The sequence below is a fragment of the Necator americanus genome, chromosome I, assembly GCF_031761385.1.
Source record: "Necator americanus strain Aroian chromosome I, whole genome shotgun sequence".
NCBI classification, from domain to species: domain Eukaryota; kingdom Metazoa; phylum Nematoda; class Chromadorea; order Rhabditida; family Ancylostomatidae; genus Necator; species Necator americanus.
In genome coordinates this window covers 16,244,428-16,356,866 of record NC_087371.1, presented here as the reverse complement: position 1 = coordinate 16,356,866, position 112,439 = coordinate 16,244,428, and the positions used below count along the sequence as shown (strand labels likewise).

The following is a 112,439-nucleotide window of genomic DNA, read 5'->3' as shown; positions in this document are numbered from 1 at the left end:
TTGAACTTACAAGTAGAACGGGAGACATAATCTGGTGCTACCTACGCACAATAGATGCTAATGTAATGACATTTTCAGAAATTATAGGCCCCACACCATATTTTAAGATGACGAAAACAAAGACATTCTTGGGAGCGCCTCTTGCGTGCAGGATAAAATTCTCTTTCCGCAAACTTTTTAAGGTTCATAGTGGATGGCAGAAAGTTAATTACATTAACCTTACCAAGATGTTGCTCTAAATAACTGATCATCATGTCCCCTGTTGTTCCAAAAAAACTGCCATAGAAATTTATAGGGATTTTCTGGATGGCTGGATTACTGCTGCAGTATTACTTCAATCTGGAAAATTGCTTTAGATTTGAAATGCTTTGAAGGCGTGCATCTCTAGCTTGCATTTCCCATTTCGGACATCGCTGAAAATGCATTTCAGTTGACCGTGGGCGCTATATGTCGAAACACCGCCGTGAACTTCATTAATATGCCTTTAGACCCTCACGAATATTCCAGTATTTGTTTTGGCAATTTGTTTTAGTGGATTTGTGAGAAGGATCTATCTGTCTAGCTTTTTCTAAACTCTGGAACATTCCTGTAAAGGCAGTTATTTTCTAAAATACCAGCGACTACGAATCAGTAGACCAAGCTTAGAGATTACTGTGTATTGAGGGTACGAGATATTTGGGGGGAAAAATGCGAGAGGGACGAGGTAGTGGTTGTACATTAATAAAGTGGACGTCATTACGAATATTTTGATGCCTCACTCATATTTAAATTTGAGAGTTCTAAGAGTTTCAGAACTTGCCACAGGAAGCGCCCTATTTCAAATTTATTAAAAGAGGTGCGTCCATTTCCAGTCGGAGATGGTTAAGCATGGAATTTCTACAAAGAATACGAGATACATGGCTTTCTCGATAGCAGAATCAGATAACTATGATGGCTGGTCGTAAAGTTAAAGTGTTCAAAGTGGAAAAAAGACCAAACTCTTGAGAGTTTCAGAACCAATTTTTTGTGTCTGCGGAAGACGGCTTTGCTAGAGAAGAAATGAAATATCCGCTGACATCAAATGCAGTTCAATTTGTGAGGTTTGGAATTTCTCCTCTCTCGGCTTCGGCGACGCATAGTGCAGACAGTTATGCAACAAATTAAAGGTTTTTATGGGGAGGAAAAAACACAGGACTTCGACTCTGTCTCCGTTCCGAGTTGCAAACATTTTTATCGAAATTCTTGGAGCAACACTCGAGTTTGACGATAATAATGAGAGAATATCAGAGGTTTTTGTTTCTGAGCTCTATTTTGTTCCACATTTGCGTTCGCTTAAATCTTAAGACGGTCATACAAACCTTTTTCTTTGAGAATCTCCTACGGAAAGTCCTTTGGCAATTTTTTTACAGCACTACTCTTTAAAGTTGCACTGGTTTCAATTCCCAGAAAATTTAAAGTGGTCGGAAGAATCTTTTCTTACAGATTTTCCAGCAACATCTTAGATTTCTTGTCATTCCGGTGGAATCGCAGTCATACTTAGGAAGAAGAATAACTCGTCATAATAGAACACTTCTTGCAGGAACATTTTCTTGAAATTTCCTCAAAATAAAAGCTGGATTTGAGTTTGAAATACTTTGTTCCTTTATACATTCACACTTGATCTCTCAATTATCTTTTTTCAATGGTGCTATGAAAAGATTACCAGTGCAGTTGATTAAGGAGAAACTTCGAAACATATCGGGACGTCCGATCCATGTACTTTTCCGCAGCGCCTCTTAATTATAGTATATTGTCTGGCGTATAAATGTATTAGCACTTCAACATCTGCTAGCGGGCAGAAGCCCTTACTTCCGTGACCAAAAGTGCCCGAAATTCTAGAAATTTTCCTGGAATAAAGAAAAAAAACTACGAAACTTAGACTTCTTTGATTTCTCCGCAACGGTCACCTCCTCCCCGAGTGTGATGTGGTCAACAAAAAGAAGAGGACATGCCCGCTTATCACACTCTATCAAACATGTCAGTCAAACTCGACAAATTGGGCGTGGCTAGGCGTAAGGAGGATAAAATTCTCTGTATTACATTCACTTCACTACGTTTTTTTCTCTTTTTTTGCTACCATAAAGTATCTAACTGAGGGTTCAGAAAGTGAAATATTTCAAGTAGCATTGTAGCATGCGAAGTTTCGGCACTCAGTTAATCATTACGGGAATCTGACGGGAGCTAGAGATCTTTGATTTGTAGTTTCGTTTCTACAAAACCAAGGTAGTCTTACCTTCGCTTTCAGAGTGCTTATTCATTTATTACGCACAATGAGGTGTCAGAGGAGTTGTGGCAAGGACAAGTACGGTAGATACATAGTGAAAAGGTAAAAGAAAGGGTACAAACGAGCTGAGATCGGTTCCGTATACGATTCTAACCTAGGTGATCTAGTCTTCAAATACTCCCACACTTAGGAAGGCAAGTTAGGTATCTAAGAGCTGAGGAGTGATCAAAGCAGGAGCCAGATATTGGTGTAATTTATTCACATCGGCCAGCAAGATGCCTTCTTCCCATAAAAGACATAGGTGCAGCAGTACCAGATGTGTGGTACTCAGCTTCTGAAGACTCGGTTTTCAAGCAATCTAAGCAGTGTGTATTTTTATGTTTTTTTTGGGAAATTTTATGACGTTGCATACTTAAAAGATTCATATTGCGCGTTTATGTTCGACTAATGGCGGCTACTTCATATGGAAAACTTTCAAGAATGTCTCATCGTCTGAAGGAACAAAGCAGTGCACAAGCTGCCATGTATGCAGCATGTACGAGAAATCGGCTATTTTCCTGCAGACTCGTTTTCGTTCACTTGCTAAAGAAGTTATGCGTTTTTGCTTCATTCTTAAAAACGTCATGGTTTTGCTATGATGAGTTGCAACACAGAACGGATGCATTTTAAGCACGAAATAGCCTTTTTGGGGGGTTTTCTAGAGCCGACCAAGCGTCAACAAATTTGTCATCACTGCAAAGTTGTCCGGGGTTACTCGGGCCTGGAGATTACCAGCCTCTGTGTGCTAAATGCGTATTGATTCACATAATATTGGCAAGATATCTTTGAGGATTTCCTACAATCGCTTTTTCTGTTTTGACGGAAAGGAGAGGGATTTAGAGATGCTCGCTTTCTACTTCATTTCTCTTATTTTATTTTATTTTTTATTTTTTTCCCTTATAGTGATCGGTTTTTACTGTTACGCATGTAATGGATGGAAACCGGTTGATCTTCGATAGGTGCATCAATGAATCAATATTTTGTGGACTCATTTATACTACACTTGCAGGTATTGATGCCAGTCGCCAGTTTGCGAGGCGCGAAATTTTAAAATGTCATCGCACGATTGGAAATGTGGTGAATTGCTCATAAAATTCTGAAACGTTGGAATTCCGGGTGAATTATTTGTCAGCGAACTGAAAACTGCAAATTCGGAGCCGAAGAATTTGTTTCGAATTTGTCTAGGATTCTTGCACATTCTCTGTTTGACGTACACCCAACTGAGACTTCTGATGCGATACTTAAGAATATTTGCCGATTTTATCTGATTTTCTTCGGATTTCTTCGGTTTCGGAGTTTTCTTCCGTCTAACTTAACAAATTTTTTTCTGAATCTTCCCCAAATCATCTTTTAAAAGCGCAATTCTTGCTTCCTTGTTCCTTTTAACTGTTCTCATTTACCCTGAAAGATCGCGTCCTGCTCTACTCCTTTTATTTCCGTTTTCAGCTATTTACGACTCATCTCTCGCTTATTTCCAATGTATTATTTGCGTCTACTTTTCTTTTTGTTCTTTTCATGCAGATGTTCCTTTGTATCTTTTCTTTTTTCACAGTGATTTTGCCCCCTGATTTTGTTCTTCAAATTTATCATGTCGTCTTTTTGTTACCTACGACTACGAACCAACTTACTTCCTTTCCCTCTATCTATCTACTTACTTTTATCCCTGTCTCTCAATCTATTTACTGTCTATTCCTCTGCTTGTTCATTTATGTCGTCACTCCTTCCAGTCTGATACACATAGTTGTGTATAAAGAAAAAGTGATCCATTTACTTTATAGGAAAAACAATACCTTCAAAATTTGTATTATCTTCACGTTGTCTGTCAGTCACTTAGACTGGATTCGTCGCCGATTGCTACACTTTCCGTCTGTTTGTGCATCTGTTCTTCCATCCGGCATCTGGAATAAAAGATCCGAAATCATGAAACATCTGAAACGCACTCGTTTTTTATGAGTTATTCCTTGCGGTGACCACAATTCCGACGAGCTCATTTCTTTCACAAAAAAGTGCTCGGAACTCATTTCAAATGCAGTCATATAGCTGTTTCGAGTGATTTGTGTCCTTTTCACGTATAAAACCCGGTCGAGTCACCCCCGCTTCTTGTTCTCTTCGCTCACCTTTGATTGATAGCTGCTGGCCCTTATGCATAGGTAATCGGGCCAAGCTTTTCCTTCCGCACCTACACCAATTATTTCGTCGACCCGTAAAGTCTATTCCGCTGTAATGTGTTGATCTTCAATCCTGCTATTTTTATGCTCCTTGACAAATGCTCCCAGAAGTTGTTCATGACCATATCTAGGAGGCTACAGCGGCATGAACATTTTCTTTAGAAGAATGGGCGGAGCTCATTCTCCTAAAGAGACGCGTATTAAGCCGCGGGTGCTTTCAGTTTGTGTTTCTTTAGACGAGATGGTCATGCTTTGTCGGCGAATGTTTCTTTTCGAAGCGAAAACTTTTTCGGATCCTTTATGGTAATGATTAATTTTGAAAATCCACGTAATAGTGGTGCGAACACATCAGTTGTCCTTGTTCGCTGAGATTGCCCTCTCTGCTCGCTTCTTGATGTCTATCGCACGTTCTGAAATTTAAATTGAAAATCAGGAAATAAATCAAAAAAGAAGGAAAAGAAATAAAGAATTAGCTTAGAAAATTAAAATTTCGATTTTAGAATGGAATTACACAGAAAGCTTGCATTTTTCATCATTTCTATCTTGTCTTCACTAAAATCTACATCTGACAGCTACATATTTTTGTCGCTTAAGAGTGCAACTCTCTTATTAAACAACACTATTTCGTCTTTCTGTCTATTGTCTGCCTTAATTCCGAGCACTCTTGCCGTAGACATACCCACGAATACACAAAACTTCACTATTAAGTATTAGTGGATATGAATAGGAAAGTATAGAAGTATGAATATTTTTGGATTTATAGCGTATGAAATACAAGTGATTCAAAATTAACATTAATAAATCTATGCATATGGATAGTAGAAGATTCTTCTTGCTTCTGAAATTGGGGTTTTTGAAGAAAATTTTTGGATCCTCAATTTATTCTTTATTTTCGAATGAGTCTGAGTCAGAAATGTCAGACCAAGTAACTTGATGAATGGGGTGTACATAGATGTGGAGAGCAATCGAAAAAGGGTTGCAGTCATCCTGGAAGCACAAGCACTGGCCGTTTTTCACTTGATCTACTTGGATTTTGAAGAGTACGCAGCCTCCACTAGATGTTCGGCTTCATTAGGATTCTGCGCCTGCTGCATTACTGAGCGCTGCATGTGAGCTCTGGATGGTCGCAATGCAGCGAACAATGAAACAGAAACCTTGACAGTAATCATATCTGTAGAAGCCTACAGAATATTGTGAAAGCCAAAAACTGTACACTAGACTATTTTTTTCGGATATTTTTCTGTCTTTTCTTTTGTTCTAGCTCTCACGAAGTATGTTTTATTTTCTGCTTTCTTTGGGTGCACCATCGGTGTATGTAAATAATAAATAAACAAATAGAGACAACAGATTTATGTTTTCTTGCTATGACAGCGAGGTTCTGGTGAAACTTCACTCATGGCCTGATGTTTCGACAAACTCCTCTTTATCAAAGGCCTGAAAATGGCTCGAGGTGTTTGATGCCATGCATATCTCAAAAACTCCTCCTCTCCTCGCCAAGCCTCGACATCGTTTTAAGTACACCATGTAAGAACTCCAAAAAAGAAAACAAACTGACCAGTCTCAACGAATTCCGGAGCAGGTGAACCGCAGCGTTCCTACGGACTGTCACTCAAGGCCAAGGAGATCTATGCACTCCACAGTATCCTTAAGTACTGGTGTCTGTAGCGCTAAGGAACTGCACGTGGGACCATCTTATAGCCCACAGAGTGTTGCGAACGGCATAAAGTCATTGGTAGTTGATAAGCACTCACTTCTGTTATTTTCCTTTTTCCTCGATTCCTAACGGAAATTCAGAATGCTTCCAGCGCCTTCCTAATAGATAGACAAGAGAGTCGACATATTAGTTATTAGAACACTTCGGGAAGGAGTTATTGAATAGTTTTTATTGTAGTTCCAAATACTGAAAGGGAAGTAAATTGATTCCCCTTTCTTGTTACCTCCACGGCCTCATCCTCGGAGTTTCAGTAACTCAGCTTAAAGAATAAATGAAACACGTATGCGGCTACTTTGTGTTAGCACAACCAACCGTAAACAGTCGTGGCTAACGACGCCCACAAAGCATGCATTATTTTATTGTTGCATTTTGAGTCTGTACTTTGCATTCAGTTTTTTTTATATTGATTACTTCACTAGAATAGTTTATTGTATTGTTGTTGCTTCACCACCGTAAAAACATAACAATTTGATAAATGAACGAATGATGACTCAGGGAATTTGTGGGCGAGTCGTTTAATCTGGAAGTGTGCCATCCTCGCGCAAACATTTTTTTCGTATCAATTGAGCTTTATGCACAAGCTGATTTGCTGGGAAATGCTCACAAAAAATCGTCCAAGTGCGACCATCCGTCAAATTCAACACTTCTTTTCATATCTTAACAGTCGATCCGATGAATTATAGCTCCCAAGGTCCCCTTTTTAACATTTTTTATTAAGTCAGTTTGTGCGCAAATGAAATGGTTTTTGGAAGTGCAGTGTCCACTTCAGCTTACCTGTTAGCTGTATCAGTCACCGCATTTTCCCCTCTCTCCTCATCTCATCTTCACTCCCCTTAATGACTCCTGCGACCAGTATTGTTTGAGCTGAACTAGCTTATTCTCATCCGAATGTTCTCAAAGGTCATGTCTTCTTTTTTTGACGGCAGCACTTACAAGTACACGAATCCATCGATTTTTCTCCAATATCTGCCTCTTGTGAATACTTATTCGTTTCGGTTCGTGTTTTTTGCGTCAATTGTCCTGTCTTTTAATCGATCAACCTTTAGTTTTAAACTATGTATTGATGAAGAAATCATGAAGAGAATACGGCGAATACTCAGCGAGGACTTTGTGGATTTCGCGGAGCACACCAGGTACACTAGCCTTCTTTGCTGAAATTGGTGGTTGTCAGGCATTCCGGGAGAGATGTGATCCTGATTTGCTGTTTCACCAAGGGAAACGATTTGTACCTATGTATGAAAGTGAGAGTAGGACGGTTATTATGCTGCCGTTTTGCAAATGCCTTTACCTATTTAAATGTAGCAGTTCAATAAGCAAATTTTTGTTTGTTGGATACATTTCTTGACACGTTTTCTGAATCAGAGCAAAGTCGGGGATCGTGTTTCAAAGAAAATATTAAGACAAGGGTCTAATGAATGATTCAAGACATCTCTGTTTCTGGTCACTTTCATATCAAAAAACCTTGCATGTTTTTCCAGTAATCTTATGGCATTCGACATGAAACAGATATAACCGGCCAGTCAGGTTTTTTTCAAAGTTTTAGGAGAAAGCGAGGAGAGAAATACCTACTAGTGTCTATATTTCGTATAGCAAAGGATTTTTAAGCTTTGCTGTTACTATTGCTGAAAACAATTTTTTTCGCTCCCAGCAGTATTCGAATAATCGAGTGTTTAAATGTCGCTTCGAATATCGAATATCTCTAGCAATAGAAAAATTCGGAAGATTCGGTATGGCTTCTCCTAGCAATCTTCATTTCTGGGCAAGCATTTCGAATTTTATTTATTAACATTACTATAGGTATTTATATGCCCATATATTTATTTTCGTGATAGAATTACGCTAAAATCCTTATCTCAGAATTAATCCGTAAACAAATACGGTGAGAAATGTGCACCAGCTAAACAAAAACTTTCACATCTCAATTTACGTGATGAAGGTGATATTTGTATTCTACACAGTGCAGAATTCACGTATCGATTCGCCTGAAAATTTCGCTCCCACGCCCTCAAAGGTTATAGAGGTATGTAGTGCAATCACAATCCTCTTTGGGTGGCACACAGGAACGTGCTCCTAATCGTTGTACGTAATCCACGTACTTTTTCGTATGCACTCATAAATCATCTACAATCATTGTGACTGGTGTCAGTGATTCATAAATAGGCTTAAAATTCAATGTCTCGAGTTAAATGATCCAAAAATGCTGCGAGTACACGACTCTATTAAAGCTAGCTAGAGATACAGTAGATTACGGAACAGTAATAGTTGCGGTCAAATTACCCCGTTGCCTAAAGGCAGACACACTAAATCACTGGAATATCGTCAGAAAGAAATAGGCATTTAGATAAAGATGTTTCCATTTTATCAGTCAAGGTATAGGATAACTAAAAGCTCCTCCATTGAGTGAATATTTTTACAATCGAAACGATTTTGTGGTCAATCGAATAAGTTGGAATTTTCCGGATATTCTGAATGTTGAAATGATGAATGCTCAAAGTGCTGAGCATCGATAAAGGATTTCAATTTACTTGAATAGCAGGTAATTTAAAGAGTAGAATTTTTAATTCTTCGCCATTTACTTCTTCACTGTTCGATATTCTAAAATAGGAAGTTTTGGAGAGATGAGTCGAATAAAGTTGAAGGACTATAGATGTGGAAAATAAGATGTATAAAATATTTTTGGACATCATTTTGCAGTCGAAAATCTAAAAAAACAGAATCACTACGAAATCCTAACAATCAGCTGGGAACATTCTAATTTATTTGAATTTGAAGCCTTCTACAGATAGGAGTAAATGTGTGAATGTAGGACTTCTTTCTTTTACTTCTCGATAGGATCTATACGATATAATGTTCAATCGCATTATAATACTAGTTTGAAAATTCGTTTTTTGGTTTTCTTTGGAAAATAAACGACTGCTTGTGTTAGTTTCGCGAATAGGTAATCTAAGCGGGATGAGTGCAATGGTAACTTGAGTGGTAGTAGTGTTTTTTGACTACAGAAGTCTGAGATGATCAGCATTCCAAAGCTCACTTCGTTTGAAATCTCAAAAGACCACAAAATCAAATCGACATTGGTTTTTGCACCTTGAACAGATTAAAATGCAGTTTGCGCTGCGGGTGAATTGGTCTGACACATTGCCAAACACGTGCATATGAAACCGGTTCCTCGAGAGCTTAGTTGGAAATCTGCACTTTTCTCGAGAACTTGGGACTTGCAAAATTATTGAAACCAGAGAAATGAGCTTGCTCCAAAAGAAATATTTTCTCCGGTAAAACAAAAAGGAATTTCGGAAAACACTTGTAAATACTTTTCGGCGTTCATTAAGGGATAGCATGTCAAGAAACTGACGATATTGGGGTCTCTGTGGGCAAATGTAGAGTTGGGATGCCGTAATCGTCCTGAAAAACGGCGTGGGAAATGACCGTAGCTCCCGCGAGGTTGGTTAGAAAACGCCGCCATTGTACAGAAGTTTCTTCAGCAGCACTGTTTCATTGTTTTTACTTGAACAAGCCGCCGAGAAGACCTCATTGGTCCTCCAGCGTTCGCTCGTGGATCTGGTACGTGCACAGGGATGCCGCGATCTACGGCAACTCGTAGGAACAAACGCCATTTCTTGGAGATGATTAGGGGAAATCGAGCGGAGTAGGGCCATACTTGCAATGTACACCTCGAATTCCATATTTGCCATCAGACAGAACGCGAGAATTATGTTGGAACAGAGGTCCCAACACAATTCTTTTTAAAGGAAATCAGTTGGAAAGCATCATTCTTGTGCACAACAGCTTATTCAAGTGAAACCAATGAATAGGCTGCTGAGGGTACCGGAGGGTGAATTAAAAAGAAAACACTTTCTTAACTTTATTTTTTATTGAAACGTAAAGTACAGAGGACAGGGTTATGTATGGAATATCAGATCGGACAAATGACCACCACGGCCTTGCTGGTACATATGCTCTCCTTCGTCGATCTCCGAAACGAGAGAGTACACGACCAGGAAATCTCCGATGCAGTAATTGGATTGTTGCCAGGTCGCACAATCTCGTTGAAATCACATGACCTCAACACAAGTTCCATCCAATTTAGGCATATGAACTCGGTTATCATGTCGCGATATCGGGCACAAGTAACAGTAACTGCGTGATCAGGCTCATTTTCAAAAAAGGATGGTCCATTGACGCCTCCAGCCCAAAACCCGCGCCAAACAGTGACATGTTGTGGATGCTATTCCATATATAACTCTATCCTATGTACTTCATGAACGAGCAAAGAGTAGAGGGTTGAAAAATCAACTGATCGTCAGACGTGTGAAGGATCAAGGGAACACAATACGAATGTATTATAATTAGAGGGCAAGAACAACATAATTAGGCGAGGGACAGTACCGTATGCAGCGCAGCGGAAAACATCAAAGGTTAGGAGTTCTTAACCAATGTTCTTAAGATATTCATAGATAAAATTGTTTTAGCGGATTGTAATCTTCGAGTGTTAATGACAAATGCTAGCGTAGACGAGCACGAGCGAGTATCTGTGGCCTTCTGCGCATAGTGGCAGTGCGCGTGCGGTGGATTTTTGGCAACAACAAAAGAGAATAAAATGTGTCACATTGGGATATTTACCATTGCTTTGCAAGTTATTGCGAATTTTTCAGCGCTCACGGTATTCCACGTGCTTATGTATCGGAGGGTTTACGGCGTAGCTTGTGGTTGCTACTATTTTTATGTTGTTTATGTGCCTTTGGTTACCAGGCGTATCTTATTGTACTCAGGTTTCTCAGGTGAGTCAAAATGTTAGGCTAAGCAGAGGATTTTACCGTGGCCAGCCAATTCACACTACATTGGGGCTTTTTTTTTGGGAATTTTGAGTGGTAACATCTCGCTATTATTCTAGATGTTTTCGTAGTTGAGATCAGCTCCTCGGTTTATCAATCCGGCCTTGTTGTAGGAACGACATTATCGTTGGCGTAGAAATAAAATTTGAAGAGATTCGTTTTCCTGCTGTTACTCTGTGCAATATGAATCCCTACAAGAACTCGTTAGCACGTCAGACAAGCTCCATAAAAAATGCAGTGAGTTCACCTCGTTATCAGTACAACTCCAGCACTGTTCAGTTCCTTGGCACCGTCTTTACTGCATTAAAGGCATCACCCCACGAATCTGAGGTGGTGCAGATTTCAGGTGGAGTATTCGTATGCGGGATGGGAGAATATGGAGAAGCGGGTGATTCTGTCCATTTCTTCCTAATTGCCGTAAAAAAACGGCCCGGAAGATACGGCTTCAAGCGTACTGGCGCACTATTTTCTACAGGGAGTTCGACTGAAGCGCGCCAGCCTTGTGCGGCGAATACTCCACCTGAAATTTGCACCACCTCAGATTCGTGGGGTGATGCCTTTAACGTTATTTTAGCTCGAGTCTTTCGAAATAGCTATTGATCGCACATCGGGTTTTGATCTGAAGGAGAAGGGGGCGAGAGAAAAACGGTATGTCACATATTCGGCAGATTCACAATGCGTCAAGAATACACAAACTTCCAGTTCCACCGATTTGCTTCTGTTGCGTCCTGCTCATGTTTACTGTCGGAAGAATCAGGATCATTATTCAGTGGATCCAGAAGGAGACGAGCAATGTGTACTGTTCCAAAGAGTATAGCTCAATTTACTGCGTGCGAATGTCAGCGAGAGTGAGCGAGAATAAGCGAGCTTAGCAAGGAGCAAATCAAGCCATAAAATCAAAAATTATATTAAGTGGAATTTGCGGGCAATGCATATTGAGTGACTGCGGTATGAACGAGTGATGGCAGGGATATATTTTGGACGAGCTATTTTTTCGAACCTTCGAAAGCCTTTACAATCCTTTTAATCCGGGAATCCGTGACACCTAAACAATCTAAACTCAAGCAAAAAAGCGTTACAGGTGAGAGCGAGTTAGGAGTGCAGGCGAGAACGAGCTACAATTTCCCCGCACTTATGTATCATACCAACAAGGCTCGTATTTCCAGATCTGTCTTTCTTTTCGTAACGAGGAATTTTACTGGAATTGTGCTCCAGAAAAAGATTATCATATTCAACTGTGCCCAAACAAAAGTGAATCCTCAACGCCCAGCCTCTGCTACTGCCAAAATCAATACTGCATAGAAGTAGAGAACCAAGTCAAGGTGTTGTTGATATGATTCCCTCTGTTTTGGTCGAACTGATCGCACTGTTCAGATCACCGGTCGATGGCCGTTATCGGTTTCACTGAAAGATTGCGGAAACTCCACCAAATGTCTTTGTGTGCTGCCGCACAATGCCGATACCTCGATGGCGTCATCAACATACTGCGCGTCACTTTCAAAATGGCAATACACTTTCTGCAACGGTTGCGACTGGTGGGGAAGGTGAGTGGTTGAAATTTCCGAACATCTGCACCCAGACGTGATTCCCGGACATATTGACCGTTGGCAAGAAATGAGCCAAAAAGTAATAGACAATGTCTTTGGAGAATTTCTGACAAAATGCGATATGAAGCGTATCTATCAAATCTATCCTCTGGTTTTGGGTTCGCTTGCACAAAATTGCTTGGAATGGGAGGGATAACGTTGAAATATTGCAGGAAAATTGTCCAGTAATGGTTCTGGTAGAATTCGTGGGAGTTTTTAGATATTCTAGATAACAAATTTAAAAAAAAATGTTGTTGTCAATGTCCATTGTTTCTACTCTTTTTACATTTGGTTGTATATCGTTGGGAAGCAGAATCCATTCAATGTTAATCCTCGAAGTTGGCGTATGATAGGTTCTCTTCCCTTTCTCTCCTTTCTTTCTTTCCGTTTCCTTTTCTTCATTTCTTTCCCTATCCCTCTCTTTATCTCTTGCTCAAAGGACTATTTCGGTTTTACAATATTAATGCGTTTAATATTTCTTACGAATTTCAGATGCACGCGTTCGTTTGGCTTGACCGGCGAAGAGGAATGCGTATGCGATGAAGAATCGCATGCACTTTGCTTCGCCATTGAATCTGCAGCCAAACATTATGGAAATCAAAAAGGCGCTGGCAACAAAAAACATGTACGACAACGCTTCTTCCTGCTTCTTCAAAAGTCCTGTGGGAATAATTAACTAATTAAATTGCGGATATAATATCACAGTGTAATAACACATTATAAATAACGAAACAAATAATGAGGTACATTATTTAATTAGAACGAACATTCTTCAAGGATCGCTGTCTTTTTTGTAATGTTCAACCGATTATAAAGGGAAGATGTGCTCTTTAGGGAACAAAGAGTGAACGAGTGCGAAAAGAACAGTGACGTACAAAATTTTCATTTCTGTGGTTGTTTGAATTGTACAACGCATTGAGGATCGGGTAATAGTGAGATAAAGGAAGCACTTGAAGAAACAAAACGATATCCTTTCTTACTTTGTTTTCATTTCATTCTGGACCGCTCATAATAATTTGCAGATGTCTGGAAACGTTAGCTTTTGCTTGAAGACCAGTTCCCATATTGTTGTTTTATATCCAATCGAAATACTGTTTCGAATTGCAAAATACACAGCTTGAGAGCATTTCGATATCGGTCAATTTCATTCGACTATCAAAGTTAGCATACTTCTTATATTTCCTAAAAAAAATATTTTTAGTGGAAAATTTCACGATAAAATTGATGTTAACATTTTCTGATGTTTCACGCTTTAGATTCGCGTTCGTCGTGATAAAATACGAATCTATGAAAAAATTCTTAGTCAGTACGAGGGAATTCTCGCCGTCTACTCAATGTGTGGATGCACGAGTAAACATGGATGTGTTGCCATCAAAGAGAAGGTTCGGCGGAAATTATTCATTCATTCCCACTGTCCTTTTCCTTTCGTTTTTGAACCAAAAAACACGCAGAAGTAGCTGCATGGTTTTTTTTTCGTATGATTATGATAGAAACAGTATTTGCCGCATATATGCATGTAGACAGGGATTACCACTGCCATTGATCTATATTAATCTTCTGTTAATTTTCAGCAAGTGACGAACACATCTGCTGCTTGTCTCTGTTTTTACAATAAAAAGAACGACCAACTATGGCCGTGCTATGAACAATCACAATGGCAGGAGAGGAAATGCTCGCGGTGAGTAGCAGCCCCAACTAAGGAATGGGCATGATTACAGTAGCGGTTGGTGAAGAAAAACGCGCCATGAATGAGACGTGGCCGTAGAAAACAATTAAACAGAACTACATCGACGTAAAATGGACTAGCAAAGAATGAGTGAAATGAGAAAAAAATGAAAATAAGTGAATATAATCACAGAAAGGAAATTAAAAATAATTTATCTGCAGTCAAGTGTTGGCAGGTTACGAGAATCTTTATTGAAATTCCACCAATTTTTTTAGAACATTCTGCCGAACGCTTTCAAGCTTGAGATCGTGAGGAATCGCGGCATTTTTTCCCGATATAGAGAGCACAAATTATTGAAGATAATAAATTTACTTTTTTGCGCATGGAGCATGAGAGATCATAATCATCTTTTTTTGGTGAAATTAATGGATATGAACAGGTGTATACGATTTCGAAATTCCGAATGTTACTTCCTATGTGGTGGGCCTGCTTTCACCAAGCGCAATCAGGTATGCGCCTTCGGAGCGTACGAGCTATATAACTTGCATTGTTGCGTGGCGCTAGTTTTCCAAATCTTGCTAAAAGATGCAATGCACTGCCAGAGCCCAATTCAGCATAGCGCTCCATCCAAACTGCCACGATATCTGCTAGCGCCGTGTGCTGCACTACAGGGAACAGGCATCGGATTACGTCCCGTCATCAGCATCAGAAAAAGAAACTACATCACATACTGTGGTGATGCTGTTGAGTGGAAAATAGGGGGCTGGTCGGTGGCTGTGAAGAACTGCTACCATAACCTTTTAGAGGAACTTGGCTCAACATCGTAAAGAAACGCCTTTGTACAACTGCGAAATCGCAGAGGAGTCAAACTCTGGATGAGTGCCCAGACACCTGTGGAGACAGCTGATGGCTGCCACAAGGACGCCTGTTATGATAAACTCAATACAGTGGTGTTCAAAATGCCTAGCTAGCAGGCGGTCACAACGGCAATCGTCTGGGAAACCTTTGCATGCAGACAACTCTCCATTGTTACTTCTACTAAGACAGTACGGCGGCAAAATGAAGAGGTGTTCACAATGCCAACGAAGTCGCTGTTGGTGAGGCAGTGCTGTCAATTTGGATGGAGCATTTCAAAACCCTGGTGAATAGAAAAACGCCATCATCCCCCGAACTGAGTATGTCCAACGACCGCTGTACACCGGGATCAGCAAAGAACCGTCGGCAAAGTCGGAGGTTCTGGTTTGTGCACAAAAAATGACGAATGGAAAGTGTGGCGATGACGACGGAAGTGTCAAAATCTTTTTCTCCGTCTGCGATTCGTGAGTTGGCCAGATCGGAATTGGATAAGAAGAGCATCCATTCAGTATGGATTGAAAAGATACCTAAGAGGTGGAGACGCTATCATTATTCCCTTCCACAAAAACTTATCCATCATGAAACACCAGAACTACAGAGGAATATTTTTCCGCATTTAATGTACAAGGTCTTAAAACGGATCATCCTGGATCGGCTTATCAAACATCGCGAAGAGACTACGAGTCGTGAACAACCCGGCTTTCGCCCCGGTTGATCTAGGATTGAAATGTGTTCATGGGTGTTCATCGTTAGGATAGTGACTAAAGTTTGGCAACGATATTCCAAGCCTCCAAAGTTGGCTTTTCTGAACTTTGAAGCCGCTTTAAACTTTCGCTGAGGCCGTCATCTCACGTTCTTTAGTCGACCTCGGGTACGCCGACCATGTAGTAATATTCGCTTCAAGCAGCGCGGAGTTGCAACATATGGTCGACGTTGTCTCCAAATAACCTGCAGCCTATGTTTACTCTGGAATGATAAATGAAAGCGGATGTGGGTCTCCGCGAGACACTCAGCAGGAATCTGAGCTAACGGATAACCAGTTGAACTTATGGAAAAGTTCTCTTGTTTGAGTTGGATGCTGAAACATGGCGGCAGCTGCGAGAGGGATAATCAACAATGAAGCTCTAAGGTTAGTTTTACGCTCAACTCTCTAATGAAATGTCCATGCTCAACTCTAATTGCAAACGAAGTCAAGCTACAAGTCTACATCTGCAATTCACCCCATCACGAAGTAGACGTGAGACTTGGGCAGCGCCGTCAACGATAATGAAGAAGCTTTACTGCATGCAGGTAAAGCTGTTTAGACGGATGCTTGACTACTTTTGGCGAATGGTGTGCTATAACGGAGAATCTCACTTAAAGGCATCACCCCACGAATCTGGGGTGGTGCGGATTTCAGGTGAAGAGTTCCTATACGGGGTCGTAGATTATAGAGAGGAGGGTTATTCCGTCCATTTCTTCCTATTTGCCGTAAAGAACTGTCCTGAAGATGCGGCGCATGAACAAGGCTAGCGCTCCTGTCGAACTGGTTGTAGAAAATAGCGCACCGGAACGCTCGATGTCGTATCTTCCGGGCTGTTTTTTAATAATATAACGATAATTAGGAAGAAATAGATAATCGAATAATAAGATAAGAAATAGATAAGATAATCATCGTTCTCTCCATGATCTACGACTCCGTGTAGGCATAACCCACCTGAAACTCGCACCACACCGGATTCGTGAGGTGATGCTTTTAAAACTGGATATGGTGCACCGGTGGAACGCGAGGGCAACATCAACACCAACTACTCCCACCCTTTCAAGTAGTCGCAGAAAACTACCTTCGATCGCTTGGTCACATTATAAAGAGACCATCAGACTGACTTGTCCAAGTTGCCTCGAGCATGCTTCCAGGTGTATACTAGAAAAGGCCACCTGGACATAAAAGGAACTTCTGGACGGAAGCAAGTCGTGAATGAGAATCTGAATAAAGGTGTTGGAAAGGCAGGTCAGACGGGACGCAGTGTTTCGGAGAATGTGAAGCAGCGAAGGGTGGACAGATTCTGTGTGAGCTCTAGCGGAAGATCGAACAGAATGGGCTCAACTATGATTAAGGACGGCGCACCTCGGTGAGGACGCGGATAACCCGCGTTAGGCCATTACATTACCCCGCCGTTCATCTCAAGTCTACATGGAACACACCTGGAATAAACCACATTTTAAAGGGAACACCTGAATTTCTTTTTCTACTTTAATGCTGCCCAAACCATTCCTCTTCTGTTTTGGCGGATCACACGGTCCATTGCGGCAAAAACCGCATCGGGGTCACACATTTCTGGGGGCAATTTGTTAGGTCAGTCAATATCCGTTCGCCATCACTATCTCCTATCACTTTGGTCTTCCATCAATACTTCCTGTTATCATTTTTCGTTAAGAGTTGGGCTCTCGCTCTATTCCTAAGAGTTTTATTTTTTTTTTTGCTCAGTGGCCTTATACCTCTTCTGGACTACTTTAGCTAATATTCTCACTGTATTCTCACTTGATATTTGCGGTTTTGAGTTCATGTGGTGAGACACAGTTTTAGGATTTTTGCACTATTCAACTCATCACAGTTTTTTTTATAAATTAGAAATGCGTCCTTATTAGATAAATCATGCGCATGAAACGTAGCGCAACTTACAAAGTATCGCTGAAGTGCCCGTCAAGGTTTCAGATGCAGTTCCTTCGGTGATTGTCATTTCGCTGATGACACAAGCGATGCTATATATGACTGCTTTTGTGCATTGCCTATACGAATGTGCGTTCGGATCGATCCACCTGATGGAAATGTCACTGATCTGTGTTAGTTCACTTGTTTTACAAACGTCCATTTCTGCTGATTACCATGTTTTCGTTGTCAGAAGACCTTTTCACTACATTGCTATTAGTTCTGTCTAAAAAACTTCATTCAGCGGAAAGAATTGTGAAATTCTGGGATATTCTGCCGTCCACCACAATGTCTCCGATGCTGAAAAAGAAAGTGGATCGTGAAAAAGCCTATGGATACACTGTAAGTGATCAACACTTCAATCTCTTTCCTTTCCCAGAAATTTTCGTTGAATTGTGGAGTACACTTCTGTCATGAACTTTTCTTATTGTCGATCAGGTTGGCGGCAGACTGTGGAGGGAGCATGCAGCCTCTCTACTTCTAATATATAATCTCTTTTGCAATTTTGCTAAACTTAAAAAATTGGAGTCAACAAAGAGTTAAGTTCAAACGTATTCACACCTCTCACATTAAGCTCCTAAGAGCGATCAATTGTCTGAAGTCTTATGTCGTATGTTTGGAATGTTCCGTTAGTGTTGCCCATGTTCGACTGTCTTTGAATCTCGGCATGTTGAAATGTAGTTTTTAAATTGATTTCCTTGAGCTGTAGCCAATATTGGTATTGAATGTCTTTATTAAACAACGGCTAACGTTTCGGCGCTATCGCCTTCGTCAGAGCCTGGAAAATTCAAAGCCACTAGTGATTTATCCTCTCAAGCGCCTCGTCACCTTACAGAAAGCATCCAAATGGTAGGCAAACTCAGACAGCAACACATTGGCTAGTACTTAATTCATTAGCTAGACTTGTTAACGTAACAGACCACCACGTACCATAACCACGACTCGCAAGGGTTTAATATAGGGACCTCACGCCCCGTAGATGAAAATCCGCATAGGTCTTGATATGGGGAAAACTCGTTTGTGATAGCAATGCACTCATCCTTCTTGTTCATTTTTGTTCCGGTTATCCAAAAGGCCTCTAGTGTTCTGCGTGCTGTGATCTCAGACTCGTAGGATAATATATGAACTTCTATCTCTACTTCGGAGTTTGGATGACATATTGTACGGTGTGCTCCAAGTGGGGAGAAGGTTTTAGATTTTGTGAGTCCATCTAGATGCTCCTTGACCCTAATACACAGTGGACGTCCCGTGTCCCCTATATAATCGTCACCGCACAACCTGCACGTGATACGATACACTACTCCTGATACCATGCAATCACCCTCTCTGCCACACGGGCAAACCACGCAGCTGGGAGTTGTGCAGGGTCGATCATACGCACGATTACGTACCAGCTGACCCTTGAGGTTCGCTGGAGGTATTTCCATAACCCTCACGTCATTCTGTAGACCCGCTTTTCGTAGACAACCCCGTACCGCTCTGCTCATATCATCAGATATATAAGGTAAACAGAAAGGGATCTTTTCTGGGCCATCCACTACGTTGGATCTTCGAGAGGGATGCCGTGCTTGTCGGGTAGCACCATCTTCAGCTGGGTACCCATTGGATATTGCTACTTTATGGGCCAGATTTACAGACCATTTTTTTCCGGCTACTCGATGAGACTCTTGCCGCCGTCCGGTTCATGCTACCTATAACAATTTTTTCCATTTTGCTGGGATACGCTGAAAGATAGTAGATTAAGATGTTTTTGCTACTGGGTTTCCGATACCACTTAGTCTTACATATCCCATTTCGCAAGTAAATGTGCACATTCAAGAAAGCCAACCAGTTTTCTATCGGTCTCTTCCTTGTGAACTTAATGTGCGGACACTGCTGATTGAGAAGATTGTTCCGTAAGTGTTCATGAAAAGTCAGCGGCGCCTGCTCTCTCGGTTAATCCTCTACGATCTGCCTTTGATATGGAGGAATATGCTGTGTTTTTTGCGGATTTTAGTGGAATCGCCGGGACTCCTGATCAAGAGAAACGCGTAAAGTGTTCTAGGTGGAAAACCTCAATTATCGGACTTTTAGGGAGTAAAGGATCCGATAGCACTCAAAGCAAAAGCCATGGAGAATATCATTTTTGCTGTGGATCAGCTAACCGAGGTTGAGAAATGGGCCATCAGTTATAACAAATCGGAATTCATCATTAAATGTTCGTTCAATGGAAAGGAGTGCAATGTTAATGAGTGAGTCAGTTCAAATTCTGAAAATTTGCATTGAAATTTAAAGAAGCTCTTCTTCTTCAGGGATTTTGAGGCCTATTTGGATCCGTCTTTTGGTGCATGTTTTACATACACGGGAAGTCGCCACATGAACAAAACTAACGAAAGGGCTGGCCCCGCCTACGGTACGAACATTATGACTGCAGTGTAATAACCCACAGATACTGCTTCTTTTCGATTTTAGGCTTACGTCTAGAAACTTTCGTAAACATCTCCGAATATTTACCGACAACAGAAGCAGCTGGTGTTCGCTTAACAGTGCATTCTTTGCTGGAGCAGCCGTTTCCGGACACACTTGGATATTCAGCCCCAACTGGTTTCGTCAGTAGCTTCGGAATTAGACTGGTTTGCCAATTTCCTGTGTAATTAGTGAATAGAGAAGTGAAGTAGACTCATTGGCATGAATAACGCGCTTCACCTCTACTGCTCAATGTACTCGTTGCTACCAGCGAGTAAAATTCATCATAACCTCATTTATAGTGTGAGCCGGGCTGATTTGGTAGAAACCAGCAGATGTTCCTGAATCATTTTAATTTTACCATGCAGCGTCTAAGTTTTCTTTAGAAAAAAAACGTGATAAAAATTGCTCATGATATTCTTTTTAAAAGCTTTGTATGTTTGTTCAAAATCGACTTTGAGACCTTGAGACTAGAAAATGATAAAGCAAAAACGAGACTCACGCTGACACACGTTAAGTGTCCTGGAAACTATTTTGTAGCCCACGAAAACCGGAGACAATTCCAGTATGGGAGTTTTAGAATTCCGGAAAAGAGTTTCGACCTGCATTTGTGCAGTTCGTTATGTGGCGGTCTTTTAAAGAAGAGTTTGGGTCATTTATGTACCAACAGAGTACAATTCTCACAGCAGATCCCCTAAGTTAGGGACCAGAAAGGAGAAATAAAAATATTTGAGAGTTATAACCGAAAGCATGGGTCACCCATTACAGTCGTTATCGGAACCTTTTTCTTCTCACTTTGTGCTTTGAAATCGAACTCTTGAAATCTGGTTTTTCTTTTTTTTGTGCACGGTGAAATCCGACAAACCGCTAGAAGCATGCTAGATAGCATAGCATCCGTAAGGAACTGTCCTTTATTGTCTAACTGTACTTTGTTCCGTACAGTAACTGCAGGATCCGAATGCTTTCTAAACACTTCAGTACGGAGTGAAAAGGGTTGTTCTTTGGGTGCAGCGGGTTAGGTAATCCGTTCTAGTCGTACTTCTGTCTTAGCCGCCTGACGCCCCGGGGCTACGTTATAATCTACCTCTCTACCTTAACGCTAATATGATATCAGTGCCAATGATTTAGAAGTGATACAATGAAACAATGCAACTGCAGGCTACTTTTTTAAGCCAATTATGAGCATTAATTACTGTCTATGCTATGAGATTCATTACATTTATTACGATTCAGAATAATGAATTAAGGCTGTTTTCTATGATAACAAAAGTCGTTTGTTATTCGCGATACTCACAGCATAACCTGACGTTCCGTATATAATGCGCTAACAACTGAAGGAAGCAAAAGCAGAACACGACCCAAAAGATTGCTGTGGAAGTAAATTCTTGTGGATTGTCCTTTAGAAATCGATGACGCGTCTTCCAGCACCATACGGTGACTGTATCAGAGAAGGGAAAGATGACGATTTCATTTTTGTTGACAAGCAGTACAATACAGAGGTAAGCAGAATTTGCAGTGGTAAAATTCCTTTCGACATCCATGTTATTTAGGGTTGCCAACGCAGTTGTATCCAACGACATTTGGCGACAAGATGTGGATGTGGTGATCCACGTTATCCACCATTTAGAGCTACAAGAAATTGCCCAGTGGATGATCCTGCAAAAAGTGAGGGACACATCCAGGCACCGGCACGTCGCGTTGCACTCGAGGCGTTAGCGTAGCGACCGAGGTGCTATCTGAATTGCAGTAAAAGCGGTGCGATCACTTAGCGCAGCGCAAGTATCGGTTCCTTTGCGTAACACTTGAATTACACAAGGTTCCTGAAAAAAAGCTTTCCCTCAGCGAACAGATGCCGAACAATTTTTGTTAGCTTGAGGTTGAAAGTCTCACAAAGAAATGAACGAAAATGATAACATCTGTACCAATTATCACATCTTGCTGAGGTCCTTTACAAATGTCTGCGTCTGCCTTTCTTTCGGGTTGTGTACCATAGTGAAGCACTCGGACTTCTGTCTTTATATGAGTGGTCCTAATATAGTCGAATGAGAACGACTTTAAGCTTGATGAACTGCATAAGCGGCTGTGCTCAAAGCCAGGCGGATGAGCTAAAAGTTGGGACTGCAGTGGGACTATAGAGCAGGAAAGGTGCTGTCCCGGCTCGATCCCAATCGCTGCGCTCTACTCTATCGCTGCTTCGATCGTAGCCGCTTACGCGATTGCACCTAGCTTCATGTCGTTTTGACTCAGCTATAGAATGACTCTCTACTACTCTCTACTGTACAGTGGCCGTCCAGGAAAGACTGCGTGTTTTCGGATATTTTTATGAGCTGGCTAGAAATTAAATCAAACAAAATGCTCCATGCGTAATCAAATGTGTAGATGATTTGTCATTATTATAAAACATTTGATGTTTGGATCTCGTGTACAACATGGAGGTCAGGGTGTAGATTACGAGTATGAGCGTGGCAACGCTTTCCCTCCCCTTGAAAATCGGCATCCCCTTGAAAAACAGCGTAGGAAACGATGCTACATAGTTCCTACGAGGCAACGTGCCATTTTTGGGCACGTCCGCGTCTACGAGCGAGCGGTCGAAGATCGATGAGGTCTTTCCAGCAACCTATTGATTTTTTTGGTTGGATTTTGGTTTTAGTCTATTCAAGTAAAGGTAATGAATAGGCTGCTCAGGGAACCGGGTCGAGCAACTAAGGCCGTTTCCATCGCCGTTTTTCAGGACGATAAGGGAGATTGAACGTCGTCGCACTCACTTCTAATCTACATCTCGAACTCTGTATTGTCCATAAGAGATCCAAACACCACCCTAAATGTCCAGCTAAAGCCGGACTTTAGGCTTTTTTTGGTGTTCGCTTCGGTCGCCTTCACCGATCAATAAGAAGTAGCAGTAGCAACGCTTTTTTTTGTAGAATTAGAATTGTTTTTTTCTATCAACACTTTCGCCATTTTTTTACCCGAAAATTTAAGCATAGATGAAAGACTTTATGGTTTTCTCCTAAATGCGTCAGTTCTATATTTGGAGAACAATCAAAGTTGATTTTACATCTACTTTTCTCTAAAACCTCCACAATTTGGAAACATTATTCAAAGTATGAGTTTCCTCCGTTTTCAACTATTAGCAACGAATGATGTGCTGACATGAAATGACGTGAACATGAAATGACATGAAATGAAACCACTATCGTTGTGATAAAAAATAACGTTCTACGTCAGATCGCGTAAACTGTAGGCTATTGCGTATTGCATTTAAGTCTTTTTGAAGGAAGGATATTAGCAGCATCAGGGTGACATGCTAGGAAACAGATGTGCGAAGGAACCATAAAAACCCATTTTACAGCGTTGGGGCTCCCGCGCACCAATCCGATGCAGTGGAACCCGTCTCTCCCCACTCTATAGGTTTCTGGCACCAGCGCACCATTCCGACCCCTTGGGTCCTATACCATTATACAGCTATCTGGCCCCGGGGCACGAATTCGACGCCGTAGGACTCGTCTCATCCAATTTTACAGCGCTGAGGCTCCAGCGCACCAAACCGACAAATGGTATCCGTCTCTCTTATTTTGGAATTTCTTAACTGAGACACACACATACACAGACTCACGTGGCAGAATAACCCTTTCTTATATAGCATGATAAGTCTGTTACCATCGTGGAGCTCCCCCTAGTAACTTAGGCAAAGGCTCATTCGCAATCGCGTATCTGATCGTATTTAGACTACACCGGAGTGTGAAAGATGTCCGGATAACAACGAGGGTGATTGCGTGAGTTCATGTTTTGTTTATATGACCTCCTGTGTGCGGTGTGGTGACGAATACATAGCAGAAACAGCTAGACCACTGTGTATTCGAATCAAAGAACACCTGGACTGCAAAAGGAAATCATGTGACTCCACTGCATTAGGTGGTCATCGGGTGCGGCGTCATAACGGAGAAGATTTTGAAGTTAAGATCACGATTTTGGCGCGCAAACCTAGTATTGCTGCGCGCAAGGCTCCGGAGGCCTTTTGGTACCACTACGAGGGCCCAAAGATGAATCACAAGGAGGAATGCCTCTGCATTACGCGGGAACTCGCGTCCTGTTTAAGGCTGCCATTTCATTGCGCTAGTCACGTCACAAAAGGTTTCTAGCAGTGGCAGGATCAGATAGTCAGCTGAACCTAAGGCACGATTTTCTCTTCTCCTGGTAGCTATGAGGCCCAACAGTGAACGTAAGACTTTCTTTGTTGGACGGATAAGGCGTTTGACCGGATTAATCACGTTCGATTTCACCCTTTCAGGCTCTGAAGAAGGCGATGTTGCCGAAACGTTAGCTGCGAATAAAGGAGAGTAACAACCTCGTGTCCGTCTCAGTTAAAAGCATCACCCCACGAATCTGGGGTGGTGCGGGTTTCAGGTGGGTTATGCCTCTACGGAGTCGTAGATTATGGAGAGAATGGTGATTCCGTCTATTTCTTCCTAATTGCCGTAAAAAACGGCCCAGAAGATGCGGCTTCGAGCGTTCCGGCCCGCTATTTTCTACGAGTTCGATTGTAGCGCGCCAACCTTGCGCACGCGCCGCATCTTCCGGACCGTTTTTACGACAAATAGGAAGAAATGGACGGAATCACCCTCCTCACCTTAATCTACGACCCCGTATAGGAACTCTCCACCTGAAAGCCGCACCACCCCAGATTCGTGGGGTAGTGCCTTTAAAGAAATCAATTATAGCATCATAGTTTGCGAATTTGGAAGTATACATTCACTTAAAAGTTTATTTACCCTCACTAATATATGAGAAACTAACTTGCTTTATCAAAGCCAACATAGATGGCTACATAACTTTGGACAATGGTGAAAAGGTAGAGTGCTCGCCTATCAGGTGCGTATAGTTCGGAACTTCACCGGTGAAGAATTTTGTATCATAAACTATATCCTATCAACTACTAGTACTTAATTTCTTACTGGTCTTTTTTTGTATATCTTTGGTCATACAAATTTATTCTTAGCAACTTGCACAGCTTCCTTGAGTTTCTACTGCAGTCGTTGACGAAGCGCCTGTTAATATGGTAAAACACATCATTTATTTTTTTAGGAGAATGCCTAAAACGTGAAATTTCATATGCGATGCGACATTCAAAGCAAATTGGGTGCAGATGCAGCCAACCGTGCAGGTATCGTTTGGGCAAGGGCTTATGAATCAAAATTATTAGCAATTATTCGAACATATTACAACACAATACTACCTTCACTACTACTTCTGAGTATGAATGTTTTCTAGCCAGGATGTTTATTCTGTATCGTATTCGGCATCACGCTGGCCAGCTGTGCCTGGAGATCAATCTGGTTGCCCAAATGGAATGGCACCGCATCACTGTCTAATGTATAAAAGGTTTGTAGCTCTCTGTGTAAAATACGACGTTAAGAATAGCTCTTTGTTAGTTTTTTTTTTTCGAGAAGAGAAATATTAGAAGGTTTGTAGCTCTCTGTGTATACAATGCGCTAAAAGATTGCTTTTGGTGTGATTGAGTGATTTCTCAAGAGAAAAATGACACCACAAGACCCTTATCCTGAGACTGTTTCATAAGCAAGTGTGGCGGATAAAGACTGGTTATTGAGTAGACACATTGCAATCCGGTTAGAATGTTTTTATCTATGGTGCGATATCGCTTAATGAGCAGGGCACTCTTGAAGGTCACAACAGCTCACAGGCGACTGTGAGCGTTGTGCGACGACATCAAACGAGAATGACCGCATAGGCGTCCACTGTGAGTTTTGCTGTTTGCTGCCCGTAGATCTCCGATTTTTGTCCGGATTGTATCTAAAAAGGTGGCTGGAATAGTAGTATGACAGCTGGCTCGCCGCCGGAGCTAGCATGGGATGGTGAGAAATAATGGAAAAGGAATTGTGGAATTGAAACAGAAATTTTTCTCGGTACTGAGTTCTGAGAGCACGGATATGTAAATCAGTTTCAGTGGTGATTGTGGTCGTAGCATTAGCCACGGGTAAACAGTGACGCCCGAGAGCTATATATAATCTCGCTGCACCTATGAAATGCACAATATGATCCTTTTTTCTCTTCCAGGGAACAGGGTGCTATGATAGAGGTCTACTTCGAACAATTAAACTACGAGTCATTGTTGGAAAGCGAAGCTTACGGGGTAAATTCAGTTCAGTGTGTACAGTTTATTTCCCCATGAAGCCTGTGTGTTCTAGTGGCCGAATTTGCTCTCAGACTTCGGCGGACAACTTGGTCTTTGGATGGGCGTTAGTGTTATTACAATTATGGAAGTGAGTCCAATTCGCTCGTTTCCGAGTAGACTATTAGCGATGTAAGCTTATTTGTGTTCAGGTATGCATTCTTATCTTCGATGTGATACTAACTATTTTTGGAGTTACAACAGGACGCAAACGTACGTATTCGGCGAAGAAAACAATGTCAACTTTTCGTTACAGTATGACTAAGCACTAGAGTGAAGTATAGTTGATAATGGTGCATTTTAAATAAATCTATCTATCTCTACTCTTATCTGTGATGTATTATTGTTGTGCATTGCATCACACCTTTATTCCATTTGGTACTTATACTCTCGATGTAAAGTGTCTTCTAGTATTTCTGTTCCCTTGTCACTAGCATCGCGGAAACATCCCGCGCGCAATTGCGGTAGTGTAGCGCTACCGTCTAGCGCTTGGAGGCAGGGTCAAGGGTCCGCTGAGAATTTCTCAACAGGAAGTCGAAGAATAAAAAGGCAAGAAAAAGAATGTAAATTATACAATGCGTTCTGAAGAGGGGTGCCGGAGAAGGAGAGGGGTCGTAAAGGTTGTCAGTAAAGTGAAGAGAGCAAGGAGAAAAAAGCGAGAAGATTAAAAAAAAACTCATATTGAGAGATGCAAAATGCTAGAAAAGTAGATTTCGAGAAGTATTTTTTAAGGATTTTGCTGGTATAATTTCACACCTTTTGGTCCGAGACTAGTTTGGGAAAGTAATAAATAAATGAAGGACATCCATAGGATAAATGCGAGGTGTCATGAATAAAAAGGCAAGAAAAAAGTTTAAATTATACAATGAACGAAGCATTGCGACGTTGCTGTTAAGTGAGTTTTTTGAAAATTTACCAACAAAATGGAAAATATTGAGTAGGAGAAAAGGAATCAAAGGGAATGAGTATCTATTATCCACAATCAGTTGTCAATTTGAGGAAAAACCATCAAATGACGAAGTAAACACGGTGCATTACAAATAATACCACTTTGAACGTCTGGCTAAAGCCGGACTTCACACTTTCTGTCGTATTCGCTTCGCTCCCCTTCACTGATCAATGAAAATTAATAGTAGTGGCATTTTCTGTGAAATTAGATTTGTGTTATTCAAACAATGCTATCTCTGTCTTTTTTTAATGAAAAATAAAGGCGAAAGATTTCCTAGTTTTCTTTCTAAAGGGTCAGTTCCACATTTGGAAAATATTCAAACTTCAGTTCCAAACACTCCTTCGGTGCAATATTTATTGCAATATTCGGTATAATATGGACACGAATTGAGAGCATTTCTCGAAGTATGGGTTTTCCACCTGTTTCCCGCTAGCTAGTTATCAGTTAGAATGATATTTTAACGTAGAATGACGTGAACGGTATCATTGTACTGATAAAGATATTCCCCCTCCGGGAGGCTCGGGGCCGCCCCTGATCCCACCCCCAACCTATTTCCTTGTGGTTATATTGCGGTAGATGTGGTTTATATACATAGTTTATCCTTATCACGACACCACACGGCAAAGCACGAATATACGACATAAACAGCAGATATCAGATGGGGCTGTCAACGGTTTAGTGGTTGTGGTTCTCCGCGATAAGTGGTATGTGGTTGCGGTTCGGGCCCAAGGGCAGCCAGCCAGGATCAGATGGTACTAATGGTGAAAGGTGGTATTATGCAGATGAATGGTGGTGGCGTGGTGATCGATCGAAAAACACGAGCACAAAAAACGACATCACAAACGACGTATGGAAGAGGAACTGAACCGCGAGTGCTCGGAGCAAGCCCTCATATATGCGGCCGGCGTGGGAGCGTTACCGTAATACATTGCCAATGGCAGTGTTTCCCGCGCGCCGCGTGAGAAAGGGTGCCGGCTGGCTGAGAAAGTCGTGCCGGGCACGACAGTGGGAAAATCATTTAGAACGTGTCCTCCGCTGTTTCCATTTTTCCGTTTTTTCCGTTTTGCAAAAATGATGGTTTCTGCGGTTCCAAATTCTTACAATGGGCTATCAGTAGCGTCTATATTATGCTATGCATTTTTATTTTACTTGCGGCACTTTATATTAATATCCATTATAGCACTATTTATTAATACTTCCTATATTATATTATTTGATTTATTTATTGAAGTCCAATTTATTTCTTTAATTCTGTTTGTTATAATTAATTTTCATTGCTATATGGGCGGCTATACTAGAAACAAAGTAACGATACAAAGTTGCCACCGACGTAGGTATATTTTGCATGTCTTTTTTACATCTTATATTCGTCTGCTTCACTGAATTCTTCAAATTTAACAGTTTTTGCCATACGTGGAAAGTATGTTGGATTTCTCCAAGTTTCGATCCCAGTTAACTGACAATATCTCTAACGATAATTGAAGGTGCCTATCAGAACAGACAAGTGAGGATCAAGGCCACAATTGTGAGAATGTATCCGAACTAAACCATCTTAAGGACGTGTGAATGATAAGGATATCACGACATTTGCAAATAGAAACTTTTGCATTTTGAATAAGTGGTGCAAGATATCATTATGATAGGCAAGTGAGGCAAGTGATATGATTGATTATGATATTTTAGCTAAGCTTTTGATAACATTCCTAAGGTTTTGTCCGAAAGTAGCGCGGAAGACGTCAATTTCAATGCACACTCTGAATCAAATTTAGATGGGTTCCTAGAAGGGCGATTTCATTTAAATGGGAAGGAATAACTAAACGAGAGAACATTCAAAATCTATCGGCTCGTCTATTTCGAAGACTCGTAATGTTACTCCACTTAAAGAGACGAGATCGTCACGAATTCCTACGTCTGCAGTAAGGAGGAAATTACAATTAGTCTGGAAAAGTATAAAAGAAACTAACTATTAACATTTTTATATAACTGTTTAGCAGTATTGCATAGGCAAAACTTTCCTGGTCTTGCATTTGCATTCCTTTTTCGACTCTATCAAATGGTTTTAGAATCTGGGGCTCCAAAAACAGTAGGGCTTTCTTGCGAAGGCCACAGTAGTGTTCGACATAGAGTGAAGATTTGAAATGACACGGAAATCCAGGGATTATCTCAGCACATTAATGGTTTTCCAACTGTCCGAATTACACAACTTCAAAAACCTGTGTAACCTGTGTAGACGATTGCACCTCTTTCGTTCCACCACTCCAAAGTTCTGCAATAACTGGATCTTGGCTAATTTTGCTCACTTTTGAAGGGAACATAGGATAGAACTAAATTAATGTTGGGAGAAATACTTTGTCTTTGACGTTAGTGGTTGATTCTGGTTTTGATGTTGTGTCATCCATTTCCCTGATGTTCCATTCCTTGTCACGAAGCTTCTGGAGAATGAGAGAGTAAACTTCAAAGCTCACCACTAATTCAAGACATCATGAACATGTGAACAGAAGGAAAAACTGACTCAAAACAAGTAGGAAAGAAAAGCGCAAAGAGATTGCAGTTCCTCTCAAAAACAACATGAAGAGGATAGAATGCGATCTAGATGGAATTGTCAGGAGAGATAAGAAATAGAGAACGGACTTTTTTGTTTAGAAAAGAGAGATTCAAAACTTGAAAACAGTCACAATCAGATCTCTCTTATGCGATGGTCATCGTCGAATGAGTACCTATTTTGGCTGCCTGCAATTTCCCTTCTGGTCCTCACTTTGCAGGCTAAAGCTGATGACGTCTCGTAGTTCTGTCTTTTTTTTATTGAGTATTTGAGTTTAAAAGAAATTGAAGTCTTGCGGTATAGTACTCCTTCATCATTCCCATTTTCCGATATCTTCTTTATAAAACGTCGGAGGACTGGAAGATGGGTCCCTTTCTTCTCCAATCTGTAGACGTCCTATCAACCTTTTTTCAACTGGTTTATTGATGAAGCTGCCTTCAGATGCAGATGTGGACTACGTTTAATGGAGAGGAGTACTTTCTAGAAGTTCTTTCCTTCTCTTCAGCAATACTTTTTTCTTTTTGTTTTCGGCTGGTACAAATTATATCAAGGCAGGGATATGGGTTGAGATAGTCTTTTTGTAACCAACAACCTGGAAATCATGATAAAAGTTTCAAAGAATGTAAGGAATTTTTGCAACAGAGCCCGACATTTTACACTTGGTTCGAATCGTGTTTACGAGGGCTATAGGAGTGAAGTCCAATCTAAAAAGAGTTCTAAAAGATCTTGAAAACGGCGTCTTTCTTTTTACGACGATCATGGAGAGCAGAACCACCCTCGAATCCCGTAATCAACAACCCCATCTCTACTTTTCAAACGAATTCTCTCACCATGTCAAATTCGTGGTGGAAGCTGTTGTTAGATACCTGCAGCCTATGTGCAGCCGAATAAGTGTTTGCTGAAGAGGCTATGGGTAGGCAAGAACAGGTATATCTTGGGCTAGCTGTGACCATTAAACTACGGCCACCAATCACCTCGTCACCGAGTTTGTTTCTCAGTTTCTGTGCCGTGTTTGTATTGGAATTAGTTGGTTGAGTTGGCTTTTAGGAGGGTTCAAAGAACAAAAAGATAACAACGTAGCAACGTAGAAAGTGAAAAAATCCAAAAGATGAAAATGTTGATGGTTGCCTAGATTGCCTACATCTCTATACAACAGAACATTCACCATTCATCAATGCTTCAAGCACTCTTCATTTCCGCGATGAGTTCAATGAGGAACTGATTTTCAAAAATCTTCTTTTCATGCAAAAGGCTGAAACTGCCTCCCCTTGTTTCTGAAAACTTCTTTGATGCAATCCAACGTGGTGTCAAAACGTGAACCGTTCAGTCAAGAACTTTTTGAATCACTACGACACGTTCGAAAGCATTTTCATCACTTCACGCTCAAATTAAATTTTGAAATGGATCTGTACGTGCATTGTGGGCAAATTTGAATTAATCAAGCAATAAGTACTCGGATTTTGACGGGATTTATACCGATTTTCTGAAATCAAACAGAACAAAGTCTTACAAAATATGTTAGTATTAGTTGATCCATCTTTCCACTTTATCTTCTTAACAGACCTAAAAGACTTAAAAGTTCCGTTTTGCTTTGTTTTACACAAATAAAAAATACAATCATGTTCTACTCCTGGCAGTTCTTGTGCAATAGTTTGAAATATCTCTGTAGGTGAACGATCGACACTCCGTACGGAGGCAATAGTAGAGACAGCATGGCCTGCAAGTCATGTTTATTAGACGATGAGGGGCGCTGATAGACGATGCACGGGCGGGGCATAAAGCGAACCCAGCGCAATGATCTGTTTATGCTATGAGGATTCTGGAGGTAACGGTTGACGTATCCGTGCGAACGACCGATCTGACGAGCAATGCCTCGGTTTGTCAACTCGGCAACTCTAAGGGCTCGGATTTGAGTTTGTTCCTCGGTGAAGAGCGTATGATGTATGACAGAATTTTCCCGTCAAAAATACACCACTTTGAGAGAGAATTCAGATTGACGAAAATCACGGGGTGGACACATACTTTTGAAACAGACAAATTCTTAAAAAAAAAAAAACTCCCATTGTCGCTTGAGACAAAAACGTTCTTCGAAAGCAAGCAGCTGACTATTATCGACCACGAGAAATCTAATGAGACTATTTCACTCCAACAGGAATGAGCGAGAAACATGAGATCGTCAAGTTCAGAGTGGATACATACTTTCGAAACGCATCCGGAAGATAAGCCAAAGCCACCTCTGCATTCATCTCTTTAACAAAGTGGTTGTGGTCGACTCCCACGTCAACGAAGTCATGCTGCGAGTCTACCTATCCGCAATTAGCCACATCATGATGTACGGATCGTGAACTTGGGCAGCACCGTCTACGAAGATGGAGAGCCTTAATTGCACGGAGAATAAGCTATTTAGACGGTTGTGTGGCTACTTTTGGCTACTTTAAATAGTGTGCCATAACGAAGATCTCTACTCAGAAGTAGAAATGTTGTGCTTCAAAAGTCAGAAGTCCATCTTCAATCCATCTTTGCTCATCTAACTGCTTCGGAAACATTGGGAGAACTGAAAGAAGAGACTTCAAAAATAATCATACCCTCAGCGAACCACAGTCTCCACTTTCATTCTTTTTTTGTTTATTTCCGCCAGAATAAAGGACGACTCTACAGCCTTCACTAACTTCTTCTCTTCGATCGTAACCGCAAATTTCCTTCCATTGTCACCACATCGTTATTGATTCAGAATCATTGCACTCTTTACCTTTTACTCCTTTTATTACTTACTCTCTAGTACCGCCGTAAGTCGCTGAGCATACACTTGTTATAGTTGGAAGTTGAACATTGAGTTCGTTGAAAGAGATTGTGATAAACACATACTTTTGCGCTGCGAATTTATATAGAGCAGATAGGACGTGGGACGTGTGAAAATATATGCATTGTTAGCATTTTTTCTGCAGCATGTTCTTGTAATAATCCATATCTGTGTGGAGTTTGTCAAATGAGGTCAATGTAGATCACGCATATCACGCTTATCACCATTTGGTATGATTCTAACGACATATCTTCTAATTAGACAGAAGGACTTACTTTTTCTCCTTAATTTTTGGTAACATGCGCTCAGTTTACCACATTCGCGTGTCAGAACTTGTTGCGTCAACTCATCTTTCACTTCTTTAGCTTCCAAATTGGCAGTTTCCACTGTCCTATCGCGACGCGAACGTTGATTCAACGGTAGTAGGAAGCTGGGTTTAGGTGATCCAAGGCGGTTGTGGATGTTGTTTAGCTGGTGGAGTGGCAGCCGTGGGCGCATGGCAGGTCAGGTGCGCTCAGCCAATTGTTACCGGTACTTCCCTCTTGTTCCTCCTCTCACTTCCAATTGTGATCTGTGTTCACCGCTAAAATCACCTGCAAATCGACCATGAATGCTTTATTCATCTTACTAATTGTTCGACATATTATTTTATTCCAGTTTATTCATCACTTCTTTCATTTTTTTCTAAGTTTTGTTTATTCCATTCTTTTTTCAATAGCTGCGTAAGCGACAACATTGGAAAGAATGAAGGGGTAACCGTTCTTAGGAAGATCGTGTCCGAAAAGCACGCTTGATTACATACGTATGGTTGTTTGACGTGACTGTTTTCTGGCATCTACAATACTGTGCGCATAATGTTATTTGACAACTGAGAGCGATAGGCGAACAACAGAGTAAATTCCAGCCCACACAATGTTGGTTCGTTTTTCAGCTTTGGCAGCTAAAGGAGATATAGAAAATAGTTTGAAGGGTTGCAAACAAATCTAGTTATTGATTAGGCAACGAGAATATATGATGCCCATTACATCATACATCTGTGATTCACTTCTCTGAATGCAGTACTAAAAGTCGAAGTGGAAGCACCCAGTAATAAGCATAGAAGAGTCAGTGCAGAAGTTACAAAAACCTAGATAAGCAATACTAGAAAGGTGAGGATGGAGAATGTGTATTCAGTAGGAGTACTAGAGAGTAAGTAATAAAAGGAGTAAAAGGTAAAGAGTGCAATGATTCTAAATTAATAACGATCTGGTGACAATGGTAGGAAATTGGCGGTTCCGATCGGAGAAGAAGGAAGTGAAGGCTGTAGAGTTGTCCTTTATTCTGGCAGAGATCAGGAGAAAAAATGAATGAAAACGGAGACTGTGGTTCGCTGAGGGAATGAGTCTTTTTAAAGTCTTTTCTCTCAATTCTCTCAATGTTTCGAAAGCAGTTAGATGAGCAAAAATGGATTCATAGAACGTTTATCTTTGCTAATGTACAAAGAGTGTGGGTGGAGCATTACTATATAAATAACCGCATCAAATTAAGCTCTCTGCAGTTCGCCGCATATTCGACACTCAGATGACCTGACTTACTTGACCTAAACAGCAGGCGGATGTTACGGCCTAACGCGGCTTATCTGCATCTTTGCCGGAGTGTGTCGTCCTCACACATATCAGAACGCATCTTGTTAGGTCGTCCATAAACGGCGAAATTTTACTTCTCGACTGAACCTCTGTCAACACCAAGTATTCTTTAATCATCCCCTACCACTTATCTCCAGAACTTTCACGAACAGGAAGTCTTTTTTCAGTTTAAGTCTGGAAGTCCTCAGAACAACTTGGACAAGACATAGTGCGAGCAAGAAATTGATGACGGCTTTCTGCGGCTAACTTAGAGAATGGGGCTAAATGTCGATGTTTCCTCGCGTCATACGCCGGCACACCATTTCCACTTCTGAGTACAGTTCTTCGTTATGGCACACTATTAAAAGAAGCCAAAAGTAGCCAAACAACCGTTTAAGTGGTCTGTGCAAACAAAGCTCTTCACCATCGTAGACGGTGCTGCCCAAGTTTACGATCCGTACAGCATGATGGGGCTAACTGCGGATAGATAGACTCGCAGCATGACTTCTTTGACGATGGAGGTCGAACACAACCACTTTGTTAAGGAGATGAATGCAGCGCTGGCCTTAGCCTATCTACTGGATATTTGTCTCGTAGCTATCATCGTTTTTCAGCATAGAACCGAAATAACGGAGCTCGTCTACAAGTTCAGTTGGTTGTCTGTTCATTCTGATTCTTGCTCAGGTTTTCCGGAATGCAAAGTTGTGCAAGAGTGATCTTGGGACGACTTACTCCTATTTCCACTTCGAACGAACTTCAAAATGAAGTGAAATCTGCTCGTGTTCAAACAACAGTAATTGTTCTTCTCTTTATCTTTCTATTCACGTCCTCATGTATGAGAATGAACGTCCTTGGATTAAAATAGGCGCGAAGCGCATTGAAAAGGCCCTCTCACCAGCGATATTCCTCTGCAGCTTCTGGGTCTCGTGACGGATAGCTTCCCGTGACGGAATCATGATACGTCTCCAGGAGTCTCTACTAGTCAGGTATCCTTTCGTCAATCCACATTAGATGGGTGGTCTTCGTCATCTCACGAATTGCAGAAGGAGGGAGATATTTCAGCATGAGTTAATTATTTGTCAGATTTTTTACCCTTCGTTTTTTTATATACAGACCAGAACCTCCGACACGGTCGGTGGTTTCTCATTGAACGAGATGAACGCTGGTCGTTGGACATGCTCGAGCTAAGGTATTAATGGCGCCGGTCGGTTCAGCAAAGCGTTAAAATACTCCCTCCAGATGGGTTGCTCTCCGAGTCCTATGGCAGAGTTGAGGACAGGCTAACATCTCTTCATGATGCCGCACTACTTTCTTAGCAGAGCATAGGGTTTTCTCGGGTTCTTGTCCTCCCACGCCTTTTCAGACTTCTTCGCTCTTGAAGTCCACTCGTTCTCATGATCACGTTTCAGCTGACGATGCAACTTTCTCCTCTGAAAAACTTTCTCCTTTCTCCTCCCCCGGAACAAGAGGAAGTTCCTCGTCAAGATGTTGTTGTGCGGAAAGGCTGTCGTTGGTGGTTCAGTGTACTGCGACAATTCTCTGTGTTCCTTCGAGCTACACACGACACCAGTTGATAATACGTTTTATGTGCAACACCTCAAACTTGGGTAATTAAACCAAAAGTAATGATAAACAGAATGAACAGAGTGAAGAATTACCAAGTAAGGAAAAAGGAACAACATAAAAAGGAATACAAAAGGCTTAAGAAGGCAAGTGTGCCTACCTTCGTTTTTCTTCTGAGAATCTAAGTAAGAGTGGTTCCTGAGGAGAAAAGTTAAAGGGCGTAGTGTCCGGAGGTCTTTGGATACCATTGGGTTGCGGGCTCTGCTTAAAAAATAAATAAAAACTCGCGGACGTTCCGCGATACTCCCCCTCCAGCGTCCTAGATCCTTTGCTCTGCGTCGAATCGTTCCAGTCTTCGTCGGCGTCGCTTGACTTTGTTCATGGCCTCCTCTAGACCAAGGTTTAGTTCTTCCATCCGGTACCGAACGTCTCTTGTCTGATCAGGCATGGGGCATACTGCGGCGTCGTGGGAATACTCGTGGCAGTAAAAACATGACGCGTTTCTTCTTGGACAATCTACACCCCCTCTGCAGTTCTCTCTGAGACACTTCAGACATCTTCCGCGTTCAATTAGATATTGTCTCCTTGTCTCCGCGTCCATCATTGCTAAGCAAGAGTCGCTATAGTGCTGTTGGACTGCGTTGCAGAACACGCAACATATGATTCCTTGCTCGGAATGTCGTACGTCCGCATGGCTGTACCGGCGTGCCGGGCATGAGGGATGTCTCTCCAGTTGTTGTAGCATGTGACAAAGATCATCCCGTTCCTGTTGGGCGCTTCGTAGTTCCGCTCTGAGTCGTTGGCGCCGTCTCTCCCGTTCTCTGACTGGATCCTCTTCCGGATTTGCACGACCCTCTGCTTCTGCGAGTTCCCCCGGGTTAGCGCCTCCTCTCGCTGGTTCCACCTGCGCTCGAGCCTGTTGTACTTCCCGTTCCACCTGTTCTGCGGCCATGTCTTCTTCACTCTGTTCGTCCTGTTCATACTCGACTCCACTCTCGTCCTCGCCGACTTCATCCATAACTTCTAGGACATTCTCGTCATTCCTCTCCCCTTCCTCTTGTTCCTTTCTCTTTTTTGCTTCAATGTGGGGGCTGGTTCTTGATCAAGTGACGCTTGCCATTTTTGCTGTTCAGTGGTTCGTCTTGTTGGGTCTCGCTGTCTGTATCCTCTCCGGGTTCTTCGAAGGCCTGGGTGGGTTGCGTCTGCGTCGTCGGTTCGATCTGTGTTGATTGGTCGCATTGCCCGGTTGGGAGAGTTTGGCATTCCGCGTCCCCGGCGGGGGTTTCTGTCTGAGTCTCCATGTCGATGCTCGGCATGGTCTGCCCCCTGCCCCTGTTCTGGATCGCTGTCTAGAGTGTTAAGATCAGTTGTTGTTTTGCTACTTCGATGTGGTCATGAAGGAGATGACTGTTGTCAATAATGATCTTCTTCGTATCATCGGCATCTGAGTGGGACTGTATTATTACCTTCAAGGTTTGCGCTATCTGTTCTTTTAGGGATTCCTGTTTGAGCTGACCCACCATGCTCGTTTCGTGGATATAGTTCGCCACTCTATCGCGGTTCCGATCAAGCACTTGCAGTTCGTCTGCGATGCGCCTCTCCAGGAAGTCTTCATCCAGTTGCATGGGGTGTCCATTGGCGTTGTAAGCTGGCATTCGGATTAACTCGTCCCACCAATCCTGAGTCGTAGATCTGAGGGCAACAAGTATTGGTGGTATAGCAAATAGTGTTCTCGGCTGCGTCCTGCTGAACTGTAGTTCCACATTTATCTTATCGCCCCACAGGCTGAGGTAGTACCTCTTGCTCACGCGCTGGGACCTAGACAGGGTGTTCCTGAGGGTCAGAGATTGTACTTGCTCTACAAAGTTAGTCAAGGATGATGAGGCGACATCCAATTGTAATACAACCGTAATGATCTGATCACGTAGTTTGTCGGCATTCGGTAGGAAGTGGAGAGCAGTCCGGAGTTGCTGCAGTTGATTCCACACATCCTCTTCGAACTCGGGATCATCCCGATACGAATCTAGCGACTCGATGCTGCGTTGGTCACTGTTATTATGGCTCGTCCTGCTGGGGGACTCGTCTTGGTGAGGTTCTTCCCTGAGGTGAGACATCGTTCTGAAACATGAAATTTTCAGCGTTACGAGTTTCTGCGATATGTGTGGGGCATTTTCTTTTCTGATGTCTAAGTGTACAAGTTCTACATGCGCTGTTAGCGTTTTGAGAGGAAATTTCACGTTCAAATTGTCAGTGTCGTGTGCAGAGTATTCACCGTGCGCCTTTTTCGTTAGAACCTTGGGTATGAGTTGGAGGGTATAATGACGTTGGCTCTGCGTTTGGCTTCGATATTCTATTCCTAGATCGTGTTCCGCTCTCTGCGTACAGCGCGTACCGCTAGATGTCCCGCATCGCGGTTGTCTCAGTTTCTTGTTTTTGTGCCCTTTTTGTGTCCCCGCGTGGTCGTGTAACGTGATTTGCGGTGGTAATTTCAGTAGTAGTTGGTTCAACCGTGTCTCATACAGTTTGTATGATCTGTCCGTGCGCATTTCAAATATCTGTTTCATCGAGGTCTGAATGAGAATGCCTTTTGATATATACGTCATCTGACTCTGAGGCGTTTTTTTGGCTGTAATTTGGTGCGATCAAGGCCAGAAACATGAGGTGGAAAAGAAACCATCTTGTTGGAAGGGGTTTCGCGTTTCTTGTGGAGGTCGCCGCCACCGTTTTTTCTGTGTAGTTTACTGGTCGGTGTGGACGGAGATTATATCTTGCCGTGGTTTCCTTCGCGGTTGTTTGATCCTCTTGCTCGTTCCCATCCTCGTTTCCCTCCCGCTCACTGGATCCGGGGTCCGAGGAGTGGGCAGAGATTTCGAGTGGTGTTATTAAGTTTACTGGGCGTCGGATCTTCCGATGTGTGGATGTGATAAGTTCCACTTCTCGTATGGCCTTATCTGAACCTCTCTGGGTGCCCGTTATTCTAGCCATTCTCCACTCATTTCTCGGTAAGATTGGGTCGCAAACGAGCACTACGTCCCCGATCTTCGGGCCTTGCTGACCGTGTTTTTGATTCGTCAGCCATGTCTTATGTTTTTTTTGTAAACTTGTGAGGTATTGGTCTTGCCAAATTTTCCAGAATTTCGCCTTGGCTTCGCAGGAAGATTTCGGTGCCGTGTTCACCTCTTGCCGTGTTTGGAGTGCGCGTAGTTCATCTGGTGGCAAGTAATCTGTGTCGTCGTCGGTGGGTTCGACGAGTCGTTCATGTGGGAATGTGATATTGATGTCGCGTTGAAGGAAATCCACTGGTCTTATCGACGTTAAATCCTCTTGCTTTGCGGATTGGTAGGTTAGTGGCCTGGAGTTAAGGCAGGCTTCGATCTCGGTAAGTACTGTGTTTAAGCTGCTTTCGGATCTTTGGGCTGAACCTCTCAATGCCTTGTAGAGGGCGTGTTTGATGGATTTGATCAGTCATTCGTAAAAGCCGCCTTGCCATGGAGCATATGGAGTGATGTGCTTCCATCGAATCTCTTTATCCGCTAGGATCTGTTCTACTTCGTCGTTCAGTTGTGACTCTTTTGTTCTGCTTTTCAGAATGGATGACGTCAATAGGAACGTGGGTGCGTTATCGCATGTGATTGACGTGGGTAGTCCACGCCTTGCCACGAAGCGACGTAACGCGTTGATAAACTCTACCGTGCTCATGTTTTCTAGCATTTCTAGGTGTATTAGCCGTGTAACTGTGCAGGTAAATATACATCCGTAATAACGTTGATTTTCTGCAGCATTTGACGTACGTGGTAAGTCGAAAAAGTCCAGGCCGATATGTTGGAAAACTCTGCTTTGAAGCACGCGTCGTGGTGGTAGGTCTGTGCTCTCCGGGTACGGATATGGGGGAGCATTGAAGCGTCGGCACTTCGCGCACTGCTGCACTAGCTTCCTAGTCTGTTGGCGTATCTTTGGTATCCAGTATGTCTGACGCACCGTAGCAATAGTGTGTTCTATTCCTTGATGATATCTTCCGTGGGCATCTTGGATGATTAGGAAGGCTAGTCTTGTGTTAGGCGCAATGAAGATTGGTGATTTTGCGTGTGTGTTCAAAGCCGAGTGCTGCAGCCGTCCTCGTGAACGCCATATGTCATCTTCGTCCTTAAAGAGGCGTAATGAGTTGTCCACGGATTTCTTGTAGTCTCTTGACAAGTATAAATGTTGGTGGTCGCGTATGAGTCTCAGTCGGGCTGTGAGAATATCTTCAGCCGTCAACCGTGTGGACCACGTAATACACGTAATACGTAGGAGCTCTGGGATGTTTCGGTATATCCGGTTCCTCGTTTGTTCCGATAAGGGCTGCAACAGCTTTTTGAGGGAGACCAGTGTTCTAGCTGTAACTCTCTTCGCTTTCAAGAGTGAACTGAAGCGGATCAGGTTTATGATGGGTTCCATAATATCTACAATTTTCAGTGTGGTGTTGATTCTCGCCTGATCTACTGTCGAATCTGTTGACGTCTGCTTATCATATGGATAAAACTTTATATTCCATTCTGTCTCGGGCTGGCCGAGGAATTTTGGACCTTTCCACCATAATTTATGGTCCTTTAGTTGCTCTCGTGTGAGTCCTCTCGTTCCGGCATCTGCTGGGTTGTCGTGAGTACTGACGTAGCCGAAACGAACCGCTGCTCCCTTGTCGTTGAGTGCGGTCACAATTTTTTGGATCTCCTTTATTCAGTTGTGTACGAGCACTCCTGCATTAGATGTCGTTGGCGAGAGTGTTAGCCAACTAAGGGCAATCTGTGTGTATCCGAGAAAAGGAGGATCTGGTTGGGTGTCTTTGACGAAGATTCCAACGCTTGATACACTGCCCATGCGAGTCGTGCTGCCATCGTGAGTGCGTTTATTTCTAGTTTCGGAATAGTTGGCAGCGTCCGGATTGAAGGTAGTTTACATCGGGCCATCACTAACGAAGAGTTAGTGTTATCAAAGAAATAGGCACATGTGGCCATTGCTATGTCGCTAGCGTCGGCAAAGATCGCTAATTTGATCTGTTTGATGTCTATCGAGAACCTGCGTGGGAATATCACTTCGAAATTATCTACGTTGCTGGCTAGGCTCTTCCATTGTTTTGAGACTGGCTCTGGTAACTGAGTGTCCCACGCAAATTTTTGTTTCCATAATTGTTGTTGGAAATGTTTCGCAGGTGTAGGTAAAGGAACTAGCCATCCCAAGGGGTCGTATATGGATGCGATTTGTCGTGCGATCAATCTTTTGGTAACGTCTTCGTTGCACGGAAATAAGGTTCTCATCTTGAGACAGTCTGTTGGCGCGTCCCACGCGATGCCGAGTACTTTCAATGTTGTTGATTTGGCAATCGCCTGCTGTGGAAGGAGTTCCTGTAGTGAATTCGTGTTGGCCAGGAACTCGCGCAGATTCATGTTCATGTCCTTGAAGATCTGTCGTGCCACTATGGCTTTTTGTCTTAATTCTTCTATATCATGTGCGCCGAGTATCAAGTTGTCGACGTATAGATTGTCTCGAATTTCTTGTGCTAGTTTCTTGCCTTCTACTGCGTTCTGAAGGTGGTATTGTACTGTGCCTGCGAGTAGAAACGGTGAAACGTTAAGTCCGAATGTCACTCTGGTGAAGTGGAATGTGATCATATTGTTTTCTGTGACCGGCGACTCGAGGTTTCTTAACCACAAGAACCGTGCGGCGTCTCGGTCTTGCTCATGTAGGCGTACTTGCAGAAATGCTTTTTCTACATCAGATACGGTCACGTAAGTTGGTATTCGAAATCTGATTAGTAGACCATATAGTTCTGGAAGAATAAATGGTCCTTGATGTAGAATGTCGTTGAGGGAAGGACATTCTCTATAGTGTGACGATGCGTTGAAGACGATTCTGAGTTTTGTCGTCTCCTTATGCGGGGTTAAAACCGGTTGATGTGAGATGTAATGAAGGATTTTTCCTTTTTTAATCTGAACAGAATTTTGTTCATTGGGAATTTCTTCGATTATCCCTAACTTCTGCTGGTCCCGAAGAGTGTTATCATAATTCCTCAGGAGGTCTGCGTTGTTCCGTAGCATGTTAATTACGCTGTGAAGTCTCTTCACTGCTATATTTCTGTTGTCTGGTAAAGGAGGGTGGTTGTCTTTGTACAGAAGCCGTACGTAGTAGCCGTCTTCTCGATGTTCTATTGTCTCGTTGAAGTAATCCGTTACCTTCTGGTTCACCGCCTCTTTCTCCGCGTTTTTTGTCCCTGTGAACTCGCATATTCCGGCTGAGTCCATTGTTCAGTACTTGTCCCAACGCTTTAGTTCCTCTTCAAAGTCGTTGGTGACTGTGTTCATGGTGAGTGTATTTATGTTCCTCACGGCTTGCTGTGTCTTCATACTCTTAGGTAATTGCTGTTTTCCCGATAGCAGGTACCCGAGTTTGGATGGAATAAGTTGTAAGCCTGATGGAAGTGTGAAACGCGGAAGCGGTGTGTCTAATAGACTCCATAGTTGGTCACACCCTAGTAAAATCTGCGGGGTGGATCTAGGAGTGTCTGTCGGTTTCGACAGCTGAATGTGATGTTGTCTCACGAACTCACGGTCCTCTGTGCCAAGGTGAACAGGGTGTCCTTTCCCTGTAAGTACCGGAGTTGTGCAGAGTTGCACTGCGTGCCTTCTCCCGTCATTGTCCCAAAGCTCTAGCTGGGTTGTTCCACAATGTGCTGGTGTGGTTTTTCTGTGCCGAAGGTGTACATTAAAAATTCTTGTTGTTTTGTACACTCCAGTCCCAATTCGTCCGCAAGACGTTGGCTAATAAACGACTGGTCGGCTCCGGTGTCAAAGAGGCTCTCCACCTCTTTCCATAGTTTGTTTGGTTCATCCCAAACTTTTGCTACACCGGTTAATAGCAGGACGTGATGACTGCCCTTATCACGTTCTGCGTTATGAAGTACTGTTGTGCTGGGACACGTCTCGGAGATGATGTCTGTGAAATCCGTACCATGCGTCTGTACGGGATTGGCTCGAGCTATTTTCTTTTCTGATTTCTGTCTGTTTAGTTTAGAGGTGACTGCGTGTAGCTTCTGAGGTTGTGGTAGTGTCTGTTCTACCCAGTCTCGTGGTGGTTTCTGAGTCATGGGTCCTTTCGCCTCTGTCGCGTTGGGGCCCTTCGCATATCTTGGACAGATGGTATGATGGTGTTTCTGTCCATTGCAATTCCTGCATCCTTTGCTTATACATTCTGCGAGAAAGTGTCCTTCTCTCCCGCAATTCAAGCATCTGTTGTCGTTAAGCAGGAATGTTCGACGATCTGATGGACTTGACATTCGATTACAATCAACCGATTTGTGTGTGTTGGAGTAGCAAAACATACAACACTGCTGTGATGTTGATGATGGAATCTTTTGACAACGACTCTTTGTATATTTGTCTGATTGATAAGTGGGTGTTGCATCCTCTCGCTCATTTCTATCTACCATTTCGTTGATTTTTTCTTCGGTGGAAATAAGGTTGTCAAGGATTGACAATGTACGACTCATATTCCAATCGCTTTCTTGTGTATTCTGCGCGACGTACTCTTGTAATGCTTGACGCTGCAGAGTGGTTGAGAACTTGGCAAGAATTTTCTGCGAGAGGTAGGATCCGTCGAGATTGACCCTTAGTTCTTGTAGCTGTGTGATGATCGGAATGATCGTTTCTAGAAGGCGTCTCTGTGCTTTGATGTTCTTTGATTCAGCTTTTGCCGTTTCTAGACGCGTTGGTAGATTCCCGATGAGAGCTGTCTCATTGTCGTATTTAGAGTGTAAGAGGTCAACTGTATGATCATAATTTGACTCAGTGATGGGATAACGGCGTATAAGCTCTCGGGCTTCTCCTCTCAAAGTGTTGACAAGATGGTTGAATTTCTGAAGCTTCGTCAAAGGTTGTTGATGTACATTGGCTTCGAACAGTGTCCAGAAATTTGAAAATTCCCAGATTTTCCCCGTAAACGTTGGTATAGGGATCGCTGGGAGTTTTGGAATTTGTGCTGCAGTTCTCATTTGTACTACTGTTGTTTCTTCCTGACTGGGTCCTAATAGTTGCCCCTCTATGCTGATTATTCGTTCTTGTGCTCGCTCCAACACTGCGTGAGCTTTGTCTAAATACTGCGTCACTTGCTTATCGTTTTCTTCAGTGAGTGGTTCTTGAAGATCATCTAGTGCGGACGTGAAGTTATTTAGGGCATCTGTGACGAGCTGCTTCGTTGCTGATAGTACAAAGGAGGATCTGCGGAGTTTTTGTATTGATGTTTGGTCTATGCGAACGTCATCTGGCTGCGTTGGGGATTGCTCGTCAAGAAGCCGCGTTAAGCAATTGCGGTATCGAGTTAAAAGCCCTTTGTGTGAGCGTAGTGTAGCCGGGCCTGACATCTTTTCCCCTATGTCTACGATTAGTTATGGGACGTGTTGGTATTCGTTAAGTTGTCTGTGTCTGCGTATCTCGTAGTATCGTATTGAAGGGGCAGAATAATCAGCGTTTGCAAACAAATAATCCGGTAGACTTGCGTAAAATAAAAATGCAATCGGAAATCCGTGATACAAAAGGTCCAATGTACTCAAGATTATCAGTATGCTGCGAAATTATCAAAAATCTTGAGCACTAATTGATCCAATTCCGTACCTGCGGGTTCGGGCGTCGGGAACGTAGTGGGCCGATGCACCATGTGCGGAAAGGCTGTCGTTGTTGGTTCAGTGTACTGCGACAATTCTCTGTGTTCCTTCGGGCTACACACGACACCTGTTAAAACGTTTTATGTGCAACACCTCAAACTTGGGCAATTAAACCAAAAGTAATGATAAACAAAAGAATGAACAGAGTGAAGAAATACTAAGTAAGGAAAAAGGAACAACATAAAAAGGAATACAAAAGGCTTAAGAAGGCAAGTGGGCCTATCTTCGTTTTTCTTCTGAGAATCTAAATAAGAGTGGTTCTTGAGGAGAAAAGTTGAAGGGCGTAGTGTTCGGGGGTTTTTGGATACCATTGGGTTGCGGGCTCTGCGATAAAAACTCGCGGACTTTCCGCGATAGTTGTCAAGCTGTAGTCTAAGAGTTCTCATATTCCGCTGGCGCTGCTCTTCTGTCATGAAAGTGAATGCCACAGACAGATGTCTTCTGGTGTCGCAGGTGTCACGTGCACGCCCATCTCCTTTTTTAATGGTTCTGGCTGTTTTCCACTGGTTAGAGTATCCGGATAGGAAGAGAGAGAGAAAGAAAGAGAAGAGTAGAAGGCTATGGCAGTTGGTTGATTGATATGGCGGTACGTTCTTCAGATATCCGGACCTGATCCTGTCGGGACCAGGTGCAGCACATAATGACATGTTTAACCTCGGAAGAGAGAAAAGCCACCAAAACATGACTGTCTTCAGTACCTGTAAGCAAATATGAGTGAATAGCTCCTCACGAACTGTGGGATGGCATGTTCATTGTCCCTCAACATATGTGTGAAGACAAGTGGAAGAGATCAGGGAAGAGACCGTGAATGATGTTCTGAATCTTTTTTCTTGATGCAGTAGTTTTTACATTAAGTTTCGCGGAATAGTCGTTTTCGTTTCATAATACCCGAAGTCTCAATATGTGCAGTTTTTCTTTTCTGCATCGGCGAGGTGAACCAACACTCCTGCTCTTTCCTTTTTGAGTCCTCTTTATCACTTTACTGAAAGTGTTTTGCGAGCACTGTTACCTTCTGCGCGTGCGCCACCACACACAAATATTTTCCCGAGAACTGCTAGAGACAGATCTCTTCGGGTTTCGCAGGTATCGCACATGAAGACCATCATTAACGAGCTACGAACAAGTCATTTTCATTACCGATATTTCTCTCTGGTCTAACCTTCCAAAACTCGTCTATAGCAACGAAATAAGCCCAATTAGTCGCTAATGCTGACATCAGTTCTGGACAAGATCTCAGTCTTTTAGAATCCCGAGAAATTTCACATTGGATGAAGAAGAATTGATTAACCACTGTGTTCGCACTTTTTTCGAGTGCTGGTGTTTTCTCTCTCCGAATGTTCGCTTGAGAGTACGACTCATATCCTCACTAAAAAATTAACCTTTTCCAAGTCCGAACGGCGTGGGTTATCAGTTCTCTCAATGTTTTTTTTCCCATAGGTAGCGATGTGCTGAGATCGTATACGGAAAGACATTGCTCTTTGGTAATCCAGGTAGCCACTCGCTATACCAACTACGACACGTGAAAGCCACGAAGCGAAAGGATTCCAAGTGTTGTCTGTAGATTTTTGTGGTCAGCTTTGGTCACCGCTATCGGAAGTATTGCAGTAATGGACAGGAATTTCTTTCTCCAAGACATTGACGTGATTTCATGATTTTTGGCAGCGGTTATGGCATGTAAACTTAACAAGCAGCACATATGTTCATAAACCTCATGCGATTCTAAATTGAAGTGGAAAGTGCGGTCGCATCACAAGAAGGATGGACGTCAACGTCGTCCACTTCACTCTTACTTTTACCGCACGACCAAGAACTAACAACCACCTCATTGTTTTTCGTATTCGTAATTTAGAGCCTCTTTCACAGAAGCAAGGAAAGATTTGTGCTGTTCACCTTCTGCAGACGTTCTAATATTCTGCTCCGGTTGTTCCCACATCCACATCCAATAATGTTAAAATACTTGGGCGTATCAGCTCATCAGAAAGGTTGGCATCACAAATGTTGATGGTATGGATCTTTGCGAAAGCCGCAGGTCTTCGGCAAGGTAAGGAAATGCTGCTGAAATAAGCAGAGCAAGCGTGTTTTACTCAAGGATGCTTCATTTTTTAGATTGCTTTGAATCCCGAAGCTTAAGCACAACTTCTCTCAAAATCCTTTATTTCACCCATTTGCACATAGTTTTAAAGGTATTTTCACATATGAGTTATGGAAGCTGTGCGACTTGGGTTCTGAAGCGTAGAGTCACCGATTTCGTGCTGAAAATAGGCAGTCTTCCGAAGTGAACGCTCCCGAAAGGAAATTGAGCGGAACATCACTACAAGTTACCAACCTTCAAGTGTTTCACTTTTTTCTCTATTTCAGCCGGTTCAAGCGATGAAACTGAGTCACCGTGGTCGATCCGGATATTTTTGCTGTTTTGGCGACTCAGTTTCCTCGGTGACGTTGCAGTGGACAACATCCGCACCGCTTCTAGAGAACTTTATGTATGAATAGGTGTGCTGCTATGTGATCAGAAACTCACTAGACGAGGTGTTGATCCATCTGGCAGCAACTAATGAATAGTAGAGAGGCACAAAAACGACAACACACTCGAGAAAGATTACGATATTTGACTGGAAATAAGTGGAATTGAAGACAATTCTTCTTTGTTCCGTTTCTGGTGGACTGATGAAGTCAGTTGCCCGATCCTAATGAGGAGAAGAGCACGAGAATCGCAACGCTTACATCAAACATAACAGCCGCTGGAGTCGATGGCAGTAGGATCAAATGAAAGGTTCATATTTATTCTCCAAAGATTTGGTATTGTTGATCTACTGTTAGTATTAATGGTAAACAAATTATGTTAAAAAGTGTAAGAACGGAAGAAGATAGGTCAAAATGCGTCTTCTTCAGTAAAATCACGAAAAACTCGTAACATAACATAGCACAGAAGGAAGCTAGAAGGGCAGCCAGGTGCGCATTCTGTAGAGGAAGATTTGCGCTGTAAAAGATTTGAAATGTTTTTTTTTCAGAGACATCAACTTCTAATTTTGAAAGTTAGTCGAGAAAATAATGAGATATTTAGCAAAACTTCTCAACCTTTTCTCAACTACCTTCTTGGACAACGAAAACAAACTGGATAAAAATAAATATAAATTCCATTGCATTTCATTGGAAAAACTCTCCACTATTAGAAACTTTTAACCATGCTAGTTTTTGTAAAATTTTGTATACGACGAGCTGAGTAGTTGGAGTTTCTTCGAAGTCATACAGATTTTGGCGCCCAGCTGAAAATTCGAAACTTCGCCCCTTTTCTTATTGCACGACTGCAGCAGCACGGGTTGAGAAACTCGGTGCCACACTCTGATGTGCATCGAGGAAAATCCTTTACTACAAATTTTGATCACTGTAAGTGTTCCCTCAAAAGCAAGTTGACGAAAATGAAAAATGAGAAGAAAAATTTTAGAATTTTCAATTACGTTTCAAAAAAAAAAAACCTAGAAAACACTAGGTTTTGCTGAAATAAAGTTAAAATTTCTGGCGTTAATCAATCCGCTTGGGATGCGCCCTCACGTTCACTTCAATTCAGAATCGTTTGAGGTTTACGAACGTGTAACTGGCCTACACAATGACTTGCGGTGGCTAGCCGAAGTGTCAAGTCAGTGTTTTTATCCTCCCAAACAAGTGTGGTATCAATTATCGGCCCCTGAGGGATGAAAGGCTTGGTGAGCACTATGACGGATTCGAACCTCCGATCGATCGTGCAGGAAGCGGAACCCCTCACCGCTACACTACACCCACCCCTCTTTGCTCAAATATAGAGAAAATATCTCTCTACAAACATGCAAAATTGTATCGCATGAAATTAACCGTGAGCACCGTTATTCAGCTCCCACTCATCCCCTTCAGACGACCCCACCTTGGTCCCACACCCTCTTACGACCCCCCGATGAGAAATTCGGAACGCACGCGTGACCCTTTGTATAGTAATTGTGGACCTATAGTGGAGTCAAGGGACGGTGTATCGCAGTCGTTGTGAGGTTCCGCTGTAACTGGATGATTGATCGTTTGTTCGAATCCGTCCTACTGCCAACCAAACCTGTCATCGATAAATTCGATAAATTAGAGTCGATAAATTGTCTGGGAGTATAAAAACATTGAATCGGCATCACATCGGCTAGCTCCGAAAGTCATTTATAAGGCTGCGTTTATAAACCTTAGACAAAGTCTGAGTAAACGTCAAACGCGTAGGTGCATCCCCATAGGGATTGATCAGCGCTGTGAACCTTCTCTTCAATCCTTACAGTGGCGTCTAAAAGGCCTAAAGATAGAGATAAAAGGTACAATCACAGGGAACCAGCTGCTCTCGTGATGGCGCAGTGAATTTAGCGGTAGCAATCGAAGAGTGCAGCTTATCAACAAAACTATTTCGTATGGCTAGACGTTCTTTCATTAATTCGAATTGTTCATCGAATTCGAAGGGAAACAAAGTAGCTGAATAGAAATGAAGTCATTCTTTGTCCCAATGCAGCAAAGTTCATATTCGTTGCCCAAATGGACGAAAACTGAAACAATCGCACCCAAAATACGCAAACGTTCTAACTTTGCAAAAACAAACATTACTCTAATGCTTGTTAAAGGCGCATTTTAAGAACTCAATCAAATTGTGAGCAATACTTAGCTTTGGTATTCGCTTTATGCGTGACTGTCACTTTTGCTAAAGACATGCGCGATTGTATACACATACGTAAATACAACCGCCGGCGAACTTGCCCAACTCGGCTAATGCGATGCCCAACTCGGCTGCCATAGCGTACGCTCTTCCTCGGTTAGACGCAGATTTCCTCTTTTCTCTAACCTAGCACAGTCGAAGGCGCTCCGCGATCACCTTTTTATTATACTAAGTGTCAGCCGTATATGTACATATACAATACAAATATATAATAAATGTGGTCCAAATAACTGTAGCATTGGGAGGGGGCATCCTAGAGATACCTTGAAGTGAAGCGGTCACGTGATTTGAAGAAGGAGGCGGGGTATTTACTGTAATCATATTTTTTAGAACAAAATTCCTGCCTTGTCTTTTTCAATCTTTCCAAAGATCACAATTACTGACTTATTTTTTTGCAGAATTTCCGCTTTTTTTCGCTCACTTTTCGCTTCTATTTATTAATTTTAGAACTCATCCACGTAGTTTAATCTACTTTCATATTTTTCTCATGGTGAGATACAGTAAACGTGACCTTTCGACTATTTCTCTTCTTCTTTGTTTTCATTGTCTAGCCTTCGCGTATAAATGGTGAGCTTAAATCAAACAGACGCCACGTCCAAAGGTCTCTTCCAAGGGTATCCGAATGTGTTTCGCTGCATAGGAATGGTGTAAGCTAGCTGGATAGTTTCTGGGCAGTTGAGAAACTGTCAGTCGGTCTTGCCTTACCTCCCCCTCTTTAGAATTAAGAACTCAATTCTGCGTACACTCCATCCTTTTAACTTTTCTCCTTTTTTGTCCATAATACTCTCAACTCCTATACTTTTAGTACTCTTAATTGTTACTCTCCCTTTCCGACTTAACACGTCACTATTTTTAGGACATGTCTTCATTCTTTTTCGCCCATCCAACGGTGTTTCCTTTGTGCCTGGTAACTTTTCGTTTTTGTTAACTTCCATTCATTCATTGCAATAAAAATCGCTCAGAAATAACAGTTTACTGGTGATGATTCCTTTTAGCTCCTAATTTTATGCGTTGGCGTTCAGCTGACTGGTGGTTCTCGTAAGTTCACTTCCTCGTGTACAATGATAACAAATTATTAGAGATCAAGATGATAAGGTTATAGCCGAGGATGTGCCTTGCCGCTGCCACAACCGCGAAATTCCGGATGAAACGAGACTGAAGATAGTTGAGTTTCACAACCATGTTCGACTGCAACTTGCAAGCGGAGAGACTGAAAACAGAAGAGGGAAATTGCCCTCTGCAAAAAACATGCATAAGCTTGTTCGTTATAAACTGTCTTATTTTTCATACTCAACTTAGTATATAACCTACATTAATTAAGTTTCAGATATGGAGTTGTTACCTAGAGATAGAAGCAGAGATACTGATGAATTCAGGTCGACCGGATCTGACTTATAGATGGAGAAGAAGTTACGGTTATAACGCCATTACAAAGTAGTAATTTCTGCGTTTAAGTTCGACAGGAAGGTTCATAGAAAGATAAATTTGGTAGGTACAATCCAAAGGAGATGCCGGTAGACTACACGAGAGACTTGAAACCAGTGCTGGAAAGCTGGTGGGGAGAAGCAAAGAAGTACAATCAGTACAAGAATTACTTCAATGACCTGTCAGTGAAGGACTTCGCTAACGTGAGTAAATTCTGTAGAATTCTTTTTTCTGTTTACGTGTTACGTGTCCGAGCAATTTTTCCGAACAGATGGCAAGCGGTAATAACACCGAAATCGGTTGCACTTACAAAGTATATGAACTGTTCACGCATTTCATCTGCGTTTATTACTTGTAGGTTGTTTGCTAATCACGCATACCACAAGTAAATGCGAATATTACTTTATTCAGCGGTGCCAAACAATACAAAATGATCTATGAATTGGGACCGGGACCCTGCAATGAACACAAAAACTGCACTGCCTACAAGGATGCTCTGTGCGCCAGAGAAGGTCTTTGCTTGAAATCATCGTGGAATCACGTCTAACCTTTACTTCTCGGCCAAATGATTCTGTCTGAATAAAGCTGAATTCAAAAGATATGCAAGTTATGTGAAAAACTGCCAACTGAATGGTGCATACAGGCAGCTTGTGACACAGCGCTTCCTCGGCAGGAATAAACCTGAGAAGACTTTTAAGTGAAGCCAGTAATTATATGCACTGCTCCAGATGATCATTTTGCGGCTCAGATAATAATGAAATCCCATTTGTTATGTGATTAACCGTTTACTCTATCCATTTATTCTGATTCTTACCTTAAACGATGTGGGTGAAACTTTTTCCCACATTGGATTGTGTAAGAAAGTAGCTTGGTAATCATTGCTCGAATATGGGAAAAAGTTTCACCCAAATCGTCTAAGGTAAGAATCAGAATAAATGGATAAAGTAAACGATTGGTCGATAAATTGATACCACACTTGTTTGGGAGGATAAAAACACTGACTTGACACTTCGGCTAGCCACCGCAAGTCATTGTGTAGGCCAGTTACACGTTCGTAAACCTCAAACGATTCTGAATTGAAGTGAACGTGAGGGCGCATCCCAAGCGGATTGATTAACGCCAGAAATTTTAACTTTATTTCAGCAAAACCTAGTGTTTTCTAGTTTTTTTTTGAAACGTAATTGAAAATTCTAAAATTTTTCTTCTCATTTTCCATTTTCGTCAACTTGCTTTTGAGGGAACACTTACAGTGATCAAAATTTGTAGTAAAGGATTTTCCTCGATGCACATCAGAGTGTGGCACCGAGTTTCTCAACCCGTGCTGCTGCAGTCGTGCAATAAGAAAAGGGGCGAAGTTTCGAATTTTCAGCTGGGCGCCAAAATCTGTATGACTTCGAAGAAACTCCAACTACTCAGCTCGTCGTATACAAAATTTTACAAAAACTAGCATGGTTAAAAGTTTCTAATAGTGGAGAGTTTTTCCAATGAAATGCAATGGAATTTATATTTATTTTTTTCCGGTTTGTTTTCGTTGTCCAAGAAGGTAGTTGAGAAAAGGTTGAGAGGTTTTGCTAAATATCTCATTGTTTTCTCGACTAACTTTCAAAATTAGAAGTTGATGTCTCTGAAAAAAGCATTTCAAATCTTTTACAGCGCAAATCTTCCTCTACAGAATGCGCACCTGGCTGCCCTTCTAGCTTCCTTCTGTGCTATGTTATGTTACGAGTTTTTCGTGATTTTACTGAAGAAGACGCATTTTGACCTATCTTCTTCCGTTCTTACACTTTTTAACATAATTTGTTTACCATTAATACTAACAGTAGATCAACAATACCAAATCTTTGGAGAATAAATATGAACCTTTCATTTGATCCTACTGCCATCGACTCCAGCGGCTGTTATGTTTGATGTAAGCGTTGCGATTCTCGTGCTCTTCTCCTCATTAGGATCGGGCAACTGACTTCATCAGTCCACCAGAAACGGAACAAAGAAGAATTGTCTTCAATTCCACTTATTTCCAGTCAAATATCGTAATCTTTCTCGAGTGTGTTGTCGTTTTTGTGCCTCTCTACTATTCATTAGTTGCTGCCAGATGGATCAACACCTCGTCTAGTGAGTTTCTGATCACATAGCAGCACACCTATTCATACATAAAGTTCTCTAGAAGCGGTGCGGATGTTGTCCACTGCAACGTCACCGAGGAAACTGAGTCGCCAAAACAGCAAAAATATCCGGATCGACCACGGTGACTCAGTTTCATCGCTTGAACCGGCTGAAATAGAGAAAAAAGTGAAACACTTGAAGGTTGGTAACTTGTAGTGATGTTCCGCTCAATTTCCTTTCGGGAGCGTTCACTTCGGAAGACTGCCTATTTTCAGCACGAAATCGGTGACTCTACGCTTCAGAACCCAAGTCGCACAGCTTCCATAACTCATATGTGAAAATACCTTTAAAACTATGTGCAAATGGGTGAAATAAAGGATTTTGAGAGAAGTTGTGCTTAAGCTTCGGGATTCAAAGCAATCTAAAAAATGAAGCATCCTTGAGTAAAACACGCTTGCTCTGCTTATTTCAGCAGCATTTCCTTACCTTGCCGAAGACCTGCGGCTTTCGCAAAGATCCATACCATCAACATTTGTGATGCCAACCTTTCTGATGAGCTGATACGCCCAAGTATTTTAACATCATTGGATGTTGATGTGGGAGCAACCGGAGCAGAATATTATCTGCAGAAGGTGAACATCACAAATCTTTCCATGCATCTGTGAAAGAGGATCTAAATTACGAATACGAAAAACAATAAAGTGGTTGTTAGTTCTTGGTCGTGCGGTAAAAGTAAGAGTGAAGTGGACGACGTTGACGTCCATCCTTCTTGTGATGCGACCGCACTTTCCACTTCAATTTAGAATCGCATGAGGTTTATGAACATATGTGCTGCTTGTTAAGTTTACATGCCATAACCGCTGCCAAAAATCATGAAATCACGTCAATGTCTTGGAGAAAGAAATTCCTGTCCATTACTGCAATACTTCCGATAGCGGTGACCAAAGCTGACCACAAAAATCTACAGACAACACTTGGAATCCTTTCGCTTCGTGGCTTTCACGTGTCGTAGTTGGTATAGCGAGTGGCTACCTGGATTACCAAAGAGCAATGTCTTTCCGTATACGATCTCAGCACATCGCTACCTATGGAAAAGGAACATTGAGAGAACTGATCACCCACGCCGTTCGGACTTGGAAAAGGTTAATTTTTTAGTGAGGATATGAGTCGTACTCTCAAGCGAACATTCGGAGAGAGAAAACACCAGCACTCGAAAAAAGTGCGAACACAGTGGTTAATCAATTCTTCTTCATCCAATGTGAAATTTCTCGGGATTCTAAAAGACTGAGATCTTGTCCAGAACTGATGTCAGCATTAGCGACTAATTGGGCTTATTTCGTTGCTATAGACGAGTTTTGGAAGGTTAGACCAGAGAGAAATATCGGTAATGAAAATGACTTGTTCGTAGCTCGTCAATGATGGTCTTCATGTGCGATACCTGCGAAAACCGAAGAGATCTGTCTCTAGCAGTTCTCGGGAAAATATTTGTATGTGGTGGCGCACGCGCAGAAGGTAACAGTGCTCGCAAAACACTTTCAGTAAAGTGATAAAGGGGACTCAAAAAGGAAAGAGCAGGAGTGTTGGTTCACCTCGCCGATGCAGAAAAGAAAAACTGCACATATTGAGACCTCGGGTATTATGAAACGAAAACGACTATTCCGCGAAACTTAATGTAGAAACTACTGCACCGAGAAAAAAGATTCAGAACATCATTCACGGTCTCTTCCCTGATCTCTTCCACTTGTCTTCACACATATGTTGAGGGACAATGAACATGCCATCCCACAGTTCGTGAGGAGCTATTCACTCATATTTGCTTACAGGTACTGAAGACAGTCATGTTTTGGTGGCTTTTCTCTCTTCCGAGGTTAAACATGTCATTATGTGCTGCACCTGATCCCGACAGGATCAGGTCCGGATATCTGAAGAACGTACCGCCATATTAATCAACCAACTGCCATAGCCTTCTACTCTTCTCTTTCTTTCTCTCTCTCTCTTCCTATCCGGATACTCTAACCAGTGGAAAACAGCCAGAACCATTAAAAAAGGAGATGGGCGTGCACGTGACACCTGCAACACCAGAAGACATCTGTCTCTGGCAGTTCTCGAGAAAATACCTGCGCATGGTGGTGCGCGCGCCGAAGGTAGCAGTGCTCGCAAAACCTTTCAAAAAAGTGATAAAGAAGGACTCAAAAATGGAAGAGCACTAGTGTTGGCTTCACCTCGTCGATGCAGAAAAGAAAAACTGCAATGCTACTGCATAAGCATGACCCGAAAAGTATCTAACATAGGTGACAGCATACACACAGTTGCAGAGCTCATCGGAGTCTCTGTAGATACCGCTGTCTTTATTTTACAGGCTGAAAGGTTTTCGAACATAACCAGGTATCTACGAGAACCTATGGCAGCCGAAACACCTCAAATCGACAGGCGAAAATACTCTATGGATCGCTCTTCAACAAAACATGGAAGAACCATTGGAGCTTGCAGGTCTCTACGGTTTAATTTACGCTCGGTTAAATTTAGGTTTTTTTCTTTTTTGGCTGTTGTGAGCTGAGCAGAAGCGTACATAGTCTTACCGTGCTTCTGGACACGTTGCTCCGTATTTGTCCATGTTAATTCCTCGATCCTTCTCACCGTCTTATTGCCTTACTAGTCTTATTGCTATTTATTGGCTCGTCAATAGATCGGGTCGGCTATTTCCATCTTCTTCAGTGCTTCAATTTCATCTGGTACGTGATTATTGTCATCCCAAGTGTTAATCCAATTATCCTTATAATATTCCCCGAATAAAATCCCATTTCAGCTTTCGAAAACGAGCACATTTATTCCCGCCACTACAGCTATGTGAACCACTTAACTTGAGCACTTTCTGCGACACAGCTTAATTTTTATCTTAATAGTATAAAATCGCATTTCTTAACATTTTCATGACTAGGAAAGTTAATCAGATGAAAAATGCGCATTGATGAGCGAGAGACAGACAGTGATAAAACAAAACACTGGGCTATGCACAAAACATATAGTAATTTCGAGGCACATTCGGTCGTCACGTAGGCGTGGTCTGATCGTTGGCTGATTGGTTGAAGACGCAGCACGCAGTAGGCGAATAAGAAAAAAATGAGTAGTTTGACAGGCACAGCCAGCATAACGGCTCGAAACAATTACAGACGATCGAGGGAGACCTGGAAAGAGATTGACATATTCGCAAGTGAATAAGACGTATTTTTGAAAGTTTGTCAGCAATTACCTCAGCCTCCTCGGGATATTCGAGTTCCCAGATTCTCTTCAGATGTTTTCCCTTAACGTCACGTGGAGCACCGAATGACGTCATCCTCTGTAAAAATAATTAAACTGCATAAAATTTTAGGATCGAAAATAGAGAGAAGGTTTAGATATGTTTGCTAATTGCTCTGCATCTGTTGTACGGTAGCTAATAAGTAAAGCTCGAATATTTTGCATGGAACACACCTTCTGAGAGTCTCCCTTGTTCCAACCAGCCTGGCTGGGGATGATAGTCTCGGAAATCTTCATCGCTTCATACGGTAGTTCACCGCCTTCAGCCTCATACGTGGTGTTTCTGCACGTTCCGAAACCGGTCATACCCTATAATAGTTTACTTGTAGAAACGTACATTGGAAGATAACTTAGCTTCCAAATATTTTTGATCTTAAGAGGAATTTTTGTTGTTTTCTACAACGCATCTATATAATCTGACTGCTAAAGTAGTCTTAGAAGCGACAACTGGCTTCCAAAACACCGACAACACTGCAGTTGCTTCCAACCCAGAAGAATGTGCGGGTGTTTTTCAATAGCAGCGGATGCATTCCCGCCACGCTAAACTTTTTAAAAGACGCACCCACAGCTAAATTAACTAAGTTGCAAAGTGAAAACCGAAAATTCAAAACTGCTACATTCGTATTTTCATGTATTTCATGTCATGAGACGAGTCTTACAACATAGGAGAATAAAAAAATCTTGTTCCAAATATTAGAATGAATGAAAAAAATTGAAAAAGGGGTAAACAAAAGCATTCTTATAAGCCTGCGAAGCAGAGAAGTGATGCTGCTTGGCTACCGCTGGAACTTCGAACATATCCACGATTATGTGGCTGAGTTTTTTTTTTAATCAAATTTCTTGCAAAAAAAAAAGCCTAAAGCTCGAAAATAGAAATAGATTCTCACCTGCTGCGAAGCAAATCTGTTGGTACCAGATTGTAGACGTACCATGCCTTGAGATTTGCGGTTCTGCCACGAAATCGAAGGGTCGAGAACCTGTCACGACAATATGTTATTACGTAGCTAAGCGTGATGACCCTATGTGTGCTTCTTTTCGGGTGCGTGTAAAGAGGGTCCCAGTGGAATTTCGAGCATGCCTTACTCATGCCTCGTCAGAGCAATTAGAGATGGTGCGTATTCTAAAGAGATTCATCTTCGTTGGCAATTAAATAGCTGACTCTGCCTACCTACCGCTAATCATACGCTACCATCACCGGCTAGAATTCATTTCACGAGCCACAACTTTTTTTTTTGAGAATAAGACACATTCACTGGAAAGTGGTGATCTGAGGTGAACTTGTAACCGCACCAGGAGCAGGAGAAATCCTTACGTGAAGTATGAGTGGAAATGGATCTAATAGTTTCAAATATGATAATTTTCGTTAAGAACGGAGAACACTAGCTTTCAAAAGTAACGGGAATAAAGATTATCGTTATCCTGTAGAGCTCATCTGATAAGATTCCTAGACTTTCTGTAGGTAATATCTGGACAAAACTCGCTTCCGATTCTCTTATTAAAACACCACAAAGATATTATATGTACTTTTAACTACGTTGTTCTTTAATTTATTCGGTAATTTCCGTGCAACTGCATTGTTCTTTGCGTCTCTTTGGTCGAAAGAGCATCTAAGAATAATGTATGCATCTCCCTGAACGACTAGAGCGTGACCTCGTCGAAGTATGTTCGGTATCCATTGGACACGTAATGTCTCTGCGGAGAATCCCCCGGAACCCTTTTTACCGTTCCCCGTTCTTTTGCACGTCACCTCCCAACGTGGTTGTCCGAATCCAGTCATTCCCTTCTGTGAGGCGTATTTGTTCGAACCCATTTGACTGGGGATTGTGGTCTGATCAATGGACGCTTCATGGTCATACTCGGGATGGTTGCTGTCGACCATCTTTGTGGTTTCACGACGTGACGTACCGAATCCAGTCATTCCCTGCAATCACTCTATATGTGGCACTCTTTGGTCATGCTAACTGAAGTGAAAGTGTGTTCACCTTTTGTGACGCGAACTTATTAGTACCAGATTGCAGTGGGATCTCCGACTGATCCGGCCGTTCGTGATCATAGTCGGGATGCTTCGTGTCGAGCATCTTTGTGGTCTCACGACGGTTTGTCCCGAAGAGAGTCATACCCTGAAGTGCGGTGAGCATAACACCTTTTCTTAGGTAGCTGTAGTACTAAACTTTCTGTGAACTGAACCTTTTGTGAGTCATACTTGTTGGTACCGGCTTGCAGACGTACTATACCATCTGAGAGGCGGATCTTCTCCTCGGGAAGCTCCTGGAAATGATAAAGTTAACGAGAACCAGACAGGAAAACGTGAGCCATTTCCCTGGAAGCCGAGCTGGAAGAACTGTTTGGACACAAAATAAGTCCACTGATCAGATGGCGTCCAATGTCGTAGAATTATTAGAGTAGTTGAAATAGCACGCTTAGTTTCTGTTCGATGCATCATGTTTCTACAAAATTTTAGGTGATGGTTTCCTTCTGCACTCTTGAACCAATTAGATGCTACAAAAACATAAAAGTCGAGGATTATCCGTCGAAAGTCGAATTAAGTGGGCAAAAATACCATTGAAAGTAAATACTCTGATTTCAAATTATTAAAATTACTTACAAATTATGGCCGAAAACGCAAAGTTTCTAAGCCGTTAATTACTTCACACTAAATCTGCCATTGGGATATCCCGGGATACATCTCAGGAAGGAAGGGGTGTTCATGGATTTCCGCTTATTTCTGAAAATGAACAAAATTTTTATTAATCCGTAATCAGGAGGCTATTTAGAGCATTTTGGTACCACATCATATGTTGTCGAAATTTCCATTCTCTGAAATTACGAAAGTGTATGAAGCTAATAAAAGCCATACTTCCAAGCTGTGAAAAATCCGAAATTTTTAGTGAACAACTGTACTAGACAATAGTTCATACTGAAAGTTTCTAGGTTGAAAACTTAGTTTTTCAGTGTCCAACTTACAACATTACCTATTTCGTTATTTGGTCCAATGTTGAACAGCTGTCAACGGCTTAAGGACCGGTAAGTCGCGATTCAGTACTTGCTAGAACTCCCTTCCTTTACGGGAAGGAATTGGGCCCTAACATTGGATGACAGCTGGTCATGGTTTAGAGTGACCAAATTGGAGAAAATTTCGTCTGTCTTCACAAAACAGAAATTTTGCAGCTCTTTTTTCAGTACCCAAATAGCCAGTTCTTCTCAAAAAGACGCTCTTTCGAATGATGTTGAATTCACTTTTATTTACAAACTCAAAATTTCAACACTGACTGCCCTCCAATAGCGGGCGATATTCTATAGCGGAATGGTTGTCGGGCGCAGGCATGGTCAGGCATCTCACACCTTCGATAGGTGACTCCTCGGCGATTCGGCGTCAAGAGAAAATAATGTTTGAACATAAACGAACAAGAACAAAATTCACACAGTTCAGTATCGGAACCATACAGCTTCTTCAATTTCACAAGCTTTCGGAAAGAAATACAAACAAACGAAATAAACCTCCTGAAAAAAAAAAACAAAAATGAAACAAATTAAGACGTTTGATGGAGGAAAAAATCGAAACTTCTCAAATTTTCTAATTTTCCGTGTATTGCAATTTAATTCGAATAATATTCACTTCTTCCTTTTCTTCCCTCTCCTCTTCTTTTTATTTCTTGGCTTAGTTTCCTCAGTCATTTTCCTTCCTAGCCGATTCAAATTATCGCTGCTGTTTTTACAAATAAGAACTCTTTGGAATTCTCGTCACTGTTCATTTATGTTCAAACATTTTTTTTTGGCTTTTGATTAAGCTTCGATGGAGCACTTTCGTGAATTTCTGAAGAGAATGGAAATTTCGAACCAACATATGATGTGGAGTACCAAATTGCTCTAAATAGCCTCCTGATTACGGATGTAATAAAAATTTTGTTCAATTTCGAGAAATAAGCGGAAATCCTATGAACACCCCTTCCTTCCATGGAGATGTATCCGCGGGATATCCCAATGGCAGGATTGTGGAGGTGTGAAAGTAATTAACGGGGCTTAAGGAAACTTTGCCCGTTTTCAGGCCATACATTTGTCAAAAGTAAATTTTCGAAGTATATTTGAAATCAGCAGCACATTTACTTTCGAGTGGTATTTTTTTGCCCACTTCCAAGAATTCCGACGGTTTGCGACGGATTAATCCGTCGGCGACGGTTTTTGGGACACAAGTTAGTAGCGGTGTTGTATGCAAGCATGTCAAAGCAAACGAAGACGTAACGTTACTGCGATACCAGTTTTCGTGCTCTTTTCTAGCATGCTATGCTAAATAAAAACTCAATCAAAACTGCAAAGTAATAAATATTTGTGCGCACTTGTTACGTAAAAGTGCGTGTGTGCGAGATTGCCGTTGTGCAAATTCGTGAACCGGAACCACCGTAAAATTCTACTCTTCACCCGCTTTTCTAAGCATCGGATTATCAGGTGCGCAAACATGATTAGGTGTTTGTCATGTAGTGTGACATACGCCTACATGTTCGTCTTACTAGAATCACTAGGACAATGACTGGAACTGTTGCGACATAAGTGCTTACAGAAGGATTGGAGGAGCATCAACCTTAAAATAGAGACCTTCGAGTCCCGAAAATAAGGTTGGTTTACCTCTCAAAAAGTGCCGAAATCTTACTTACATTCCCGTTATTCTTTGTTTTGATTTCTTTCTTTTTTGGAGGAAATACGTCCACGACATTGCGAATTATAAGAACAGAATTTGACAAAATCATGGGTTAGGGCGAGTGGTCCTGCTCTGTACTTATGTGGAACATTTCCACGATGCGAAAGTGAGGTCTGATGTTTCCTGCAGCTACCTTTAGTAAGCGTTTCATGAAACTGACTATGCTAAAATCTCTCCATGAGTATGTTGGGATTGAGACGCATTATAGTAAACGGGTATAAGTGTGGTCACGCTTAATGCACCCTAGAAATCCAGAAAACACGTGTGGAACAGCACTGGGTGATCCCCAACTACTCAAGTTGAAACCACCCAATAGAACGCCGACAAATTTGGTGTCCTCCAACGTCCCGAGTCTAAATGATATAATTCTTGTAAGCATCAGGATGTTCCGGTTGGAAAATCGTAGACGTAGAATCAAACGGATTGCTCTTATTCTATTGCCGTAATAAGTTGCCTTGTTGGAAAGACAGTGTCACACAAGATTGTTCCACATGCCTCGTTTTGGATTACTAGGGGAAATTGACTGTGAGCCACATCTGTAACAAAATTTGTTTGTGGAGAAACCCCAACATCTTCAATTTCGTGCCTACGTTGCCTTCAAGAACTTATAAGGTCCTATAATTGCCCTGATAAAACCATGCTAGGACCAGGCTTCCGAACATAGCATATTATTCAAATAATCCCCAAATGGTGTTGTTGTTGCGGTTGAACTGATCCACCCATAAATAGAGGTTAAATCCATCGGCTAACAGAGGTCGTTATTTCTACAACGTTTATAATATGCAGGCTCAAGTATATAGTATATTATATATAATATAGTATATATAGTATACATATAGTATATATTCTATTGTGTAGCAGCCTCTTTAAACAATTTTATCCAATTCTTTCGCAATAAAGCAATTATTATATGCGCAAATGGCTGCCCACTAGGTCCAGATGGTCGTAAGATCGTAGATTCAAGCACAGTCGAGAGTGATCCAGTGAATATTACACAACAATCGCCCCAAAGAACAGGCGCATCGTTGGCAATTAACGAGAGATCTCATGTTGGATTTGATCTCTGACCTTGGAATGTTTGCCGGGAGATAAGGGATCTTCAAGAGTTTTTGCAGAGCTCAAATTCTTCTGCATTATGATAGCAGATCTTAGACAAAAAAAATCAAACTAAACTTCAACTTAAACGATACGAGTCGAGCTCAGTAAACGTTCCCGAATCCAATTCACATCTTCGTTTAGTTTTAAGCGCGAATTTCGTAAGTAGATTATGCAGTGGGATTCTACAGACAACAAAAAATTAGAATTTTAGTTATAGCTATCGCTATAATGGGGACGCTACGCAAGCGTTAAAACACAAACTTTGGTGGTATATGTGGTTGAATCTCTAAGAAACTTCCCGGCACAAAGCAATCGATTGCAGTTCAAAAAAAACATTGTACATATATACGTATACGTCGTTACATGGCAAGAATATTTTAATTTTTCCGAAGAAAAATAAAGCAACTCTTCGTACTCACCGACAAATCAGCCGGATTGGTGTTTACGTGCTTTCCCTCTCGACATACGTCACGTCCAGTACCGAAACCGGTCATACCACGTTGTGAACTGAATTTGTTCGTGCCGGACTGTAGACGCACTTCACCGTGCGTACGGTTTGCAATCTCTTCGGGAATTTCCTAGAATAATTCTTCGATGTGAGCAGTTCAAAAAAGTTATTTTATTTAGAGCTGAAATAAGTAGACAGCGTTTTTTTCTGAGGGTTTTTTTTTACGAAAAACGTAAGTTTTCTTGATCCTTCCGTTAGTCAAAATTACGGTAAAGACAAGCTTAATGAAAATCGGTGCAGTAGTTCTAGGAACCAGATTATGAATTTGGCTATTCTCATAAAATTGGATTAAATTGACGTATTTTCGAGCCGTGTTTGTGCGTCGTTAGGCATGCGTTCAGGATACATCTAAATATTCTAACAATATTCATCAATGGATGTCACTTTTCAAAACAAACTTCTTTTTCAAGTGCGGAACAATATCGAAAACCAGGATACAACGAAAAATTTTTGTTGCAGAGAAAAAATGCTAGCAACCCTTTCAACAAAGTATAGGAATCCGTTAGAATCAAAGATACTGGAGTTCAAGCACGTCGTACGCCTCTATCGACATATTTGCTGAACAGATTAGAAGTGCCGTGCAGCAGAATTGTCTACCGTAAGGTTTTCTTACTTACGGAAACGCAGAGTGCGCAACTAAAAGCAAAAAATGAAACTAAGAGAAGAAACCGAACAAAAAAATAGTCCCAGTGTTTAGCTGACATTTTATTATCTTTTCTGTTTGAAAATATGAATATTTAGGGATATAAGACTTAATACTAATGGAAGAACTCCTACATTACATAGGAAAATGCTAATCAAAATATCTGAGATTCAATAAGAAAAACAGAAAAAAAAATAGCATTTGGCAATTCATTGTTTTGTCTTCTCATGTTAGAAATTTTTAAATTTTTTGCAATCATTGGGAAAACTCTATTTTTTTTTTACTACCAAAAGAGAATAAAACAAATTGTACTGTCAAAAAAAACGTAGGAAGAAATTTCCAAAGATATTAATGATAAGGAAGAGCCACAGCATACAAACTATAACAGGACGCGTGGAATGCATTACGAAGCGATTGATCAGCTGCTCTTCGCTTGCTCACCTGCAAATTCTCGGACTTCACACGAGTGGCTGTGTTTCGAGGTGTACCGAAATTGGTCATAAGTTTTTGTGAATCTCCCTTGTTCCATCCGGCTTGGCTGGGAATAATACCTAAACAACACGGTAAATCCGGATTAATATTCTAGTTCTTCTCATCTGTAATTGATTTCGTTGCAGGTCATCGAAATGGATTACTACTTGTATAAATAAATGATGAGAGAAGAATATTACCTGATGCTGGAAACGGATCCCAAACAAAAAAAAACATTTGTTCGTTAAAGGCATGAATGTACTATATGAAAACGATTTTTTCACATCGTTCTTATTGAAGAACAAAAAAATGATGGAGCTGAATAGTTTCCCAACTATGTTCGTTGTAGATGGGGATTTTCCTCATTTTGTTTTTTTTTTGTCTTCTAGAAATGAATATCCATTTCTTTTTGTCATTTTTGGATTGCTTTCCAGAGTTTTCAAGAATCTAGTGAAATACATTATAGTACTGTTCACAATTACGATTCGCATCAGGCGCTTTTCAAGAATTTTTTTTTTGGCGAAAAAAAAAACTGAAGAAAAAAAAAAGAAAAAGAAAAAGGTGACTTTTGAGTCGATTACCTGTTCAATTGGTAAGATTATTGAAAACTTTCTCGGAACTCAGATCTCAAAAAAACACCGCTATTGATGCAGATTTTTTGCGAATTAAAGAAGAGATTAGATATATTGAATAAAATATCCTCTGCAGTACTTTTCCTTTGTTTTCCTGTGACTACGGCATTGAAAAAACTGGACTTTTCCGAATTTTTCCCATGTAAATACTAAAATATTCGGTTTGGTCTCAGTGCAATTTAAAATTCTAGACAGTTTTAGGAGGAGTCAGGAACTCCGTAATATGTTTATCGTGATCTGAAGAGAATGTTTATCGTGATCTGAAGAGAACTATTTGACGTTGACAAACGAGCTCTAGCACTTACGATCTTTTTTGTATTGTAGCCATGATCTTCGACCACAATTAAACGATGTGTAAGACTATGTAGGTTACGTTAATAAAGAAAACGAAGAACGTTTTGGAAAAAAAAGTCAACCCACCATCGGTCTGCCTTAGCTGAGCGAGTGTCCAACGTCCAACACGTTTCGGCTGACCTTGGCCGGTGACTGTCGTCTCCATGGTGGCGTTCGGCTGTTCCTCTGAGAGATTTACATCATTAACTATATGTTTTTGATCGTTTTCCTCCAACGTCTCTGTCACCTCCCTTATCGACACGCTGTCTCTTTTTCCGCTTTTTCACGTACTTTTTATCGGAGTTTTATTCACAGCCTTCCAGCTTACATACTTCCTACACCACTAACAGCGATGACTAATCGATAAGTAGGTCAAAGTGCAAACGATGACTCAGTGAAGCTCGAGCGTGCTCTCGTTCCTCTAGCCCTCGAGCACTATGCAAATAGCGTTCCTTTTTTCTGCTTGTACACTCGAATCCAGGGCGTGTCTATCGTTATTTCTTCAACCGGATGAAGAACCCGGGGAAAAACCCTGTCGGTTCAGAAAGATCTGAACGGAAAGCAGGGCAGTGCACACGACGTATCCTGTTAGATGTGGACAAGCAGTGTTTTTTTTTCTTTTTGCGATATTTCGTGGATATTTACCACTCAACTAGTATTTACTCGCTCACTGAGAAAGTCACTTTCACCGCACCGTGTACTTTGAGCGGCCTAAAATAACAGAAAAATACCGTTTGATTAGCAGAGAATCGACAAAGATAGTAAATTAATAAAAATCGATAATTGTGTTAGTTTTTCGTTTTGGGATTCAATGGACAAAATTTGAACAGCTTTGAAATCGCGTATTGCAGTACAGCCGTTAGTTTTGTAACCGCAACTTCCGCTCGGCATGTTATGCTATCATTTGAAATTCCTTCAAAAATGCTCCTTTGTTTTACGTGATTTTACTTTTCTTAACGATGAAAAAAAGACGTCGGGAGTGTGAATCATGTCTGTTTTCATCCAGGAAATGTGCGAAATTTGTTGGTTTTTGAGCTGCAAAGAGCAGAACTAGGAATCTCGATTCTTCCAGCAAAATTTGCCTCTTCTTTCTCCTCTAGCCTTCATATTGATGGAACACAAGACTGTTAATGTTTTCTATCGATCCGTTATCAACAATATCACTTTTCTCAGCTTCTATCATGTTCAGAGGATTCTTTCCCTTGAAATCTTTTTTTTTCCATAACCCTAAATAAAGTTTCTTCTGCAGGAAAAAATCTGTGAACGTGCGGTTTAAGGAATATATCTTTAACTCGAATTTCTTCTGGAAGCAAATCCTTTCTTTTTCTAGTTGTGTTACACTGAGTTTCTTGTGAAATTAACCTGCCATCTCCATCTCATCATACTCCTTCCCAACAAATGTGGAATTTGCAAGAAATTAGGTTTGAACTTTGAGGAAAAAGAGTAAATGTCTGTACAGAAAACGAAATTTTCTGCTAAGAAGAGGAGATTTAATGTTAACAGTTAATCACGTCGAAGCCACTTACCGTAGCGATTTTCATCCGGATACTGCTCGAGGATTACCTTAGGTGGTTGAAAACTTCTAGGAAACGTCCCAAAAGCAGAGTTTTGGTGTTGTTCTGCTTTTCGCTGCAGTACAGGAGAATAACCCACCGATGCGGCGGATCTGGGGCGATCGCCGGTGAGTTCAGGAAAGTCCCCATATAATTTGCTACCAACGGGAGCTGCGATGAACGTCAGGTAGTTGTTGGGGATATTGGAGCGTTTTTGATGCCCAAATCGCACGCTCCCGGGGCTAACTGAACCAGGACTGTGTAGAGTTGGTGAAGGTTGTCTGTGTTGTTGATGTTGGTTTGGATGTTGCTGCTGCTGGTATGCATGCTGCTGTTGTCTCGGTGGATGCTGCTGATTTTCTTCCGTTAGCGGACGCCCGAAAACAGGCGCCGGCGCTTGGCGCTGAACTGCCTGCGCCTGGCGAGGACTCAGCGGATAGTTTGGCTGTTTTTGATAGGCAGTAGGATAGTAGTACACAGGAAATCCAATTCCTCGCGGGCTGACACCGGACTGCATTGTATACTCGTCGTAGGAAGTCTTCGAATAATAATAGTTAGACATTACCGTGTCACCGCTGTATGGTTGAGCTGACGAGTTGTGCAGCGATGAGTGGAGCACAGTCAGGTAGAGGAAGCGGCGGCAGACGCGCACACAGTCAGCGCACGTACACAGAGGGCGTGTACGCTTAGCAAGTTTCAAGGATTAAGAGTTAAGAGCCGCCGAGAATGACAACAATGACAGGAAAAACAGAGACACACGTAACCAAACTAAGAACAATGGAACGGAGAGCAACGGGCTCTTCCTAAGCTATAGAAGAGTTGCTGCAAGTTGTCGTGAGACGAGGACGACGCTTTGTCGGTGAGCGGTTGTCGACAAGGTGACTGTCGACGTTTACAGTGTGACAGACAGACAGCTAGCTAGCGCAGCTGCTGCAGCTCACAGCGAGTTCGCCTCGCCTGTTTGTTCTGGAAGTAAGAGAGTGGGTTGCTGCGCGAATTGCTAACACTGGCAATAGTATGGAAAGAGTGGAGGGGAAGCGAAGTAGTATCAGCGATGATGCTTGGTCCGAAAAAAAGGACCAGGGCAGGACGGTGACGAGATTGTGCGATGATAGCAGGTAGCCGCACGATACCATAATCATATTCGTTAAGCTCTCTAATCGCTGGCTCAATTGACTTCCGATTTCTGAGAATTTCCACGATCCTGTATTATTTGTTTAAAAAGCACAAGTTTCTCCTATGCTAACGTACACTTAGATGATGAACAAAATTGGTCTTCTTGGACAATTATGGCGATAGCAAGCAGTTCAGCTCCCATAACAGACAAATATCTGTAATTAGTCCAAAATTTTCTCGCATATATCCCCAGGGTCACTTATCAAAAAGGAAACCACATAAGTGGGAAGAAATGTGGTTATGTCAGCCTTTAGGATTGACCCATATGATTACTAAACTTCTGCACACGCCATGTTTTCGAAGCAATAATGAATTTCATTTAGCATCGACACCACTGTTTACATACCAATTAAATAAAATCAATACAATTTCATTCACTTGTCAAATTCGATCCTAAAATGTCTTGTTTTCCCCTCACTTTCGAAGAATTTTCGTTTAATACAATGTCCAAACTCTGGGGATGTGTAAAATCATTTCTACAAATATGAAGCTGGGAACACTGAGTTTTTTCCTCTCTGAGATCTATCTTAGCTGAATAAATGTTTAGGGATAGCAGACATTTGCAATGAAATCCAGAAACTTCCCCCAGAAGCCAATATTTGACCCAACTAACATAGCAGTGTGAAAGTTTTCTAATGAAAATCATTGCAACTCTGACGAAATGGTGTTTGTTGAAAATTTTAACAGGTCACGAACCCGAACATGCGCGATCTTTCAGAATTCTTCGTATAAGGCTTAAAGGCTGACGAGATATCCGTCTGGCAGTTGCTGCACTGGGACAGTTGCATTTAATGTTAATTTTATCAAAGACAATAAAGATGCAAATGGAATGCCTTCCATATTATTGACTAATGTATATTAGGTTAATAATATATGTACTGTGTACAGTGACTGTATTGATTGTGGACATGTCCTACACAAAATCAGTTTTATTCTATCACATATCCAACTAGCCCGACACTCTCTGCAGTACCTTCACCGGCCTTTTTCCGGAGCAAACACACACGTCTCGTTCTCTTCTTTCTTTGAAATTCTTTAGACATGAGATTCCTATAAAGACAGCGATAACCAGAAAAAGAAATGAGAAAGTTAGACGTCTTCTCGCAAATGCAAAACCTTTTCTGGCTCTGTTTTTTTCTTACACGTGGACTCTTTTCCTTGATAAATTTGCGACGTATTGTACACTTTTCTTATCTATCAAGGAAGAAGCTCACTGAGTCTTTTTTCATTGAGAGTGGCAAAGTTCCGTGTACGAAAGTGCAAAAACCGAAGCCCACATCTCTAACTTTGCTCCACCATCACGGTTTTGCATCATTTTCATTTTAAACTACGTTTTTTCAATATGAAATTTTTTGGACAAGCAAAGTTCAGGAAGCATTTGTTGCAGGAGAATTATTCGACCAGTTTTGATTACATAGGCCCATGAATACCAGCACAAATAGCAAATCTATGTTGTTACAACACAACTACTTGCATACTAACCCTGGTCACGGCCTCCTTATTAGAAATGCTATGAATTGACGCTTACTTGACTCTTCTTGGTTGAAAATTTGGAATTCCTCTGTATCAATATTTTTGAACTATTCACCAACACTCAGTGTTCAGGAAATAAGATCGTGTCGAGAGCTTCTCGTGCACCATCGACCGATAGCACAATGTTTTTCTTGCGACTAGTTCAGAGTTGTACAAACAACATGCAAATGGTGGACTCAGTGTTTTCGTGCTTTTACTACTAATTTGAGTAGTAGTAGTAGTTAGTTCAAGAAGTACTGTAGCTTCTAGTATCCTTGTTGTGTTATTGTTTCAGCACACACAAAGATTTATGTCGTTCCACTTTATTTTTTATTCGTTATAACTACGAAATTTTTTTTATAGACTGAATATCTGATTATCTAAAGAGGATTGGAAACTATAGAACGCAATTTCAAAGGTTAGTAAAGCATAAACAGTGTTAGCTCCTCAAAACTGGAAACCATGCAGTGTATTACTAATTGTAACTAATTAACACACACAATACAGTGTTATCAAGATTTTTGCAAGGACTATCATTTGCGTCTTCGGTCACATTACAAGCTTTCATAGCCCTTTTCTGAATTTGACCTGGCTGCAATTCTCCACTTCTACAATGCAATTTTACAACCTCATCCCTCCTCAGTTTCTCCCACCACCTTTTCAGAATTCCAAATCCCCTCCGGCGCTCTTCGTATCACACAATCACACCACATCACACAATCACAACGTCAGCTGTCCAACGGAGCAGCTCACGGAAAATCTCACCTGTCTCTCCAGTGGGCGGCATGGTGCTGAAAAGAAAATTAATTGATGGCAGGTAAATATAATTGACGAATACGTGGGCGGAGAACAGACGATTCTTACAAATTAATGACTCATCAGTTCTCAATAACAATGATTTTGGAACAGTGAATAGATGAAAAGAAGAATGATGTCAGCAGACATGGATTCTGCAATCTTTCGGCAGTAACTGCTCCGTCAAACTGTTCTGGTGAAAAAAAGCATCATTTTCGACGAGTACATGGTTTTTTGAGGTGGACAAGTGCTGCTGCTACCGAAATGACTGGGAGACTGCTCAGTTGTTGACCTTGCCTACTGAATATATTAGAGATACCGCGAGGTGAAAGGCAGCTACATAGCAGGTGATATCAAGCATTTGTTGCATTTTTACCGCTGTAAACATACGAAGAATTGCGAACGAAAATCTAATGTATTTTTTGCAAACATAAAACTTTTTCGAAGGAACCTAGAGAAATCTGAAAAATGGGGAAAAATATATTAGGACGGAAAAATAAACCAAAGAAAACTGCTTTTTCAAAAAAATTGTTGAACACTATGGAGATATGATTACAACACAATTGCCATCTTTTGTTTTTTTCTAATTAATCGGACGATCAGGGACACTTTTTCTAGTCCTAGATTATTAAAACATAGAAAAAATCATTGTTCTTACAAGAAAATCGTTCACGTTCTGGTGCAGGACCCTTGGAAAAATTTAGAATAGAAGCTGGACCTCAAAAAAACATAATGAAGTAACCGGCGATAAGTGTCAGTACAGATTCAAAATCTCACCAATACCGTCCAACCGTAATGTGCAGTTGTGGTGTGTATGCATAGTAGTGGCTGAATTTCTTTTTGAAGTAACTTTTCTTCTCCAACAGATTAGAATGAGTTTCAGAAGAAAACGAGCACGACGACTGTTACTATGTTACTCTTTGTCAACTATGTAGGGTATGTGTTTGTGGTATGTTCACGAGGGAGTATTATTTTAGGACTACTGTAACTCCACGAAGGTGCAATTAAGATTAAGAGAAAGATCGTCTACACAGAGCTGTTTTCGATCGAAGCTGAGAGAATGAGAAAAAAAAACGACGCAGAACACACAGATGCATACAGCAAAGTACGACTTAAAGCCGCAGTGTAACAAATAGGTGGGGTACACCCCCGACGAGGTGAGGATTCCTGGAACGCTATTGTGAACGCCGACGCTGTTTGTTGATTGATAGTGAGTGATCTGAGTTCAAGCAACGGAGAATGAACACGTCTGGTGTTATTTCTCTCATGATCTAACGAATAATAACTGCAGATGAGTGACAGTATGACGCAGGTTACTGGACAACAATCCACCAGTTCACTTCGTTTGCTTGAGTGGATTCAGTCTGAAATGACTTCACTCTGGGAAGAAAATGCTCTTGAAGAATTCCACCTCCCAATGTCACAATAACGAGTCTATCCTTTTCATTATTGCTACTTAATTTTTCTTGCATACCAAGTCCATGTGAGGCAAAAGAATCATTTTCCTGAAAAAAAAAAACCTTGCAGGGAAGCCAAGTCACCCCTGCGGTGATCTATAACATAGTTGCAACCTACTCCAGTCTCGAACTAAGCAGAGAAGAAAACAGGATAAAAAAAGAAGAAATAAACACCAAAACCACGCCTCCGCAGATCGTTAGCGCCAGCGCGTCCAGCGTCGACCTCGACGGGTCCGAGCTCGGGTTCGGTCACTCGCCGAACGTTAAATCGGCGTATCAACGTGTATAAACAGACGAGTATCGTTGCGCATTTCGCACTGTTTGCGCTGTTTTTTAGCTGGTCTTCAGTTGGACTTATGGATGTTGCCCAATTCCTAGCAAGGTTTAGTTTTTCGATAAGAATGCATTTGAAAAGAATCGCAAAAAATCTAATTGTCGTCCTCATTCCTACTTCTGGTTTGCTTACCCATTTAATAGGCCTGCGAATTGAGAGGACCTACAGGAATTGGTTCAGTGAGAAGCGAGGCTGTTTTAGATGCAGATCTAGAGTCTTAGAGTACTTCAACTTTCATATACGAATATAAGGATTTTTTGTATTCTCTTCTAGCTTGTCGATACATTACTGCCTAGCTAAAAAGAGAAGAACAGTACAGAAGTCAAAAAGGAGAAAGGTACTTCCAGATACTCTATGATTAATCAGTCCCTTCCCTGAGGTTAAGAAAATCCCTCAGGGCACTCACAAAAAATGCTTTGGCCCAGCTCCCCACGACTTGCCCTATGAGAATCGTTGAGCTTCAATAACCGAAAGGTACGCTCACCTCATTAATGTCCCAAATGTGGCTTAAAATGTTGATGAAATTATCAATGAAGGGTGACATCCTTACTATAGTAGTAAATAAATAACGAAGCGGCAGTTAGTAAACTCGATTATCTGCATGTCTGGACAAAATTTGCCAGCAGACAAAGCTACGAAGAAATAAGTGCTCCTAAACAAGAATAGTATGCTCAAAATTTATCGACACTCTATACACTCTAAGTAGAGCGTGAAACAGCCGAAGTAAGTCGGGTCGGCAATCAACCGGCGGTTAATTCAAAATTCATTTCAGTCACGTTAGCCACAATGGAGAGGAGCGTTTCAGTTTAAGTGATAACCAGTTATATCAAGGTATCGCAAGGTGAGAAGTGAATACTGGTGAGTCTGTGTGAATGAATGGATGACGCCCTGAGCAGTGGGCGATCCTCCTCTCACTCGACGACGGTGATGCCAGAGGGGCTGCGGCGGCAGTGGCGCTGCCGTCTGCATTACAACCTAGAACGTCCCGACTGCCACACTGACTCTAAGAATAGCCAGCGCCCACACAAATTTCGACACCCGTATTTTTCCAGTAGTATTTGTTGTTGGTGCCGGATATGACCATTCTAGTTAATGTTCGGCAGTCCAAATATCCACGTTCAGGAGAACAATAACCATTTCTGTTCGCCACTCCCTTTTCCGAATGCAACTCTGCAGTTAAGAGCAGATTAACGGTACCTGCCGCTGTTGCTGTGGAGTGCTACAGGTGAAACTTTCTCATCAATTGTTATAATCGCAAAAAGACTTTGTTCCCAATACTCCATACTAATGTCCACAGCGCAACCAGAACCATCAAGCGACCTAGAATAGCATCTATTTAAACAGCTGCACAGCTCGAGCAGTCGTCCTAGAATGAGTCAGCCGCTCTACCAAGGACCCGGGATCTGCGTGAAGCATTAAAATCAAGGCGATGTGTGATGAGCCGAACAAGAAATAGCGTTAGAAATCGGGTATTCCGCTTCCCTTCTACAGTGTACAACCGCTAAGGATGAAGGTACTGTTTTGACCGCAGGCAAGCTCTTCTAAGTCTCTACATCGGTTCCAGCATTTTTGGAATTGCTCGGTAGCCGTGCAGTAAAACAAGAATGAGTTGGGAGTTTACTTCAGTAAATTAGCCTGATGAAGCGGTGAAGCGCCTTGAGTCAGATTTTTTTAAAATTTCCTTCTTATTACGAGGATATGTAGAGAGATATAAAGACTTGCGTTGGTGATTTCCTCCTCCACATCTATGAGAAGATGAAAAACGGTATTTTATTTGAGATTTGATTTGAAAAAAGAAGAAAATAAAAAGCAATATAAAAAAGGCCTGACGGTAAAAATATGTAATTATACGGTTAACCATTTCTAGATGTTCTTCCGATTTTCACAGAAAACAAAGACAGTTCTTACCTAAATGAATGCTTAGACCATGTAGGTTTCGATGGAATTATTCCCATTCATTTCCCAACTTCTGTTATTCTTCTGTTGTTTGTTGCTGTTCGAAACATTAGTTAGAGTGTAAAAGATGGTGGCACCTGGGATTTCGCATCTTCTTTCGATCACTAACCCTCAGGAATCGAGATAAGCACGCTTAAGAACCGAGGCAGGCTATCAGCAACGCCCAGTTCTTCTGCCTTTCCTGTCTCCCTGACGTTATGCGCCATTCCCGTGGGTACTCTTAGTTCAACGTATGATCATAATTCTGCTACAAAAAGCTAGTGGAAGAGAGATGTCTCAGGAATTTTTGAAAGGTTTCTGAATTTACTGGAGGTCGGTATTGGTTTATGCGTTTTTTTATATGAATGCTCCTAGATTGATGAGTCTTTAAACGCGCGAAAGCTGGCATCTGTAAGTATAAACAGAGAAGAAAGAAGAGAAAGAAAAAAGAGGATATTAATGGTAGGAGAATCGCTGGCAGAGCACCTCAGTAATGCAGGAGTTATGATAGTTTAATGTCGTGTAGCACATGCGCACCGCAACGCAGCTTTCGCACCGCCTACAACCGATGTGGCGTCGAAAGAAATAGTTATCATCAAAGCTCTACTATAGCTGTACAATAAACAAAAACATTTGTATCAATAATACACTGTTTTACTATTACTATTCTTCATATTTTTATTTTCGTATTATTATTATCATAACTACTATAATATATTGCTACTTTTAATTCATTTATGATAGAATATAATATTTTCCACATTTATACTTACTACAGCATATACTAGTGCTAAATATTGAGAGGCGTCAAAAATGTTTCAAAAAGAGAATGGATGTTTTTCATCTTTTTCCCGAGCGGTGTATCTGTAATTCACCCTACTTAAGAGCTTAATTATTTACTCCGAAGCTTCGGCTTTCTTACAATATGTTCTTTTTCAGTCAATGCACGTTCCTACCCACTGATCAGTATACAAACTATGACGTTATCTTGTGTTACGATTGCTCCCACGTTGTCTGAGAATAAACGGTATGAACATGCTCAGTCCTGAGTCAAATCTTGAATGCGAGTAACGTTCTGCTAATTAGCGGCGAGTATTTGGAAGCTTTTCTAGTTCGGTGTTGTGACAAAGTGTTATCCTAGTGAATCGACATTTAACTGGATAGATGAAGAACAGTTTTCCCAACTTTCAGATGCGTCGCTAGTTTTAGTTTATTTGTATAGTGGAATTAATGATCCCACATCAAACACCTGAATGTTGGCGCATCAACTCAATTTCTATTTTCAGGTAAGGAGTGCTTTGTCAGCGTTTCTGTGAAATGTGAAAATAAATTGTACTTTCTAAAAAAACTGCAATTTCTGTTCGCTACATAGAAGTGTCACCTTTTCCTGCTTTAGTCGAAGCGTCTTTTTTCTGGCCGAGCAATTTCAAAATAATTGAACAACCGAGACGCCTAAAGCGAGTTGTTCAACTATTTTGAAGACTCCATAGTTTTCTTCTGAGGACCCCAACAACATGATTTTCATGTTGAGCGCTTTGTTTTGGTTGCGTTATGTGTGATGCGAGACGGCTTTACACTAGGCAATATCCACAACGCTGTTAGTTGCTGACAGACTGCTGCTGCGGCTCCTGTTGGCTGATTGCTGCATTAGTCAATGTTCTCTCGGGGAAAATCCCCAAAATTTCTTTGCGACGTAAGATTTACGGACTCACCAGCTGTAGAAGTCTTTGTTTTTTTTTCTCTCCTCCACAGAAAGAATTTGAATTTCGATTCCCCAAGTTGTGATTTTAAAGATTTCGCAGGCGATTTCAAGGCAGAGAAATCAACAATTAACGATTATACACCGATCGAAAAAGCAAAGAATATTTTTAAAGGATTAAAACTGAGAAATATAAAAGATAGTAATGGTCAAGACGTCTAACTTTACGCTATGATGATCGAAGGAATTCATATCGAACACAAACATCACTAAACTTCAAATTAATTTTGTTGATGTAAAGCGATGTATAGACGGACTTCTTGTGCGAAGATTTTTTTTTTCGTAAGAACCTCAACTATACAAAATTTCAAAGTATACGCTGATTCATTGGGACTTCTATCATAGGGTACGGAGCTCAACATACAGCTGACATTTGCACTGATCAAAATGATCACGAGATAGGACACAACAACTCAACACAAAAGCAACTAACACTTGTTTCCAGCAGAAAATTAACGGGTGACGAGCAAAAAAATCTTCTTCTGTGGAACTCTGATCTGGATGACCGGCAAGAAGTGATGGGATTTTTTGAACTTTGCTCAGTTAGGCTTCAAGAGATTTACTTTCTTGTACTCTAAAATATGTGGTCATATACTAGGATCAATCTAAATTCTAGAGGATAGCTTCCGATAATTTCCAAGAAACCCTTATGTATAGTAGGGTCAAAACGACAAGAAGCACGATGTAGTCGCGTAAGCGGCTGAGCTCGAGGCGGCGCAATGAATAAGGCTGTTGGAATCAAGGTGGGACCATTCCAAGGAACCGCCCTAAATTCTAACCGCTGGAGTGCGCTATATATACTATCATATGGGGTTACCGCACGCGGGGGAGCCGCGCCGCGCCTGGTTCGGACGGACAATGGTGTTGCTAGAGCGCGCCCATCCTAGTTCGGGCTGTGCGATGGTGATGCTAAAACACTCCGCAAATACGGGCTTTCAACGGTTTTGATACGTACTTCGTTATCCTGTTATATCCAGTTTGAAGTTTTTGTTCTAGTTTTGCTATATTTGTGAATTTAATGTCAACGGCGCTCTGTTTCTTGTCAAAGGCGCTGCATATTGTTGAAATGCTCGATATACATCATTTCTTACACATTGTCCAGTTCTATCAATGTGAGGGTTTAGTATTGTCTCGATATTTCACCTTGATGAAGCGCTCTCCACGAATATGTGCTTTTAAGCCCTTTGATGTGATACCTCGGTTTATTGCTATATCCAGTTGGGACTTCTGTTAGAGGTTTGTTACCTTTGTGAATGTAACGTTATAGGCGTACCTTTCTACTATCATCTACCTTTTACCTTCTCATACCTTCTCCTTTGCTTAATTGCGAGTATTTTTCTTTTTTCTTTAAAGCTGGAATTTCCCATTGTCTTTTGTTGTTATCCTCTTTCACTCCCCCTCCTCCTCCTTCATTGATTCACAATTTGACATTTTCCACCTTTCTTCGTCATGCGCACACTTGCTCTATCTGCGGAAAAGGCCCATGTCAGCTGCAATACTCGTATAATCTCATGCGAAAACTCCACGATTGTTCCGACGGAGAAGGAGATGGAGTTAAACACGCAGTAAACAATGCAAAGAAATCGAATTCACAGGAAAGCAAGCTATGTTCGAAGTGACTAGAACATTCTCTGATTCATGAACTTGAAGGCAGCATACCACGAATCTGAGGTAGTGCGGATTTCAGGTGGAGTATCCGTATACGTGGTCATAGATTATGGATACGGGGGTAAGTCCGCGCAGCTCTCCCTGCATCACTGCAAACAGCCTCCTCCAAAATGCTGTTTTGTACGACGCTATCTATTGTAACGCTCCAACCCTTGCGCCGCCTCCACCCTGCGATTCGCCGAAAATCAATTCGGACTGTCCCGATAGGCAGTAAGGGACGCTACGCATGCAAGGATGGCGCGCTGCAATAGAAGGGATCGTACAAAACAGCATTCGCGGGCCGGTTGCTTGCAGTGACTTAAGGAGAGATGAGCGGAACCACCCCGGTCTAATCTACGACACCCTGTACGGATAATCCACCTGAAATCCGTACCACCCCAGATTCGTGGTATGCTGCTTTTAAACGACATAATTCCTTGTTAGGATATTTACGATTTTTGTTGATATCATTACTTGTGTTTGGTACGTGTTTACATTTGTAAGGGTAATAAGAATATACTGCACATAATACGTGAAGAGCTAATAAATAGTAGTACTAATTGCAATTGTGTACATTCTTATTATCGTTGTGCTAATCTATCCGAAAAGCCGAAATGGAACTCCCATCCATATGTGTGAGAATTACGTGCTCTAGCAACACCACTGCCCGCCCAAATCAGGCGCGGCGCAGCTCGCCTGCGTGCGGTGGCCCCGTATGATGGTATATATACGGGCGTTCCCAACCGTTGCAGTCCGCCACAGCGCTTCGAGCGCAACTATTGACGCAACTCGCCTTTGTCATAGGGGTTTCTGCTCCAACTTTCTTTCGAAAAAAAAAAATCATTTTCCCTTTTCCTGTAACCCAGCTGGAAATCCTAGCAAACTCTTTATCTTATCTTGAGAAATAAAAGCGAAAATGTCCCCACAACTGTTCCAAGGTCTTGGAAATGTCTTTCCAATTATAGAACTCTGTTAAATCGTTCATTATAGAAGTGACAGTAACAGTCATATTCCACTCAGGAGACGCTTCATTCTTTAACACATTCTGGATCGTTAGAATTTTCACTCAGTGGTAGCAATGATGCTGCCATAGGTTCTCCGAGCAATAAATGTGTTTTTGCATACTTTAAGCATCTGTTAAGTGCATATGGAATCCCATCGCCTGTCACATTCTGTCGGAGTGACGTCAAACCGAGAGCTTATCCACAAAATGACAGAAGAAACGCATGTTCCGAGACGTGCATTCGATTTGTGCAGGCTCAAAGGAGAAGAAAGTTCCTACTGTGCAGAAAAGTGTGAGTATTGCAGCAGATCCGTTGCGGTCCTTAAGGGCAGAATTCTCAATTCGAAAAAAGATAAGTCATTGAGGTGATGTCCAACAAAGCACAATATGTGATGTGTATGATTCTGATGCTATAGTATCATCGTTGCAGGCACGGTCGGAAGAAAAGTCCACCTTTTTGAATCAGTGTTATGGAGGGAGAGGGGCGGGGCTTCCCGCGGTAACTCCTGCGCCTACATACGACAGCTAGACTCCCCGTATTAACCTGACTGGATTCTCGACATTAGTGGGGAAACGGACCAAAACACACATTTTTCGAACGATGAACATGTACGTGGGTGCTGCATATCAAAATCACTGAAACGGAAAAAGCAGTGTATTTCACATGCTTTATTTACATACTACAGTATGTAAATAACAAGTAAGTAACATAACTTTACACATTTTCTCACATAGAGAGCTACACAAAACCATGCGGGTACTTTCACATACCGCAGTTCTTCCAGTGATGTCATCTGTCCACAGACGCAACAGAATTATTGAAAGGACAATGACAGAACGGAAAATCTAGGTACAAAATAATCCCTTGGGAAATCAACGTTTGAGATTGCACCTATTTAAACAAACAAGCGAGTCATGAGTCTGCGTCTTCTCATTCGTAACTCTGTTCTGAAGTTATGGCCCGGATTTTATCTGACTTCAGTTTTGTTGTTGCTTGGATGCACATACACATGCTTTTATGCTCACTAAGCAGTAGAAAGCAATTGCAAGCCATATTTTAATTTTACCTTGAATCTATCACGATTCCGGATTTCCACGACAATACAATATCGCAGAAACAATAAATATGTAATACTTGTTAAAACAAATCATCTACAGGAATATCTTACTGCATGGTAGTAAATAATTCTATAACAATATGCATCTTACAAGTAAGCTGAATGCATGCTTTACTTTCCTTCGATGGTAGTCACGGTATTAGGATCGTGCAGAAATCCTGAACAGGCATGCTATAGTGAGCACTTTCCCTCCGAATGCGATCACATTGGGATGTGCCATATTTTGAACGATCCATTGGCCGATCTAAAACCGACATGTCAACCGATAACAAGCTCATCCGAACAGCAAATAGTCACTATACTTCTTTTTACTCTCAGAAATAAAGAAAAGTCGCAAGAAAAAAGACACTACTATTGTTCTTCTGAGTCAAATCATAGCAGTAGTTTCCTTCTACAAATTTAATTTCATGGTAAATTACTGCTATTGATGTTTGCACTACACTATCTACACTGACTTGAGGACCTGTAGCGTCTCGTGGGCAATAGAACGCTAAACGCCGTACGTCTACAATTGTGTGGGTTGGGTTGCGAGCTCCTCCTGCTTGAGTTACCATAAACTAGTTGGACTGCGAATGTTGGACGATGAAATTACCAGCGTTCTATCGCGACAAGTTACAATGTAAAGGCACCATCAAAGCTGTTTCATACGCCTTTCTTCGGAATTTCCAGGGGAAATGAGAAATGAGTATTTGCGCTCACAGCTATGAACTGCATCCCTACTTCTATCTAGAGGATACACCGTCAGTTTCTGATATACCGCCTTCGAAATGCTTCTGTCTTAATAATGTGGTCATTCCTCGAAATAGCTGAGAGTGCTCTTATTGATATTGACTCGAAACGAACATGAACATTACTGTCGATTTAGCTAGATGTTCAAGTTCCTCTCCAAAAAAGTGAATCACAAGCGGAACAAAGATTAATTAAAGGGATTAAAGGACTAATTAGATGTATTCTGCAAGCCCTACAGTCCTAATACAATGGAACTCTCACATATCCAATATGAACCGCGCTGGAAATATCATGCTTCATTTAGGAACTCACCGATGCTCCTAGATATTTGGTGTGATCCAATGTTGCGTAGGCGCGTGCATTCAGTTGCAGTCCAAGCCAGAGATCCGAATATAGATTACACGACATAAAGAGGAACGATAGGCCCATCAAAGTCTGCAAAAAAAATATTGTAGCAAGTATGAAAAATCCGCTATGTTTACTGCTGCTGTTTCCTCAAACATGAAACACTCATAAATCTGGCCGTTATTTCTGAGTTCGCGGAGGAGGGTTGATGTTTAAGCTCCGAAAATTCAGTGTAACACTAGTTTCGTGAATATATACACACACTCACCAGTGATACGTTCAAGCGCTTGTCAACAGGTTAAATGTGAATGAGTAGTCTTATAAGCCAGTGTAGCGATCAACTATATTGGACTTATCTAATATCAAGAACATCGTCAAGGAGGAAGAAATTCCACTAATTTCTAAGCAAATCTCGCTCAACAAGATGGAAAACGCAGTCTGATTAAACCTCTACAATTTAATGCTAGTTCGAAGTCTACAAAGGAAACCAAAAGAGCCTTTGTGTTGACATAGAATTAACTTATAGTCGTTTAAAAATACAAAGTAACCAGACAGATAGGTTACTGTTGTGATTATCACACGACTGGATCTCACCACGAAACATTCTTCATTCGTCCGAATTGGCATACTTTCTGGATGAGATTGCGCTCTAACTAATCTGTAGGAGCACAGGAGTATAGAAAGTCTTACTGTTTTGTTTTGAAATTTTCAAAAATTAAATACGAATAAAAACAAGACAGTAATCACAAACAGGAATAGTGCAAACTCCTATCTTCCTAGAACAGTAGTGAAGTTAGTCCCGATGCTTTTGCCTGATATAAAATTTTGGACAAGCATATTTGAAAACACATTAAGAAGTTCGTAAAATGTCGACTTTCGGAAAATGTGCCCAGCTCAATGTTAAGGGTAAACTAACATAATCTATGGACTCCCAGCTTGCATCCACTTCCACATGCGACGTCGAATAAGAAATCAACGCTGGCAGGAACAATGCTACACTAGTAAAACCTGTGTAGTATAGACAGAACTGCTCCAGGTGTGCTGCAACATGCAAGACTACGACTGAATCCACAAATTAAAAGAATTGAAATTCATAAATGACAAAATTAATTCTGACCCTGATCAATGTGAATGATACACAGACTTTTCCCACCTGCTGTGGTACCCTCACTGAGTCGAACATATGCCTGTTGCATAGTCAGAAGTGAAAATGCTCTAGCAATCGCCAGTGGGGGAGCACACATGAAAGACGTAGTGGAAAACTCGAGTTGGCCGAATTCTAGCCACGAAAGAGAAGCTGCTAGGGCCAAAGGGATCTATAAACGATGATTTTATACGATCTGATGCAAAACAAAAACTTACAAAACTGTAAGTTGAGTGACGCAAATAGGTGATATGATAAAAGAGATCAAAGAAAAGGAAAACCGATATTCTTACCAATAGCTGCGATCCAACAAATCCCTAGTCATAATCCTTGCTTATCTTCAATGCTTATTTTAAGGAAAAAAAGACAGGCATACTAATTTGCATACGCTTAAACAATATGTGAAGAATCGAAGAAAAAACTCAAAGATTCTCAATTAATCCCAGGACTAACTAATAAACTAGACTTATCAGTCATCAGTTATTCATGAACACTAAAAAACGAACCATAAGGTTAGGTCGTGGGTTCCCGTGCGCCCTTGAAGGAACCAACTTCTTTCCGAGAACAAGGATTGTAAAAGTAAAGACGAAATCAAAGATTCTGAAAAAAAATGTTGAAAAAATAAAATGTTATTTCTAGTCATAAAATTGGTTTCAACAACAAAGTATATTACAATTGGAATGGATCATCACGGCAGGTAGTGCTTATACGGGGTCGTAGATTGTGGGGAAGAGGGCGATTCCGTTCGTCTCTCCCTGTATCAGTGCAAACGAACGACCCCGTAACGCTGTTTCTTACGACGTCCTCTATTGTATCGCGCCGCCTTTGCGCGCTCCTGTCTGTGGTTCGTCGAAAACCCATTCTGACGAATAGCAGGGGTGGGGGAGGAAAAGTGGGAGCGGGGGTGCAAACGTTGCGCATTGCAACAGAAGCCGTCGTCCGAAAAAAAAGAAAGACAGGAAGAGATGAACGAAATCACCCTCTTTCCCACAATCTACGACCCCGTATAGGCATTACCCGCCTGAAACCCGTACCACCCCAGATTCGTGCGGTGATGCCTTTAAAGGCAGCATACCGCGAATCTGAGGTGGTGCGGATTCACGTGGAGTATCCGTATACGAGGTCGTAGATTAAGGAGATGGGGGTTCCGCTCATCTCTCCCTGCATCACTGCAAACAGCCGCCTCCAGAATGCTGTTTTGTACGATGCCATCTATTGCAACGCTCCACCCCTTGCGCCGCCTCCGCCCTGCGATTCGTCGAGAATCAATTCGAACTGCCCCGATAGGCAATATGGGACGCCACGCGTGCAAAGATGGCGCGCTGCAATAGAAGGCATCGTACAAAACAGCATTCAAGGGCCGGCTGCGTGCAGTGATTCGGGAAGAGATGAGCGAAACCACCCCGGTCTCCACAATCTACGACCCCGTATACCTGGGGTGGTATGCTGCCTTTAAATAAGTAGTAAGAGTATGGAAAATTACGTATTTGTTATTGCACCAACGCTACTCTTTTCTTCTACTGAATAATGTACGACAGAGAAAGTATGGGTGTTCAGATCGCTTGGTAATATGTCAGGAAATAACAAAAGATGGGTGTAATCGCCTCACAAAATTTGTTATGATCATTAATCCCGGTAGATACTGCAGATGCAATTTTTGACCACAAACTTAAATATTGCAAATTCGCTCTAATGTGTCTGGATTAGGATTAAGAGACATACCTGACTAAGTACAGCTCACCATGTCTATGTTGTGAGTGCACTAGTGATGACAAGAGCGTCTCGCAGAACTTGGCAAATACGGGAATTTTGAACTCCTGAACAATGTGATTGGCTTTAATCGCGAAACAGTTCTACTCCTCGACATAAACCTTTGTTTTTGTGGAGCCAGTACACTAACTATCATAATTGGCATCATGGAACTGCATATCGATCCTTTTTCAAAGATGTTGTCTCCGTGTCACTGTTACTGCATTTGAAAGAAAAAACCTGAGCGGACGTGGTCGATAAGGTGAATTGGCACTGTTGCAAGCGAGAGAAAGTGGGACTTGAAAGTGGGACCTGTCCACAACTGTCACTACCGCGCGGTGGTTAACGGTGCATAGAGACTGCAGTCAGCTGATATGGTCTTCCGTTACCTAAAGGCATCACGGATATGAGGTGGTGAGGGGATTCGCAGAAAAAGCTAGAGGTGGGGTTGTAGACTGCGAGATCAGCAGTGGTTCCCCTCATCCCTCCTTAAAGGCATCACCCCACGAATCTGAGGTGGTGCAGATTTCAGGTGGAGTATTCGTATACGGGATGGGAGACTACGGAGAGGGAGGTGATTCCGTCCATTTCTTCCTAATTGCCGTAAAAACGGCCGGAAGATGCGGCTTCATTCGTTTTGGCGCACCATTTTGTACAGGAGGTTCGATTGGAGCGCGCCAGTCTTGTGCGGCGCCGCATCTTCCGGGCCGTTTTTACGGCAATTAGCAAGAAATGGACGGAATCACCTCCATCTCCGTAGTCTCCCATCCCGAATACTCCACCTGAAATCTGCACCACCTCAGATTCGTGGGGTGATGCCTTTAATAGTCGTAGCAAATGGCGTGAGAACTGCTTAAGCTCCAACGAGATACATTAGAACGCTCCTCTATGTACACGTTCCGGTCCCCTCAGCAACCTATTGGTTATATTTACTTGAATAGGCTGGTGAAAAAACCTCACTAATCTTCGACCGCTCGCATTTGGATGCGGCGCGTGCACAAGGGGGCGCGCCGCAACTGAAATCCTCGGTGAAAATAGCGTCTTCCATGCCGTTTTTTATGACGATTAGCTAGAGATGAATCACACCTGATTCCGCAATCTACAAGCCCATCTCTGGATTACTCGCGTTTTCGTTCACCACATTAGATTCGCGGTTTGCTGCCTTTAAGTGGCAATCGTGTGTGTGTCCTCATCTAGCCACCGTTTGACTGCACCCTACAGAGTAACGTTCTACTGTTCCTGATTTTCATCAGCCATTCCTTCAGGATCATCTATACTCTTGGAACGAGTGAAAGGTAGAAAGATGAAAAATATCAATATAAAAGCAACTGCTGATCTGGATTTCAACTATCTACCTTGCAAATAGTCTTAATTGGGAACACATTTTTGTGAAGTACAAAGGTTGAACCGCAGGAGTTATGGATTAGATGGAAAAAAAATGAATAGACAAAAGTCCCGACCTCTATCGACAGTGATCCTTTCGGTATGCATCCAAGCGCGTACAGCAGCATCATAAACGAAAACGTGAAGAAGTGATGGAGGAAGTGGATTACGGGAGTCTTGATATCCAGCACAAAATACAGTACATTGTGTGCTGCCGAAAGCATAAAACCGGACGACACATTTAGTAAGAAGAAATACAGCACATCCTAAATCAACTAGATATCATATGTATGATGAAACCCTACGCGGTTGGAAGATCGAAAAATTCTCCAGCAAGAAAATGCTTAGAGCAACTGCAGCGAACCGAGTAATTTACCTTCTTTAACGGAGGATTTCTGGCGTCACGCATGCTAGAGATCGTCCGATGGACGGCGGTTGGGTCGATGCGTCCTGATCCTCAGCGTTATCTAGCGTAAGAATCGACTACAACACCAATCGAACATGTACACTCGCACCAATTTTCGGTTCACGCCTTTGGTAGCGAATCACTTCTAGCTCTTCACGAATTTAGTCTGCCCTTTACTACTTTGTGCTTCGTAGAGACGAAGAAAGTGTTAAAGCATTCACAAAAACAGCGTGTGTAGCTTATTTCAGGGGAAAGATACGCTCGACTACTGCAGTATAATATTGATCCATAATCATTCCAGCTCGAGAATGGTTCTTTTTCCGACATGCGCCACGCGCAACCACGTGCCAAACGCACAGCGGAAAGCGGGTGGAAGATAATTTGTTGCGCCGAATTGAACTCACCGTGCAACTGTGTGTCACGTGGCAAATGCCAAGGAAGGACTTCCAGTAGGGTAACGATTGCTTCGGCAATACCCATTAGTGCAATCCTTCAAAACGAAAAACCATGGTCGATGCCGAATTTCTTCAACTGAGCGCGACGTGTGTGTGCCAATGTGGGCTTTTTCTCATGACACATATAGTAGTGTTTACGCATAATTATACTGTTTGTGATTGTGAATAGACGGACTGATATTTACTTTCTTTCTTAATTTATCAGGCCTGTCATCGGCATACAAAGGTGTTGTTACCTGCTATGTAAATGGAACTAGAGTATTTCTGGTCCCTGACAGGAAATTTGTCAAAGATTATGACAAACGCTGGGTGGTTCCGTATGGTGACTGAGGAGTGGTGCTCGTGTTGGGACCTCCTGTTTATGCAATTAATCTGGATAGGCTTGCTCTTTCAATTTTTTTTCTAAGAGCTAGATAGGTTGTATTATATCACTTATGGTAGTTTCAGTCATTTAAATAGGATCACGAAAGGAATTCCAAGGTATTATGGAATTGAATATATCGTAGTCAAGTTAAGCAAGCTCTTCACTCAAAGTTTTTTTTCTCTTTTTCTTTGTTGCGTGAGGTTATGTGTATGCATAATCATATGGTTTGTTGTTTTGAATAGGCGAACCAATATTTACTTTCCTTCTGGTTTATAAAGTCTGTCATCTCTTCCGGGCTTCTCTTTTAAATCTAGAGCCATTCCTTCCATGTTTTTGACCAACACATTTCGCCAAAACAATGCTATGTGATGCTTGCCAACATTAGTTCAAATTTTATTATACGTTTCGCTAGCGGTGTCTCAGTGCAAATATGTGTGCCTTTCTCTAGTCAGTCACTGCAGTATTATTCTGTAATCTTGTTGCTAGATATGTTGCTACTTGTTGTTTTACGTTTAAAGGCATCACTCCGCGAATCTGAGGTGGTGCAGATTTCAGGTGGAGTATTCTTATAAGGGATAATAGATTATGGAAAGGAGTTTTATTCCGTCCATTTCTTCCTAATTGCCTTAAAAAACGGCCCGGAAGATCCAACGCCGCACAAGGCTGGCGCGCTCCAGTCGAACTTCCTGTAGAAAATAGTGCGCCAGAACGCCTGAAGCCGTATCTTCCGGGCCGTTTTTTATGGCAATTAGGAAGAAATGGACAGGATCTTCCTCCTTTCCATAATCTACTATCCCTTATAAGAGTACTCCACCTGAAATCCGTACCACCTCAGATTCGTGGAGTGATGGCTTTAACAAACTTTTCTTTCCTCGTTCGAAATTTCCTTCATTTTCACTTACCTATTCTGATTATTTTTGCTGTTGAAACAAGTGTTATGTAATCAAAAGAAAACGGCATGATGCTCTGTGTAGTTGCGTAAGTGGCTGCGCTGGAATCGAGGTGCGAACAACAGCAGTGGTGGTAGCAAAGGTCCTCCCTCCCAAAGCGCTACGCTCCACCACACCGCTTCAACCGCAACTGTGCTTCATGTCGTTTTGGCCGTACTATTTCAACACTCCAATCCCCACTCCTATTGAATGCGCATCGCACTCACTTGGCTGAACACGTTTGGCATCCACTACATATGGAATACAGAGGAGATGGCACAGTGAATAAAAGGTAATATCGGGTACATGTCAGAGGAAATTTGGTTCTCCCATGTCCGAGATCGCATGAGGATTTTTAATTCCCATGTTCCATTATTACAGCTAGTACACCGAGATCAAATAGGGCTGACAAGTGACAAAAAACTTGAGAAGCCGGACGTAATTCAACAATCAAAGGAAGCAGATTGAAACACACGTTGTACGAGAGAAAAAGAAAGGCACATGCTCATTTGAAGTGACAGTAATCTCGCTATTTAAAAGAACATGTTTCGTGGTGCCCTTTTCCAGGTGCTACAGCAAGCTAACGTGGAATTTCTCTGCATTTCACGACCTATGCATTAGTCATCAGAATTTCCACATGAATTTCCGACGAGCTGAGTACGAAACGAATATTAGTGGCAACAGAAATTGGTCCCACAAGAATGTTTGTATTGATCGCATAGAGGGTATAGTAGAGTCAGAACGACATGAAACAGGGAGCAGTTGCGTAAGCGATTTGAAGAGGTGCGGTGGACCGTAGCGGTTAGGATCGAGCCCTGCTACCGTCGTACATTGCTGCAACTCGCGAGGATCCCACCTCGATTCGAACAGCTATCTCCTATGCGCCGCTTCGAGCGCAGCTGGTGCAACTGCACCCCGCTTCATGTCGTTTAATCTCTACTATACGTCCTAGCATCGAATTTGATATGATTGGAACAAGATCATCTTATGATGTAAAGAACTCGACTCCTGGAATGTTGATAAAAAATCGCGTCTAAACGCATCACCCCACGAATCTGGGGTGGGGCTGGTTTCAGGAGGGTTATGCCCATACGGGGTCGTTGATAATGGGGAGGAGGGTGATTCCGTCCATAACTTCATAATTGCCGTAAAAACGACCCGGAAGATGCAGCTTCGAGCGTTCCGAGGCGCTGCTTTCTACAACGAGTTCGATTGGAGCGCTCATCCTTGTGCATGTACCACATCTTTCGCGCCGTGTTTACGGCAATTAGGAACAAATCAGCGGAATCACCCTCCTCTCCATAATCTGCAACCCCGTATAGGCATAACCCACCTGGAACCCCTACCACCCCAGATTCGTGGGGTGATGATTTTAAAGCTAATATGTGACAACAGGTAAAGAAGATTTAGGCTTTTATTCCCCTGAGACACTGCTATGAAATTATCACTTTTTCTAACATAAGAGATGAACAAACTGATGATGCTAAAGGAATTACGGTACTTGTCTATGATATTTGGCGAAGGAACGCAAGATATTAAAGTTTTTTGGTGAAAATGAGAAACCTGAGTGAAATTTCAAAAAAAAAAAAAAAAAAAATGTAGCCATGTGACAAAGTAAATCGACATCAATTCCAAACGATGGTTTGGCATCGATTCTCACAGTCTGCTATGACAATAGGTCATCGACCGTTTCTTCTCACTAAATTAAATTTTATATTTGACAGATGAGTGCTGTTAAAAAATTGTGGTTAATATGTTTGATATAAATGAAACCAGAAAGATCAGAAACGGCGAGTGTTCGAAACATTCTCTGAACAAAAATCATTTTTCGTCGTAGGAACTATTTAGTCCATGAGAGGAACGTAGACGCATGAAACATATCATTACTACTACCCTAGCTTTCGGAAATATATTAATTTATTCATATGTTTGGTAGCTCCACTGATAAAAAAGAAAGATAAAGTAGCTCGAGAATTGGCATGAGCGGCAAGAGCCCAGAAACAGAACTGAAAGTCAGTAACCTTGAATTCTGTTTTTGGGGCGGCAACAAAAAAAACGCAGTTGGAAACAAGGACATCTGCCGTGCACTTTTTCGCTATAAAATGTTGAACTGATTTTGTTCCGTCAGTAGCTGAAATAAAGTAAGGCTGGATAGAGTAAGTGTTGGCGTACACTTTAAAATTGAATTTCTTATAGTTAATCTTTGCTTACCTTCGCTATACCTTAATTATTTAGGCTTCATTACTTAAATTGAAAGAAAATACTTGTGTGATCTGTTATACATCCAAAATGGATTTCATCATTACTTACTACGTAAACACCCTCACATCCGCTGATGCGCTTCATCCAGCCTTTTCCCACCTCGCGAAGAAGTGCTCATCAGAGGCGAGTACCAGTAATACACAATTAGTAAACTTGTACCATCTCCATTTGAAACTCAGTGGAACTTTTTGAGTGTTGAATGACCTTACTTCAGAGGTTGATGAATATGAAATCTTCCCAACATTGGCTCGCGCACAAATCTTAGTGGCAGTATGAGGCATCACCCAATAACCATGTCGAAAAATCTGCTGTATATGGAACATCTTTGAAAAAAAGGAACTTGGTTCTAATGAACTAACATAGCCTCATTATTGTCTTCTTTTAACTGTAAATCATTCAGACCTTGGTGAATATGGGACTTTAGGAGGAAAGGAGAGTTATTCGAGTTGAAATTGTGTTAATCCTTCATCTGTGTACTAACATATTCGAACAATTAACGCCGGCATATCACCGCGGCGGCAACAACATAACACGACAAACTGAACAACATAGCAAAAGCAGGCATAACAAACAAGATGAACCAAACTCTCATATTACTACATTTAGCTCATAAACTTTTAACAACATCGTCACACTCTCTTATGAACATCAACAACATAGAAATAGTTACTGAAGATCATTTCATAACGGTTAACAAAAATACCAGATGTAGATAATATTATACACGTTTGGAAAAAAAAAACCGAGAATTATTCAAGCTTCTGCCGGCTTTGACTCCTCGGTTTTGGAATCTTCAATTGGTTTTGATTTCGCATTACCGTCGTCGTCCTCGAATACAATTTTCTTGCTTTTGGGAGCATCATCTCCGTCAGCATGGCGCTTCTGTCCTCTTTGGGCACCAAAACCACCACTAAAAATTGTATACAAAGTCAAAGACAGGGCTATTGAACTGTATATGGACTCACCGTCCTCGGCCCCCTCGCCCTCCTCGCCGTGCGCTTCTCCTGTCCATTTTGTTCTGTTTGCTAGCATTGAATGCTGTCCAGTACCTCTCCTCATCCTCTCCTTCTAGGACCTGAAATTCGAGAAAAAAATCACTGCGAGCGCTGCAACCAATCGGAGTTGGACAGTGATTCATAAGTTATGCTGAAGGAATTCTACGACCAATATTGAGATTAAAAAAACTTGTATAGGGCTATCAATTATTCTGCTAGATGGGGAACTCTGAGCATGATATTCACTACACATAGAGATCTCCACTTTCGAAAAAAAAAAAGAAAAATGGTCGGAATCTTCCTCATTTCTCTTCATATCTCCCGATCAAGCAAGTCTTCGAGAAGCGCATTTAAAACAGTGAAGCAAGAAAAGGTTTTAACAAATGTATTTGGAACAAGGTTCTCACAACTCCACAAAATGGATGCGTCCTACATTATGGTGTTATTGAGTCTCTGCATATCTTTTTCTCATTTTTTTTCAATTTCTTTTTAAGGTTTTGTTCCACTGTTGCTGAAGACTAATCAGACAATCTCACTACGAAGCTGATGGAGAGGCGCGAAAAACGACCAAGAAAAACGCTTCGAAGCAGCACCCCTGCAGAATAATGCGAGACCTCAAACGGCAAAGGTGACACAGCAATTTCTGGAGTTGACTGGGGTACCCTACTCTCACTACAGTCAGAATCCAACCGGGCATCTGTTTCAAGTGTTACCGTAGGAAAAATGTCCGCGATAACCTCAAAAACGGTACTCAACAACTTTGGGAGGCCACAGCCCCTCTTCTTCCGAAAGAAGCGCGTTAGGAGCTTGTTCATTTACTTGCTACATGTCATTGATTATGATGGTAGATACATTGTAGATTCTCGATTTGCACTAACAGAACAATTTTTTTCAAAATAGGTTTCCACTGCGGAAATCTCAACCACTCTCACCTTTCCGGTGAGCTCCTTCTCCTGAAAAAAAACTTTTCCTTCTGTTCCAGCGGCAACTGCTTTATCCCACGCCTCTTGCGCTCCATTTTCTTCCCCAGAGAACCTAGCGAAAAAATACATTGAAAACCTCAATAACCAGAACAATGCGGTTATAACCCACCGAATTTCTGCTTTACTTTGACCACTTTCATATACAACATAACCAACGTCGCCAAACTTTCTGAAGAACTCTTTGATTCCTGGCACGGTTGAATCTTCAGGAAGTCCATCAATGGACAAGACTAAGCCTTTCACGAAGTGGGCATTAACCTGAACGCAACAAGAAAAAGGTCAACATGTAGTCAAGGAAAAAACAAGAGGAAATAAGCACATACCTTGGCTTGGAGCTTTTCTGCATGTTCTGCCGCCTTCTTGGCTGTCTTCGCCATTTTCTCGGCTTGACGTTTTTGCTGAACTACTCAACGTTCAACCATTTCATATAAATATAACAAAAATGTAGAAAAGAAATATGTGCTTAAACAGCGAAAAAGAGAAAGAGAAACACACTTTGCTCTCCTGATTCTTCATAGTCCAGTAGTCATCCTGCATCATTTTTGTCAGTTCTATTTCACCAAACTTTGCATCGTCTTTCTGTGCCTTCTCAGCCTCTTCTCTAGTCTTGTAGGTGATGAAAACTGACCCCTAATAAACATGCTTTTTGGAAGGTATGGCTTTTGAAAAGAAGGCATAAAAAGTTGTTTGTATCCCACTTTGAATATGCGGTCAGGCTTGGTACGTCGCATCAAAACATTTTCGACCTGTCCATACTTTTTAGCAAAAGTCATAATATCGTCAAGGCTAGTATTCTGCTCAAAGCCTTTCTGCAATCACATAAAAATTATTTGAAATGTATTTAAGGAAAAGATTAAAAAGCCCACCATGTAAACAGTGCAATGCTTAATTTTTTGCCAGTACTCTAAAGAATTTTCAGGCAGTGGGTTCCCAATATTACGACGAATCTTCATACCGTCTTCAGAAACACTGATTATATCAGAATTTGATGCCTGCAAGTATGGGCTGTTTTGAAAATAAGCAATATAAGATCGAAGAAGAGGGGAAACGAAAAAAAAAGATGGAGAGTAGGAATGAGGAAGAAAACATGGTTAAGTCAGTCTAAGCTGTACAGAGGCAAAAGTCCTAGTAACCTTTACGGCATTAGAGATCAGGTCAGCATCAGTGGTGATGGCAGCAAGGCGATTGAATGTAAGTAAGGTGTTGATTGGAACCCCTGGAGAACACTTTTATTTTCAAAACTACAAAAATTAAGAAAATGACGACAGTGAAATCTTGAGTAAACCTACATCCCTCGTCCTGTTTCATACTATCCTGAAGAAATTTGTCTCTTGGAAGGTTAATGTTGCCAAAATAGTACTGAAAAAAACATTGACAGAAAAGCAGTAGCAACTAGAAAGAGTTATAGGAAACGGAAAGAAGTTCGCAGAAGCAGGGAACTGAATGCACTAGCATACCTCAAGTTGTCTAACAACTTTCTCGTTCACACTTTCCCCAGCGGCAGAAGGAGCAACATTCTCAGACTCCGTCATATTCGTGGACCCTAAAACACGAACAGATTCAGAGCGTTAAAAAATAAAGCACCGACTGATTTAGAAGCTAGTGACGCGACGAATGACGCGTAACTTGACCAATGAAATCTCAGCACAGGTAAATTCTATCCAGTATACGGAACGAAGCGAGTGAATGAGCATGTGAAATATCACGTCAACGTGAGCAGAATAATCGAACAGGGAGAAAAAAAAGCAAAGCTAGGGCGGCAGCATGTCACTATTCTCCTGTGCTTCAGAACTGATTCCTACGAATATCTCGCATTAATCATCAAGAAAATAGTGATGTAAGGAGAGTTGAACAAGTCAAAGGGTAAAGGGGAATTGATTTTCTTGAGCTGTAGCCAACGCGGCCGCCGAAACGAAATCTGTACGCCCTCTATATTTTAGTGGCTTGTGATATTTGCATGCACTCTCTGCAGCGCTGTCTGCGTATTGCATGAAACACGCATAGTAGTATCACTCTGTCATCCGACGATTAAACCATCAACTGCGGTGGCACTTATGAGGAGAATTTTCAACGACGGGGAATAACTATGAGGAACGATTCCAACTACCCGGAATGGTTTGGCACGAAGTTTCGGGAAATGACACAGATCATCCCTTTGATGGAGGATGTCGAAAGTATACTTGCCTTACGATTAATTTCCATCCACGAAAAGTTTAAGAAACCACACCTATAAACAAGCTTTTTTACGTAGTATAGAAACATTTTGACCACGTTCATGACAATGGACATCTGAACAGTCGACTTCCTAGACATCGAGGCATTTCCGACTCTCCAGATCTAAGCAACCCTGTCAACGCGCTTCCTGCCGAAAGAAACCCGCAGAAATCCTTCTTTCACCTAGTCGTCGACATAACTAGAACCATTTATGACGTTCGAACAAAAGCCGGACGTATTTTCCTTTTGAGGTGGAAAATGTGGAAAGAAAAAGGTTGTAAGGAGTTTTCCTGTCCAACTTTGCCGTCGAACTTTTCTCGCTCGATTTCGAGACGATGTAGTGTTATTCGTTTGCAACGGCACGAAGCTACAACACGTCACTAACCTTGGGTCGAACCTTCACCTGAAACGGGATCCAAACCGATGGTGAGCTCTGCGCTGTATGCCGGAAAAAACGGCAGTTATGAGAAGGGTAGAAAGAAAAAGTGTACTAGATACGGCCAAGTTTTAAAATGAAAAATTCGTGCACAAGAGGCTCGCAGATGGGTGTTCATGCGTTGTCGTTATGATAACGAAGATTTGGACATTTGGAGAGAAAGCACTTTTACCTAACCTGTGCAATATTTCACTGGAATTTTCAGTTCCAATTCTCATGATTCAAAAACACTCCGGAGGAGACTAGTCAAAGATTGTTGTTTGGAAACCTTACATCTTTGCTGTAATTTTTGAGAAGGACATGCTGTGGAAACGTTTTGTGAGTGTCACCTACGGAAGCTACGTGCAACCGGTAATTCATTTTTCTTTGCTTAGCCATTCTCGATCTTTTTCTGGGTGCGCATCAGGAGGTACCCAGAGCGGCAGTAAGACTATGTTTTAACTTGTCGCGCTTTGCCACATGCAGGATGGCCCGCACATTCACCGTCCACAGCTGGACCTCCAAAATGCAATGATCGCCTTTGCAATTCGCGTAGATGGTGAACTTGAGTGGTGTGTAAAATCTAAAGAGATAGCCGTTAAAAGACATTGTGGAATTCGTTGACAGCACTCACTCGCCTTACTTAAAAACAAGTTCCCACTAAGTTTAGTTGGTTCATTAACTTGTCTTCATCTAATCGGTTGGGTACCTCTTGATCGCAATCCCGATCGCTTTCGATACAAACGGTTCCCCAGTGATTCATTTGACTTGCGCAGCACATGTTGAGTCAAAGGACCTGATAAACGTCAAAGAAGAGAAAGATGCGAAAGAGTGGGAAGAAGAAAAGAAGACACAACTACATTAAAAAAAAAGTGAAGAAAATACAAGGAGGAATAAGGTATTCGTATAGGCGGTTCGATACGCAATTTTGGTCAGTTGCACTGTAATGTCATTTTCGTGCTGAGACCTACCGCTGAATTGGTGGTCACCGTGAGAGCTCGTCCGGTTCTGATCGAACAATGTAGTTCGTAGGACTTTCTTGGATTTTGCTCACGGTTCTCCGTGGTTGTGCCATGCCAATTCGCTACCCGGTCTTGTCCATTTTGCTTTTCAATGGAAATTCAAAAGTATTATTCGGTCATGGGAGCTTTAGTTTCTATCATTATGTTTCTCGGATATTGGAGCTTGCATTAGTCATGTTAGCCGTCATAGTTTGCTTTATAAGCAATGCATTTAGGGTTCTTAACTCGAATTTCTTGTTTTCATGCAGTCTCTTAGTCTCTCATCATGCACTTCTCAACTGTCTGGTTTTTCCTGTTTCTTTTCTTCTTGGAACATCCAAAAAAGTTAGGTGTGAGCGTCTATTCTTAAGGTTGAAGCACATTCGAAACTCTTTAGCTTATAATTCAGGCCTTTCGGCGTTTTCCACGTGAATAAGGTGCAGGTAGATTGGTAAAATCCGGTCTTATTCTGTACTTGGAATGTCGTTTAGTTACATTTCATTATGAGAACTCACCAGTAGTTTATGTAACTGCTCCTCAGCTGTTCATGTTCTTTTATGTACATTGTATTTGGAGCATTATCCGCTTCAATCCTTCCGTTTTCCAGGCTGGTATTTCTTTCGTATTTTTTGCAAGATGCTTTGTTTACATCCGAAAAAAAATCAGTAGAAACAAGAGTTACGAATGTGACCGTGAATCATGCATTGGTTATTACGTCGTTGACTCTGTATTTCTCTTCAGAAAATTTTATACCGGTTGCGTTCTTTCTCATAAACATATCAGTCATCACCTTGATCACCTTGATCACCTTGACTCCCGTTGATCTTCGAACTGGTCGAGCGGGCGCCAGTAATTCTTCCATTTGTCCCGATCGCGTGCCAGAGTAGCCCAGTGGTTCCTCCTTTCGCGTGGGACACGAAGAGCATCATATTTTTCTTTCAAGGACTTCGTGAAGAAATCTGACCATCGGGTCGGCGGTCTTCCTGTAGTGCGCTTAATATCGCGGGGAACCCAGTCGCTCACGGCTCTGGTCCAACGGTTGTCGTCAAAGCGCATCACGTGTCCGGCCCACCTTATTTTACTTTCCTTGGCAAACGCGGCGGCGTCTCTAATCTTCGATCGCTGACGTAGGAGAGAACTTCGAATCCCGTCCCTCACTTGCGTGAAACGGGATACTCCTAGCATCACTCTCTCAATTGCGCGTTCAATGACGCTCACCGCGTTTTCTTCCTGCTTGCGAAATGCCCAGGTTTCCGAAGCATAGGTCAAAGCAGGAAGTACGGTGGTGTTGAAGAGGTGAGCACGGAGCCGGGTGTTCCTGGTCTTCTTCACTACATCCTCGATGCTCTTGTACGCTCCCCAAGCCGCTCGTCTCCTCCTGCCCAGCTCGGGGTCAGGTCGTTCATCATGTTCAGTTCCCGACCCAGATAAACGTAGCTGGTGCATTCGGATATGTTCGTTCCGTTGAGCGTGAATGGGGCATCCGAGACCCATCCGTTCCGCATGAACATCGTCTTTTGTAGGTTCAGCTGAAGACCGATGCATCCACATGTTTCGTCGAATTCGGTCAGCATTCGTTTCGCTTGGCTGATGCTAGGTGTTACCAGTACGATGTCATCAGCAAAGCGCAAATGGTGTAGCTGCCGACCATCAACCTTCACTCCCATGTCGTCCCATTCCAACTTTCGCATTGCGTTCTCGAGGGTGGCTGTGAATATTTTGGGTGAGATTGTATCACCCTGTCGGACCCCCTCTTCACGTCAATGATGATGTTCTTGTAGAATGGCGAAATTCCGGTCGTGAAGTTACTGTACAACTCTCGAAGTACCTTTGTATACTGAGTAGGGACGCCTTGGTTGTCCAAGGCTTCCACGACCGCTTCCGTCTCAACCGAGTCGAAAGCCTTCTTTAAGTCGATGAAGGTGAGACAGAGCGGCATCTTGTACTCTCGTGATACCTCGATGAGTTTCGAAACAGTGTGAATGTGGTCAATCGTGCTGAATCCTTTTCGAAACCCTGCTTGCTCGCATGGCTGTCCTTCATCCAAGACTTTTTCAATCCTATTAAGGATTACTCTTGTAAAGAGCTTGTAGATGACGGACAGTAGGCAGATTGGGCGATAGTTGCCGATGTCATGTGGATCTCCCTTTTTATACAACAACACGGTCTTGCTGGTCTTCCACTGTTTAGGAACCTTGCATTCCGACAGATAACGTGTAAAGAGCCTCGCCAGGGTGTTGATGAGTACTGGCGGAAGGCTCTTCAGGTGTTCTGGTCTTATTCTGTCGGGACCGGGTGCCGTACGATTTCTCACCGACATGATAGCATGTCGTATTTCGGACGGGAGAACCTCTGGAATGACTTGTCCATCTTCCCTCAGATGGTGAGGAGGCAAGTGGACATGGCTGTCGAAGAGATCGGAGTAGAAGTCGTAGATGATTTTCTCCATCCCCCTTCTCGATGCAATGGCTGTTCCCTTTGGGTTCCGGAGAGCAGTCATCCTCGTCTTGCGACTGGCGAAGTTTCGACGGGCATAGCGGATGCTTTTCCCCGCCTCTGCAGCTTCAGCCAGCACTTCTGCTCTTCTCTCTTTAAGGTCTTCCTTTATCGCCTCTCGGCAAAGCCTTGCGAGCTCGGACGTGAGTTCTTGGTTCCCTGCGGCTCGTGCTGCTCCACGCTGGCGTATCAGCTCAAGAGTTTCAAGAGACAGGCGCCTCCTGGTGGTTTTAAAACTCTCAGCCTTCTTCGCGCAGTCGTGAAGGTGTTCGACAAGCCGGTCATATTCCTCGTCGATGTTGTCCATTGCAGAATCTTCCCAAAAGCCGGCTAGCGTAGCGAAGAGATCCCAGTTGATGGTAGTCCTGGGATTTCTCTCTCTGAACTTGGCGGCTTTCTCTGCTCTCCTTGTGAAGGAAAATCTTCCTCGGAGGAGGCGATGGTCCGATCCCGTATAGAACTTTGGTACAACACCGACGTCCGTCAGGCAGAACCTTTTATTGACGATGATGTGGTCTATTTCATTACGGTACCCTCCACCAGGTGACTCCCACGTCCAGCGTAGAGAGGAGGGCTTCTGGAATTGGGAGTTCCCATGGATGGTCTTAGTCGTCATGATGAACTCGGAGAGCCTCTCCCCCTGGTCATTCCATTGTAGGCCGTGGGTCCCGATGTGAAGTTCCTCCGGCGTTCTTCTTGGGCCAACCTTGGCGTTGAAATCGCCAATTATGACCTTGTAGAAGGCATGGTCTTCTCGGTAGAACTTCTCCAGGTCCATATAGAAAGCTTCGACTTCTTCTTCTTCGTAGCTTGATGTTGGAGCGTAAACGACGAAGATAGTCAAAGCTGGTATTGGGCCACATCTTCTCATCCGCAGACGTCCGATTCGGGTCGTAAGTTGTTCAAAAGAGTCGATGTTCTTTGCCATACTCGTGTTGACGAGGACGCCAACTCCACCAACACCTCTACTGTCGCATGTTCCTAAGAACAGTTCTTCTCCAGTTTCATATACGGCGTTGAGAGGGTGACGTCGTCTCGTCTCGGTCAGTCCGATGACGTCGTACTTGATCTTCTTGGCTTGCATCATCAGATCTTCGATGGCCGCTTCCGATGCAAGCGTACGTGCGTTATAAGTACAGATCGCCACCTTAGTCCTTTTCCGTTTTGGTAGCCTACATGACTCCTGCAACCCCGTCCTACCTGGCGCTACCGTACCAGGCTTTCCTCCGGAATCAGGAGACTCTTTTCTATTACTGTGTTTTGCTTAAAAATTTTAAAACCCATGGGCAGGTTGCAAGCCTCTAGTCCCATGAGTTTCTGGGAGAACTTTCGTTCTCCCGGTGTGGACATGTGGAGCTTATTTGTTGGAGGCGACTCCAAACCGCCTCCCTTGCACCTCCCAGTCACTTGATTGCAGGCTTTTGGCCGGACCGACGTACGGGATACAAGGATGTCATGAGTCAGTCCTGGCTCAGCAGAAACAGGGAGTCCATCCCCTGAATCCACCTGCGTCTCTGGGCAAGCGCAAGGTCGCTTTTGGTCCGCGATTAGCCCCCTATCCGCCACCCGGGACGCGCCACGTAGCCTCGCGACTAACCGGCTGTGATCCCTCTAGTGAGGGAGATCCGTGGATATCAGTCATAGGCAGCAGAATTTGCATTGTCAAGACGATCGCTGTGCTTTTTCGACTGGGTGAAAACGGAGAGCAGAATGAAGGAGGGCTTGTACATTACATAAAGAAAATGAGTAGCAGTTTCATAGGTATGAACCGTACTTTCCTCAATGAGATTTTTACTTCTTTCCATTTCCCATAAGTGAGTAATAGTTGCGTCAAAACGACATGAAGCACGGGCAGTTGCGCGAGCGGCTATACTCGAAGGGGCTTGGTGGAGCGTAGAGGTTGGCATCGTGTAAGAATCCTCGCTACCGCCACCCCTCTCTGCAGTTCACCGTGGTCCCATCTGGATTCCATCGGTTCCTCGATTCCGCTGCGCTCCACCGCACCGCTTCGAGCTTAGCCGCCTGGGCAACTGCCCGTGTTCCATGTCGTTTTGATCCTCCTATATTTAACTTATACAGCTCCTTATTGGTTAGATTCACCTTTTTAAAAGATCAAATTTGGCGCCAAAACTGGAATAAAAGCATAAATACCAATGAAATGTGCATAGAGGAGGTTTTACTTTGTTACTCTCAATCTTGTTCAATCATAGAAGTCCTTCATACTCAGAAAAAACTCATATTTACGAAGAGGTTTGGCGGAAGTTTCATACTTTGTAAGAATGGGACGCTAGAATAAATGAGTGTTTGTGTGTTGTGACTGTAAAAATTGTGACTGCATAACTGTGTCCACTTATGTACGGTCGGGTCAAAACGAAATGAAGCACGGACAGTTGCGTAAGTGGCTGCGTTGGGAAATGGTGTGGTGGAGACAGCGTTTGGAATCGAGGTGGGACCATGGGAACTGGAGGGAGCATTATAAAAGTCACACATTGCGGAAGCGGATGGCGTCGAATATATTGTTAGTTGTGTAGCTACGCACATTGTGCAGGCGCCTACGACATGCAAAATAATATTTTCTGATTTTGAGTCTTACGAACTTCAAATCTTCCTGGGCTCGACAAGTAAGTTTTATTTCTCGTGGATTTTTTTTTATTTTATGTGTACATTTATTAATCTTCAGTATGTTGTTTGTGTTCGTTTTCACATACGCCCTTTTCCATGGCTTTTCCTCAAGCATAAGTCACCTCCCTCAGGCGACTACATTTGATATTGTAATTTCATCCATTTTTCTTCTTCTTTACACTTCCTTTCACATCGCTTGCTGTACCTTCTGTCATCCTTTGTTGTCGCATTATATGAACATGAGAACCATTGGATGCTTTGGAGGGGAAGCTTGATGTGTACTGCGACGTTTCTATATGATACCTCCCTGAGGGTAGTGCCGGTCTAGTGAAGCTTGTATGTAAGCTCAATCCTTGTTGATGTTAGAAACCTCTAAGAAGACCTACTAGCACTACACTCTTCCTAATAAAGCACATGAGCCAATAGGTGTGTCCACGCGAGCGTTTGTTGACCCCTCAATAAAACGAGCATACCTTATGCCTAGTGGTGTTAAAAAAAAGGCCTCTTTAAACCCCGCCATCTGGAGGAACAGCATTGGGTCATGTAAGTCTGCAAGGAAGTCATTATCAGAGGTTGTTCCTAACCAAGTTAGTCGAATAATTTTCTTTGCTCTCCGAACGTATTTCCGAACTACATAATGAATGTCAATCACAAGTTAGTTTTTTTTTATACTTCACTACAACTTGTTTTTTTTTGTATTCAAGTGGCATTTTTATGCTTCTAGTGTTGCTATGAATGAATGCCCAGTTTGCGGCGCAGCTAGAAGTAGAATGGAAAGGCATCTTGTCGACGTTAATGGATTTTCGCAAGACCAAATTGCGGAATATAAGGCTCAGAAGAAGAGCCGAAGAATTAGCGCATCGGGAAAGCCAATACACAACTGCGACTACTGCGATGCCACGTTCAACAGTGTGAGTGGGCTGAGCAGACATAAGATATCGCTTACTGTTAAACAACCAATAATATATGTCTAGGAATATGCGTCAGTCCGCGAGTCTCTCTTCAAAGTGATGAGAAACCCAACGGCAGCCACGCGAATGGGTTTGGAGCAGGCGGAAAGCAAGTTGAAGGAATTCCGTAAAATGATAGACGATTTGGCAGGGAATGTTGAAGAGAGCGAGAATAATGTTCGCCTGGCTCGCCGTCCAGAAGTGCCTCCGGTCGGCCGTCCTCAAACGCTAACTCCTATACGGAAGCTGCACAAGGTTTGAACCAATCCTGTGTGCAAAGAAATATTCTAAAAAATTTGTTCAGCGCGCACATCTACGCAAAGAAGAACAGGCTAAACGGAAGCCAACGCTGGATATCCCCGACTGCGCGCAAGACGAGAGGGACGCGTGTGCTGTATGCCTTCGTATGCAGCCAAGCAGAAACAGTACACACAATCAAATCTGTTGGATTCAGTGTCCAACATGCGAAGATTGGATGCATACTGAATGCATCAACAACGTTTGCCCTCGAGATGGTACCGACCTGGAAAGGAATGATGTGTAGGATGACAGAGATGTAGTCTTGTTTATTTAATGTGATGTTATATAAATGTACGTTTAAATATGCACAAATCCAATAAATGGGAATCATACATCTTTGTATTCGCAGGTGTAATGTACTAACAGAGCAGCAGAGATTGAGTACAATGTAATAACAAAACCTAAACAAACACACGAGCTTCCCTCCACAGCATCCAATGGTTCGCATGTTGATATAAATGCGACAACAAAGGATGACAGAAGGTACAGCAAGCGATGTGACGAAGTGGAAAGAAGAAGAAAAATGGATGAAAAGGCGAATAAATGGACAAATAAAACTAAATAAAACTTACTTGTCGAGCCCAGGAAGACTTGAAGTTCGTAGAACTCAAAATCAGAAAATATTATTTTGCATGTCGTAGGCGCCTGCGCAGTGTGTGTATCTACACAACTGACAATATATTCGACGTCATCTGCATCCCCTCTTCCCCTCCCCCCCCCCCCCTTTTCCCGCGCCCCCTTTCCCCAATTTTCCTTTTTCTTTTCTTTTGACCCGACCGTACATAAGTGGACACAGTTATGCTAATCTTTTTTACTTTATTTTCTGTGTTTTTTTTTTTTTTTTTAAAATTAAAATAAAAAAAAAAAAAATTTACCTTTTTTATATTTTTTTTTTTTTTTTTTTTTTTTTTTTTTTTTTTTTTAAAATTTTTTTTTTTAAAAAAGGAATTTAAACAAAAAGGAGCTGTATAAGTTAAATATAGGAGGATCAAAACGACATGGAATCCGCAATGTGTGACTTTTATACGCTTGTGAACTGGAGAGGTGGATGAGGTAGCGAGGATTCTCAGAGGATCCCAATCGCTACGCTTTACCGCGCAGTTTCGAGCGCAGCCGCTTACGCAACTGTCCGTGCTTCATGTCATTTTGACCCAGCCATAGCTGTATATCCATGCAGAATTTATGCCGGTTCTTTGAAAAGTTCTATTTGCTCTGTCGAAATTGAACAATTTTGTAATCTCTGTTCCATTTTCTAACAGTTTTCTAAAATTTTATCTTCAAAAAAAAAGTCGCTGATTTTAATGTTGCGACGCGAATGTATAGTCGAGCCAACAGCTGCCCACGGAGTTCACAGCCGCGCGAGCGGCGCACTGTTGTGAACGCTCAGTAAGCGTCAAGCAAGAGACCCGTGCTAGCGGCGCCGCGCGCGGCTGTGAATTCTGCGGGCAGCCAAAAGTACGAAAGTTGCATAAGCAGCTGCGTTCGAAGCGGTGCGGTGGAGACAGCGGTTGGAATCGAGGTAGGACCACATCGAACTGCAAAGGTGGGTTGCGGTAGGGAGGATCCTTACACGATCCCAACCGCGCCACTCTGAGCGCAGCCGCTTACGCAACTATACGTGCTTAATGTCGTTTTGACTCAACTATAGCCGTCCATGCCCGTACAACCGCATATTTAACTACATTACCCAACCAAACGCAAATGTTTGATCCCCATTTTCTTTTTCGATGTGATTTTCATGTTTGGTATGTCAATCGTTCTCCACGTAATCCACTTTATATTATAAAATTATGAAAATTATATTCAATATTTATAATCATATTATAAAGAAATTATATTTAAAAGCTGATAAAATCTCATCTTCAACATTCCAGATGATTTCCTTCTAGGTCCATTCATTCTTCGAAGTGGGTGATTGAGCAGTGTATGCAGCATGGTTAAATCAATTTCATCCCATTTTTATTTTTCCTTTTTTATCATCGTTCGTTGTCGATTTTGCTACTTCCGTTTTCGTTATGTAACTAAAAATTCAAGTAATAACAGGTCTTTCAGATTTTGCCACGATGAGTGCTTATAGGGGTTATTTTATTATCGTATGCGGAGTAGGTATGACCATCTGGCTTTACTTGTTTCTTGGGTTAACACACCAAGACACATCACCGGTTTTGGTGAGTGTTTCTGAGAAATATCAGTTCCATTTTATAATTTGAATTATTAGGGCAACGAAGAGATACAACAGATGTCCTCTGTAATTTCTTCACTGGAAGTGCGAGTACAACAAGATACCGAAGAACTTCGACAACTAAAAAGTACCATACAAGAAATTGTTAATGCAAAACTTCCGCCTCGGGTAAGTTAGCTTTCTTTTGTTTTTGAATTCAGTCCCCACATTTATCATATCATTTATCCCCACATTTAGAACGCAAAAATCGTTTCGATCTCTTATTTCACTTCTTTTAATGCTTTGTCTTCTTGATAATTTTTTTTGTCTAGGATCGTGATTCACAACTGCCTTCAAGGCATTCCCCATGGCCGGAGCCGATACCAGTTTTGGTTGGTATTTTCTCCTTTGTTTACTTCCTTTCCACTAACTATATTATTTTTCACTGATGCGCGATGCAATTGTATCGGATTAGAAGTAGTCAGGAATATAGTTGTAAAATAATTATACCAACAAGCTAAATCTTCGCTTCGTAGGTTTGCAGTTGAAGCGCTCATAGCAGTTCAGTTCATAGCGTGACCGTTTTTTCTATTAGTGTTGTTCTAAGTTCGCCACGTGTTCTTTCAGAGTTTTTTCTCGTTATTTCACCGCGCCTACTCTGGCGCGACCGTGTGAAAATAGAAGAAAGAACAAGTTTCTTAAAGGTATCACCCAAAGAATGTGGGATGGTGCTAGTTTCAGGTGGGTTATATCTATACGGGGTCGGAGATTATGGAGAGGAAGGTGATTCCGTCCATTTCTTCATAATTGCCGTAAAACGGAAAGATGCGCCGCGTGCGCAAGGCTGGCGCGATCCAATCGTGCTCACTGTAGAAAATAGCGCCCCAGAACGCTCGAAGCCGCATTTTCCGGGTCGTTTTTCACGACAATTAGGAAGAAATGGACGGAATCAAAACGTCCTAAACCCGCACTACCCCAGATTCGTGGTTCGATGCCTTTAAATAGGCGAAGGATCAATAGACTACAGCCGTGCTAAACCTTAACAACAAAATTGGATCTAAGCTGCGGGTCTAACGAGAGACATGTGATCACTAAACTTACTTGAATAAGGACAGCTGTATCATGCTCGCCGCTAATTACGCATTTTACAGTGTGACATACTCTAGGGTCCTGTCGCTCGCAAATACCTGCAGACCCCTTTTTGTTTTGATTTTTTACTCAGGTTTTATTTCATGTAGCGACTTTTTGTTTTTTTTTTTCACGGTTATCAGACTTTACTGATAGGTATTTGCGTGTAACCGTCCAGCTGCAGTATCCGGGATTATCCGAAAGCTGATAACGTGAGTGGTTTTCCCTCAGTGTGGTGTATTTAGATTTTTTTTTACGGATAGTGATTTCCTTATTTGAGGTTGCGCCCGTCGAAAGATCTCTTTCCAATTATCGTGAGTCAAGACTGTGACAATGTACCAGTTCAACGGTCAATTGCGGAGTTTCGCAACCAAGTAGTTTATCTCAAGGTAGTAGTTTAGAGCTTTTCTAAACAAAAATTTGCTACACTCTCGTTTTCGGCACCTTCTAGCATAAGAGCGCCCAACAGGATAACGTGCATGTTCCACCAGCACACAAGAAGTACGTCACTTATTACTATATTGCTCGGCATTACAAATTAGCTCTGAACCACGTCTTTGGCGTTCTTGACTACAATACCGTTATTCTTCTGGAAGGTATACACACATGTTTTTTTGTTTTTCACTCTCCTTCTTGTTTGGTGCTAAAGGTGATCAAATCAGATGATCTCGACATTTCTGATGACTTCTTCGAATATTTTTCTGCAACCCGGTACCTGTTAGACAAGGATCCCCAGCTTTGGTGCGTATCTGCTTGGAACGATAATGGGAAGGTTCGGTTACTTCTTTCTATTGACTTTACTCTGCCTATATAGCGATATTATTTTACCGTAAAACATTGTTGCTTTCAGAGCGGCCTAATCGATGAAAGTGCCAATTCTCTACTTTACCGTAGCGACTTTTTCCCAGGATTGGGGTGGATGATGACAAGGTTGTTTTTCTTTGTTGTATTTTGCTCTAAAAACCATAGGTGCGATAAGGAGGAGCTAGATTCTCTTCGCGTGAAGGGGTCTAGCTCATGCGGTGCAGCTCAAGTGGTAAGGATCTATTCGCTCTTTTCAAAGTGAAGGGATACCTTCGCCAACTGTTCAAAACTGAAGAGGTTATTTCGGCAACCAGTCATTTTGTAAAAGTGACGGAGGTCAAAGCACCGGCTCCGAATATCGCATCTATGCTAATATCTTCTGTTATGAAATAATGCAGTATTTAGTTTGCCTCTTTAGCAAAGTGTGGGCGGAAATCGGACCTAGGTGGCCTGCTGGTTTTTGGGACGATTGGATGAGGGAGCCGGAAACTCGCCAAGTCAGTTGAATAAGTCAATCTCCTGTTACTCTTTGTTATCAAGATTTTGCTGCAGGGGCGACAGTGCATTCGGCCGGAAATCAGTCGCACGAAAATGACTGCATTTGGAAAGAAGGGCGCAAGCAAGTGAGATCAGTAAAATTTTGGGAACAAATTTGTTGCTTTTTAACACGTAATTGTTTTAAGATATGTTATTTGGTAGGGTATGGTCTTAACAGTTTTTTTAGAGGGCAGTTTTATGAAAAACATGTTGCGAAGGTAATTTTAAACACCGTTCCTGTTTCGTTTACGTCTACAAATCTGGATTACTTGTTGAATGTAAGTGTTTTTCTTCTAAATACTTGATTTTAGAATGGTTATTCTTTGGAGAATCAGAACTTTCGATCACTTACTGATTACTTCTACATTTTTTCTTCCTTGAACCATGCCACATGTTGTCAAACCTTTTGCAGCCAAAATATGATCGTGAATTTGACCGTATGGTGTACGAAAATAGCCCACTCGCAAGCATCAATGATGCAGTTGCCTCTATATCTACAGGAACTCACGATTCTAAGAGCGTAAGGTAAGTGCACGCACAAATTCACCCACAGGAAAAATTCCAAGATTTTCTAGCTGCTTCTTGTAGACAAAATATTGAATTATTTTACTTTTCTTTTGTCTGACAACATCTAAAATTTTTATTTCTTTGATTCGGATTCTTTTCTTCTTTTTATCCATTCTGTTTTTTGAGCGGCATAGTTTTTTTTTGCGCGATTTTCCCAGTTAAAAAAAAGATATGGCGGTGATTGCTTTGCGTGGGTAGGAAGAATTTATTTAAGATTTCAAGCGATGTGCATACTGGGTTTTTATTCATGGCTCATTTAGATATTTTTTTCTTTGTTGGATGGTACAGCTAATATTGAACGAATTGTTATTTTATCATGTTGCAAAGTTTTTACTGACCAACTTGTTTGTTTTCCAGGGTTGAATACAATGGTAACATAGACTTCATTGTTAAAGCAGACAAATTACACATCATGCACGACTTCAAGGCAAGAAAATACATTGCATTTTGGTTATTTGGTCGTATCACTACGGATAATCATTAATATATATCGTTATCGTACACGGCACTTTAGGCCGGAGTGCCCCGTACTGCATACAGAGGTGTTGTTACCTGCTATATAAATGGGACTAGAGTATTTCTGGTCCCTGACAGGAAATTTGTCAAGGATTATGACAAACGCTGGGTGGTTCCCCGGAAATATGGTGACTGAGGAGTGGTGCTGGTGTTGGGACCTCCTGTTTTGTGCAATTAATCTGCATAGGTTTGCTCTTTCAATTTTTTTTTTCAAGAGAAATTTTTTTTGTATTATATCACTTATGGTAATTTCAGTCATTTAAAAAGGATCACGAAAGGAATTTCAAAGTATTATGGAATTGAATATATCTAAGTCAAGTTAAGCAAGCTCTTCACTCAAAGTTTTTTTTTCTTTTTCTTTGTTGCGTGAGGTTATGTGTATGCATAATCATATGGTTTGTTGTTGTGAATAGGCGAACCAATAGTTACTTTCCTTCTGGTTTATAAAGTCTGTCATCTCTTCCGGGCTTCTCTTTTAAATCTAGAGCCATTCCTTCTGGGCATTCCATGTTTTTGCTCCACCACATTTTGCCAAAACTCCGTGTCTGTGATGCTTTTCAATATCAGTTTAAATTTTATTAGTTATTTCGTCAGCGGTGTCTCAGTGCGAATACGTGTGCCTTTCTCTAGTCATTCATTGTAGTATTTATTATGTAGTCTTGTTGTTAGGTATGTTGCTATTTTGTTGTTTTACGTTAAATAAACTTTTCTTTGCTCGTCCGAGATTTCATTTTTCTTCTTACTCCTTTTGGTTCTCTTTACTATTGAAACAGCAATTATGTAGTTAAAACAACTTGGGTGCAGTTACGTAAGCGTCCTCGTTCGAAGAGGAGCGGTGAAACTAGCGGTTGGAGTGGAGCTGGGACTATCGCGAACTGCAACGAAGAATGACCCTCTTCGATTCTAACTGCTGCGCTCCACCACAACGCTTCGATCTCAGCCGTTTACGTTACTGTACCGAACTTTGCGTCATTTTGACTCGACCATATCTTTGCCTTGGAGTGATTGAATTTGAACTCTCCTAGTGTCGAATGGATGAATCTTATGTTTTACCAGCCTGAACGTCCGGATAAAGCCCGACTTCAGGCTTATTTTGGTGTTCGCTTCGCCCGCCTTCACTGATCAATAAGAAGTAGCAGTAGCGACATTTTTTTGGAAAATTAGAAGTGTTTTTTTCTATCAACGCTTTCTTCAATTTCTTTACCCAAAAATTAAGCATAGATGAAAGATTTTATGGTTTTCCCTAAACGCTTAGTTCTATATCTGGACAGCAATCCAGCTTAATTTAATCTTTATGTTTATCTCAACAATTTGGAACCATTATTCGAAGCATGAGTTTCCTCCGTTCTCAACTATTAGCAAAGAATGATGTGCTAACATGGAACGACGTGAATATCACTACCGTAGTGATAAAAATAACGTTCTACGTAAATAAACTGGTGGATACTATGTACTGTATTTAAGCAGCCATTCGCACGTGCGTTTTCTTTTTGAAGAAAGGATGTTAGCAGCATCATGGAGACATGCTAGGAAATAGACATGTGAAGGAACCATAGAAACCCATTCTACTTTGCTGGGGCTCCCGCGCAGTGGAACCCGTCTCTCTCCATTCTATAGCTTTCTGGCACCGCCGCAGCATTTCAACCCCGTGTTTCCCACCTAAGTTTACTGCGTTGAGGCTCCAGGGTGAACCGACGCCATAGTATTCGTCTTCCTCTCTTTTTGGAACTTCTTGACTGAGACACACACATATGCAGATGCACACACGAATGACAGAATAAGCCCATTATTGTACAGTATGATAGTTAGCAAATTTGGAAGGATACATTCAAATAAAAGTTTTTTTACCCTCACTAACGTATGAGAGGAACTAACTTGTCTTATCAAAGCCAACATAGATGTGTAAATAATTCTAGACAATGGTGAATAGGTAGAGTATTGGCCTATCAGGTGCATGACGATGGTTCGACACCTCACCGGAGCAGAGTGCATCATTAAGGAGTATTTTCGTGACACACATACACACACGGACTAAGCGCGTTATTACATAGCATACCATGAAAGGCAGGACCCCGGGTGATGAAAGAATCTGCGGGAATGGTTAAGGTTGGGGTTGTACATTGCGGGATCTGGGGAGACGGTGTGGAAGACGACGTTTTGTTAACGACTCTTTCAGCTGCAACGCGGCACCCTTGTGCACGCGCCGCATCCGAGTGTGATCGGTCGAAGATCTGTGATGTCTTCTCATTAGCTTGTTCAACTGAAACCAATGAATAGCTTGTTAAGGGGCCCGAAACGTGTGCATAGAGAAACGTTCTAACGTACCTTGTAATAACCAATGTCTAACCAACTTTTTCTACGGCGATTAGGAAGAGATTAGGGGACCACTCCGAACCCTGCGATCTATAATCCCATTTTTAGCTTTTCTTGCGATTTGCTCACCACGATTAGATAGATTCGTGGTATGCAGACTTTAAGTCGCAGGATGTGGGGCGTGTTTCGGCGAGTGTCGCCCTCGCCTCGTTCTGGTTCGACTCGCTTTCCTCGTCGCTGCCTTTGCGATGCGGCTGGTTCGTACGCCGACACCATCCGTCCTTCTACAGTCATGCGGCAGATTCGCAGTCAACCTAAAGCTGTAGCGGGCACGATATTATATACAATAAAAGTCAAACTCAAGCTCATGAAAATTGAGCGCTCAATTGCACTTACATGTGCACATGACATATAGGATACAACTTTGCTATAAACCAGCCTGAACGTCCAGGTAAAGCCAAACATCGAACTACTTCTGGTGCACTCCTCGTCCATCTTCACTGATCAATTGCAATTGAAAGTAGCAGCAGTTCTCGAAATATTAAATTTGCATTTCTTCTGAAAACGCTTCTCTCGTTCTTTTTTTTTAGAAATTTGACAACATTCATGAAAAGATGATGACTTGAAGAGATGATTTCATAGTTCTCTACCTAAAAGCTCCAGTACTACATTTGGAGAAAAGTCAAACTTTACGCCTGCATATATTCCTTCGATACCGTAACAATTTTGAATCATAGTTCGAAGCATGACTTTTCTTCTCTTTATCCTCAATAATTAGCGCAGAATAATGTGCTGATATGAAAAGACGTGAACGTCATCATCGTACGGATAAAAACAAGGTTCCACGTTAGGTCATGTAAACTGCTAGCTGCTATGTAAGCAGCCGTTTTCATTCCTATCTATAATTTCCGAGGAAAGGATGTTAGCAATCTGATGAAGCAAAGGTGCAGGGAACTAAACACGGAATATGGAATGCGGAACATTGTTTAAGCGTGAAACGCAACAGCAGCTTTCATGAGCACAACGTTTCGTTTACTTCTTCGCGAATTCGAGTTTTCGCGCGATACTACTGTTCCGCGGCGCCGCGTAAACCATTTTGCTGTTTTCTGGTGCCAGTGCACCAATTCCACGCCGTGAGACCCATCCCATCCTGTAATAAAGGTTCTTGTCCCCCACCCCGCTTTCTGACACCGGCGCACCAACGCTACCCAATAATAACAGTCATTGGCATCGGCGCACCAATTCGACGGCGTAGGACATGTTCCACCCTAGTTTACTGCTTCAGACGACGACAGAAGACGAAAAAGACGCGGACTCACGTCTTTTTCGTCTTTTTTTCATAACTCACCTCAATTTGATCTTTATTATAAGATCTACACATCAATAGATTCGTGAGCACGAGTTCTACCGATTGAATATAATTAGAACTTTCAAAACCTATCAAGGAAACAGTTTCCGAAAAAATTACCTGCAGGTACATATTAACAAGGCTGAGTCCAAGATAATTGCGCCCCAAGGATATATGATCTTTGAAGTGAACATATTTTTCGAAAAGTAAAATGATTCTTACACATTTGTAATCTCCGTAATATTGCGAACAATCTGATATCTCTCACAGCTACAAGTCCATGACTCTGAAAATTTTGTAAATTTGACTAAAATGACATGTTTGAACCCCAGTAGAGGCCGACATTACCAGCTTAAAAATTGTTTTCTTGCAAAATATGCAAGAAAACTATTTGTTGTAGGAGGACCTTATCTGTTGGTTTACCGGCTCAACAGGATTTTCTGTTTTTTGCAGCTAACGTTACAACTTCGGTATTTTGCATTTTTTACTCTGATTTTTGACAATTCATAAATCGCTGACAAACTGGGCGAGCCATCTGTCGGCGCAACACAATAGAAAACACTTCGAGTCCTATGAATTTTTCCCTTTTCTTCTTTGATATTTTTCAAGAACTTTTCATGTGTTTTTACAGAAAACTTATTTTTTTGCGGTCTATTGGAATTTTCTTCAAATATCAAGTGAATATGTTTTTCAGGAGAAAGAGATCTATTGAATGGTGTCGATTTAAGTTACTCTCTAGTGCCTAGATGAAAATAGCCTTCCATAGAGGCTGAAGTAACTTGTGATGGAAATTTGAAAGTAACACAATTTTTTGAAATCGACACCACAGAAACTTGAAGGCAACACCCCACAAATCTGAGGTGGTACGGATTTCAGGGAGAGTATTCTTATACGGGATAGTAGATTATGGAGAGGGGGTGATTCCGTCCATTTCTTCCTAAATGCCGTAAAAAACGGTCCGGAAGATGCTGCGCATGCACAAGGCTGGCGCGCTCCAATCGTACTCGGTTTAGGAAATACCGAGCCGGATCGCTCGAAGCTGTATCGTCCGGGGCCATTTTTTTACGGAAATTAGGGAGAAATGGATGGAATCATTCTTCTCTCCATAATCTACTATCCCGTATACGAATACTCCACCTGAAATCCGTACCACCTCATATTCGTGGGCTGATGCCTTGAACTAGTCATCAATGGCAAGGGTTTCGAGAGGTCCGAGAAGTAGTATCTAATGGAACATTGCGTATCTCGGTGAGTGAAAAGGGTAGAGTTTGTAGTCATGCCGCAAGCACTACCCTTTTCACTAGAGCAAACACTAGATCGAGAAATAACGGAACGGCATTTAATGGATAATACTATTTATTGCCGAGTTACAGAAGATTTTACTGCACAACATAACATAAACATGTGAACCATGTTTGGACGAGCACCGATAAGGATACTGGGATTGACGAAAGATTCCTTAGCAGATTGAAAATAGTAACGCCCAAGTGACCCGTTTCTTACAGCACTCATAAGCTTTCAAGGAACGACCTTAGATCAATGCCTGCGGAGCCTTATAAAATAAGGCCAATAATAAGGAATAATGTGTAGGAGGAATAACAGATGGTGTCTCTTGCTTTCTAATTGTGAGTCAACTACTACCAAAGGTGTCCTCTCATCTATCAAGCAGCTCACAACTCCTTGGACATCTTAAAGATGCCAAATTCGAAGGAAATTGTGTCATGGAATGTTATGTTCAAAACGGACAGGCGTTACAAACGTTATCTGAAATGTTACATATGGCCGTAGTATGGAAACCTTTGATCTATTTTCGATCTATTTTGAGCAGTATTTTCAAATGGTCAGAAAAATGCTACTCTTATAAGAGGACTTGCTATGGGTCAAAGGCTTGCTCCAGTTCTTGTCATTTGGTTTATGAGCAAAATAGAACATCCAATAATCGAAAGTCTTCTACAGATGTACTGCCGTTATGTTGATGATTGCTTCATTGTAACATCAACGCAATCCGAAATGGACGAATATTTTAAAATTCTGAATGAACGATCGCACTTCATAAGACTCACTCGAGAACAACCAAAGATGGTTGGTTGAGTGAGGTAGAATCCCCTTTGTCTCCATCATCATCAACCCTTTGAGGTGGTGCGGGTTTCAGGCGGGTAATGCCTGTACGGGGTCGTAGATTGTGGGAGAAGAGGGTGATTCCGTTCGCTGTTTCTTACGACGGCTTCTGTGGCAATGCGAGAACCCATTCGGACGAATGGGTTTTCGACGTTTTTTGAAGCCTGTACGGGACTTTAATGCCCCGTGCAGGCATTAAAGGATAAAGGATAAAGTTTTTGGTGTCAGTCCGCTTGGGATGCACCCCCGCGTTCACTTCAATTCAGAATCGTTTGAGGTTAACGAACTTGTAACTGGCCTATACTTTCGGTGGCTAGCCAATGTGTCAAATCAGTGTTTTTATCCTCTCAGACAAGTTTGGTATCAATTTGTCGACCTCGGAGGGATGATAGGCTTGGTGAGCACTAGGGCGTGTGCGAATCTCCAATAGACGCA

At 41.9% G+C, this 112,439-nt stretch overlaps 13 protein-coding genes across 24 annotated transcripts; 6 read left to right on the top strand and 7 right to left on the bottom strand.

The window, feature by feature from the left end:
* Positions 1 to 7,066: 7,066 nt before the first annotated feature.
* On the top strand, positions 7,067 to 26,692 carry RB195_005766 (uncharacterized protein; the record flags this gene model as incomplete). 2 transcript variants are annotated; one of them, XM_064178490.1, is made up of 23 exons in its annotated part: positions 7,067 to 7,158; positions 7,210 to 7,296; positions 10,813 to 10,938; positions 11,106 to 11,229; positions 11,567 to 11,640; positions 11,695 to 11,788; positions 12,159 to 12,314; positions 12,367 to 12,536; positions 13,071 to 13,203; positions 13,835 to 13,960; positions 14,150 to 14,256; positions 17,795 to 17,922; positions 18,033 to 18,130; positions 19,862 to 20,019; positions 20,080 to 20,180; positions 20,240 to 20,400; positions 21,637 to 21,732; positions 21,784 to 21,898; positions 25,316 to 25,394; positions 25,502 to 25,612; positions 26,306 to 26,381; positions 26,437 to 26,511; positions 26,573 to 26,692. In XM_064178490.1, 23 exons carry the CDS (start codon positions 7,067 to 7,069, stop codon positions 26,690 to 26,692), a joined length of 2,607 nt encoding a protein of 868 aa, XP_064035532.1. The 2 variants fall into 2 exon arrangements, with proteins under 2 accessions (XP_064035532.1, XP_064035533.1); XM_064178491.1 differs by lacking the exon at positions 7,067 to 7,158 and having other exon boundaries at positions 7,238 to 7,296.
* Positions 26,693 to 36,197: 9,505 nt separating this feature from the next.
* RB195_005765 (uncharacterized protein) lies at positions 36,198 to 36,896 on the bottom strand (the record flags this gene model as incomplete). Its single annotated transcript, XM_064178489.1, has 1 exon — positions 36,198 to 36,896. The coding sequence occupies one exon, from the start codon at positions 36,894 to 36,896 to the stop codon at positions 36,198 to 36,200; it is 699 nt and encodes a 232-aa protein (XP_064035531.1).
* Positions 36,897 to 36,957: 61 nt separating this feature from the next.
* On the bottom strand, positions 36,958 to 42,156 carry RB195_005764 (uncharacterized protein; the record flags this gene model as incomplete). Of its 4 annotated transcripts, XM_064178488.1 has the most annotated exons (5): positions 36,958 to 37,227; positions 37,345 to 38,448; positions 38,621 to 39,230; positions 39,489 to 40,588; positions 40,651 to 42,156. In XM_064178488.1, the coding sequence occupies 5 exons, from the start codon at positions 42,154 to 42,156 to the stop codon at positions 36,958 to 36,960; spliced, it is 4,590 nt and encodes a 1,529-aa protein (XP_064035527.1). The 4 variants fall into 4 exon arrangements, with proteins under 4 accessions (XP_064035527.1, XP_064035530.1, XP_064035529.1 ...); XM_064178487.1 differs by lacking the exons at positions 36,958 to 37,227; positions 38,621 to 39,230; positions 39,489 to 40,588; positions 40,651 to 42,156 and having other exon boundaries at positions 37,228 to 37,992; XM_064178486.1 differs by lacking the exons at positions 36,958 to 37,227; positions 37,345 to 38,448; positions 38,621 to 39,230; positions 40,651 to 42,156 and having other exon boundaries at positions 39,344 to 40,315.
* Positions 42,157 to 42,560: 404 nt separating this feature from the next.
* Positions 42,561 to 44,270, bottom strand: RB195_005763 (uncharacterized protein; the record flags this gene model as incomplete). Its single annotated transcript, XM_064178483.1, has 1 exon — positions 42,561 to 44,270. The coding sequence occupies one exon, from the start codon at positions 44,268 to 44,270 to the stop codon at positions 42,561 to 42,563; it is 1,710 nt and encodes a 569-aa protein (XP_064035526.1).
* Positions 44,271 to 46,759: 2,489 nt separating this feature from the next.
* On the bottom strand, positions 46,760 to 47,300 carry RB195_005762 (uncharacterized protein; the record flags this gene model as incomplete). The annotated part of the gene is made up of 4 exons (XM_064178482.1): positions 46,760 to 46,822; positions 46,897 to 47,036; positions 47,089 to 47,179; positions 47,292 to 47,300. 4 exons carry the CDS (start codon positions 47,298 to 47,300, stop codon positions 46,760 to 46,762), a joined length of 303 nt encoding a protein of 100 aa, XP_064035525.1.
* Positions 47,301 to 50,137: 2,837 nt separating this feature from the next.
* On the top strand, positions 50,138 to 51,250 carry RB195_005761 (uncharacterized protein; the record flags this gene model as incomplete). Its single annotated transcript, XM_064178481.1, has 7 exons — positions 50,138 to 50,185; positions 50,274 to 50,316; positions 50,381 to 50,538; positions 50,606 to 50,712; positions 50,771 to 50,906; positions 50,975 to 51,057; positions 51,115 to 51,250. 7 exons carry the CDS (start codon positions 50,138 to 50,140, stop codon positions 51,248 to 51,250), a joined length of 711 nt encoding a protein of 236 aa, XP_064035524.1.
* A 1,353-nt stretch (positions 51,251 to 52,603) lies between these two features.
* RB195_005760 (uncharacterized protein) lies at positions 52,604 to 53,144 on the top strand (the record flags this gene model as incomplete). Its single annotated transcript, XM_064178480.1, has 4 exons — positions 52,604 to 52,612; positions 52,725 to 52,815; positions 52,868 to 53,007; positions 53,082 to 53,144. The coding sequence occupies 4 exons, from the start codon at positions 52,604 to 52,606 to the stop codon at positions 53,142 to 53,144; spliced, it is 303 nt and encodes a 100-aa protein (XP_064035523.1).
* A 2,826-nt stretch (positions 53,145 to 55,970) lies between these two features.
* RB195_005759 (uncharacterized protein) lies at positions 55,971 to 69,509 on the bottom strand (the record flags this gene model as incomplete). 2 transcript variants are annotated; one of them, XM_064178479.1, is made up of 11 exons in its annotated part: positions 55,971 to 55,991; positions 56,057 to 56,143; positions 56,278 to 56,412; positions 56,991 to 57,080; positions 57,851 to 58,024; positions 58,086 to 58,223; positions 58,291 to 58,371; positions 62,314 to 62,472; positions 63,487 to 63,596; positions 64,569 to 64,667; positions 69,488 to 69,509. In XM_064178479.1, the coding sequence occupies 11 exons, from the start codon at positions 69,507 to 69,509 to the stop codon at positions 55,971 to 55,973; spliced, it is 1,116 nt and encodes a 371-aa protein (XP_064035521.1). The 2 variants fall into 2 exon arrangements, with proteins under 2 accessions (XP_064035521.1, XP_064035522.1); XM_064178478.1 differs by lacking the exon at positions 69,488 to 69,509 and adding an exon at positions 66,008 to 66,596.
* An 8,287-nt stretch (positions 69,510 to 77,796) lies between these two features.
* On the top strand, positions 77,797 to 78,195 carry RB195_005758 (uncharacterized protein; the record flags this gene model as incomplete). Its single annotated transcript, XM_064178477.1, has 2 exons — positions 77,797 to 77,944; positions 78,083 to 78,195. 2 exons carry the CDS (start codon positions 77,797 to 77,799, stop codon positions 78,193 to 78,195), a joined length of 261 nt encoding a protein of 86 aa, XP_064035520.1.
* A 714-nt stretch (positions 78,196 to 78,909) lies between these two features.
* On the bottom strand, positions 78,910 to 85,006 carry RB195_005757 (uncharacterized protein; the record flags this gene model as incomplete). Of its 2 annotated transcripts, XM_064178475.1 has the most annotated exons (9): positions 78,910 to 79,014; positions 79,812 to 79,934; positions 80,761 to 80,885; positions 80,998 to 81,160; positions 81,495 to 81,588; positions 82,711 to 82,805; positions 84,198 to 84,386; positions 84,497 to 84,570; positions 84,931 to 85,006. In XM_064178475.1, the coding sequence occupies 9 exons, from the start codon at positions 85,004 to 85,006 to the stop codon at positions 78,910 to 78,912; spliced, it is 1,044 nt and encodes a 347-aa protein (XP_064035518.1). The 2 variants fall into 2 exon arrangements, with proteins under 2 accessions (XP_064035518.1, XP_064035519.1); XM_064178476.1 differs by lacking the exon at positions 84,931 to 85,006 and having other exon boundaries at positions 84,497 to 84,529.
* A 4,283-nt stretch (positions 85,007 to 89,289) lies between these two features.
* Positions 89,290 to 98,300, bottom strand: RB195_005756 (uncharacterized protein; the record flags this gene model as incomplete). Of its 4 annotated transcripts, XM_064178471.1 has the most annotated exons (15): positions 89,290 to 89,446; positions 89,502 to 89,611; positions 90,464 to 90,566; positions 90,624 to 90,772; positions 90,838 to 90,912; positions 91,010 to 91,144; positions 91,213 to 91,323; positions 91,381 to 91,506; positions 91,648 to 91,730; positions 91,804 to 91,873; positions 91,972 to 92,057; positions 93,578 to 93,726; positions 94,953 to 95,737; positions 95,973 to 97,787; positions 98,238 to 98,300. In XM_064178471.1, 15 exons carry the CDS (start codon positions 98,298 to 98,300, stop codon positions 89,290 to 89,292), a joined length of 4,017 nt encoding a protein of 1,338 aa, XP_064035514.1. The 4 variants fall into 4 exon arrangements, with proteins under 4 accessions (XP_064035514.1, XP_064035517.1, XP_064035516.1 ...); XM_064178474.1 differs by lacking the exons at positions 93,578 to 93,726; positions 94,953 to 95,737; positions 95,973 to 97,787; positions 98,238 to 98,300 and adding exons at positions 93,114 to 93,166; positions 94,133 to 94,218; XM_064178472.1 differs by lacking the exons at positions 89,290 to 89,446; positions 89,502 to 89,611; positions 90,464 to 90,566; ... (8 more) ...; positions 93,578 to 93,726; positions 94,953 to 95,737 and adding an exon at positions 98,023 to 98,136 and having other exon boundaries at positions 95,802 to 97,903; positions 98,207 to 98,300.
* Positions 98,301 to 99,094: 794 nt separating this feature from the next.
* On the top strand, positions 99,095 to 100,756 carry RB195_005755 (uncharacterized protein; the record flags this gene model as incomplete). Of its 2 annotated transcripts, XM_064178470.1 has the most annotated exons (6): positions 99,095 to 99,158; positions 99,228 to 99,261; positions 99,987 to 100,173; positions 100,237 to 100,467; positions 100,517 to 100,606; positions 100,667 to 100,756. In XM_064178470.1, the coding sequence occupies 6 exons, from the start codon at positions 99,095 to 99,097 to the stop codon at positions 100,754 to 100,756; spliced, it is 696 nt and encodes a 231-aa protein (XP_064035512.1). The 2 variants fall into 2 exon arrangements, with proteins under 2 accessions (XP_064035512.1, XP_064035513.1); XM_064178469.1 differs by lacking the exons at positions 99,095 to 99,158; positions 99,228 to 99,261 and having other exon boundaries at positions 99,994 to 100,173; positions 100,517 to 100,756.
* A 1,819-nt stretch (positions 100,757 to 102,575) lies between these two features.
* On the top strand, positions 102,576 to 106,538 carry RB195_005754 (uncharacterized protein; the record flags this gene model as incomplete). 2 transcript variants are annotated; one of them, XM_013436467.2, is made up of 16 exons in its annotated part: positions 102,576 to 102,680; positions 102,731 to 102,862; positions 103,006 to 103,065; positions 103,958 to 104,013; positions 104,082 to 104,190; positions 104,253 to 104,397; positions 104,464 to 104,573; positions 104,652 to 104,731; positions 105,024 to 105,102; positions 105,158 to 105,228; positions 105,330 to 105,420; positions 105,555 to 105,667; positions 106,067 to 106,136; positions 106,224 to 106,251; positions 106,304 to 106,412; positions 106,481 to 106,538. In XM_013436467.2, 16 exons carry the CDS (start codon positions 102,576 to 102,578, stop codon positions 106,536 to 106,538), a joined length of 1,416 nt encoding a protein of 471 aa, XP_013291921.2. The 2 variants fall into 2 exon arrangements, with proteins under 2 accessions (XP_013291921.2, XP_064035511.1); XM_064178468.1 differs by having other exon boundaries at positions 102,621 to 102,680.
* Positions 106,539 to 112,439: the final 5,901 nt, after the last annotated feature.